Below are 139,471 nucleotides of genomic sequence, written 5' to 3'. Positions count from 1 at the left end.
TGTCAATAGTTACATTGGTTTGTTATGAGCAGTTGTTATATGAAGTCTAACGTGTTTGTTTTTGGGTTTGACCAGGCTGACCGTCGAGGAGCACATCTGGTTCTATGCTCGCCTGAAGGGTCTATCTGAGGAACAGGTGAAGTCTGAGATCGAACAGATCCTGATAGATACTGGCCTGCCGCACAAACGCACTTCCAGGACCAGCACACTGTCCGGAGGGATGCAGAGGAAGCTCTCTGTGGCTCTGGCCTTTGTCGGGGGGTCAAAGGTTGTGATTCTGGACGAGCCCACTGCCGGGGTCGACCCCTACGCCCGCAGGGGCATCTGGGACCTCTTGCTCCAATATCGTCTAGGTAACCACTAACTCCTTACCTCTTTTTAGCAGCAATGCATAACAAACTACTGGGGGGAGTCCTGTGTGATAACTCACTGTTTTCCCTTCTCCTCTCCAGGTCGTACCATCATCCTCTCCACCCACCACATGGACGAGGCGGACATCTTGGGCGACCGCATTGCCATCATCTCCCACGGCAAGCTGTGCTGCGTGGGCTCCTCCCTCTTCCTGAAGAACCAGCTGGGTACAGGCTACTACCTCACCCTGGTCAAGAAGGGCCCAGAACCTTTCCTCAGCTCCTGCCGCAACTCCTCCAGTACCGTCTCCTTAACTAAGAAGGAGGAGGATTGTCCCTCTGAGAGCAGCTCTGACGCAGGCCTTGGCAGCGAACACGAGAGCGAAGTAGCTACCATAGAAACTGCTCAGGCAGCTTCCATCTGTGAAAGTGCCTTCGTGCCCCCCGACGTCTCCCTGATCTCCAGCCTGATCTTCAAGCACGTCCCGGCCGCCCGCATGGTGGAAAACCTTGGCCACGAGCTCATCTACGTCCTACCCTACGGCGCCGCCAAGGACGGAGCCTTCGTGGAGCTCTTCAAGGACATGGACAATCACCTCCCTGACCTGGGCATATCCAGCTATGGCGTCTCCGACACCACCCTGGAAGAGGTACAACTACAATAGATTATTAAATGGATAACGGGATGGATATCTCGTTTCTAGATGCTCAAAGTGCTTTGCATTGCATTGGGGAATAGTGTTTGATATCTGTCTTTTCTATCTCCTCATAGATTTTCCTGAAAGTGGCAGAGGACAACGGAGTTGACACTGAAGTTCCCTCAGGTAAGAACCCTTTAGAAATCGCCTGTGGGTATGACTCTGATTATTAAGTCTTGAATGGTTCTCGAACATGTCAGCATCTGTTAATTGTTGTTATTTTGTATGTGTTTTTGCCTAGACGGTACACTCCCCCTGCGCAGACGTCGTAGAAATCATGCCTTTGGTGGAGGAAATGCCTTCGGTGGAGACCACCAGAGCTGCCTTAGACCCCAGATTGATGACGACAACAATGAACATAACGACTCGGACGCAGACCCAGAATCCAGAGAGACAGACTTCTTGAGCGGATCGGACGGTAAAGGCTCCTACAAGGTGACGGGATGGAGTCTGAAGAGGCAGCAGTTTGTGGCCTTGATTTGGAAGAGGTTTCTGTACGCTCAACGCTCCAGAAAAGGTTTCTTTGCTCAGATTGTACTCCCTGCTGTGTTTGTGTGCATTGCCCTGGTCTTCAGTCTCATCGTCCCACCTTTCGGAAAGTACCCCAGCCTGGAGCTGCAGCCATGGATGTACGAAGAACAGTCCCTCTTCATCAGCGATGACGCCCCTGAAGACGCTAGCACACAACGGTTATTGAGTGCCCTCACCGAAGGACCTGGGTTTGGAACGCGCTGCATGGAAGGACAGCCCATACCGTGAGTCTCAATATGCCAGGGTCTAACAAAATGGTTATTTCCATTTGTACAATTTCTCCCGTCTTTGAGGAAATAAATATGACAGATAGGTGTATGATAAGGCACATATTTTCAATGTTCTTTAGGAGATAATGACTCTCAATCTCTCTCTCTCCCTCCTCTCTCAGTGACACTCCCTGTACGATGGGTGACGAAGACTGGTCCATACCGGAGGTCCCAGAGACCCTTCTGGAACTCTTCCGCACAGGTAACTGGACCATGGAGGAGCCGTCCCCCGCATGCGCCTGCAGCTGTGACGGCCGCAAGAAAATGCTCCCTGAGTGTCCTGCTGGAGCCGGAGGACTGCCACCCCCTCAGATGAAGATCAGTGAGACAGACACCCTGCAAAATCTGACCAACAGAAACATCTCTGACTATCTGGTGAAGACCTATGCAGAGATCATTGGGAAAAGGTATCACCTTCATATATATATTGCATATCTTTTATAACAGTGGTATGATGTAGTATGTACAATGATTGAGTTATACAATTGTCTTTGTATACCTGTCTAGCCCAAATTGCCATTAAATAATTATGCTTCTTTTTTTCTTATCACAGTTTGAAGAACAAAATCTGGGTAAATGAATTTAGGTACGGTGGCTTCTCATTGGGTGCCAGGAGCACCAACGTCCTCCCCGCAGCTGACGAAATTGACGACGCCATCGCTCGAGTGAGGAAGATTTTTGAATTGGAGAAGGTGAGACTTCCATTCATTCATTTCCACATTCACTATAACTCCGTTTCTGCCACTGAACACAACATCACTTTCACCAATCTAAACCATTGTTATTATATATCTTCAGGGTGCAGCCGCAGACCGATTCCTGGAGAGCTTGTCTAGCTTCATCAATGGTCTGGACACCAAGAACAATGTCAAGATTTGGTTCAACAACAAGGGATGGCACAGCATGGGAGCCTTCCTCAACGTGATGAACAACGGCATCCTGCGCTCCAACCTGCCCCCTGGCAAGGACCCCAGCAAGTTTGGCATCCGCGCCTTCAACCACCCGCTCAACCTCACCAAGGAGCAGCTGTCCCAGGTGGCACTGTAAGTACCCACGCCACAGACATCTTGGAACAATGACATCATTAAAGTAATTGACCTAGTAGAATGTAGAGTTTGTAAAGTGTACCAAGCACAGTGTACTCTCCTTAACATCCAACTACCCCCTCTCTGTAGGATGACCACCTCAGTGGACGTCCTGGTGTCCATCTGCGTGATCTTTGCCATGTCCTTCGTCCCAGCCAGCTTCGTAGTCTTCCTCATCCAGGAGAGAGTGAGCAAGGCCAAGCACATGCAGTTCATCAGCGGCGTGCAGCCCCTGCTTTACTGGACGGCCAACTTCATCTGGGATATGGTGAGAACTCCTAACCGCCATTTTGAGAATTTCTTCTGAGCATTTAGCAGCTGTTTTCTACTAGTGTAAAGCGCTACATGAACAGAATTTGTTTGATTGATTGCTAACCTTGTCATCTCGTTTGTCTTGCAGTGTAACTACATCGTCCCGGCAACGCTCGTCATCATCATCTTCGTCTGCTTCCAACAAAAGGCCTATGTGTCGTCCACCAACCTGCCAGTGCTGGCCCTGCTGCTGCTCCTCTATGGCTGGTCTATCACTCCCCTGATGTACCCGGCATCCTTCTTCTTTAAGATCCCCAGCACGGCCTACGTGGTGCTGACCTCCGTCAACATCCTCATCGGCATCAACGGCAGCATCTCCACCTTCGTCATGGAACTCTTCGGAGACAACGTAAGGGACACCACACATTGGCTGCATAATGTGGTGTGCTCATCCTTGCCTAAGGAAGCCATTTCATTTTTTTTTTAGACAACAGAGAATTAACACAATATTTTGTTAATGTTCCACTTATCTGGTGACATTAAGGGTTAAATATTCTTCCTCTTCAGGAAATTGGGGGTATTAACAACATCCTGAAGAACGTTTTGCTGATCTTCCCTCACTTCTGTCTTGGCCGAGGTCTCATCGACATGGTGAAGAACCAGGCCATGGCCGACGCTCTGGAGAGATTTGGTAAGAACTGCATTTCCCCATGAGCCATTTTTCTATGTAATTCAGCGCATAGGTGTCTCTTGAACATTTCTCTAAACCCACTCCTCCTGCTGTTCACAGGTGAGAACCGCTTCCGATCCCCTCTGGAATGGGACATGGTGGGCAAGAACCTGTTTGCCATGGCCGTGGAAGGAGTGGTCTTCTTCATCATCACCGTCCTTTTCCAGTACCGCTTCTGCATCAAGCCCATTAACCTGCACACCAAGCTCCCTCCGGTGGGCGAGGAGGACGAGGACGTGGCCAGAGAGAGGCAGAGGATCGTCAACGGACTGGGACACGGAGACATCCTGGAGCTCCGACAGCTCACCAAGGTCTACAAGAGGAAGCAAAAGCCAGTTGTAGACCGCCTGTGTGTGGGCATCCCTCCTGGAGAGGTAAGATTCGATTATTTAAAACAAGTAAATACACGATGCAATGACATGCAATCTCTTTCAATCTCCTTAGGTATATTTCCTCTGTTTCCTTTCTCTTTCTCTCAGTGCTTTGGCCTCCTGGGTGTGAACGGAGCTGGAAAGACCACCACATTCAAAATGCTGACAGGAGACTCCATGGTCACCAGTGGAGAAGCTTTCCTGGCTGGAAAAAGGTAAGTCAGCCATTTTGTACCAGAGAGCTCATACTAGGTATTACAGTGGAGAGCTTCAGTAGTCTAAATGTGAGACTTACTTTTTTTGCTTTGGTAGTATACTGCGGGAGATAGACGAAGTGCACCAGAACATGGGCTACTGTCCCCAGTTTGACGCCATCAACGAACTGCTGACAGGCAGAGAGCACCTGGAGTTCTACGCAGTCCTGCGTGGAGTGCCCGAGAAGGAAGTGTGTGAGGTTGCTGAATGGGGCATCCGTAAGCTGGGCCTAGTAAAGTATGTGGACAAGGCGGCAGGAAGCTACAGCGGAGGAAACATGAGGAAACTCTCCACGGCCATGGCCCTAATAGGAGGACCACCCGTCGTGTTCCTGGTACGTACTATGTCCCAACACACACACAGACCTACATAAACTGTAACCACCAACACAAGGGGATCAGACTGGTTGCATCAGCTTGGAGGTGACCTTGATGTGACATATCAACAAAGGAACCTCCTCTAAATCAGATAACTGGTGTTTCATTGTTCTCCCGGTGGGGATTGCAGCAGCGATGGTTGTGTAATGAGGGTTAGATTAAAACTCTCCCACTGGCACACCAGTGCTCTCAAATGGTTCCTGGAAAATCATAGGCTTATGTTTTGCTCCTATTGGGAGAGAGGGGCTGGCCACATCAGCTGTGAGTGGGATAAAGGGAGAGAGAGACAGAAACTGAGTGGTGAGACAATGCAAGAGACATGGTGAGAGTGAAAGAGAAAAGACAAACAAAGCCAGAGAGAAAGCAAGTTTCTAATAGAATAATGCAACACTAGAAGAGCCATAATGCCTTGCTCCCCCCTGCTGCTGGTCTTCTCTGTGTGTTTCCTGCTCAACCTGTGGGCCAACCTTAACCTGGCTGTGCTCTTTGTGACAGGACGAGCCCACTACTGGGATGGACCCCAAAGCGCGCAGGGCCTTATGGAACTGCATCCACAGCGTCATCAAGGAGGGACGCTCCGTGGTGCTCACCTCGCACAGGTAACCAGAAACACCATAACACCTCAGCCATGCTAGGCTAAGAGCTAACTGCTATACATTGAAATGCATGGTCTTGTTGTTGATTGGTTGGCAGCATAGCTTATGTACGGTATAGGCTGCGGTTAGGCAATCCTCATTAGCACAAATGTAGCCTATTGGCTTGTACTACGTAGTTTACATGATTCAAAGTATTGCTTACCCACTTACTGTGCAGGATGACAATAATAGCTTTTGGAGTGTTAACTTTACTTTGACATGGTATTCGCTTATTTGACATAGACTAACCTTTGCAGGGATGTGATTTCTAGTTCATCAATTCCTTTACACTGTACCTAATGTCTGTGTCTACCATTTTGTGTCTTCAGTATGGAGGAATGTGAGGCCTTGTGCACCAGAATGGCCATCATGGTCAACGGCAGATTCCGTTGCTTGGGGAGCGTTCAGCACCTAAAGAATAGGTAAAATGACAAGTCCTTTCACTGATGCATATGAAACAAGCCAATACCTACAAAGTGTGCTCTGTGGCTTTAAATACAGTAAATTGCTCAAATGGTGTATTGATATATTTTTTATTTTACTATTTTTAACACCCCTAATTCATAATGTTGTAATCTTAACAATACTTTTTTGTATGGTTTTGTAATCATTTGAAAGGGGAGGTGCCTTACAAGCCTCTGTTTTTTTTTTTTACCTCTCCTGAAATCTCTTTGTTTGCCTTTTAAACACTCATCTTATTTTCTTGTGAGCCAAAAGAATGATAAAATAATTGTTTCACCTTGTCGTCGATCCCCACCCCCCTTATTTTCTCCTTCCCTCTGTCTCTCCAGGTTCGGAGACGGGTACACCATCATCCTGCGTGTGGCGGGGGCGGACCCTGACCTGCCGCCGGTGATGAAGTTCATTGAGAGCGAGCTGCCGGGCAGCACCCTGAAGGAGAAGCACAGGAACATGCTGCAGTACCAGCTGCCCTCCTCTCTCACCTCCCTGGCACACATCTTCAGCATCCTGGCCAAGAACAAGGACCTGCTTCGGATAGAAGACTACTCTGTGTCGCAGACCACACTGGACCAGGTAAGATGCCATCCGTCACTGATTTAAGGCTTTGTGGTCAAGAGTTGTTTTCGTTGAGGTGTGATTGTGGATTACAGCACTATGCATGTTTGTCTTTCTGCATGTTCTTTTATTAGTAGACTGGACATAGCATCATGTACGCTATTGAGGATTGGGATGTACTGTGATAATAGCTTACACGCTCTCTTCTCTACCAGGTGTTTGTGAACTTTGCCAAGGACCAGAGTGACGATTACCACTCAAAAGACAATTCAGTTAAGCGCAAAGAGGCGGTGATGGACACTACCCCGCTCAGCTCGCGGCAGGCTGAAGAGAAGATAGCCGAGGAGAGGCTAAAGGAGAGCTTGGTGTGAGCAAACAGACACCATCTTCCACCCAAAACTGGAACCCGCAAACAGTGTTGGACTGAGTTTATGTCCTTGTATTATTACAGTAGTATTTTAACGTTTTAATTCTTCAGCCAGGTGTTGCCCTCGGAAGGGCCCGGCTGGAAAGCTCAATGCAAAGTTTCCCAATCGTGCTGAAGTGAGTTGAGGCCCAGAGAGCCCTTCACAATAGTCATTAAGGAGAAAGAGTATTAAACTTGGAATAACTGCCATAATTCTATCCTGTGCTTCAGCAGACGTTATGCAGTGTATATTTTTAAGGAAACTGTGTTCATTTGTGTAATTCCAATTAACTGGTTTCTACCAATGATAGGAAAATAATTCATGGTCTGTTTCTTTTGGTTTTGTTCTCCAAGACCAGAATTACATGATGAAGAATCCCAATCATTTCTGTGGCCAAGGGCTGTACTGTAGAATCTGAATTGGTTTGATTTTGTTTTGAAAGATGTACCTTTTGTTTATCAAGGAATAGTTTAATTTTGTTTGGCTAAGTACATTGTGGCATTACTGTAATTATGAATGTTCTTCCTTGTAGTTCAGTACCTTACTATGTAGTGGACTCAGCCATTTTGAAACACTCCAATTGCAGAGACTAAGTACACTTTTCAATGTACACTATGCAAATAACTACAAGTTAAAAAATATGAAAAAAACATTTTATAGCTTTTACAGAAAACTAAAAGATTTGTTTGTGGGTTAAGACACATGATCAACATTTGCAATGAATACCTCAACACAACATACCACAGTGCCCTGCCAGACAAACTGTTAAGGATACTTCAGTATTTTCACCACCTAACCACTAGGTGAAAACAGAAACATTCCCTCCATGGGATGATAATAGTAAATCGAGTAACATCATCATGGATACTGGAAGGGATCAACCGTGCCGTGTCAGTTTTGAACTCCTGTCATAACGTGTGACCTGGAAGCTTGTCATGTATCGTTGCAGAGACCGGTGCAGTCAAGTGCCATTTTATTGTGAAATTCATTTTGTGGTCATTCGGGTGAAATGACTCAGTATTTTGAAACAAAGCTTGCCTGAAATGAGGGCAGTTCAACATTCCAAGCACTTTATTTGTGGTGTTATTTGGAATATTGTTTTTGCACTGGAATTTCCACAGACTGTATACAATTGTTTGTTTTGTTTTTGATCAAAAAGAAAGAATCCTACCAAGAAAATGATTTATTTAATAGCTGTTTGTTTTTAATGTATTGAGAAAAAGGCTGTGGGAATGTCTGTTACTCGCCCTGTACAATACTTATTTACACAATAAAACCCAGCAAATCCTCAGTCCTGGCAAGTGTTTTCCATTCTCTTAATCTTGTGTCAACATGGTCCAGACAAGTATTCATGTGGTATGTACACGATGAATAAGGCACAATTATCTATACCTATAATATAAATCTAATCCATGACTAACAACTGTTTGATTCAGGACAGAGGCATTTCATAACAAGCAGTTCTTTCCAACATAAATGCATTTCACAAGAGCCATCTATTGTTAAGACTGAACAGTCCTCAGTAGAATGAAATACACATTGTTATAGCCAAGGTCCTAATTATACTTGGTTCTGAGTGACTTATATATTGATATCAGTATAACATTCATAATTACAATTAATTCATTGTTTGAGTGCAACTGTCATCACATTTAGATGACATGATCACCATTGGTTGATGGATTTAAGAAATCTCAGTAGCATTTTATAACCTCTACTTAGGTCTATAAACAGTGTAAGACGCATATTAGATCCAGTTGAGGTTTAGTCCCTTTAATCCTGGGTTTCAGTGTGAGATCACTTGAGGGGAGAGTAGGGGCAGGGGAACATGAGTTTGCTCGTCTGCGACTCCAGATAGCTCACACTCTCCCTCACTTTGGGGAGAGAGATCATGAGAGAGATTTGAAAGAGTGCAGATAGAAACTAAAATGTGAATAGAGCTGTCAAAATTCCCTTTTCTTCTTGGATTAAAAGGGGAATAAATTGAAGTGCTTACCGGCTGCCACCACCCTGGCATCACCATGGGCTTTGTGGCGTACTGCTGCCCGTTGGTCCGGACTCTCATACCACCACAGGGCATTCACTGGCAAACAAGGAGAAATCCCATTCTGCCTCACACTCTTGCATTCATATTATAATATCAGTGTTGTTACACGTGTTAGATCATTCCATCCTGATAATCATTGACCCGATTGTTACTGTACCTTTGTTGAGCCGTCCAAACTCACTGTGAAAGACCCCTACCAGGTGGGCATGCCCCCCGGCAGCGTGGGTACTGACTGCAGCCTGGAAGGCCTCCCCCCACACTGCTGGGCCTCCTGGCCTCATCTGGAACGATGCCAACTCATATACCCCTGAAACACAGACAACGCCCTTAATAATATGCAACATATCCAACTATCATCATTTCTTAAACCAACCCCTAACCTCTGCAAATGCTTTAAATTGAGCTCAGTGGTTTGGCAGAACACTAATTCTAGAGCAGTTAACTGAGTGCATTCAACTGTTGAGGGTGATGCAACATAGCACTACAGATATGTGTTGAAAGGAACTTTTTCTTCATTGGAACACAGTGGTTTTGTTTACCAAATCAATATGAATGTCATGTGCTGTACGTTTCAAAAACTCCTTTTAAATTAGGCTAAACTCCTCCCTGTGGGGAAATCACTCATTTACATTTCAATCAGTAAGCAGACGCTCTTATCCAGAGCGACTTACAGGTTTAGGTTTAAGTGCCTTGATCAATGGCACATTGACAGATTAGTCACCTAGTCAGCTCGGGGAATTCAAACCAGCAACCTTTCCATTACTTGCCCAACATGCTAAGAAGCGAGGCTACCTGCCACCACCTCTTTTGGGTAAACATGTCTGATTTCATTTCCTGCTAAAAACACAAGGTGCTGTCCTGTACTTACAAGAAATATAACTACTCTAAAAGGATTAGTGTTGTCCAAGGAAATAAACACAAAAGGTCAATACACATGCACAAATACACACAAACAAAGGAGGGAGAAGTTCTGTTTTTTTGTCTTGGGACAACTAAACTCAAACAGTGTCAGACAAGAGGGTAATTATTTAACTCAGCTACTCACCACCTTCCTTGGGTGGCCTGTCCACCTTGCTCCAGGGTACCAAATACGTGACCTCGTTGTCCTGAGACATGAGCATGGGCATGGCCTTGGAGATGTACTCCTCAATCCATTTGGGGTCCTGAGCCAAGGATGCGCGCACACCTGCCCGCTGAGCATAGCTGTCTAGATAGCAACACAACAGGAGAGACAGTGAGATATACTGACGATACAATGGCTTATTTTACATTGTTCTCTGGGCTTGAGTTCATGCAGGTTCCCTTACAGTCAATTTAGGATTCTGAAATGCAAACATGAGTGCTTGCTTATTGTAGGTGAATATCCATTCCTTTATACAATTTCAATGTACAGTATTTCCTGAGTTGACTGAATTACACATGGACTGGTCCTCAAAGCCCTAGCTTGTTCTCAGCCTCCTCCTCACCATACTTCCAGATGTGGAAGACCTGGTTCAAGCCTCCGTACTCTACACTCCAGTAGCCCAGGAGCTCGGAGTGAGCAGTACGCAGGTGGATCTTCTCATTGGTCAGCTTGAGGAAGGCAGCGTTCTTCTCTGGAAGGATTCTATAGGTACGGAATTCATAGAAGGTCCCTTGTTGCTGCTGGGGGCCAGTGGAAATACAGTCTAGAGCCTGACATGAGAGAAGTACAGTCACTGCTGACACCCTGTGGTCAATGTGGGTTTTACATTAATTCTATGGTAAGCGAATTTTGCTGAGACAGATTAAAGTACACGAACAAAAACGATTGATTTCAAAGTTTAATAAACAATAGAATTGTTTGCACAGGAACTACTTTTAATAATTTCCACTCAACATTTTACAAAAACACATTTACAGGAAGAAATGTGCATATCCAACGTTTGGCAACAGAATAAAACTGAAAGAGATTTTACAGAAATTCTGTTAACAAACTATGAATCTGCAGTTTTTTTTTATGTACTCTGTAAACTGTTCAAAGTAGTCGTTGTGCATAGTATGGCTTGTTAAACCTTGAAATGAATGTTTGTTTATTTAATTGTTTTAAAGAAATTGGGAGTCTCAGCATAATTCCGTTACCATGGAATTAATTGTCCATTACTGACAGCATGAAATTCTAATAAGATACTATATGTATTCTAATTTCCCTCTTAATTTCATGTTTTTTTTGCTTGGGGGACCCAGCTGGATACTTTATTCAGTGTCATGACTTAAATGTGAGTTTTAGTCAAACCTTTGGTGTCGTCTTTCCGCTATTTATCACGTTAAATTAATCTTAAACTAATTGCCTACTCCTATGAGCAAAACTATTCTGGTCCTGTTTCCCGAAAGCGATGGAATTTAGGCTAACCGATGTTTTATTGATGCATCGTTCCTTCAACCGCCGGAGATACACGTTTCCCAAAACACCACGCAAATACATCGTTGGAACATGTGTCGATACTGGTATGATCGAAAGAAAGGGAGTGCTGTTCACGGGTCAGCTTTCTGAATGCAAATATAACTTTTACATTTGAATTATTTCACAATACTGACGACGGATCAGCTTCTAGAAAAATATGACCATTTACGGCTACAAATATTGATGAGTCTTATTGCTTACCCAATAAAAATGCCCTAAATCACGGATTTGACACGTCATTGCGCACAGTTAGGCTACACATCATAAAATATAGAGACAAATTACAGACATTAGCCTGTAGCAAAATATAACTAAATTGATTGAACATGGAATGTATTTCAATATGATTTAAATAGGCCTACTGTTTATATTTTAATGCAGTCATCCCAGTTTTAATTTGAAGCATATTTTTATACTTCGCTTGTTTGTATCAATTGTAAAGACATTGGTAACTTTGTATTTGTAGTGAACTTTGTTCTGAAGTTATCTGCGGTCACAGACTGATAAACCCAATATTTAGCGGAGATATTCTGTGTAGCCTATAGGCCTAAAGTGACGCGGTAGGACAAAAAAAAAAAAGCATATACGAAGCACTTGGCTTTTCTACGAGTGGTCGGAGGCAAAAATTAGACTACGAGCGTTTTCAAGGGCAACGTTAACGATGGTTTTGGGAAACAGCCCGGAGATTGAACATAGCTTTGAGATGCTTTTGGAAACCCGGGCCATGGCGTTTTGGAATCAGCTTGCTAACCCAACCTTTCATTCAGTTTGGTCCAAAGGTCTGTCGTACATTGGAGTTTGACTTCTTTCAGTCTAAAAATGTCTGCAGTGTGCATGAATTATATTGCATAACGTTACTCGTACTCTTGCTTCGAAAATCTAAGACAATGTTACATTATTATGCAAAGTTAGATATGGTCAATTATAAAAGTCACACACTGTATCCTATAGGTCCATTGTAAATAAAACATGTATGACATTTTCTCATAGAATGACAATCATTTGTCAAACGACGTGAAATTAATAATAGTGCCATCTGCCGACCGGTTGGGCTACATACACCGAGGGAAAATCTCTCCTAGTTTACAAGATTTCGCAATACCACGCGGATATTGCAACAAAAAAAAAAGCGTTTGCATAGATAAACTGAAACTCACATTGACTTTTGTCAAACCTGGTGACCGTTAAGCTACAAACCTGAACTTTTAAAATAATGTTAACAATCGATTTGCATTGGAATTTGCCCTCATCCCACTGTCAAAATAGACCAAATTATAATAGTCCAAACTTACCACGTCACCATTTTTCAAACAAATATTTTCTATAAGCCTTGACGATCTGCGAAATGAATTTCTTACTGTAAACATTTCGCTTGAAAGTTTTTATAATAACACTAGTGTCGCAAAAAGTAACCAAGAGCACTTTGCGAGTTCAGTCAGAGAGGATGGCAGAGCGAGACGTTTCACTCTCGTCCAAATCTGTACAAAATAATGAATTTATATGGGTTTCTTTTGGACCTAAACTCCATCGCCTGTCTTTGTTGGGCGGAGACATTAGCATACCGTCATTATTTACAAATCTCTGGTTCAGTAAACTGTTTTTGAGTTGTCCGAAGAGGCGAAGCGAGAGGATTTACTCCGCCCCAAAATGATTTACTCTGTCCTTTTTTGTATGGAAGTCTATGAGAGAGTGTCGAATATAAGTTAGGCTAATTTGATCGAATATAAGTTTAGTCTGTTACACATATGTTAATGTGTAAGTGGATGCACGTGGCCTTCCGGCGACTTTGAGAAAAACAACTCAGTTATTGAAAAGTGAAAGATTTAAAGTTACATACATGGGATGCTTTAGTGAATTTCAGATGTCTGGAATAGAAAAGGCAGAAATAAAACAATTCAATAAACATCCGCAGCCAGTCATCCAAAACATAGCCCTATGCAGTCGTTAAATTCTTATAGAAGAATTTAACATAAGCCTGTTGTTCACACGCGTATTTGTCCTCTCATTGGCTAGAATGGTCCCACCTGATCTCACTTGCCTACGCTCAATTGTGGACATGTATTTCCATTGTTAGAGCGGTCACTCGGCTATCTTGTCAATATAATAGATACTCTTTGGCGTTGTGCAGTTGTAGACTACGGAAACCGAGAGAAGCTCAAATTTAGAGATCCATGAAAAAAATACTCATTTGAGCTACCTTTCAGATCTCAATGATGGTCCAAGGGAGAAGATAAAATTTAATTTGGTAACGCATAGGAATAATAAAATATGACATGTAATATCCACACTTGGGTGAGTTAAAATATTATGAATAACAATAAATAAAGTAAAATTTGAAAAGAAAAGTATAATTTACTCTTCCGAATATTTCATCCAACCAGAATAATTACCACCCCCTCTAGAGTCTGATTCATCTCAAACTTTCGCCCTCCCTGTCACTAATTTTAGGGAAAGAGAAATACCTAGTCAATTGTACAACTGAAATGTGTCTTCCGCATTTAACCCAACCCAAGCCCTAATCGAAATCCACGTCTTCTGCGTCCGGGGAACAGTGGGTTAACTGCCGTGCTCAGTGGCAGAACGATAGATTTTTACCTCGTCAGCTCGGGGATTCGATCCCGCAACCTTTCGGTTACTGGCCCAACGCTACCTGACCGTATTGTATTGAGCCTTCTGTGGCAAAATTATTATATAAATCATATTTGATTGTACATATTAGAAGTCATGTGAATGAGAGCCTCGTTGGCATTAGCACAAAGACAATGGGTTTTGTCGACGTTGCAGCCGACAGTGCAGGCGACTCCCGACTGACTGAGCTACAAATCACCATGCATCTTTAATAACTACTCATTGTTATTTGTAGATCAGTCAGGCAGTCACCATTTACTCATAATGCATAATGGATTTGATGCTCTCGAACACGGCCAATATAAGTATACATATAGGTGAAAACAAGACCAGGTTATGTTGTTGTGGGGACCAAAATATTACAAAATTGGTACAAATTCAGTGAACATAATGTACGGTCTTTAATTCAGTGCTTTAAAAAAACGTATTACATAGTAAGGTTTGATAGTTTCTCTTGGTCAACATGTATGCATTTCATCATCAACAACACCAGTGTCACACCCCCGTTTTTATTGGGCGCTCAGCAATATTTAGGCAGTAGGAATGTTCATCCCTTAATAAAGGCTTGGACAATAGGGGGGCTCTGCCGTAACTGCTGCTGGCGGGCTGGTCAGGTGCAATGCCGTCAAAACATCAGCTTTACCCAACACAGGGTCACATTATTTCACAGACAAACAGACACGACCTCCACTATATGACAACGCCACTCCATCCACAGGGACTAAACCAACAGCAGACCTTGAGCAAGGCACATCGCAGATAATACAGTAGCAAAGAAGACATCATAGAGATTATAGTGTACTTTTGGAGCTGCATTCAGTAATTGGACCTATACCAACTATTGTTATCAGTTGAATTGGATCTCTTTTGGTCAGACCACATGAACATGATTGGGAAAACTCTTTTGCTAGTCTGCCTGGCTGTCTTCTTTTCTGCAGGTAAATACATTAATCATTTATATGAACAAAATGCCTGCCTATTCTGTACATAATTCATGTTTCATTTCCATTTAGGAACAGTAGTTTGTCAAAACATGACAAAGATTGTACTGTCGATTGTACTGTTCATTAGCAGTTATGATAATAAATGATAGGTAGTAAAGAATAAAGGTTCAATTCTACTTGTGGTTATATGTCGCATTAGTAGACGCAGCAGACCAGTCCAGACTCTACAGGAGGGTGAGGCTTCCATTACAATATTATCATTACAGTTCCCTTTACTAATGTGGCAACTACAAATGAATTCATGAGAATGTCCATGCATGACTATAGACAACCAGGATTGGTTTAGTCTTCCAGGTGGCAAGATGATATCATCTTGAAATGTTATTTTATTCTTTTACTAGCCATCTTGTGGGGATATGAGCCAATCCCAGGCATGCCCGCTCAACTACTCCCCAGTGTGCGGTAATGATGGAAACACTTACCCCAACGAGTGTTCTCTGTGTGTTCACCGGCTGTGAGTCTACCATATATCAGTTTAATTATCCTGAAATGTTTCCTCTCTAATTGTTTGGGTGTGCTGCTCATCTCTGTAGCACCCCCAGCGTCATCCACGCACAGTTGTACATTTTGTTATAGCCAGTAAGCACAGGGTGGTGCTACATTTGCCTGGTTGCAGGATCTGAACAAAGAGATCTGATGACTAGGCAAGTGATTTTCTACTCCACCTATGAAAAAAGATCTATAGAAAACACAGAATTAGTCCACTGGAAAGCTTTATAAGAGACGTTTTGCTTGCTTTAAAAAATCTTACTGGCTGTTTCTTTCTGTGTCTCTCTTAAGGGAAACCAATGCAGACATCTTGATAGTGAAAGACGGAAGTTGCTGAAGAGTAGCCTACTCAAGTACAGATGATTCCGCTGTGAATGTGATATTATCATCACATTTATCTTTGATTCTTTCTGTGATTGTAGAAGTAGTTTTTTATGGAACACTCATGCACAGTACACACACAATCATTTATAATCATATTGATTTGTATTCAATCTTAACACTATCTTTGTAAAGAATAAATCGATTTTTCAGTCCCAGCTCCTGTGGAATCTTTTATCATTAAAGGTCCAGATGCTCATTATTGTGTCCACATGGTTTGTTTATTTGTTTGTGTTATATTGTCCTATTTTTATGTCATTATTCACGTAGTATGTTGATTGGAATACAATACACAAGATATTACACCTACAATACATTAAAGTCACATTCTTAGTAGTAGTAACTTGTAGTAACCACATGGGTGAGCTACAACAAATATACTTCCGTTTTTGCTTTTTCTTCCTAGATTTCCTGTGTCACATTTATTGTTTCCCCTATCAGAAGTGCACATTTGCAGACATGCTGAGTTGTTTCAAAGATAAAGTTGGTGATGTTTTATTACCAGGAGATGTATTTTATTTTCAAATGCCTGAAAGTATCACCGACAGCAAACCCGAGAAAGTTGTTTGTGGACCAGGGCTTCGGCGAAACGGAGATGAAGTTCTCGTTTGCAAAAGCGGAATCCTACGACATAAACAACCGAATCTGTACTGGATAGACTCTCAGCAACGGAGGGTATGTATCTGGAATAACTGATAAATAGCTACCTATCTAGATACCTAGCGATATCATTCAGGGTCAGATTCATTATATGCGTTTGAAGAAGAAACGCACGATGCGTTGGTAACCACGTGTTTTACAAAGAAAGGCGCGTGCCTATGGTATCTGCAGAGTTTGGCTACTATATTTAGTTAGCTAACGTTACCATCTTTGTCACAGTAAACAGACAATTCACAACCCCAATACAAATATGGTCTTGGCAGGAATGAGGTAAAAAGGTTGGTGAAATTGATGGCATGCATGAACATTTTGCACTCTAGTACCAGACTTGGACTTCCCAAGGGAGATGAGTGATTGTTACCGGTTTTGTGACAAATTTTCCACCTGACAGAATCCCCCTCCCTTCGCGTGAAAGCGCTCACACTCAATTCTTCATTGCTGCTAGTTGAGATTTATGCTCTTCACTCCGTCGTCAGTTTAGCCTACATTTCACGGATTTTAGTTGCAGAAAGTATTTTTTATTTGTGTCCTTCAAGGCAGCTGTCAATGATCAGTTAGGCTGCGTTTAATTTTATGGTGTTTTGATCGCGGGGGAGGCACTAGTAATGCCTGCAGTTCAGTTTTCAGTGAAATGTAGCCTAAACCGACAACGGAGTGAAGAGCAGAAATCCAAACTAGCAGCAATGAAGAATTGTTTGTGCGCGTTCACGCGAGGGTGGGGGGCAGAATTCTGTCAGGGGGGAGATTTTCGGCACAACACAGGCAGTGTCCTTTTCAAGTAAGTTATGGACTCGCTGTTTATTTCCTTTCGCCCAGTATGTTCCAGGAAAGGGGGAGAGTGTGATTGGCATCATAACTGCCAAGTCAGGTGACATCTTCAAGGTGGATGTAGGGGGAGTGAGCAGGCATCACTCTCCTACCTCGCCTTCGAGGGGGCTACCAAGAGGAATAGACCTAATGTGCAGGTCAGTATTGTCACAAACACTTCTTTATTCTTCCAGGAGGAAGGCTCACTATTTTACAACTCGACGTTAGATGGTTCTTCACCCTAAAAAGTAGCCTATGGGCCAAGAGAAAAGATCATCCAGGGCTGTTCTTTAAACAGCCACTACAAACGTCAGCTAACAATCAATTGCAGGCATGTGAGCACGTAAAGAAAGTCAAATTCACCTGAAATCAATTGAATTTAAAGTTTGATGGCACTAGTCTTTCTCAATTTTGTTTCTGTGGTGCCGTTGCAGGTGGGGGACCTGGTGTACTCTCAGTTCATCATTGCCAACAAAGACATGGAGCCGGAGCTGGTGTGTATAGACAGCTGTGGACGAGCCAACGGGATGGGGGTGTTTGGAGCAGGCGGGCTTCTCTTCAAGGTGTCCCTAGGACTTGTACGCAGGTATGTCACAATAATAAAACCAGTCTATGGTCATTTAGCAAGTGTTATTCAAAACAGCCTCACAGTTAACATTCAGCATATGATTTACATTTTACAAATCTATCTAAACATTCTGTTATGTTGCACCACTCAACACGACCCTGGTTCTGAAAAGTAAATGTCCTCTCTTTATCCAGGCTGCTGGCACCCCAGAGTGAGATAGCCAAGGACCTGGAGAAGATGTTCCCCTTTGAGATTGTGGTGGGGATGAACGGGCGGGTGTGGGTCAAGTCCAAGACCATCCAGCAGACCCTCATCGTGGCCAACCTGCTGGAGAGCTGTGAGAACATGACAGCCCAGCAGCGACAGACGCTCTTCAGAAGGGTGGCCGACGGATCCATCTAGGCTAGGGGACCACTCTGCTCCGGAGAAGGATGTTCGAGAACTGTCTGATTTAATGGGGTTTGGCTCAATCATTTGAAGGCAAGGAGGAATTGGTGTGGTCGTCTCCTTTCCTTGTCTCCTCTCCTGACTACTGAGCTAAAAGTGATGAATGAATCACAACTGAGTGATGAATGCAGTGTAGTTGAAACTTATCAAGTCAAAGGGGATTTTGACCCCAGTGTGTTTGCGCTGTGTGAATAATCCTATTTTTTTTTACGTATTTTGTTCGTCAACTACATTTGAGAAATAAATAATGAATCTCGGTTGATTAAAAATAAATAAGTGCTCCTGTTCAAACCAGTCCACAAGGGGTCACCACTTTCAGTTACCTTTGCTAGCATGATAACTGGAACCACTGATATAGTAGCCCATATTGGTCATGCCAACTGTAGAGGCATAAACAATTATTACTACACATAACTTTGTCCACATGGTTTGTTTCATGCATTGATTCAATTCTCAGATTTTTTTTTTTTAAGTGCCTATGCATAGATAACAGTAGTGGGGGGGGAAATGCAAACAGTCTGGGTAGCCATTTGATTAGCTGTTCAGGAGTCTTATGGCTTGGGGGTAGAAGCAGAAGCTTCTTGGACTTGGCGTTCCAGTACCGCTTGCCGTGCGGTAGCAGAAAAAACAGTCTGACACCGCCTGGTATAGAGGTCTAGATATAGATATATGGGCAACTTGGTGTGAGGTGATACTAAGAACTGACTGGACTGCCTACCATTGGATCGTGCTGCCATGAATTCCAGCGATTGACAAATACCAGCCCCTTCTCTCTGTCCTGAGATGAGACACAGATGAGGAAGGAAGGTATAAAGTTAAGCTTCATGACAAATACTGGTCCCAAGGGCACCAAGTCTGCCATCTGTGGCTACACTTAGGAAGAAAAAAAAAAATTGTTCCAAAAGTGTTCTTCGGCTGTCCCCATAGGGGAAGCCTTTTGGGTTCCATGTAGAACCGTCTGGCAAGGGTTCTACGTGGAACTCAAAAGGGTTCTTCAAAGGGGTCTCCTATGGGGATATCCAAAGAACCCTTTTAGGTTTAGATAGCATCTTTTTATCTAAGAATGTGCCTCACCGCCAGGACTTTCTCTGCCTGCGAAACCAAAGTACATCATTATGTAGTAGATGGAATGGAACGCATGGAAGACATTTTATGTGAAACAGGGAGGTGTAACTATTCAATCTCCACATGACTATTTGTTTTCATTCTTACCTGCTGGTGTAACTCCTGGGTTTTCAAAAGGAGGATTTGCGCTAGGGTTCCTGCAGGTTCTGTACATGGAATGATAGGGTTGCATTAACATTGTATGAATAGTAGTTATTTTGGATTACAGTCAACATCTGGTAAATGCAACTTTATTGCACTAAAACAGATTAAGTACACTTCAGATACTGTGTAATCAGGAGTCGATTGTGGAGCAATGTTAACATGAAACATACCTAGTTTGACGTTTGTATCGCCGTTGAAATTAGCAGACATGGGGCTGTTAAAAAGCAACAGGGACAAGCATACACTGAGAACACATGGAAATCTTGGACTGTAATGACGTCAATGGAAAATCTCATGACAGGGTCATCATCCCATTTCCTCATAATGAGAGAGAGCGAGAGAATAACAGAGAAAAAGATGGAAGAATAAAGTGAGAGTGTTAGTAAGTGAGTAGGGAGTTTCCAGCTTCCTCAATCAAGAAGGACTGTCTGTGCGGTCTGTGCCAGTGTGGAGTCATGCAACGTTGCATCAGCCAGACAGCCATAAGTACATGGTTTTGGGCACATACCTCTCAGTTGCAACAAATAAAATTAGTGCAAGATCAGCTAAACTGTGGGGGGAAATTAGTCCAGTATGCTCCAAGAATAAAGTGCCAGGATTGGTCAGTATGAATGTAATAACATTATGTAACACCTATTCCTGAGTAAGCAGTGTACTTGGAAGTGAAAAGAACAGAGGAAAATATGAAGTAGCTCAGTTGGTAGAGCATGGTGCATGCAACATCAGGATAGTGGGTTTGATTCCCAGGACCACCCAGACTTAAAATGTATGCACGCATGACTAAGTCATTTTGGATAAAAGCAACTGCTAAATGGCATATATTATGATAATAATATAAATACAAAATAATCGTCTTTACATATTTTTCAAAGAAAAATACTGCTATCTAGGAGTGCTTTCTTTACATCCTAAAACGTAGTTCTGTCTTAACCCTTCATAATGACATCATTATCACCCAGCTCTGATTGGTCCTTTCATAATGACAGTGTCATATCGGTGAGAGAAAGTGTCTAGCCCTGCGGTATTCCAACCATGTCTTCCCAGTCTGCATATCCCACGAATCCATGTTTATGTGTTCTCGGGGACCAGGGCAGTAAAAGGCAGTGCACCGTGGACCACAAGCTCAGGGCCAAAGAAAATAGTCTCAGAGAGGGATTAGTATTAGCTTAAGCCAGAAATCAAAACTCACCAGCCTCAATAATAAACAGGAATATGTCAGAGTCCTCAGACTAAGACAATGGCACTCTGTGTCAACCAGTGTAATAGGGTGTTACATGAAGAAATGGACATTGGCCATGGGCTTTGTGGCTGTAACAAGCTTGCTGTTACATAAGGTTGTTATAATGTATACATAGCCAGATTTGAGCACAGCTGTTAGAGAATGGGCTCTCCAGATTCCCCTCTTTCCCCTCAGAGACTATCTAGAATTATCTTTGATCAGCAGTATTCTAAGCCAGTGAATCCTCAGAAATCCACAATACACATAACTCATAGGTATGTCTATAGCTTGTCTATTCAGCATGTGTTGGCATGATACTGGATGGTGAAGCATGTAGCACAGTAAACTGCAAAAAGTAGCATCTTGGCGTAAAAATGGTTCTCAGGTTGCATGAACTTTACTAAAGTTATATTTTAACATAAAGTACTGGAAGTATAATAAATACCATGGCTTAATAATATCCCAGGTTTAAAAAAATATATGCTTGTTATATTATATAACATTTTTATATGTTAAATGAAAGTTTGGGAACTGCTGAAGTGGAGTTTGGAGGAGAGGTATGTTTGAAAGGAAACATCAGTCTGCCACATGTTAGACTGCTTCAACGTGACATGGTGCTGTAGGAAAGGACTCCCAAAGAGGCAGTTACCAGGTTCTCTTCCTTTATTTCTTTCTGTGGGCCAGGCCTAGAGTGGGTCACCTCATGGATCTTAAGTCCTCACTGAATTTTGACTGCAGATGAATAACACACATTATTCCCTTCCGCTCTCTCCTCCTCATCTTGTTCCTCCATTTCATACACGGCACTCTCCTCCCTCACCCTCTCCTCCTTTCCAGAGATTTCCACTTTCGTTTCCCAAGTGCTCCTAAGAGACAAAAAGATGTGGACTGACAAACCCATGCTTCTGGCTCGTCCTTTATAAGTCTGACCATTTCCAATTGGACTGACAAACCACTGGTTTTTGTTCCTCCGTTAGAAGTCTGACTGTTTCTCCGTGTTCTGGAGCTATCAGCACTCTGATGATGTAAAGAGTGAAAACAATGAGAAAAGAAAATTCTCCATTACCTCAAGATAAAGGTAGAGATACTGATTCCATCCCAAATCCACCCATACTCTCTTTGCACGTATGACGACCATAAGGTTTGGATAGGTGTAAGGCAGTAATACGGAGGACATTCTACCCCAGCCTATAAAAGAGCTAAGTAGAACCATATTGATTTTATCCATCTGATTCTTTCAGCCCTCGAAGTGCACCAATATTAGAGGCTGGGGGTTCCTTACCCAAGGGCTGAGGGGTGTCCTTGTTGAAGCAGCTCCTCCCGCTCAGTCTCCGGTGCCGCTAGGAGAACCCTGAGTAGGCGCCTGTCACTCTCCATCAGGTTGGTCACTCCTCTGCAGACCCCGGCCTCTGTCTGAGAGACACCACCTCCATTTACAGGGACTTATTCATCTGCAGATCATCAGCCAACAAAGTGGTGTTACACAAAATAGTATATGTCTTTACTGTGGCATTATTATAGAGACAACTGTTGTGTGGCTACTCACAACTGGTGTGATGATTGGTAAAACCTGACTTCTACTGGTTCACAACCCCTTTCAGTTTTCTGTTAGCCTTATCAGGTGAGGCCTGGGTTAGATACTACCGAGACGTCTGGCAAGATTACATGCTTCTGTACAAATACGAAGTGTAGAAGGAACCACCTGAATCAATTTTGGGTGTGAATCCCTGTACCAGTTTAGTTGGTCTGGTCTTCCAATGCTCCACCTGCTTGCTGCCATGTTGCTCTGCCTGTGTGGCCAGTCTCTCTCTGTGTGTCTCCTGGAGGATGAAGCGTTCCTAATACAGCTGGGAGTGGAGGGCTTCCATACGGGCTTCTGAGGCATCCCTTACCTGCCCCACCAGGCCCTGCTAGGCCCTAGACTCCTCCAGCAGATGCTCAAGGTTGTCTCGCTCCTGAAAACACCAACAGTTTCTTGGGTTAGGGCCCAAACACATCAGTCAGCCACCCAGGATTATTTTCTCATGGTGTTTACATGATCGGTGTCAGTTTTGTCATGTTATTAGTGAACAAAAGGATGAGAGAGTGATTTACTTTCAAATGTTGACCTTTGTCCACTGCTTGAGAAATAAGCTAGGTCATTGATATTATGGTCCTCTCTCTGACACTAGAGGAAAGGTACCGAGTCAATTCTCCTGATTGACAGACCGAGGTCAAAATGAAATATATAATTTCAGTGGACATATAGTGGGCAGCTTTCATTCTGCCAATGGGAGGATAGTTTCCTATGCTTATGAAGGGTTTACAGGAGTCAAGCTGTCCTTATGGGCCGTTGGTCCATTCCTGGGGAGACACTTTCCCCCAGAACAGAAAACCTGGTCCAGTTGGGCGCTAATGATCTCCAAGTCCAACTTTAACCTGCCCACTCTGAGGACATGAGACAGAAAAGTCCTGGGCAACATACAAAAAGAGAAAGCCCCCCCCAAAATGTTTTTATTATTATTTAACTAGACAAGTCAGTTAAGAAGAAATGTCTTATTTACAATGACGGCCTACCCCGGCCAAACCCTAACCCGGATGACGCTGGGCCAATCGTGCGCCGTCCTATGTGACTCCCAACCACGGCCGGTTGTGATACAGCCTGGAGTCAAACCAGGGTCTGTAATGACGCCTCTAGCACAGAGGCAGTGCCTTAGCCGTCTGAGCCACTCAGGAGCCCAATGATCCACTGCACTGATCAAGAAGCACCATAGTTATTCATTACCTTCTGTAAAGGTCACCACATGGTGGGATGTAGACATTCCCTGATAACAGTCTGGGATGGAGTTTTACTGGTCGTTTGATCTGCCGAAGATTCAAAACAAGTATCTGTGGGGGAGGCAATTAACAAATATGGGTCAAACTATGGCAAAGTTAGCAGTTACCCTATGAGAAAGGAAATCCACTCAGCTAGGTATTTATTTAGATGTCATTAGCCTAAATTCCCTTCCTTTAGAATCCGATACAAAATGGAACACAAACCTAATGGAATGCGGCAAGTGTCATAGGGAGCTGGAAACCTACCCAGTCCATTCATAGATCAGTGGTCATGAAGGACACAGCCTATACTACAGAACAGGTGGCAGCAGCAGCTGTCTATTACCTGGGGTTGTGCATGCCGGCTCCCTCGGCCCATTCTCTGGAGCAGTCAGAGCCTCTGTTTCTGCAGAGCACTTTCGACCCGAGCCAGACTGACTTCCAGATCTCTCCTACGCTGCTCCGAGTCCAGGAGGCCCTGAAGGTCAACCGTCCCAGGTTGGGTGAGTCGAAGTCAGCCAGGTGGCATATCGTCCACGGGGTTGGAAAGTGGAAAATACTTCGGCCTCTGCTGCCAACCTGTGTCAAAACCCCTGCCCTCCATAACACTGCAGTGTTCACGACACCACCTACAGGTAACAGCTTCAAGCTGGTTGTCTCAACTCAAAACTGCATGAGTGAGACTGATGCAACGATGAAGTAGTAGTTACCTCTCACCTGGACGTTTTTTTCCTTCACTAAATAAAATGTAGAAAGCAGTTGGCTTTAGTTTACAAAGGTACAGAGGGCTACTCTGCCCACCCCTACACCTTTGTCCCGTCAAATCTCCCATTGCTCTGTGCATAGGACACTACTGGCCAATTCCAACACTGAACATTAACCAAGAGGGCGCTTAACAGAGTTTAGCTGGCTGACCCAATGCTTGGACAAAAATAATGGTGTGAGGGGACTTTCAGGGACAGTTTCCCAGGCACAGATTAATGTTCTCAATTGAAACTTCATTCCAGGGCTTGATCTGTGTCATGGAAACCACCCCAAGTCTTCGACCCATGTTAATGAATGAGAAGACGTTTACTTAAATATTTAATTACCTAGACAGATTTTTTTTTTTCATCGACACCAAAACATTGCTAAAAGTCAGTATACATTTTTGAATGAAAATGTGAAGAGCCAGCAAAAGATTTACAAAGACATGCATTTGTAGAAATCACAAGCATACACATACATGCACACATTGAATCATAATGGAAACCATGAAGAGAAAAAGGAACAGAGTAATGAAGCCTTGCAGATTAGCCAGCTAACTTTTGCAAAACAAACTGAATTCACACTTGACATACAAAATGCTGGCTCTCAATAAAGGCCATTGTCTATGGGAGGTACACAACCTGGCTTTAGCCAACCTATAAAGACCTTAGTTCAACTCTGAAAGAGCCTTTGGGTGGATTGAGAACATGAGATAAAAAATGGTATGCATCGCACATAATGCATCCCTGCATGCAAGGCATCTCCCATGTCTTTAGAGTGTTTGTGTGTGGCTACCAGACAGAGTGAGGAGGTATGTGGTGATGAGGCCTTTAAGATGTACTCAAGTTGGCAACCACTCCAAATTTAAAGTATAGAAATGTGTTGCGTAGAGCTGACACAATCCTGTAGTCACCATGATTGTACATTGTGCTCATTCTATATAAAGGATTTCTATACGCAACGTTCCACCATAGTTGAATAAGCCCACGATATTGGGTTTCCTGGCCGAGCCCATAAAGGCTTACAGCTTGAAGAGCAACCCAGTGACATCAAAATGTTGACCAATTAATTTATATTTTCAAGTTTATTTAGGTAAGGCAGAAATGGCAGTCATTTTATAGATTCTCCAGACACCAGCACTGATATAATTAAGAAGCAGTCAGGAGAGGAATGGCAAACATTTAAGCCTAAGTATGGACAGCACAATTATTCTGTTCCATCCAGTCAGAAATCTCAATGGCTTTTTCTCAAGATTGAGTTACTAACTTTACTTGTGCAACATCATGCCCCATGGCTCACAAGCTTGAGCCATTTTTACTGTATATGATGATCTATAAAGTACCTGTGAGGAAGACATGGTGACCGTCCAGTTTAAAAACATGCGGATGTCTTTAAGGGTATTGATTACTAGGTATTGAGGATACAAAATGCTTGTTTTTCTAACCCTCACACTTCCTTAGACATACACGGACTACAAGAGGATCCTTTTCAGCATAGAACCCACTCTCGTAGACACAAAAAAAGTAGAACGCCAGACACTCATGACAGACAACAGCATGGTAGCATTTTACCTCAGGGCACACACACACACACACAACACCACCAGGCAAATACATTCAGGTACCTATTTTCCACCAGGGAGAGGCCTCCTTAGAGGCTACCTGGAATGGTGCTCTTCACAGGGAAGGGAGCTTCAACGGAGACACTTTCAAGATAGTTCAAATACCCTTAAGGACCCCTTCTCTAATATAACTATCATGGGATTTGGACTTAAAAAAAAAAAAGTATTTTTGGAGTTCTAGGCCCTTTGATGCTTGGAAATTGTTTGGTTGCCTTTGAAAAAAAAAAAGTGACTTGGTTTGTTATGGAACTCTACAATTTCAAGTTCAATCTTTGGCCTGAGCACTTGGCATTGAATGGGTTGAAACCTTGCTCGATCAGCAAAGGAATCAAAAGGAATAGCAAATATCTCACAAAAGTGACAGAAAACTACAATGATGCCAAAACAACATCAACAGTACTAGAAAGAAATAGACATTCAATTAATTTTGTGAGTCCCCGATGCATAGGACAATAAATGAATAATTTTACAACCACCCGTCAAGACAAAATGGCTCACAAAGGACTTCGCAGCAGCAATCTTCAAAAAGAGTGTGGAGTACATACAAGCCCAATAGGAAACCAACAGTGTGTCAATGTACTGAATGTCAACGGTCATTCCTGGTGTCAATGATTTATGGATCCTATAAAGAAAAAGCTGGAATCCCAGTTCAATTCACCATCGGATGTGCAAAGGCCGAAAATAAAGGGAACGTTTGTTTGCTGATCAGATCAGTCATTCTCTGTAGTCCAAAGAGTCCAAGGCATATCATTATTTGCAATGTCAAGGCACATTTGGTTACTGCATCCACCACAGGTTGTCAAGGCTGTTCATGTTTTATTGGTTCTCTCAGTCTTTCTTTCCCACGTCCACAGTAATTTTGGTGTATAATTGATCCTTCTCCACTTTGACCACTTTGTACGACAGGGTTTTGATGCCGTCTTTGTTCATTGTCTCCCTGGTGTGGGCGATGCGGTCGAACCTGGAACGAAAAACCACAGTTCAACCACAATTCAATATCGTGGTTTAGGAACCATGTCTTTTGTTTAAGGTGTAGCCTATGGCAAACATCTCTTTTGGATTTCACAACAAACGTCACTAGATTAAACATAAAAACTACACGACATCAAACAAATCAAAGTGCTATAGGAAAAAGTCATTATTATAAATATCTACATAGTGATTTCAATAGAGATGAAGGATTAAGTGGCTTTGCGTGATAATAAACACATTGCACGCCAATGTTTTCCCAGACTTTAATATTCTATTAAGGTTGCATCGGTACGGAGAAGAATGTCCAAGTTCAGAAAGTCAGCCAGCGTTAGTGAGAAATGACGTCAAGGGGAACAGTAGCGAGAGAACGGATCTTTGTGTGGAGAAGGAAAGGGGAGCCTGGGGAGGGTTCACCTATTGTTCCATCCCTTCTGCTCTCCTTTACAGATCTGACAGAGCTGGATAGGTGAAAGATCTATAGCTGAAACTAGGTGGACCAAAACACTTACTCCTATCAAATCCAGTTTGGCTATATTCCTGTGAAAGGAAGTGAATGAAGACACAGGCGGTACCATTATAGATTGAAATACCGCCCCTGAGCATTGTGTAGGAGTCCTGTTCACAAGGGGGAACCTCACCTCTGAGGGTTGTCTTCATTCCCACCGTCCCGGTTGTGGCGGATCATCCTGCATTTCCCCACGGCTCCGCTGGGCCGTGAGATGGTCATACCCTTGGAGCTCAGCCTGTTAAAAGACAGCAGCAACACGCGTCAGAACCCCAGTCTAACTAAAACACTGGACCGCAGTTGCAAAAAAGTTTAACTCAGGAGAAAATCTGCACTTTTTTTTACACTAGTGAAAAACATTTTTTTTATAAGTCAAATAAAAATTGATAGATGTGAAAGGGAGTAAAACAAGTTCTTTGATTATAATTCAGTTGCCTCTGGAAGAGATGCAAATTGGCCTTGCTTATTACATAACAGGTCACATTTGTGTAGCTGGGTTCAGTGACACAGCTACAAAAGCTTCCCGAACACAGTGAATAACATTGATCGTCTCTGGAAACATCCAGTCTGCCAGTTTACAGTTTCACAATCAAAATGGATGAAGTGAATTATAAACCAACCCCTACGAAGACCTACGTAAAGCAGAAGAGACAAAAACACATCTTAACACCTTGTGCTGTTGGGCATTCCGCACCAAGGGTGGAGTTGCTCTATAGACCAGCCAAACTGAATTAAATAACAACTATAGGGTTACACATGCCTCAAAGACACAGGTTAACAAGGCACAGTATATGTTTTGTAGAGCTAATTTAATGCCAAATCCAGCAAAGCTTGGATCATACTACTGAACAAAACTGGCTCTGGAACAGGAGATACTGTAAATAAAGTTATGCATGGTTCTCTTTGTTTCTCTTTTCACAAAGTACCAGGAGTTGGAACTGGCTCAGGGAACAAAACCGGAAAACAGAATTTTTCAAGGAACAGAAACGGGAAGAAAGTGATGCATACTGTTATTTTAAAAGCATGTTAACCAGTTAACGTTATTTTACGTTCCAGAAAAAAAAACTAAGCGCAAAATCTTTGCCAGTGTTGAGGTTACCTGCGATGCCTAGGCTAATGTACTGACGTTACAAGTGTGATTCAGAAGATAGAGATTTTTTAATTCGCTAGAGAAAAATGGGGCGGCAGGGTAGCCTAGTGGTTAGAGCGTTGGACTAGTTCAAACCCCCGAGCTGACAAGGTACATCTGTCGTTCTGCCCATGAACAGGCAGTTAACCCACTGTTCCTAGGCAGTCATTGAAAATAAGAATTTGTTCTTAACTGACTTGCCTGGTTAAATAAAGGTAAAAAAAATAAAAAATGCTAGTTAAGGATACTATAGGCAGTTATCACATTGGATTTAACTACAAAAAGGTAGTGGTGCTGCTCTGCTCAAGCTTGTGAGCTAGCTAGGTAAAAGGACATTCAAAGTTCCTCCATAGAAGCCGCTCCTCCTAGGTATAATTCTGTGGACCCAATTCAGATAATGCCTGTCATAAGATGCCCAGCGCTTCATGCCTCCTCCTCAACCCTCTCTCCCCACATGTGTCCTGAACCATAGGCTACACTTGTCTGTCAATCACATGTAAACAACTAGCTTGACTGCTCTAGCCACACTGATTGGTGAACTAATTTAATAAGATGAATGTTTAAAAAAAGTTGTTTTCACAGGTTAAGGGAACGATATAAACCGGTAATCATTTTTGGTTTGAATCGGTTCAGAACTGTATTTTTGTTTGTTGGAACAGAACAAACATATTTATGGTTCCAATCCCTATAAAATACCCTATTAGTCTTATTTCAGGAAAGGTCAGACTGGGTCTGAAGGAGCCATAACGCTTTCAAAAGCAAACATTTCTCTTTTAACTCATTAACATTTGCTTCAAGAGCAAAATGTGGTAGTGGCATACAAAGGCACCCTCGGGGACAAGTTGGAACAATGCTGACGAGTATCACTGACGAGTGACAAGAACTAGGGCTATGTTACTATGTGATGGGGCTTCGACACTGAACAAGAAAACCGTTTCATGTGAAACCTTGGCTAACACTTTACCCAATAAATATGAATTACTTGGGAGTCGTATTTCTCGCTGTCCTGCGGCTGACTTTTACATGGAGTCCTGATACACCACAGACGTTAGTCAGAGTGGGTGTGTGGACTCTGACCTGTTGAAAATGTCATCGTCCTCCCCTCCCCAGCCCCAGTAGTTGTTGGGGAAGCCGTTGATCTTGAGGAACTGCTCCTTGCTCATTGACGACACGCCCCCAAAATACTGGTTGTACGGCAACCTGAGAGAAAGCGAGAGCGAGAGAGAGCGGGAGAGAGAAAGATAAATAAATACATAGTGATACTTGGAGTTTAAACAGCTCTCAAATGAAGGGGGTCAAGGACTTGGGGCCCGGCAGAAATTGCAGTCAGCGGTTATGTTCCAGGAAAGAAGTATATGCCTAGAAGATGCGGTGCTACAGAAAAACACTCTTCCTCTATGCATCACTGCCTTCTGTAAGTTACATGCTGGCTTTCTGTACACTGTAGGGCAACATGTAGCTGAGAGACTGAGGCTCCCTGGTTTAGCCTTGCCTCATTTTGGACACTCTACAAGTTATCCTTGGCTATAATGCGATTCTTTAAATCCCATGGCTAACATTGGAAAGGTGGCCACAATTAAGAAAATCTAATGAAAAGAAAAAAAACATTCATCCATTGTGGGATTTAGTCACCGAACAAGGGGAGCTTGGCATCTCTCCTTGAGCTGGACTTTCCTGCCCAAATCCTGCTGGATATTGCATCCGGATGCTCTGTGAGCTGCATGCCCCTGGAGGAACATGACACAGTGACAGGACACAAGCTGTTGTGTGTGCAACACAGGGAGGAATTTGGTGACAGGACGCCCATAAAAGCTGAGAGACCTGTTCTATGACCTGTACACAGGGGGCACACTGCACTATGACGTCACATCTGGGAGCAGCTTACTTTACTAATCTAAATCTTAAAATCAGAAGCAGACAACGGAGGCAAACTGACTGTAGATCAGCGCCTAGCCAAGCATAAGCCCTACAGCTGTGTAGGCCCAGAGGTGTAGATCAGAAGAGAAGCTCCCAAATCACTTTATCAAACACAAAGACAGCCTGTAGCCTCACAAGAGCCCTTCCCTGTCTGACGTGTTACACGTGTAGAGCAACAGCTAAACCAACTGGAGTTTGCGCTACAGGTCACTGGACTCCACAAAGCAGAAAACAGTTCAAAACCCGTGAGACACTCACAGCATTGCCACCTAAGGCTAAAATGATTTGCATTTAAGCCATTCTGACAGCTGACCTTTGAAGCCAGTACTGCTCATGTGAGTGTTGCACAGTTTTGTAAGTCTATAGGCAGGCTATTCAACACACAACTCGAGGCAAATAAAGTCCCAGCAGCTAATGGGGATCCATAACAAATACAAATGAGCAACAGTTTCAAATGACATGTTTCCAACACCGCCTATTGCATTAGCGATCTAAATGCTTGCTTGCCTTACCGACAGAGGTAAGGAGAAACAAGCCTTTGTGCATTTAATAGGGAGAAACTAAATAATGTTATTCCTTTGGCATGTGATACTTTACACATAGTCTAATCTTTCTAGCCTAATTATTGGCTAATCTTTTACAGAACCTGGTTAGAATCAGTCACGTGATCAATAAGGAAGAAGGCAATCATTACCAACCATAAAATATCCTTCATAATTACATCCCCACCCCATGGGGAATGTGGTAGTCAATCACTAAAACCCAGTGAAGGGCTTGATTTGAAATGTCCACAGCAAACACCTATAGACAGCTATTGAGATAAAGACAGGCAGAACCAGAAACTCAACAACAAAACAAAAGACAAAAGTCAATTTTCAAAAGGCAGCATCAAGCAAAGTCTACCGTTAGCCGCCTGTAACCGTAGTGGTAATTCAGCAGTAAATTGGTTGAAGTGAGTGACAGGGATAGAACATCATGGAATCCACAGGTGCTCTTTAAGCTTTTATGTGGCCACTCCTACTAAATGAGCCTTTGACAATGTGAATGCACATGTGCGTCTGTCCTATGTCTGCGCCGTGGACTGGGGAGAGGCTGAGGCCGCCGTGGACTGGGGAGAATGCCTGGTCATCTGTGGGAGGGGTTGACTTACTTGAAGCCAAACTTGTCCATGGAGACAGACAGGTGCCTGGGCTGGCTGAAGCACTTGTAGGTGTTGCGGTCATCCATAGGGATTAGGTCCACATCGCTGAAAACAAAGCAGCCGTAGTCGTACTCCTTCAGGGCCTCTGTGTAGCCAACGTTGAGGAGCTTGGCGCGGTTAAAGATCTCATCACCGTCCTAGAGAGTGAATGGAGAGAATATGGGTTTGGAATTGGAAGGTGAATCGTGGTAAACTAAATAGTTATTTTTGAGGGTCTAGACAGGAGTAAGCAACTCTGGTCCTCATTGTTCAGCAAACCATGTCTAATTGGACTAAAGTGTACACCAGAACCAAGGCTAAACTAAAACATCCAGGTGGCTATCTATTATAATGTGATTGGGAATACAAAACGTGTCAGAGACTGTGCACTAGACGCTACAAACATCCTACACTGAAGTTTGGAAAGAAAAGGTACCAGACTTGTGTAGCTAGTTGGACTGGACAACTGAAAAACATTGGTGTATACAGTACAGGACTTTGAGTCGTTGGTCTTTGATGACGTTATGTAGTCATCTTCTTGTTTGCTGGAAAACATGTGTTTACCCTTAATATCAAGAGTGCGTGCACATACAAACTTGAAATTAATTATGTTGCTGATGCAGGGTCATCAAAGCTTTGCAGGCCCAGCTCTTTGTGGCTTCATGTAGCTGTTACGCTAGGTCTTTTCAAGGGTGTATAAATCAACCGATTCAAATACAATTTAATAGTGCTAAAAACGTGTCAGTGGCATTTTAGGAGCTTATGGATCGTGAACGCTTTATGTAGAGTGAATGTAACTAGAGACAGAATTCTAATGGGAAGGAGAGATTTTTCTCCAAGGTGTAGGATAATTATTATGTCTCAAAAACAAAGGAATGCTGATGGACATGGATAGAAAAATCTAGGAGACAACCATTTCCCATTTTGAAACTTAAAGCAGTAATCGAGTTTCAGCAGTTCTTGTCTTATAACCATTGGCCTAGCTTAATGAAAGGGGACAAAATATCCTTAAATTGGGGGATTGAATGACAGAATATCATATTGCAGTCTGTACAGGCTTTACACTTAATCCTCTGTTAAACCAACATATTCTGGGCTCTTTTCAGGGCTGGCATGTCATCCACTACTTGTTGGGTGGGTATTTTTAATGATCTTTTTGTGTTCTTGGGCTGCATACAAAAAAAAAAATGTGAGCATCGTGTTCTGTGTCAATGTGCCTTCAAATGACTTTCAAATGGTCACGTCTCATGGATCACTGGCTTAAAGTTCAGCTTGAATACCCACAGAACCAAAATACTCAAATGGAGGCAGATGAAACCTAACAACATGCAGTCGAAACAAGGACCGAGGTTCTCAAATTAAAGAATAGCGTGGCTAGTGTTTTAATAAAAACATGTATTTCTATTTTTAAAATGACAACATTCTAAAAAGAAATGGAAAATGAGGAAGAGGGTCTGGATGCCACAAAGCAGCGAAGTTCAAGTCATCTGAAGAGGCGTTCCAACCCTTGGACAATTGATTCAATGTTCAGTAGTGTTCTCTGTTGATGCACTTCCCCATCAGTCACATGTCACACATTGTGGTGATATGAAACAGACATGTACACTGATTGAAATAAACGTATTGACATCTGCTACGGTCTGAAATAAATATCCGCTAAGGAGGTCTGTGAGTGTGTTTATGGGAGTGAGTTTGTGTGTGTGTGTGTTTGCGTTTTTCTTCCACCAAGTGATGCATCCCGCTCTCCTCCAGTGCATGACAGCTTCACCTGTATACAGGATGTGGATAATTTGCAAAGACGGAAACAAGCAAGTGAAGAAGACAGCATGAGACTAAAATAGATCTCTAATTCAATGAGACAGAGAGAAAATAATCCCATATTACCAGTAGAACCCCTCAGCCCATGGGATCACGCAATTGGCCAGAGCAAGCAGGGGGCCGGTCTCACCTCTTCCAGCGACCACAGCCATTGGCCAGATACGCCTGACATGCAAAAGGACGGCGGTAGAGCAAGGGGCCAGGGAAAGGAGGAAATAAAACAAAAACAAGGGAGGAAAAGATAGGAAAGGCTAGGAGAAATAGGAGAGAAGAGAGAAACAGAAAGACTGAGTATAATTTCAACAAAGACCCCATAATTGTGTTTAACAGCATTGAGCGGCCCTTTAGCAATAGCTAGGCCTGTCATGACTATGGAAAAAGTCAGATTGGCCCATTAGTATAAAAGCAGCCATTAAAGCTTATTTTCTTTGCAGTGGACACCAATTTGCTACCTGTGCAGGAGACTGGAATGGAGCGTAGTCAAAAAAACAAAAAGAAGCTCAAATAGACCCATGTATTTACTGCGTAAAGCCTAGGTGTGGCGTTTGCCCTACAACATGCTGGTTTCCCACACTTTACCTGTTAGTGGGTGGGAGGCAACAGACTCATGTCCTGGCATGAGACCTGAAAGAGAAGTTAGTTATGCCTTCAAGCTGAAACCCAGTACTGGCCTCGCAAGTGCCAATAGAGCCTACATCTGCAAAGAATCATGTCCTTAAATAGACCATTGAACTACACCAAACTGATACGCATTGTTTATCAAATAGGAATAGATTTAATCTACAACATGGCCCTGTACGCTAGTATTAACTTTGGTTGTCAATAAATGTTCAAAAGTTACTTTGCTTTAACCCAGACAGTGTTGATGACTAGAAGGATATTGAGAAGAATGGATATCGTTATCCTATGTTAAGGTCTGCCTTTGCGTGAAATGGGATTAGGTGACCCAATAACTACTACATTTTCACCTTGTCAACTCTGGGCTCTGCAGTGGCATTCATACTAGTTTGTCCTTTTGCCAAATTAATTTCCAAATATACTTGAGGCCAACTTTAGTATTCCCATAAGTCAGTAAATCCCCACACCTGTGAGAATTCAGTCTAACTACTTACAGCATCACCGCACACAGACACACACACGCACAAAATACGTTTCTGCCCATGTCTGTGGCCTCATGTTTAGAGACTTCTACAAATGGGGAGATAGTCAGTGAGAGATGGGGGAGACAGAACCTGATTTTAGGCAGGAAAGCCCTCAATTCATGAAACCAAAGTGTTTTAGGTGGCACCACTCCGGCTAATGATAGCCATTGATAATGACCAACACTGGGCAGTTTGTAGCTAGGCTATTTGTCAAAACAGAGTAGCCAACATGTTGTGGCACTAAGTGCTTATGATCACTAGTCATCGGCAGGCATACAAATGATGTGATGTCTATGGTCAACTTGTCCGTTTTCATTCAAAGGTTTAGATACACCAAAAGTATGTGGACACCCATTCAAATGAGTGGATTTGGCCATTTTAGCCACACCCGTTGCTGACAGGTGTATAAAATGGAGTACACAACCATACAATCTCCATAGACAAACATTGGCAGTAGAATGGCCTTACTGAAGTTCAGTGACTTTCAAAGTGGCATCGTCATAGGATGCCACTTTTCCAACAAGTCAGTTTGTAAAATGTCTGCCCAGCTAGAGTTTCCCCGGTCAACTGTAAGTGCTATTATTGTGAAGTGGAAACATCCATGCGCAACAATGGCTCAGCCGTGAAGTGGTAGGCCACACAAGCTCATCGAACAGGACCGCTGAGTGCTGATGCGCGTAAAAATAGTCTTGTTGCAACACCCACTACCAAGTTCCAAACTGCCTGGAAGCAGCATCAGCACAAGAACTGTTTGTCAGGAGCTTCTTGAAATGGGTTTCCATGGCTGAGCAGCCACACTCATGCATAAGATCACCATGCGCAATGCTAAGCGTCAGCTTGAGTGGTGTAAAGCTCAATGCCATTGGACTCTGGAGCAGTGGAAATGTGTTTTATGGAGTGATGAATCACACGTTACCATCTGGCAGCCCGGCAGACAAATCTGGATTTGGCGGATGCCAGGAGAACGTTACCTGCCCCAATGCCAACTGTAAAGTTTGGTGGAGGAGGAATAATAGTATGGTGCTGTTTTTCATGGTTCGGGCTAGGCCCCTTACTTCCAGTGAAGGGAAATCTTAATGCTACAGCATACAATACCATTCTGTGCCTGTAACTTAGAGTCAATAGTTTGGGAAAGGCCCTTTCTTGTTTCATCATGACAATGCCGCCGTGCACAAAGTGAGGTCCATACAAAAGTGGTTTGTTGAGATCGGTGTGGAAGAACTTGACTGGCCTGCACAGAGCCCTGACCTCAACCCCATTGAACACCTTTGGGATGAATTGGAACACCGACTGCGAGTCAGGCTTAATCGCCCAACATCAGTGCTCGACCTCACTAATGTTATTGTGGAAGCAAGTCCCCGCAGCACTGTGCCAACATCCAGTGGAAAGCCTTCCCAGAAGTGTGGAGGCTGTTATAGCAGCAAAGGAGGAGGGGGGAACCAATGCCCATGATTTTGGAATTAGATGTTCGACAAGCAGGTTTCCACATACTTTTGGTCAAGTAGCGTAAGAACATGCACCGCTAAACAATAAAATGGGCCTACTTGATTGCAATAAAAAGCCCAAATTACACCTACTAATCATTTTTACATCTGGAAAAGACAGGACATTTTGTACCCAGGCAAGGTTGCCCAAATGTTGTGCATTCACATTTAAGTACAACCCTTGTTTAATTCTTCCATTAGTTATCTGTAACCAACTCTATACACTTTTAGTACATAAGAGCTTTCCTTTAATAAAGGATCTTGATGAAAAGAAACAGGAATGTGTGAGGATAAAAAGAGCATTCCAAACAGGATTGTTCTCTCAGGTCTTTAAAGTGACAGAGATAGCCCCGTCTGAAAGCCACTCTCTATTTTGTGCCACGTCCATTGGTGTTCAGTGCTAGTTTGACGATAGAGAGCATGAGTCTCTTGGTTGTGCAAACACCATGAATAAATAAAGGAAATTGCTGATGGACAAAGAACAGACGCAGAGACAAATGCTGGCACTATGTTGCCAGATCTGATTTCTTCCCCATAGATGGGAACACAAAGGATTAGGTCTACTGCAAATTGTAGGAGTTCTTTAAAGAAGCGAGGCAAGAGTTATTTGGACGCTGGCCTACTTTTTCCTCTTGACTAAAGCAAGAAATTCCTTTATGGGAAACAGATATTTGGGCAATTCCACAGTAACGGAATTACACCAAGACTCCGATTTTTCCACATTCAAATGCATGCCAAACAAAAACCATTCATTTCAAAGTTCAAATCATACAACTATTGAACAATTTAAACAGGAAAAAAATACACAAACAACCGGTCAAAAGTTTTAGAACTACTCATTCAAGGGATTCATTATTTTTTTTTACTGTTGTCAACATTCTTGAACAATAGTGACGACATCAAAACTATGAAATAACATCTGGAAGGAATCATGTAATAATCCATTTTTTTGTTTAAAACAAATCTAAATATATTTTAGATTGTTCCAATTGCCACCCTTTGCCTTGATGACAGCTTTTTACACCCTTGGCATTCTCTCAACCAGCTTCATGAGGTAGTCACCTGAAATGCATTTAAATTAACAGGTGGGCCTTTTAAAAAAAATTTAACTAGGCAAGTCAGTTAAGAACAAATTCTTATTTACAATGATGGCCTACACCAGCCAAACCCGGAGAGTTGCAAAGAAAAAGCCATATCTCAGACTGGCCAATAAAAAGAAAAGGTTAAGATGGGCAAAAGAACAGACACCGGACAGAGGAACTCTGCCTAGAAGTCCTCTTCACTGTTGACGTTGAGAGTGATGTTCTGCGGGTACTATTTAATGAAGCTGCCAGTTGAGGACTTGTGAGGCATTCATTTCTCAAACTAGACACGAATGTACTTGTCTTCTTGCTCAGATGTGCAACGGGACCTCCTGCTCCTCCTCCTATTCTGGTTAGAGACCGTTTGCACTGTTCTGTGAAGGGAGTAGTACGAGATCTTCAGTTTCTTGGCAATTTCTCGCATGGAATAGCCTTCAGAATAGACTGACGAGTTTTGGAAGAAAGTATTGTTTCTGGCCATTGAGCCTGTAATCAAACCCACAAATGCTGATGCTCCAGATACTCAACTAGCCTAAAGGCCAGTTGTATTGCTTCTTTAATCAGCATGACAGTTTTCAGCTGTGCTAACATAATTGGAAAAGTGTTTTCTAATGAACAATTAGCCTTTTAAAATGATAACCTTGGATTAGCTAACACAACGTGCAATTGGAACACAGGAGTGATGGTTGCTGATAATGGGCCTCTGTACGCCTATGTAGATATTCCATAAAAAAATAAGACGTTTCCAGCTACAATAGTAATTTACAACATTAACAATGTCTACACTGTATTGATCAATTTGATGTTATTTTAAATGGACGAAAAAAGTGCCTTTCTTTCAAAATCAAGGACATTTCTAAGTGATGCCATCTTTTTAACAGTATTGTATATTTACTGGAAAAAAAGTTTGGCAACAGAATACGGATAAAATCTCCTTCAGTTTTATTGTTACCAAACTTTGTATCTGCACAGTTTTTCCTATCAATGTGTTTCTGTAAAATTTTCAGTGGAAAGTATTGAAAGTGTAGTAGTCCTAGTGCATAAAGTTGTATTTCTTGTTAAACCTTCAAATCAATGTTTTTTCTTTGGTATACATTTTAAAGTGAAAAACCTGAGTCTCAGCGTACACCGTTACCATGGAATTGCCCATATGTCTCTGTCCCAGAAGAGTTACTCAACAAGAAAACAAATCTACCAGTACATCTCTCAACTAGTCACTTGGCAACTGCCATTACAGCCTGTCATTTGGGAGCTTGATGTCCCTTTTCCTTTTACATAGCTTAAGTCTAACACGTAAAAAACAAGCTGGTTTGATTATTTAAAAAATAATTGTATTTTTTATGTTACATTGAAAGCACGTGGGCTGAATGCTGTAACACAAAACAGTGAATACCAGTCCTATGATAGTAGTGACTGCCCATTACTGTTTACTAACCATTAATTCACATTACTTTAGTAATATGTTTCAGTTGTGTATATTACATTTGTTTTATTTGATGACTTTATTATTTCATTCCAAGCCACCATCCCATCTCTATAGAGCTACTGCCTAAGCTGTCTGACAAAATCACTTTACTGTAGTTCTTCAAAGTAAAATAGGCATACCTTTAAGACTGCTGAATACCAAGTATCAATCACTTAGATCATGCATTTTAAGGCAGTGATACCTCGCAAAAAAACAACTACTCTTTATATCACCTCACAATTGTGCATTGTTCTCTCTTGCATAGCAGAAACACAGACCGGACAAGTAGATGCACAATAGATTATGGTCATTGTGGTTAATTACCATGTTTTATGCGCTAAACTTTGTAGAATATTGGCCTGTTGGAAACAACTGCCTACTACATTGCACAGTTCAGGCTCGATTTGATTCATCTCTAGAGAAACTGTGCGATGTGCGCATTGAGCTCACAGAAAGAAAAAAAAAAGGGAAAAAATGTGAATTCCAATAATCACTCAGCACTACCAACTACTCCACACAGGCAGACAGAGCAGACAGGGGCCGGGAAGGACTCACCTGGTTGATAACGTAGATGCCGTAGTCCAGCTGCTGGCGCTGAAGGATGGGATGGAGGTAGTACAGCCAAAACTTGAGGTGCTCGTCGCGGTTGCGGAAAGGGATGATGATAGCCACCTTCTGGAGGGCCACACAGTCTTTGGGCCTGAAGCGCCCCCCATTCTGAAGATTGGGGTTCTCCTTCCTTACCACATCAAGGCTGACTGGGTTAGAAAACTCAATTCGCAGTGGGCCCACTGGATGAGAACGGGAGAGAAGGGAAGTCTTATACAATTTTGTCAGGGCTCTATTTACAACAGCCCTGATAACTGATGATTTCAGTAGAGCCAATGGAAATAGCATGTAAAATCTGTTAATATTGTAGGCCTAATATACTATTGTAAGAAAATTGAGCCTAGTTCTCCACTCTCCTGCGACTGCCTTTTCTGCTGACAATAAGCTGTTTTATTATTAAACACAATAGTGTGGCTCCTATATGCCAGTGGCTTACACAGGTAGCTACAGCAGGTCAAATTACAAAAGCAATACAAAAAAATAACAGAAGGTTAAACTGCATATATGATGTAGTGAACTTATTGTATTGTTTTCTGCAATGTGACCTGGAGGTTGATGTTCCTAGACTGCATTGCTTTTCAATTCAATCTCCAAGTCAGCTGAGGGGAAAATGTGCACACCACTTTAATCCACCAATTCCCACCTGTGGAGCAGTCAGGGTTTTGTGGCAGAGGGACAGATCAGCTCGGGCCACAGCCGCATAAACCATTTTTTTTAAACTGAGCTAAGAGAGAAAGGCACTGAACAACAACAAACCTTTGTGGAAACAAGCAACGCTGCTCATTCAAGAGCACTAGCAGTAGTCCTATGCTATGCATTAATAATGCAAGTGTAACCGGTGTGAAATGGCTAGCTAGTTAGCGGGGTGCGGGCTAATAGCTTTTCAATCGGGGACGTCACTCGCTCTGAGACCTTGAAGTAGTTTTTGTGGAGCGATGGGTAACCGTGCTTCGAGGGTGACTGTTGTCGATGTGTGCAGAGGGTCCCTGGTTCGAGCCCAGGTAGGGGCGAGTAGAAGGACGGAAGCAAAACTGTTACATAAGGGTGTGGGCGTTTCGCCATAGATATATATATATTGTATGAATAAGTGAAATACCAAACCCTACAGGCTAAGGAAGGGGTCATAAAATAACTAAGACATCGACTGGTGGCTAACTGGTTATACTTGGCGCTTGTAGGTTGCATTAAGATACAGATTAAAGCAACATATGTAATGCAAGCTCTACCCATTCCTCATTAGAGCAGAAGAATGAATGACTGTGTCCGATTTACATGGCCAACAACTATTGTTTGCTGATAAAAACCACTTTTGGCAAGACTACCAACCAGGCATCATATGACTATAAAAATTCCCTTTGAGTCTACAGCATACGTCAGAAATATTGATTAAATATTAATTGCCATCGACTCGTTATTAGTTTTGGCAACACATTCATAGCTACTTACCAAGCAGTGGTGAAGTGTCAAAACATTTTACAAGTTCTTTGAATGTAGATGTCACGTTGTCTACAGAAAAGCGGTTCGTTTCAACCACGTCAGGTTTGGTGTCCTTTGATGTAGTTTGGTTATGCTTTTTCGCTGCGTGTGCTTGCTGATTTTGTGCAAACGAAAATGGAATATCTAAGGACCTCACGTAAAAAATTAAAGTGACCGAAATATGGAGAAAACAAAGAATGACGACCAATTTGCAAGTTCTATGGAGAACACTGAAATTCACAGTTGAATCCCGCATCATTAGCATGCTATGCTAAATCAGCTACTGTAGCTAGTTAAATTGATAAACAAATCTAAAGTAGGTAACGTTGACGTTACAAAGTTGCAACACCATACCCAATTTCCACTGATGTCACTGTCAACTAGCTACCGTTAGATAATTTGCTAGCTAGGTGCTAACGGTACAATTGTTCATTTTCGCTCGAGACAACTTCAATAAAAAGTTGCCCGTTTTATCCTTTACCTTGCTTGTACTTTAGTCGTATTTCGTATAAGAAATTAGTTATCTTGTTGTAAAAGCCTCCCTCAAGTTAATACCAGCCATCACTACTAACTGTCCCAAATTACTTTAAACTATTTAGCTAGCTATATCAGGTGTTATCGCTAGGTAGTAAACTAACAGCAGCAAGTCCGAGGTGAGTCCGAAAAGTTCGAAATTATTATTTTCCCGTTGTGTTGGCCAAATTGACTTCAACTAAACTCAAACACACATATCCGATGGTATAATGCTAGTGTTATTAAAATATTCGCGTCCAGGATTAAAGAGTTGTACAATTTGGAAAAAAACTACGTAATCCCTCAGCCATTTCCTTGTGGAGACCCCAACAGAAATTGGTGACTAGTTAAAGTGACATCTTCCATGTGAACTGCAGCAGGGAGGAGTCTGCCCTACGAAGAATTTCTTCTTCTTCGATGAGGTTTAACGGCGGTTGGCATCCAATATGTTGCATTACCGCCACCTACTAGATTTGTTTATTTTTATTTTTTCGGCACAAAAGCTCCACCTACTAGATAAATAAATACCATACTATAACACTACACTCACAAAAAAAGCTCAAATTAAATAAAAATAACACCACCCTACTCCACTATTTAAATCTATTTAGTCCTAACTCATGCCAACAACATGAAAGGATGGGACATCACCACTTAACAGACCCTGTAACTCTTCTGATGTCAAGTCTTGCACACCCAAATAGCTCTCTGCAGCTGTCACCACAACCTACATTTTCTGTGACTTATGTTCCATCCCTGTAGTACAGTTGATAATCATTGCTATAAATGCTAAAGATCCAACCTTACTAAAACATATATCACATGTTGGCCTATCCCTCTGTACTGGTACAGATCTACTACTCACACCACTCCTCTTAGGCTCCCTCCCCTTGACCCATCTTCCTCTACTTTCTTCACTGCCTCAGCATATGACAACTTCTGCACTACTCTCACCCTGGAAGCCTCAACCTGCCTCTCTCACACGGGACATTTCTGATCCCCAGCACCATGGGCACCCGACAACTAACACATACCACTACTTTCCCTAATGCTATACATTCCTTTGTCTCATGCCCTTCTGCACACCTAGGAACCTCCCTTTTACACACTGCTGCCACATGCCCATAAGCTTGACACCTGTAACAACGTATTCGGCACAAAAGCTCATACAGTATAACTTATATAGCCTAACATCACTTTGTCGGGCAAAGACTCAACATCAAAACTCAAAAGAACAGACAATGACTTCTGCTTCACCACTCTCGCCACCCTGTCTGCGTCGCACCTGCGTCGCACCAAACGACAAGCATCACAAACACCGGAAATCTTCCTCTTCAGTTGGTCAACTTTTACATTTACTACTACCCCAGTAGTAGTACTACCCCCGACTCCTTTCAATTGCGCCCTTTTCTTGAGAGGGAAACAATTCACATTTCTTGCCCCATTCGTTTAACACAGAGCTCCTTCTCCCTCTGACCAGCAGAAACACAACCAATTATCACAAGACCACTTCTGGTTTCCCTCACCGATTCCACAGTACCCAACTCTGTTTTCACCCACCCCGAAACCACAAATGGATCAGCCAAAAACTTCACTCCTACTGTCAGACTCATCTTTATCCTGACCCTCTGTACAAGCCTCGGGCTCCGAGAACTTCACCACACCTACCACCTCCGATATTTTGCCCTCATTCCATTTCTCCTCTTGTCTTCAGCACACTCCACTTACACTTTCTACCATTCTTCTTTAACAAACCATCTCCCTTTTTCTGCTATTTTTAACCGACTCAAGCTCACCATCTTCCTCCCGCTCTCTCTTAAACCTCCCCTGCCTATTCCAAGTATGCATCTCCTTATGATAATACTGAACTTCTCCTGACATACATACATATTGTTCTTGCTTTCTCAAGGGATGTCATATAACCAGCTATCACAATATCCGTACAATCAGCGCAAACCCCTAGGTATGTAGCGCTCAACAGTGCATCCAACTTATAATGCAGCTGCTTCGTCTTGATGATATTCTTTATCAAAAGCTCCCGCGACACTTTTCAATTCCAAACTAGCGCGCTCTCAGGGTCCATTCACTGCCTGCAACTCTGCTCAAGGTCCCTCACGACGGACCCATATGAAGGACCGAGTGTGGGTACAGTTACATGACATTACGCCTATTCTGTTGCAAAATGTTTTTCACCAGAAAATGTTTACTCCAAAAAGAAAACGTTTTGTAACGAAAACGAGTTGAACAAATTGAACAAATAATTTAGGTCCCTCCCCATTTCGTTACGTTTGCTTTGTTTGCTTCCGTTCGGTTATTACACGCTAAACGGTTTCAGTTGCAAGACGTAATGAATACATCCCAAGCCAAAAAGTGCCTGTAGTAGTTATATCTTATATGATATGCTTGTAAATGTTACTGGTTGGATTTCCTTTATATATGCACGGACTAACTGAAGTTGGTCTTTCTAAACTTTTTTCTTTGTTTGACAGATGGAAATAAAATAAAACTATGAAATTCAATTGTCAGTGTAAATAAATAACATGTGGTAGAAAGTTATTAAACTGTTTATTTAGTGTAACTTTGGTTTTATGTTATTGTCCCTTTTAATATGAAACATTTAGTCTGTTAGTAACAACGATTTCAAATGGAGCACTAAATTAAGAGCACGCTTTATTTCGTTGGACAATGAGATCAAGGCATATGTGACCTCCATTGATAGAATTAATCAACCGCAAAAAATGTTTTGATCAAATCTGCATAAAAATCCTATTGTGTGAGACAGATATTTCACCGTATGTATAAATGTGAAGCATCCTCTTGGCGTTTCGACTCCCTAACGTTACCAAATGTGATAGTGAGAGGAAGCCCAGTGGCCGGCCGTGGGAGAAGATGGAACAAGATGGATTTTGTTCGACATTCTGCTAATTTTCTCATCGATAAAACATTTGATCTCAATACAGTTTTCTATTCCCAAAACTATAACCTGTTACGAACAGAGTGCACTAAGTTTTGTAGACTTAATATATGCTAGAACGCACCAATATGATCTCTCTAGCTCGAGCTTGGCTCTGCCCACCTCTTGTTTGTTCTGCCCACTGACTCATTTGTTTCGAGTTGAAACGACAGTCTGTGGTTCATCTTGGTTTAATTATAACAATCTTTGTTAAAATGTTGATTGAGGCAGTGTACCCATGTCAAATATAACATACAAGCGCCACCCCGTGGTGGACGAAGATTCGTTGTGATACATTGTGTCCATGATAATTCTGTTTCTCTTGAATATTGTGTTAGCAAAAATGTTTGTTTTTTTAATGTTTTTTTATTTGATCATGACCAGCTGGTGTGTGTCAATTACATTTTTACAGGCAAACTCCCCCAAGGTAAGTAACTACCTATGCTTCTGGTGTAATTCATGACCTGGAAGCTTTGAGTTGTTTATAACACTTTCATCAAGCTGAAAATCTGTCTCTATTTGCAACAGACCCACGACTATACAGTTGCAAAGACCAAATTTCACAAGTGAGGGCACGTGTCTGCCCAGACTAGAGCCTGCTTCCTGGCATGCTCCAAAAGACTTTGGACCCAACCATGGACCCAACAGACCAAAGTTAGTTTTTGTGCAGCAGTACACTGTGGACTGGAGAATGCAGTCTGTGTGGGTTGCTCTCATGTTATATTTTTTATTTTACATTTAGGCCTGGTAGATCCTCTCCTGAAACATTCCCCACATACAGAGGTCACACAGAAGGATGGGCATCACTTGAACCATCCCTTCCAGGTATTATATTATATTGGTGTGGACAGAATTCAATCAAACCTGCATTGTGGAATTTATGCAATAGCTCTTTCCCCATGGTCAGTGTGGGTTTTCCCCAGTATACCTAGTAATAAAACACAGAAACAGGAAGATTAAGCTATTTTCTCCCCTTATACTGATCTAAAAACTACACATTCTGTATGTATATATTACACATCATGTAAACAATGTTTAAGGACTGTTTTGGGGAGATAACCAGACCAGCCAACCCAGGTATGGTGAATTAAATCATGAGACCATCTGATAATGTGGCATTATCAGGGTGCTGGAGCTGTCAACTGTTTGTTGTGAAGCCGACAATGTGAAGATTTAAAACACATCATGAATTATGCAAAAATCGTTGTACTTTGACTTGTGAAATTTCTTTATATGTCATTATAATGTTACATTCGTGATTGTATTATTGGGAATGATGTGAATAGCAGTAGACATTGTATGTAACCCAATATGTACTCTTAAGGAGCCTACCGTTACTCCTTAAGGTCCAAGGATTTAACATATTATTTTCAGAGGTAGACTGGCTCTGGCAGCCAAAACAGCCAAATACTCCATCTAAACGTGAATTGATTCTCAGTACAGCCCTTTACTTTCATATCACATCAAAATAATTTCAGAAATGCAAAATATACACTTACTGTACACTGTTTAAACTGGCTTTATCACAGTTGCAGCTTAGACATTTCTGGCGGCCTTCTTCCATTACACGCAAGTGTTCCGAGCATTCTAGATAGCTAATTAGCCCCCCAGTGTAATATATATATATATATATATATATATATATATATACAGTGGGGCAAAAAAGTATTTAGTCAGCCACCAATTGTGCAAGTTCTCCCACTTAAAAAGATGAGAGAGGCCTGTAATTTTCATCATAGGTACACTTCAACTAAGACAGACGAATGAGAAAAGAAATCCAGAAAATCACATTGTTGGATTTTTAATGAATTTATTTGCAAATTATGGTGGAAAATAAGTATTTGGTCAATAACAAACGTTTATCTCAATACTTTGTTTTATACCCTTTGTTGGCAATGACAGAGGTCAAACGTTTTCTGTAAGTCTTCACAAGGTTTTCACACACTGTTGCTGGTCTTTTGGCCCATTCCTCCATGCAGATGTCCTCTAGAGCAGTGATGTTTTGGGGCTGTTGCTGGGCAACACTTTCAACTCCCTCAAAAAAGTTTTCTAAGGGGTTGAGATCTGGAGACTGGCTAGGCCACTCCAGGACCTTGAAATGCTTCTTACGAAGCCACTCCTTCGTTGCCCGGGCGGTGTGTTTGGGATCATTGTCATGCTGAAAGACCCAGCCACGTTTCATCTTCAATGCCCTTGCTGATGGAAGGAGGTTTTCACTCAAAATCTCACGATACATGACCCCATTCATTCTTTCCTTTACACGGATCAGTCGTCCTGGTCCCTTTGCAGATAAACAGCCCCAAAGCATGATGTTTCCACCCCCATGCTTCACAGTAGGTATGGTGTTCTTTGGATGTAACTCAGCATTCTTTGTCCTCCAAACACGACGAGTTGAGTTTTTACCCAAAAATTATATTTTGGTTTCATCTGACCATATGACATTCTCCCAATCTTCTTCTGGATCATCCAAATGCTCTCTAGCAAACTTCAGACGGGCCTGGACATGTACTGGCTTAAGCAGGGGGACACGTCTGGCACTGCAGGATTTGAGTCCCTGGCGGCGTAGTGTGTTACTGATGGTAGGCTTTGTTACTTTGGTCCCAGCTCTCTGCAGGTGATTTTCTAGGTCCCCCCGTGTGGTTCTGGGATTTTTTTGTGATCATTTTGACCCCACGGGGTGAGATCTTGCGTGGAGCCCCAGATCGAGGGAGATTATCAGTGGTCTTGTATGTCTTCCATTTCCTAATAATTGCTCCCACAGTTGATTTCTTCAAACCAAGCTGCTTACCTATTGCAGATTCAGTCTTCCCAGCCTGGTGCAGGTCTACAATTTTGTTTCTGGTGTCCTTTGACAGCTCTTTGGTCTTGGCCATAGTGGAGTTTGGAGTGTGACTGTTTGAGTTTGTGGACAGGTGTCTTTTATACTGATAACAAGTTCAAACAGGTGCCATTAATACAGGTAATGAGTGGAGGAAGGAGCCTCTTAAAGAAGAAGTTACAGGTCTGTGAGAGCCAGAAATCTTGCTTGTTTGTAGGTGACCAAATACTTATTTTCCACCATAATTTGCAAATAAAATCATAAAAAATCCTACAATGTGATTTTCTGGATTTTTTTCCCTTCTAATTTTGTCTGTCATAGTTGAAGTGTACCTATGATGAAAATTACAGGCCTCTCATCTTTTTAAGTGGGAGAACTTGCACAATTGGTGGCTGACTAAATACTTTTTTGCCCCAGTCTATATTAGTTTAATATTAGTTTAATTTATATATAAGAGGAATACATTTTTGCCAAAAACGTTTCTAAATGAAAAAAATCAACTCATAATGATTAATATTAGCCGGATTGCTAGATTGTATGGCCATTTGGAACATTGGGATTTGGAAAGAAGAAGCCCCCGGAAGAAACACTAGCTGGCGCTGACGTCAGCCATCCATGCAAACAGACGGAGCCAGGCCGATGTGTAGGAATGTGTGGAAACTTCTTCCGTGAATAGTTTGTGTACTATTACATCGATAATATAGACCGAATACCGACAAGGAGTGGATACATATATACGGTGAGTTGTTTAATTTAGGAATTAACAGATTTGTTGTCTATTGTTTTAATTTGTGAAACAAACTAACTTTGACGAACAGTTTTGAAAATGGAGGCAGTGTGGGGGTTGTTGAAAGGGAGAGGCGCTGTCCAGGGCTGATTTCAGCACGAATATCAGGACCATGGCTAACATAACGCTGTTCTTAACTTTCTAAGTGTTTACACGCCAAACTTTATTTGTGATATATATATATATATATATACATTTTTTAAGTAAAACGAACAACACTCATTATCGCTACATTTTTCAAGAGTTTACAAGTTAACAACCTCGTTTTGTTCGGAGTTTGCTCTTCCGCAAAACTAGTTTTCCGAGTGAAGTTTTGAGGGCCTTGCTGGACAGCGACATTCTCTGCCTGTCGTGGCAAGTTTGCATGGCGATTTGTGGAATACTATTGTTGGTAAAAGTACGTTTTAACTACAATCGATCCATTTGTTAAATAAATAATTGTCTTCTCCACGCCCAAACCTTTACTGTAGCTTTTTTTGTTGCAACTTTCTGCTTTGTATTGCTGAGGTCAAGTCCTTGTTTACAACTATACATAGACTATAACGCAGTCAATTACATGTTATTTTGCAAGTCATATTGTATTCAGTTTGATTATTGTAATACCAGCACGGTGACAAAGTATGTCTATACACTTTGTCTCATAGTTAGAAAGTAAAGACATGTAAAACGTTTATTTTTGATTTGTTTTACGTATTTGGTCATCATTACCATTTATGTCAATTATAACTATATATTTTGTTTCGCATTGAGATCATACAACCCATTTCTTATTTTCTCTGCGTACTAGTTAGAATGTAGGGCAGGCTACTGTAGTTTTTGGGCGCTGTCGACCAAGTTGGTGGTGCTGTTTCAAAATGGCCGAACACACATTTCTGTGCATGCAAACACAGGACTAGGACACTATGGGGTTTCCCAAGGCACTGTGTTAAAGTAAAATACATGACGTAGGTCCACAATGAAGTTATGAAACATACATTTTGAAGTGGTGGGATATTCTTGGTAGTTTTGTGCTAAACATTTAAATATATTTATGGGGGGGAAAACTATTTTATTTTTTATTTAATTGGTTACATTTTAAGTATGAAATAGTCTGGATAAATATTATTTTTTTACAAATTAAGAATAGATACAACATTGTCATCTGTTATATACTGGTTCATCACATTGATATGTACAGCAGACTGCATGAAGACATTAATAAATCTAGATAAGGAATCAATTACATGATGAAAGTGTTCTGAAATTGTATAGGTTTAGCATACTTCCCTTTTATTTATTTTGACACTTGGATTGATGACATTTGTTTTTTCTTTATTGTGTCCACCATTCCTGGATTATTATAAAAACATCCTGCACTTTCCAACTATGATATGAATTCCAAATTACTAATTCAGAGAAGGAACAGTGACATTACCTTACATGGTATGTCCCTGGTTGGTAGTTGCTTGGAAAACTTGCAGGCCATATAATTTTGATGACTTGGGACTGATGTGTGACTGTGGCCTATGTGATAAACGTTCAAAAGATTGATGAAGTCCTGAATTAAAGGCCTGTTAAAACTCATACTCTCTGTGACTACTACTACAAAAATGTTAGTTCTGTAATGAAAACAAATGTAATTTAACATATCTTATTTGAAGTTGTTTGATCAATGACCATGACCTCTGGTTCTGCTCTCCTCCCCCACAACCACAGCCCTCCCAGCATGGCTTCTCAGACGGTATATCCAATGGGGTTGGTCATGTATGCCACCTCAGCTGGCATGCCCATGGTGGAGGATGCCCAGGGGTTGGCTGAGCTTCCACAGAATGAGCTGCCGGCCCCACAGCTGGTCATGCTCGCCAACGTAGCCTGTGAAAATCCAACAGAAGGGAAGGAGATGATGGAGCTTCAAACCGTCGGCAGCAGCAGCTACTCCGATAGTGAAGACGAGAACATCATCAGATACAGTTACGATAGCCATGAGAGAGAGATGTGTATTGTAGACTACCCAGAGTCTCCACGGGTGGCCCTTTCCCATGTTGAGGAGATTGACAATGAAGTAGAAGAGGAAGAAGGGCTGGACCTGTCCAAACCCTCTGAACAGCGCCCTTCTAGCCCTCCCACCCCTTTTACCCCTTCTACCCCTCTGGGCATGATCATGGAGTCAGCTAAGAAGAAGAAACCCTTCTTCTGTAAACCCTGCAACTACCAGGCCCAGCGAGAGGAGGAGTTTGTAACCCACATCCAAATCCACAGCGCCAATAGGATGATCGTGGTGAAACGCGTGGAGGGGGACAAGGCACGGGCAAAAGAGACTTTAGCGGGACCAGATCAAGAGGCGGAGAGCGGTGATGGTGGGGCCAACAACAAAGGGGTGATCCGCTGTGAGCGCTGCGGCTACAACACCAACCGCTACGACCATTACATGGCTCACCTCAAGCACCACGAAAAGGAGGGCGACGACCAGAGGGTCTACAAATGCACCATCTGCACTTATACCACCGTCAGCCAGTACCACTGGAGGAAGCACCTCAGGAACCATTTCCCCAGTAAGCTCTTCACCTGCAACCAGTGCTGCTATTTCTCGGACCGTAAGAACAACTACGTGCAGCATATCCGCACCCACACAGGTATGTCAAACAGAACCTTTTCACTCCAAGAATGCACTTAATGGTCAACATATGAGTGTTTTTAACAGTATAGCTAACTCTGTTTTTGCTGCTGTAGGGGAGCGTCCTTTTCGATGTCCGTACTGTGAGTACTCAAGCTCCCAGAAGACCCATCTTACCAGGCATATGAGAACCCACTCGGGTGAGTGTCTAACACAGGCTAGATGACAAAAAAGCCTGATGGTACATATTTCTAGCATGTAGCAGAAATTACACACATAATTGATTGTGCATAGATATAGGTCTCTGTTTTGCTTTCCTCTCATAGTCAACTTTTTCTCCTTTGTTGCATTCGCTGGAGCAGATGGTTTTGGATAAGAACGGTAAAGTGGTTTGCGATACGTGCTGTGAGATGCTTAGTGTTCGACCTGTAATTGTTGCTTGTCTCTCCTTACTCTGGTCCATCTTCCCTGCATGAAATGTGAGCCAGTGTTCCCATTGAAGTTTAATATCAGTTAAAATGTCTGTAACCTGAGCATTTTCCACATTGCTTTTCTTGACAGGTGAAAGGCCTTTCAAATGTGACCGCTGCAACTACCTGGCTGCCAATCAGCATGAGGTGACACGCCATTCCAGACAGGTTCACAATGGGCCCAAGCCCCTGTGCTGCCCCCACTGTCCATACAAGACGGCTGATCGCAGCAACTACAAGAAGCATGTGGAGCTCCACCTCAACCCGCGTCAGTTCCTTTGTCCTGTCTGCAAGTACGCCGCTTCCAAGAAGTGTAACCTGCAGTATCACATCAAATCCAGACATCCCGGCTGCCCACAGATTGCAATGGATGTGTCAAAGGTCAAGCTGCGTGTCAAGAAACCTGATTCTGATGAATTCGCTGATGAGTACACCATCGTGAATGGAATTGCAAAGTTTGAGCTGTCTGCAATTGATGATGAGGAGGAGGACATGGAGGAGAGACCAGAGATCTCTGGAGCTGATAAACAATCAAGCCATATCAATCTCTCAACCAAGAAGAGCAGCAATCCCGGCCCTCTTCAAGCTGCAGAAAGTGTAGCAACAGACAAGACCCACAAGAAATGTTGTGTCTCCCCTGTCAAAGAGACACCTAAAAAGGCAAAGGACAAGGCAGAGAAAAAGGTAACACTGAAACGCAAGAGTACAGAGATGAGCAGTGAGAAAACAAAGCAGCATGTTACCCTGAAGGAGACAGCAGCTGCAGTTCAAACCACAGGTTATAAAGTTAAGAGACGTCCCAAAAAACAGATGAAGGGGAAAACGAGTGTTCAGGATAAGAGTGAAATAAAGGAAACTGTGGAAAAAGTTCAAAAGGCGAGATTGGAAGAGGACGATGTTGAGAAGGAGAAATCGGTCAAGGAGACGTTAGAGAAAGACATGCTGGAGAGGGAGAATATGGAGAAAGTGAAGGAGGAAAACAAGAAGCTGGAGAAGGAGAAAAAAGAGCAGCTGGGAACACTGAAGAATGAGAGTGAAGGAAAAGAGAACAAAAACACAACTAAATCTAAGAAGAGTCCTTCTAAAAAAATTAAGAAAGTGGTTGATAAGACTGTTGCAAAAGCACCTCAAAGTCTGGACGCACCAGTGGAAAAACAGGGAGAGAAGAGCAGGACGAAGCCGCTAAAGAGAAAGGCTGCAGAGGCCTTGGACTTATCAATGAAGGAATCTCCTGAAGAGCCCCGCACCAACATAAAGGCCAAACGGTTAAAAATCAAGGCTGGTCACAAGTCACAATCAAAAGCCAGTATCCGCCAAAGCATGACGACTGAGCCTTGCCCAGTGTCAGAACAGGAGAACCCAGCAAACCAGATTATAAACTCGACTGTGAAAAAGAGCAACAAGACAGAAGCAAGCTATGAAGAGACCGAGGCTTCCAGTGAGAACAAGGGTTGTTCCATCATTGAGAACCCTATTAGCCTCCCTGAAAACAAAAAGGGTCCAGCTACAAAGCTTCAGCCAACGGTTTTACAGGGAGAGCAGAAGGCGTCTGATCAGGAGACTGTCCCCGCAATGCATACCTCTACATCTCAGGACACAACTCCACAGACTGAGCAGGCTAAGGTCGCCGACCATTCAGAGGAAACTCCTACTCCTGAAGACGAGTCCCCATCTCCCACAGAAATTGACGGCTCTCCCGATTTCAGACGGCCACAGGGAGAACCATCAACACCAACAACACCCTCCCTGGAGCTCCCTAGGCCAAGAGGAAAGCCTACCGAAACTGAAGAGGACGAGGGCATCCACAGCCATGACGGAGGAAGTGAGATCAGTGATAGCGCCTCGGAGGGCAGCGACGACTCGGGGCTCAACGGACTGGCCGCTGCCGCCGGCAAACTGGCCAATGACCCTGAAACTCCCACAGAAGAGATTCCGACTCCAACTGAACTCAAGAGTCACATGTGTATTTTCTGCGACCGTACCTTCCCCTTGGAGGTGGAGTACCGTCGGCACCTGAATCGCCACCTGGTGAATGTGTACTATCTTGACAATGCATCCAAGCTGGACCAGTGAGTGACTGCAGAGCAGGGGGCTTTGATTTATCCCATTTTAATCAGTTTCAGCAGTGTATTTTTGTTTGACCCTTTCTACCTGTTATAAAACATAATTGTCTGTGTAAACATGTTGACACTACATATTCAGTTACCTTGCATTAGTGCTCACTAGTAAGTACTGTATAAAATATTATATGGTATGCCTAAAACTCTGTGACAGCCATTGTAATACAGTTTTAGGCCGACTAGTTAATTTGATTATTGGTGTCTGGGCTTTCACGGATTGGTTCCCAGACATTTTGACTATTAATTCTACAGTTCTTGTTTTCAAACATGATGGGATGCCTTTAATTTAAATCATAAAGGATATGTGAGTTAATACGTGAAGTGCCCCCCCCCAAAAATGTCATTGTTTGGCATTTGGCTGAAACACCCATCAAAGAAAATATGGGATATTAATTTTGTTGCTTGTAAATCTCAGAATACTTGTAAATCTCATATGGTTATTCAACTACTGGTATCTAAAATCAAATAGCATTGTATATATCTTACATATATAGTGGTTGATAGTCAAGAAATCGCTACACCTTGCCGGTTGAGTTTCTATATTAGAAGAAGCCACCAAGAGACGAGTTGCACCAGTTTTTTGTATTTTTATCCATCAGCCCTGTTGAACAACAATAGTACATCTATTATGAAAGGAAGTGGTACACTTTTTCAATGAAGTACCAAAGAAACCCCTTCATTCACACGGGGATTATATTAGAAGGACCCAGGTGGTCCTGTTGTGTGAGTCCACTCCAGTGAAGTGGTCTGTGCCCTAAATGGGGAAGAGGGCTGCATGTTCAAAGTCGGCACACGTGTAAGTTGTCTACTCCACCATTTAGGGAGCACTTGACAACTACTTTAATTTGTCTTTTTTATTGACAACATCAATAGAGATTTTTTTTTTAAACATTGTATAAATCAATGACCAATCTTCACAATGGACTAATTATAAAACTCTTAATTACAAAAAAACTTGACTTACACTCAAATTGATGAACTATGAAATTGAGTTTTTTTTTGGTTCATCCGGTACAATGGTGGCGAGATGTGTATAGAATTGTTTCTTGAGTTAATGTTTGAAATATGTTGTCACTTTTTGAATATCCAAGTAAATGTAGTCATACAAAAAAACTCATACTACTCATTAATAAATGCACAACTCTGTGGAAGGTAGGGTGTTCCTAGTGTCAGCCTACTGGACCTTGACATTTGTATCCCTCTAGAACTTTAGATATGGATAGAGTTTTTCTGGGTGGTATAAAACAGATACTATGTTGCTATCACTGACAGAATAGACAGCTAACATTGAAAACAAGTTGTGAAATGGAAGTTTGTGAACACACCATTATCAGTTTTGTATCTGATTTCAGAAAAAGTCCAAAGATATTTTAATTTTTTTTACAGTTGAGCCTGCGAAGATGCCCGTAGTTCTACATTTTTTTTTACTCTTCAGTGCCTTCGACAATCAGTATTTTATGTTTTTGCATATTAACAGTGTAGGTTTCTGTTAATTGAGTCACATTCTTTGTACACTGTAAGAGCTCTGATTTCAAGTATATTGTTGTTACATCATGTCTATCTTTATAACCATTCCTTGAGGTTTAGTTGTAATTGTTTGATTTCTCTGACTGTTGCTGTTTTTATTACCCCACTCATCTGTTTTTACAGAATTGTACTTCCAAAGCGTAGCCTGTGAAATACTTCATTCATATGCATTTAGTTTTCTGTACTATGAGGTGATTGTTAGACTGAGCTAATAAAAAAAATATGCCATGTGTACTCTTAGTAAATTCAGTGCAATATATTTTGGGTGTGATGCCAAAGTGAGAAGATATAGAATTATAAAGATGTATGTCTTGAGTATCCTGACTATTGGAAGGAACAGACTATACCAGGGTTCCCTGGGAAACTGGTCCAATTTAGTGCTCTTGAACCGGTCTATAAATGCAGTTTCCCAGGGAACCCTATCTAGACAGTTAGATTCCGTAGCACTGTAAATGTACACCTTTTATCTCTTTGTTCACTTACTGTATTGTGCTTGTTAGTGGATAAGAACTGTATTTCAGTCATTGTAACCATGTTGCATTCACATATTGTAATCCTATGTACCGTAAAACTTCAATTAAATGCTGAGTCTCAAATTGCCAGCCGCCTGTTCATTTTAATAGCTGGGAATCGGCACACATTTCAGCAAATAAACGCATGTTTCAAATGAATTCCCGGGTCTAATGAATTGCTTACGATATTCCCATGTGCATTAATTATTTATTTTTATTCTGTCATTGTTGCTAGCCATGTCGCCACCAAAAAGAAAAAACTACATTAAATTCATGTTGCTGAAGGGTGAATTTGGGGTGTTTGATATGCAGCCTTTGCTAGTCTGATCTGCGATGGATTTGTTATGTTTATACTGGTCACAAACAGTGTGGTAGTCTTTACAACATTTTATTGAGGAAAAGCTGTGTGCATTAGGAAATAGAAGCCTGGCTCAAATAAGCGCCGGTTGTGTTCAGCGATTAAAGCAAATACATGCCCAGGCTATTTTTTTTACTGTTAGCTTATACCTGTCATTTGCAGTTAGTGAAGAAATGTACTCTTTCAATATAATAATTGACAACTAACTTCTATTAATACCTTCACCAAAGTGGGGAGTTATTGGCCATTGTCCCTAAGACTTTTTGAAAACAATTGGCTGTTTTAAAAACCATTTTGTGCAGTTTAAAACAAAGCATCCTGTACCATTTTCTGCTCTACACTTTTTAATAAAAGTTGGCCTACTATCCAGAGGTATTGTTGGTGTGTGATTCCTTCCCATTTCTTACCTTTTCAGCAGTTACTGATATGTTTAATAATATATTACACTAAAGGTGCCTGCTGTCTAAATGTAATGAAAGCAATGTAAATTTAAGCAGCCTACACATCGATAAATAACGACAGCTGTTTATATGTAGGGTATTTACAATCATTACATTTACAATGTTGCAAAAACCCAGAGCTGAAAACCATCCACAAGCTTAAAGTACGGTATCAACATTAGACATTGAGTACAAAAAGCCGTTTGAAAATGCATGTTGTTCCATTTAGATTTTACGCACATAATTTTTTCTTCAAATTGAGCCTCTGCACCTATATAGGACAGGCTGGTGTCCACCAGGCCCTGGGGTTTCCTGGTCTTATAAGCAACAGACTGATGTGTTGATGTGCTCTCCCTTCAGGATTAACGATGTTGGGGAGTAGAGGTGGACTACTCAAGGAGAGCCCTGTACCCTCTGGAGCATGGGCACGCAGCAGGAAACGGTTCCCCTCCACTCCTGTCACTGCCACCCAACCTAAGAACAGAATAAATGTATCAGTAGCACCTGCCTCTTTTGAAAAAAGGACAATCTTGGGCCATCTGGTTGATCAATTTGTAATTATGTGTGTATTACCCACAGAGGACATCTTAATATCAGGGCTGGCTTTCTGAAAGCCCTGCCCCTTCAGCTCAAACTCTTTGGAGACTAGAGGGGGGAATTCCTTCATGGGTTCTTCTCAACCCATTGGTACCTATTCACACAGTTCTTCATGTTGATTACATTATTTGTAAATGTGTTTGTAGTAGCACTTGAGAAAGAGATTTTAATTTATTAACTGAGTAGAGTAGAGCAAGCAGCATCAACTTAACCCCAGCAGGATTTGACCAGCATGCTTCTGATAGATGCGGTCAGCCTTGTCCACACTGGTGATGTGAATTGAGACTCGGTTAGAAGCAATGACTAAGAACCAGCAGTTAATAATATGTCTGTCATAAAGACAAAAGTGTGCACCATTGTTTTGATGTCAAAGTTTAATAATGAAAGAAGGCATTCACCTGAAGGTAATCAATTCGTCCTAGAGCTCCCAGGAACAGCAACATTACAGTTTTCAACACAAACGTCCTGCGTACGATGGCTTGTGTGGGCACGAACAGAGCGGTACAATGCAATAATAAACCAATCATAAATCTACTGCAGTGACCACTTTATAGATAATTCTGTTCTATTGCAGTGTGCATAAATGTATCATGGCATCCTGCTTGTGCAAATTATACTTTGTGGTATAGCCTAGTAATAGGATAAATAGAAAAGACACACCTTGTTCCCCCAGAGGACATGGAAAGGTACTTTTTGTATCTACCAACCATCTTGCATCAGAAGGGAAACTAAGTGGAGTGGTATTAATTAGTCCGCAGTGTTCTCTCCTAGTGCTAGTGAACAGCTACAACATGTATACACGCCATTTTCAATTAGGAAGGTACAGGGTTCCATTATGAGCTGCACTGTAATCTATGAGACAACAATTATACTGGCCACATTGAAGTCGTTTTAGCCCGGCGTAACAGCCAGCAGTGGCGCCAAGCAGAATGTAGCTCACGTCATGCTCCTTCATGATGCCAGGGGTGTCATAGAGCCAGTGGGCATCTTTCAGTTCGTTGAGCGTCAAGCCCACATCTGGAGAAGGGTTGAAAAGAGTACGGTCTTTCTCCTCCTTGTCAATCCTTGTCAGACTGTATCAGGCCTCTTTTGGATTCTACGACGGTCCGGAACGTCCTCCCAATACTACCTAAATCAACATAGGATTTTTTTAAATAATTAGCTTACATTACAATGAGTAACCATGCAAACCATTAACAACAAGGGTTGAGCTGCATGGGATGTCCATTTCGAACCCCTGGTATTTAGGTTGCCCTGTGGGGTTACCACCAGTTCTGTCACCAACAGCCAACACCAATCTCTTACCGACTCGGTAGCCCTGCTTGCTGAACTGTTCCAGTCGCTTGAGCTCCTGTGGAGATATCACTCTCCGTCTGCTTGGAGGCACTCTAGGACCTCCTGAACATGCAGTACCGAATGGGGTTAATGATGGGGAACTTCAGAAGGTTCGGCATTATATCTTTGGATAATATTACATTTGAAAGTAAAATGAAGAAAATCTACATTTTAGAGACTTTTAAATCAACAAATGTAAGTCTGATTCAAACCCTCCATCAATGTGACTGTAAAAGTGGTTGGAATGTGAAGCTCATTCAAGACTAATGATTGCAGCAACAATAGACAAAGAAGAGTGTTCCATGAATCATAATGTATCTTATAGTAACTGTGGATAACATGCAGGCTGGGCAGAGCTCCATCTTACCAGGCCATGGAGATATGGTGGCTTTGTGGATCACATCCGAGGCTCTGGATTTGCAGTAGTCTGACTCCAGTAGAGTGTTAAACATTGTGAATTTCCCCGTGTTGGCCATTCCCGCTAGATACACGTCTCCATTGTACTTCCACAATCTCTGGAGATTTGATTTTCTATGCCATATTCTGTTTTGGTTCTAATGAAGGGGGTATCTTTGATATTATCACTGGAAATGCCTACACCAGCACAGTACTGGGAAAGCTGACATTTCATATTTTGCAAGTAGTTTTCAGTCTCCAGGGAGCAAGTCCACTTTATTACCCAGAACCACTATGTGTTTGTTTTCCTTAACAAGCTATAGCAAGTCTGGTACTATGGAGTACGGGATGTCCAGGAGATCCACGATGAACAGTACCAAGGCTTTCTCTGATTTTACCCTGCAGACTATATCCAGATATTCCTCCTTGGACATCTTGACAGTCAATGCCTTTTGGTGGTGTGTGAGCAAGTAACAACGATGACAAATGCCTTTTTTCAATTCCTTTTCCTCTAGCAAAAGTTTATACTTCTCACTTGGTAGATAGCCTGCCACATCAGGTGCAGTGCATGACTGCGCCACATCCGTTGCAACAGGTGTCAATCCTCCATATCTAGCGTACCATAGATTTTATTTTCCGTCCTTTTGCTTGTTTCCTCGAGAAGAAAGTCTATATCACGAAACTCCATGAGAGAATCGGGGCTAGCTGTCGCCACTTTGGTCCCATCTTTCAATGACCACAGCTGTTGCTCCAGAGTTCTCTGCTGCTTCTCAGAGCCTGACCTCTGAAAGTACAACTTAAGGAGTTTTTTGGGTATCTGTACTTCACTACATACCTAAAGAAAATGATGTACTTTTTACTCCATACATTTCCCCTGACACCCAAAAGTACTCGTTGCATTTTGAATGGTTAGCAGGACAGGAAAATTGTCTAATTCACACACTTATTAAGAGAACATCACTACTGCCTCAGATCGGGCAGACTCACTAAACACATGCTTAGTTTGTATAAAATACTGAATGTTGGAGCATGCCCCTGGCTATACGTAAATTTAAAAAACAAGAAAATGGTTACACCTGGTTTGCTTTATATAAGGAATTTGAAAAGATGTATACTTTTACTTTTGATACTTAGGTATATTTCAAACCAAATTCTTTCAGACTTTTACTCAAGTATTATTTTACTGTTTGACTTTCACTTGAGTAATTTTCTATTAAGGTATCTTTACTCAACTATGACAATTGGGTACTTTTTCCACCACTGGTCATCCAATACAAAAGGGAGTTTATGATGGAACATGTTTCCTTCAAACACAGACATATAGTGCCTTGGTAGAGGTGATGAGATCGATTTGGTACTTTGGTTTACAGATAGACATGGAATTGATAGATGTCGAAAACATGTACATGTAACTATTTCCCGTAATGGGGGTGGCAACAATTTATACATCTTTACAAAGTAACACAATTGAACCATACATTAAACAATGATAACATCACCTTGAATAACAACATGAGCTGTTGCTTCTTCCTCTTTGGTGGAGTTTAACGGCGGTTGTCAGTCATTACCGCCCCTAACTGAACTATCAAAAATGTGTATAACTAAACCAAGATGTACCACAGCACGTCTTTTCTACAGCCTGTCTTTTCCAACGGGAACAAATTAGTTATTGTGCGCAGAGCAAGCAGGAGGTGGGTATAGCCAAGCACGAGCTAGCGAGATTCTATTGGCGCGTTCTAGTATCATCTGCATATTTTCGTTAGGGAACGCATACTCTGTGAAGTGCACGTGCGCAATAATTCAATTCGTCTTTGCACTCCTTCTAAACGCGATTTTTAAAAACTTTTGCAAAGGGTAAAGTCCACAAAACGAAGTCCACTCTGTTCAAAACAGATTATAGTTTTGGGAACAGAAAACGGTATTGAGATCAAATGTTTGATCGATGAAAACATTTGCAGAGTGTCGGCGAAATCCAGCTCGTTTCATCTTCCCCCACTGCCGGGGGCTTCCTATCACGACCATATTTGGTCATGAGTGGAAACGCCAAGCGGACGCTTCATTTTTATACATCCAGCGAAATATCTAGTCTGTGAAGCTGTAGTTTAAATCCATTACACATGTGAGTTGCTGCAACCAAAACTCCATGTATATCCTGACGGAACTGACGTTGGTGGAAATGTTGTTTATTTACGTTTACAACTATTATGATTCGGCATCTGATAATAATAATAACATATTATTTATTAGATAAAATAATATGATTATCATAGTTAATATTAGAGCAGAATAGTATAAATATTTAGTTAAGACTAATTTCTAGCACGGCAAAATAACAGTTTTGGCAGGAAATGACGTTTTACGATAGACCGTCAATATTTCTTTTTGTATTCATTTAGATAGCAAAGTGTGCAACGTTAGACAACGTTGAATCCGACACTGTTGATGATTTAAACGTCGGATTCTGCTTATTTAGGCAAACACGAGTGGGAATAAGCAGTAATCATGTATGACCAAGATGAAGGTATTTGAGCTATTTTACATAATGTAGCCAGCTAGCTAAGTTAGCATATAGGCTAATATATGGCGCCAGGAGCATCAACAAGAAGAGATAGCAAGCAAGCTTGCTAGCGCTATGTAGGTTGACTCGTTTGTTACATACCAAATATGGTTTCACCAAATTAAACACCTAACGTTAGCTAGCTATAGCACACTTTCAACTAGGCCTATCTATATGAGCATCACATAATGACATTATGTGCAAAAAAAAGCTGTCTTTGATATCTGCAGAGCTGAAATACCTTTCTTTGTGTCTATCAGTTGTTCTTCTGTAGAAAACTCCATGAACTAGATCCAGGGCCTAGGCTAACATTAAATCACTGTGTCTGCATTCACTTTGTTGATGTATTTTCCGTGATCTCTTGCAGATATCCAATACGATGAGGATGAGGATGAAATCACCCCCGATTTATGGCAGGAAGCTTGCTGGATTGTTATCAGGTAAAATTATGCTCTCCCTACCTATCTCTCTTTTGATCATCATGGAGCATACACTATGCAGCTTGCTTATGTTCAAATAACACTATCTTCTCTGATGCACCCTACAGTTCCTACTTTGATGAGAAGGGTCTGGTGCGACAGCAGCTGGACTCCTTTGACGAGTTCATCCAGATGTCTGTACAGAGGATTGTGGAGGACGCCCCGCCCATTGACCTGCAGGCTGAGGCCCAGCACACCTCTGGGGAGGTGGAGGACCCGGTGAGTGACAGACAGGAACTTTCTGATACGCTGCTCTATGTAGGGCCTCTCTCTGAGGGCACTCATTCATGGCCTGTTACTAATGAGCCTATTGCTTTGTTCTACAGCCACGCTACCTGCTGAAGTTTGAACAGATCTACCTTTCCAAACCCACTCACTGGGAAAGAGATGGAGCACCTTCACCTATGATGCCCAACGAAGCCAGACTCCGGAACCTCACGTAAGTTGGCCCATTTGGAGCCAACATTTTATCACAATATATTTCCTGTGCATGTCATAGGCAATCTTTATTCCTGCCAGTGCCAACCAGGCTCACATATGTATTATACAGGTACTCTGCTCCCCTGTACGTGGACATCACCAAGACCATCATCAAGGAGGGAGAGGACCAGCTGCAGACCCAGCACCAAAAGACCTTCATCGGCAAGATCCCGATCATGCTGCGCTCCACCTACTGCCTTCTCAGCGGCCTGACGGACCGTGATCTCTGTGAGCTCAACGAGTGCCCGCTAGATCCCGGGGGCTACTTCATCATCAACGGCTCTGAGAAGGTAGAAGAAGAAAGAGCGAACAGGGGTGGAGGGTGGGATGTTCAGTTCCAGTCAAAATTTTGGACACACCTACTAATTCAAGGGTTTTTCTTTATCTTTACTATTTTATACATTGTATAATAATAGTGAAGACATCAAAACTATGAAATATGGAGTAACCAAAAAAGTGTTTAAACAAATCCAAATATATTTGAGATTCTTCAAAGTAGCTACCCTTTGCCTTGATGACACCTTTGCACACTCTTGGCATTCTCTCAACCAGCTTCACCTGGAATGCTTTTCCAACTGTCTTGAAGGTGTTCCCAGATATGGTGGGCACTTGTAGGCTGCTTTTCCTTCACAATGTGGTCCAACTCATCTCAAACCATCTCAACTTGGTTGAGGTCAGGCAATCATCCCTTCACCTGCCCTGCGTCTCACAAAGACAAGGGGGTTGGAACCAAAAATCTCAAATTTGGACTCATCAGACCAAAGTACAGATTTCCACCGGTCTAGTGTCCATGGCTTGTGTTTCTTGGCTCAAGCAAGTCTCTTCTTCTTATTGGTGTCCTTTAGTAGTGGTTTCTTTGTAGAAATTTGACTATGAAGGCCTGATTCACGCAGTCTGAACAGTTTATGTTGAGATGTGTCTGTTACTTGAACTCAGTGAGCATTTATTTTGCCTGCAATTTCTGAGGCTGGTAACTCTAACTTATCCTCTGCAGGAGAGGTAACTCTGGATCTTCCTTTCCTGTGGCGGTCCTCATGAGAGCCAATTTCATCATAGCGCTTGATGGTTTTTGCAACTGCACTTGAAGAACCTTTAAAAGTTCTTCAGATTTTTCATATTGACTGACCTTCATGTCTTAAACTTATGATGTACTGTCGTTTCTCTTTGCTTATTTGAGCTGTTCTTGCCATAATGTGGACTTGGTTAAATAGGGCTGTCTTCTGTATACCACCCCTACCTTGTCACAACACAACTGAATGTCTCAAATGCATTAAGAAGGAAAGAAATTCCACAAATGAACTTATAACAAGGCACACCTGTTCATTAAAATGCATTCCAGGTGACTACCTCATGAAGCTGGTTGAGAAAATGCCAAGAGTGTGCAAAGCTGTCATCCAGGCAAAGGGTGGCTATTTGAAGAATCTCAAATATAAAACATATTTTGATTTGATTAACACTTTTTTTTGGTTACTACGTGATTCCATATGTGTTATTTCATAGTTTTGATGTCTAAAGAAAAACCCTTGAATGGGTAGGTGTGTCCCAACTTTTGATTGATTGGTACTGTATGTCTGGCCTTGTTTGTTTGGGTACCAATGTTTCTTCAATACTTTTCACGAAGCACCTGAGAAACACACGCTTTTGCTTGAAGAGGAAGTTTTATTGATAACAATTGTTGTATTTGGTGTGAAGGTCCTGATTGCCCAAGAAAAGATGGCCACGAACACAGTGTACGTCTTTGCCAAGAAGGACTCAAAGTACGCATACACAGGGGAGTGCCGCTCCTGCCTGGAGAACTCCTCGCGGCCCACCAGCTCCATCTGGGTCAGCATGATGGCCAGGGGAGGACAGGTGAGAAACAAACAACCTTGAACACCAAAATATACCCTGTCTGAATTTGCTGGCAAAGTTGTATTTAGGTTTTCTTTCCTCTGCTACTGCACCCAAATGTTGACTCTCCTTGTTTCTTTTCCCCCAGGGGGTGAAGAAAAGTGCCATTGGTCAGAGGATCGTGTCCACTCTGCCCTACATCAGACAGGAGGTGCCCATCATCATAGTGTTCCGAGCCCTGGGCTTTGTTTCCGACAGAGACATCCTGGAGCACATCATCTACGACTTTGACGACCCTGAGATGATGGAGATGGTAAAAGTTCTACATTTTAACTGACAAATGAAACATACTCCTGCCCCCCCTCTTTCTCATCGCCCACCCACACCTCTAATCTGATGTGCTGTGCTCCACCAGGTCAAGCCCTCCCTGGATGAGGCCTTTGTGATCCAGGAGCAGAACGTGGCCCTGAACTTCATCGGTTCTCGTGGTGCCAAGCCCGGTGTCACCAAAGAAAGGAGGATCAAATACGCCAAGGAGGTGCTGCAGAAGGAGGTGCTCCCCCATGTCGGAGTCAGTGACTTCTGTGAGACCAAAAAGGCCTATTTCTTAGGGTGTGTTTTATTATTATGTTATATTAATGTAATAATCATAGAGATCATATTATTCACCAGGTTTCTGTTGGAGATTCTATATGTAATTTTATGGTTATCACAGTATTATGTTACTGATTGCATAAAGACCAATATGTTGTTGTTGTGCTTGATGTATTAGCCTATCACAGTGTTGTATATTTGGGTCTGTTTGTAGGTACATGGTCCACAGACTGCTATTGGCTGCTCTGGGCAGAAGAGAGCTGGATGACAGGGATCACTACGGCAACAAAAGATTGGACCTGGCTGGGCCTCTGTTGGCTTTCCTGTTCCGAGGGTAAGGCCTGAAGGAACACCTCTACAAAGCTATGATTCACAGATGCAGGACTACTTTGTGCAAACCGCACTCCTATCCAGACTGAGCATTTGGTGAATATTTATGAAGTCAATGGGATACTAAGCCTGTAACTTGAATCAAGCTCTTTTTCATTTCTTTGGACGCTTTTAGAATGTTCAAGAACCTGCTGAAAGAGATCCGCATCTACGCCCAGAAGTTCATTGACAGAGGGAAAGACTTCAACCTGGAGTTGGCCATCAAGACGCGCATCATCTCCGATGGCCTGAAGTACTCTCTTGCCACGGGGAACTGGGGTGACGTCAAGAAGGCCCATCAGGCCAGAGCTGGAGTGTCCCAGGTAACACAGTGCAGAAGTCATCTGGTACACATTCCTATAGAGTTTAGGCTCAGTTTGCCATTATGCTGCGACAAGAGGATTGTTGTCATTCCGAACCAGAACTTTTTGTGTTCTTTATCATTAGGTGTTGAACCGCTTGACCTTTGCCTCAACCCTCTCCCATCTTCGACGGGTGAACTCCCCCATCGGTCGAGACGGCAAGCTAGCCAAGCCCAGGCAGCTTCACAACACGCTGTGGGGCATGGTGTGCCCTGCCGAGACCCCCGAGGTACGTTCAAAACCAACCCAAATGACATCTGTGTTCATATCAAGGGCTATTGTTGCATCATACCATATTTTAAGGTTGAGGTTACCCTCAAAGAATTAAGTTCTCTGTCAATTAAGGCGTGTCATTGATATGCTATTGTCCCTTCTTACTTTGTTCCTGTCTTTGTGCCTCCCTCTGTTTATCTGGTCTCTCCAGGGTCATGCTGTAGGCCTGGTGAAGAACCTGGCCCTCATGGCTTACATCTCTGTGGGCTCCCAGCCCTCTCCCATCCTGGAGTTCTTGGAGGAGTGGAGCATGGAGAACCTGGAGGAGATCTCACCTGCAGCCATCGCAGAGTTAGTCCAGCAGATGGCAGCACACTGCTCTTTATCAGTACAGAAGATATCTAAGCGTTCTCAGTCTTTTATGCTGAGTGACTTGTATAGTTTGTCAACCTCTCTTATTTGCATTTTAACTGCATTTTTTTCTTCATTAATTCAACACTAACAGTGCCACAAAGATCTTTGTGAATGGCTGCTGGGTGGGAATACACAAGGACCCAGAGCAGCTGATGAACACACTGAGGAAACTGAGGAGGCAGATGGACATCATTGTGTCTGAGGTGATTTTTTTTCCCAGAATTTCAGCTTTTCTAACATTTTCATTATTTATTATATTATTATTCATTTGAATTAACCTACAAACACAATATTCCTTATCCTGATATGCTACGTTGTTCTGAGCCGTGTTTACGCCTGTTTCTAGGTGTCCATGATCAGAGACATCCGAGAGAGGGAGATCCGCATCTACACAGATGCCGGGAGGATCTGTCGTCCTCTGCTGATCGTAGAGAAACAGAAGCTGCTGCTGAAGAGGAGACACATCGACCAGCTGAAGGAGAGGGAGTACAACAACTACAGTTGGCAGGACCTGGTGGCCAGCGGCGTGGTGGAGTACATCGACACCCTGGAGGAAGAGACAGTGATGCTGGCCATGACCCCTGACGACCTCCAGGAGAAAGGCGTGGCCTACTGTTCTACATACAGCCACTGTGAGATCCACCCCTCCATGATCCTGGGAGTCTGTGCTTCCATCATCCCCTTCCCCGATCACAACCAGGTACGGCTAAAAATATTACGCTCCTAAAATATATTTTTAAGTTGGCATGGTTGATTAGATGCGGTGGCAATGGTATTGTCTATGACAAGACAAGGATATAAAACATACGTTTTTTTTTTCAGTCTTGGTATACAGTATCACACGATTTGTAATTTATATGCCTCTGTTTTAAGTGTAATCTTATTAATACCATTCCCCCCCATCTTTTCCCCTGTGTAGTCTCCCAGAAACACGTACCAGTCTGCTATGGGTAAACAAGCCATGGGTGTGTACATCACCAACTTCCACGTGCGGATGGACACCCTGGCCCATGTGCTCTACTACCCCCAGAAACCCTTAGTCACCACTCGCTCTATGGAGTACCTGCGTTTCAGAGAGCTCCCAGCAGGTGAGAACTGGAGCGCTGCAGAAGTAGCAGCCAAAAACACTCCTTAACTCTGACCTAAAGATTTATGCCTTTAAAAAAAAAATATTAAAGTTCTGGCTCGTTGAAATCCTCTCATTTGTGCCTGGTTTAGGTATCAATTCTATTGTGGCTATTGCGGCGTACACTGGCTACAACCAGGAGGACTCTGTCATCATGAACCGCTCTGCGGTGGACCGTGGATTCTTCAGGTTTGCCCTGTGATTTGAAGATAGAAATTTGCTGTGATAATGACTTTTAAGGCGGTGGTGTAATTAACGGTGTTTATTTCAGGTCTGTGTTCTACCGCTCCTATAAAGAACAAGAGTCGAAGAAAGGTTTTGATCAGGAGGAAGTCTTTGAAAAACCCACACGCGAAACATGTTCGGGTACGTCCTAGGCATCTTGGCATCTAAAAGTATAGAGGAGTCGGCCAGAAAATCAGAGCCTACTATTTCCATCATCTCATAAAATGTTCCATCGGCAGCTTCCATTTAAATTGGCAGTCATACAAACAGAACTGCTCAATGAACAATCCAATGCCCCTGCCTTCCCCCAGGTATGAGGCACGCCATTTACGACAAGCTGGACGACGACGGCCTGATAGCTCCCGGCGTGCGCGTCTCCGGCGAGGACGTGATCATCGGCAAGACGGTGACCCTACCGGAGAACGACGACGAGCTGGACAGCACCAACCGGCGCTACACCAAGAGGGACTGCAGCACCTTCCTCCGCACCAGCGAAACGGGCATCGTGGACCAAGTCATGGTCACACTCAACCAGGAGGGCTACAAGTTCTGCAAGATCAGGGTGTGTCCTGAGTCCTCTAGCTTCCCACAATAGGCATATTTTGTCAAGTTGACAATGCATTAGTAGGCTGTAAAAATGACAAACAAACCGTAATAAATTATCCCTGTTGGCAGCTCTACCTATTTGTCAAGTTTAGAGTAGGCAGGAAGGTCATCCGTAGAATGGGCAGGTTTGAGTTGAGTTTTACGAGCATGATTGCTTCCATAGAAGCAACAAGCCCGAGATACCAAATCTGAGTTGTTGACAGATGGACTAAATTAAATATGAGCTCCACTGGTTGAATAATGCACCCTCTAACCTTGGGCCATAAGGTTATGGAGCCTTATGGCCCAAATTGTGGCATGATTTAACTCAAACTCCATTTGTTTCTTCTTGCAGGTTCGCTCTGTTCGTATCCCCCAGATTGGTGACAAGTTTGCCAGTCGACACGGGCAGAAGGGTACTTGTGGTATTCAGTACAGACAGGAGGTAGCGTATTAAACACATGTTCCTCATGCATAGTCTACAGGACTGCTCACTCTTAAGTAGATTACACAGTATGACATTGAGCCAGGAAATATTTATCATGATGTTTAGTCAATGGCCTAGAGACATTGTGTTTAGACTGAGCCTAAATAAACATAAATAAAGCCAAAGGCCTCTTCAGAGGAAATGCTAAGTCAACCACGTCCCAGTAAATACTATAAAACTTATTTAGAGAGAACATGGAAGTCTCTGTAGAACGTGCAACATTCCTACAAGGGGTTATGCCTTAGAAAGACTGGCTTAGAAAACTGGAACCCTCACACAAGTTTTTGTAAGGGAACTATGTCCTTTGTTCCGTTTCTTTCCACAGGACATGCCCTTCACTTGCGAGGGAATTACCCCAGACATCATCATCAACCCCCATGCCATCCCCTCTCGTATGACAGTCGGCCATTTGATCGAGTGCCTGCAGGGCAAGGTACCTGTCTAATAACTCCTCCCCCTACTTAATTTTAACTTGTGTTACTCCTATGTTGAGACCTCTGAAGAATGTGACTGTAAACAAATAAGGTACCTAGATTAAATATTTTAGAAATTACAAAGGTCAGTGTGAATTTGTTTGTTAAAGGTCAGACTTTTTGTCATGGAAATAAAGTATAGTGTATGGATGGGAGTTTTCTTGTTTTCACCCTCTTTCACCGTGTAGGTTTCAGCCAACAAAGGGGAGATTGGTGACGCCACACCTTTCAACGATGCGGTCAACGTGCAGAAGGTCTCCAACCTGCTGTCTGAATACGGATATCACCTGAGGGGCAACGAGGTCAGGACATCACCCTCCTTTACCATTCACATCTAACTTCCTTAGTAGCTATTTCACACGGAGCTATTTCACACTAGTCTGTCTATAGAGTACAATTAACGGGCCTCGTCTTTCCCTTCTAGGTGTTGTACAACGGTTTTACCGGCCGTAAGATTACCTCTCAGATCTTCCTCGGTCCCACATACTACCAACGCCTAAAGCACATGGTGGACGACAAGATCCACTCCCGGGCCCGAGGCCCTGTCCAGATCCTCAACAGACAGCCCATGGAGGGCAGATCACGGTAAGAATACTAAGAATGATTTAACGTAGGACTTTTTCCCTTTTATGGCACTATTTGAGTGCACTGGGCATGCATTCCTGGGCTTGTATTCGTTAAGCAACTTTAAGTAGGAGCTGATCTAGGATCAGTTCTGTCTTTTTAGATGATGATAAATGCACAGTGGGAGAGGGACCTGATCCTAGATCTGCACTTCTAGATCAGATGCTTTATGAATACAGGCCCTGATCTCGCCCAGTTAAATCTAGAGTTCTTAATTGAAACAATAACAAAGCAAGCACCCCACCTTTGTTTTGGTAAAAAGATGAGGGATGGGCCTGGAGAAATGTAACCACTGAAATTCATAGACAGAGCAATGGATGCAAGGACTGACCATCCATGATATCAACATTATAGTTTTAACCATATTTTGAGGCAACAATAATGCAGTAAAACAAGGTTATATTTTTGGTTCTGATGGCGTACGACAGTTGAACTAAGCTCATGAGGCATTTCTAAGTTATATTCTTCAAGAAACAATGGCTATAAGTCATTACTTTATAAGTCCAAAACTTTATTTAGTAACTGCAGATTGCCACTTTAACTAACCATGCTCTCATTTTGCACCCAGTGATGGAGGTCTTCGTTTTGGGGAGATGGAGCGTGATTGTCAGATAGCCCACGGCGCGGCTCAGTTCCTGCGTGAGAGGCTGTTCGAGGCGTCTGACCCCTACCAGGTCCACGTCTGCAACCTCTGTGGCCTCATGGCCATCGCCAACACCCGTACACACACCTACGAGTGCAGGGGCTGTCGCAACAAAACACAGGTATGGAACAACACCACCACCAGTCTCCCAGTTATTCCTGTTTATTACTTAGGCCGGCCTATTCACATGTTGTTAATGTCCATTATATCTTTATTACTGTAACCAGAATGTCAGTTCCAAATTCTAACTACAATACAGTATAGTGAAATAGATTTTAAAGTGTTCCAACAGGACTATAAAAAAGTATTGCCTCTATAGCCTTAGTTTTGTTGAAGATTTATCGAATAAGATGTTTGTACAATGTAACCGTTTCCACCCTTTCTTGTCAGATCTCACTGGTCAGAATGCCATACGCCTGCAAGCTGCTCTTCCAGGAACTCATGTCCATGAGTATCGCCCCTCGCATGATGACCAGTTAGGAGCACTACTAAACCCCTGTCCAGTCAACAGGAATTGAATTGTGTTGTAGGAATGTCGAGGACATCGCTTATCTCTTCAGTGGGAGAGATGGAGCCTCAGGAGACAAAAACTAAACGCAACAGTCAACTTGTTTTTACGCTAATGGTCAGGTCCCCACGATTTGTCTCGCAAAATTATTTTTGGCGTGATATCACTGTTTTATAACGGAAGGAACAATGTCTCGGTTGTTTTTGTCAAACTAGAATAAATAAAGGTTGGTTTTTAATTTATTGTCACACTTTCTTCATTCAGTGTTTGTATTGAGCTAGCTAGCTTTATGTGGATTTGAAAAACGGAGGTATATACTGTGTGTGTGTGTATATATATATATATATATATATATATATATTTCATAGTGTTACACTTCTGTGCAGACGTCTTGATCATATAATATCGAAATAGCCACAACTTGTAGTCCATTTTGTATTTATTAGTAATGTACAGCAAGTGTCCCATGGTAGTAACATCAGTGTTAGTAAACCATACACCAAAGTGAATACATCAAATACATCCTTAAGCTGAAAACCTAGCAACATTTTGGTAAAAGCAATGTCCACTGGCCCCTTCATTGGAGTCGCAGACTATTAGCAATAGCACCGAACGTGGATCTCTGCATTCCAACATAAATCCTCCTCTTTTTCTACACCATTTCAAACTTGTCGTTTCCTCAATATACCCTACAGTACATCCCCAGACATCCGCCGCTGTGTGGTTTGTTAGCTAAACCCGTGGTATATGAGCCCTGGGGTTATATGAATGCTAGAGAAAGCCTTGTGTCTGGTTAAGCCTGCCTGTCATTCCAGATCGCTCACTCCACACAATGGCTTTTGCAAAGGCATGGCTTTATGGCTTATCAAGTACCATGTGTCAAGGGAAAGAATGATTTGTGTACTTTTCAGGAGGTCAAAGACAAATAGTGTACGTTATAAATAAAAAGTGGAATCTCGAATGTAATGATTTATTCATATTCATTCGTTTTTCAAGTTGTGATTTTAGTTATTTTTTAGCCTGCATGTCAGTATGTTTCTGCCTTGGCCAACCATGATTGCCTTGAAATGTAATATTTTTGAGGTACCCAGGGTAAAATTCTTTAGAGTAAATAAATTCACAAAAACATAGAAAACTACATCAAAGTAAGAGATGGTGGAAGAGTAAGGCAGATGTGAAATACTGCTGAGTTTGGTTGAGCATGCATGTGTGTGCGCACATACAGGAAACTGCCAAAATAAAGAAAACACCAACATAAAGTGTTTTAGTAGTGTAGGGCCAGAACAGCTTCAATGCACCTTGGCATCGATTATACAAGTGTCTGGAACTCTTTTGGAGTGATGCGACACCATTCTTCCATGAGAAATTCCATCATTTGGTGTTTTGCTGATGGTGGTGGAAAATGCTGTCTCAGGCGCCACTGCAGAATCAATTCAATTGGGTTGAGATCTGGTGACTGAGAAAGCCATGCAGGCTCATCAAACCATTGTGACCACTCTTGCCCTGTGGAATGCCCAGCATTTTTTATACATGACCCTAAGCATGATGGGATGTTATAATTGCTTAATTAAGCCAGGAATAATACCTGCTTTCAATATACTTTGTATTCCTCATTTACTCAAGTGTTTAAATTATTTTGGCAGTAACTTGTACATTTTTAAGATTGACTTGTGTGTGATGCCACTGACAAGAAAAATGTGTGTGAGGCCTCGATGTGTCTTGTGGATGTCCATGATGGTAACTTTCAATGTTGTGAGATGCAAGGTTGATGCTTGTGCATAAACAGTATACTGATTATCACTATGAAAACTATGACTTGTTACCAAATAACAAATCAAGTATAAATATGATTGATGCTAATAGTGAGTGTTGGTCCTCTTTCTCAGTCAGTGTACAGGTCTACTTGTGTCAGCGGTGGGATAGTTGGGGATGGGGGGGGGGGGGGGGGGCTTGGGGCTGCTCCCTCCTCTCGTGATCCTGCAGGAGCCGCCACTGAGTCCCTACTGTGCTGAGATGCCTTACAGCTCATCATCCTTGGTCACTGGAAGAGACACAGACAAGAACACGATGACCGATAAGTTAATTTATTAAAGAGGTAAGTGAATGTCTAGGGTATGGGTCCTTAACTGGTCCTGTTTATAATAAATAATAATACTTCATTTAATTGTTAAAAGCGCTTTCTCAGACCCAAGGTGCAAAAAAACAAACATACAAATTATGACTAAAGTTGGGGAAGACCTGAATACTTGGAATGGTTTTCATCAGATTGTGTCACCTATCTAGCCCTGCTTCCTTTTTAGATCACTGGAAATGAAGGAGAAGTGCTTAGATAGGATCTTGCACGATGGAGAGTGTGCCTTGGAAAAGGTTTGTTGTTTTTAATAGTATCCATCATCACAGACCACCAGGGATGGGAGATCACCTAAAGGTAGAGCTAACCTTGTTATTGTGATGGGGTTTTCACTCAAACAGCCAGGTTCTTTCCCATGGAGCAAAGCTTTAAAGGCAGGTCAATAAATTGCATGTGTCAACCCCAGTGACACGTGCTGCCTTGTCGAGGCAACCGCCTAGCCCTGTCGAGAGCCAAGTGACGTGGGCCGAGCCAAAAGCAAAGCAGGCACTCCTAAACATGTCAGGACGGGATGGTCACCACGGGCTAGAAGTCACACACACATTGAATGTACGCATACATGCACAGACACACACACACAAAATGTACGCATACAAGGACGCACATGTACAGACACAGCATCATGCAAACCTGAAGAGACAAAATCAATGTATAAAGGGTAGACATGCCCTTTGGTGCCATGTTGTGTGGGTCTAGATTTAACATGAAACAAAGTAGAAATGCGTGTGCAATAGGAGTGCAATAGAACGGGGGTGCTTCAGTACCCTTCTTGACAGGGATGTCATCGATGGACTCCACCACGTGAATGGTGCCCACCGCTGAGGCCTCTCCCTTGGCGTTGACAGCGTGACACTCATACGAACCCGCCTCTTCCTTGGTGAGCGGCGAGATCTGAAAAGCATGGCGACGGTGGTTATTAAACCTCAGTGTGATTTTTAGCAGAACACATGATGTGGTCTGCAGTAAACCATCAGCTGCAAGGGGACACAAACACAGCCTCAAACTCTCCCTCCCAGTCAAACTCGGCTCCTTTCGACAGAGCACGGGCGCCATTTCAAGTGTTCAGGATTGTTTGCAGTTGTATAACTGCTGTCCAGTGCCGGCTTGCACCTGTGTAGATGTTTAGACGTTTACTTCTCACAACTACAAACATCTACAGTGGAAGATGGCAAATTAAGAAAACATGGCAACGAATCATTGTGGAAGATAAATACTCTGAAATGAGATCAAGAAATTGAGAGAATTTGATGTTTGACAGCAGGGGAGCAGAATAGCGAGAGTGAAAAGAGACGGAAGAAGAGATAGATATAGATCTAACCACTGAACAGGGCTCACCAATGTTTTCTGTTCCTTTACTGAGACATTGAAGAAGGAGTTTAATTTCTATTCAACTCTCTGTTATGTAGAGGCTCTGAACAGAACAAGTCAATGAGGAGCGTTGATGGACAACTTTGGAATATGCCTCAGGTAATATTTAAGCAATATGACATGAGGGGGTGTGGTATATGGCAAATATACTACGGTTAAGGGCTGTTCTTAAGCATGATGCAACGCGGAGTGCCTGGATACACCCCTTAGCCGTGGTATATCAGCCATATACCACAAACCCCCGAGGTGCCTTATTGATATTATAAACTGATTAGCAACGTAATTTGAACAGTAAAAAAAAATGTTTCTCATACCCGTGGTATACCACTGCTGTAAGCCAATCAACATTCAGGGCTCGAAATACCTGGTTTATAATTATAAATAAATTGCATAAATAATGGAATGTCAGCTATCTAATACATAGTAACTCTTCCACCCTATGCTTTAATTTTCCCTTTATTAACTCTGTGTGTGGTCTTTGAGGTATTTGACTGATTTGTGTCTGTGGGGGAAGATCCACAAGTCAGTATGACAGCAAAAATATTTCAAGTAGTGTGCATATCTGTATGTTTATGTGTGTGGGGGCTGGTTGGACTCACCAGGACCCAGCCGGTGACCTCATGTTTCTCAGGTCCTCCACGGGTCTGAATGGCTAGGTTGTCTCTGTCTCCTGGAAGCAGCTCCATTCTCTGTTTTCCGCTGGTGACCTGGGAAAACAGCCGTTAACGTAATAACTTACTCATCAAATCAACTCATTAAAAGCACACAGTGTGCGTGCAGCTGTAAAGCTGAAAACTTTTGACGCTTCAGCTAATACACTTCACGAGGCAACCAACTTAATCATATTATAGTAGGTTTCGGTAAATTGCCCAATGTTATTTCAAGTCATCTAAAATCACATTCTCTTTATATGACCTAAGCTCAGACACTGACATTTACAGATATAAAAACACATGACATAAGCAAAGAAAGCAAAGGCTCATCTGGGAAATCAGTGGGCCACAAGAAAGTCTTGGTATGGAAAGATGGATGTAACTAACACATGACATGTTCTGTTGGATCCAAACCATCCATCTTCAGTTGTATTTTATCGAGCTCACTGACATGTTTTTCCTCTCTCTCCCCTCAAAGAGACGAAGTGTGAGAACCAGCTGGAGGTGAGTTTGGCCTGTTTTGGTGTGTCGAAGACGTTGAAGGTCACTTAATTCCAGAGAGAAATGCCAGGGTGGTTGTGGGTTTGATTCCCACGGGGGGGGGGGGTCAGTATGAAAAGGTATGCACTCTGGATAAGAGCGCACCTGCTAAATTAGTCAAATGTAAATGTTGTACCATATTTTGGCCTTTCTCTCTCCTTCACTCTCTCTCCCCGTCTCTCACTCATCAGTTCTGTCTCCGTCTCCTACTCTTCCCCCTCAATTTTATCTCCCTCTCTCCCCTTTCCCATTATTTTCCTCCCTCTTCCCCTCTCCCTCCCTATCTGAGGGGATTTTGAGGCAAGCTGAAAACTGTTCTTCAGGAGGCCCGGACATTACTTTCTCCAGGCTCTAGTCCTCTACAGTAGATAGGACCTAACCCGGGCATAGTCATCACCTTCACTCTAACAGCTCAGCGTTCAACACCATAGTCCCATCCAATCACTAAGCTAAATACCCTGGGATTAAACACCTCCCTCTGCAACTGGATCCTGGACTTCCTGATGGGCCAACCCCAGGTGGTGAGGGTAGACAACAACATATCTGCCATGCTGACCCTCAACATGGGGGCCCCTCTGGGGATTCTTTTTCCTTCTCACCCATCTACACAGAATGCTCCATCATGACAAAGTGAAAACAAGTTTTTTGACATTTTTGCAAATTTATTAAAAATGAAATACAGAAATATCAAATTTACACACCCCTGAGTCAAAACTTTGTAGAAGCACCTTTGGCAGCGATTACAGCTTTGAGTCTTTCTGGGTAAGTCTCTCAGAGCTTTCCACCCTTAGATTGTACAACATTTGCTCATTTTATTATTTTCTAAATTCTTCAAGCTCTGTCAAATTGGTTATTGATCATTGCTAGACAACCATTTTAAGTTCTTGCCATAGATTTTCTAGTAAATTTAAGTCAAAATTGTAATTCAGAAACATTCACTGTCTTCTTGAGAAGCAAGTATAGATTTGGCCTCTTTTAGGTAATTTCCTGCTGAAAAGTAAATTCATCTACCAGTGAACCAGGTTTTCCTCGAGGGTTTTGCCTGTGCTTAGCTCCATTCTGTTTAATTTTTATCCTTTAAAACTCCCCAGTCCATAACAATTACAAGCATACCCATAACATGATGCTGCCACGACTATGCTTGAAAATATGGAGAGCGGTACTCAGTAATGTGTTGTATTGGATATGCCCCAAACATAACACTTTGTATTCAGGACAAACATTTAATTTCTTTGCCACATTTTGCAGTATTACTTTAGTGCATTTTTGCAAACAGAATGCATGTTTTGGAGATTTGTATTCTGTACAGGCTTCCTCCTTTTCACTCTGTCAATTAGGTTAGTATTGTGGAGTAACTACAATGCTGTTGATCCATCCTGAGTTTTCTCCTATCACAGCCATTAAACTCTGTAATTGTTTTAATGTCACCATTGTCCTCATAGTGAAATCCCTGTGGTTTCCTTCCTCTCCGGCAACTGAGTTTTTTTTTCTATTTAATCCTTCTGATATAATTTTTAAATTGTTCTACTATTTCTCTTTTTTTCTCTCTCTGCATTGTTGGGAAGGGCCCGAAAGTAAGCATTTCACTGATAGTCTACACCGGTTGTTTATGAAGCATGTGACAAATAAAATGTGATTTGATTTGATTAGGACCATGACAGGCCCACTACCTACTGTAATTAAAACATAATGGGGCCCCTCCACTACAAGAGAAAGAGGAATGTGGTTGCTAAGCTCACCCTTAATTCCTCAAGTTCTGCTATTTAAGGTGTGTGACTGGCTATTTAAAGGAAAACCCCTAACACCAGTTACATAGGCATTGATTGCTAAATAGGTCAGATTTAACAGGTCAAGGCAAATCTCTAATCTATGGGCTCCATTCGAACAAAGCAACATTCTGTTGAGCTGTGAGAGTGTGGGCGTTTGTGTTAATCGAATCAATTAAACCATGCTTACAATGTTAAAATGTATCAATTCACACCCACACTCTCTCTTTCAGTGCAGGAAGACTTTTTTGTTTACCACCAAAACTTCCAGATTTCCATCATGATTATATCTGTTTTCATATTAACCCCTTATGTCCTGTGCTATTGTTTCAGTGTCAACAATCACGCGCTTCATATCCTCCGTGGTCATATCTCTTTCATCCATTGTGTCCTCAACTATAGAGCCCAAATCAACATTCAGTTGAAGGGGATGTATGAATATCTAGACATAGGAAAATACATTAACAACCTACCGTATGTACAGTTATTCGGACCGTCATACTAAGCTATACATGGGAGTGATTCTGATACCCGTGTAGAAGTGTTTTCTCAAAGCATGGGGCGATTGTCTTTTTTTTTGTACCATAACCTAGAAAAGTGTTGATTCAAATTTCAATTGAACATGTCCTATTGACCTCACCGTTGGACCTTCTGGTACCTTCTTCCAGGTGATCACAGGGGTGGGGATTCCAATGGCCTCGCAGCTCAGGTAGACCTGGGAGCCTGTGACATTGTAGACCTCACCAGGGGCTGTCACAATGACAGGTGCTATAGAGGAGGAGGAGAAGAAGAAAGGAAAAAAAGGTGAGACAATTGAGTGGATTTATTATCTCCTTCACATCAACCTGTAACATGTATTTTTACCTTGCGGCGGACTCAGAGAGAGCTCTGGTGTTATCCCCTGGGACAAGCTGGTACAGGATGGAAATGTCAGAGCAGGAATTCAATGTTCCTGTTCTGATTGATGCGTTGTATAAATGAGTGAGCGTGTTACAAATGAACCGATAGCGGCTCCAGTCCTTTTAGCCGTTCAGAAAACAATTCATGTGAATCTTACAGTAAGTGGTGAAGCTGATATAACATGGAACGCATCAAGGAGTTTGGAGTTCATTCTGTTAGTTAGGAATTTGGTGAAATATTAAGCATACTTTCTCCCTTCGATTTTCTCATGCCAGTAAGAATTAGTTGAACATGACCTCTGTTTGGTTTCTCAATGTGAACCTGGACATTACTGTAATTGCCTTTGAAACATTGGGACAGGCTTTATGCTGACTTGCACCAATTAAAACTCTGTTATTAATTCTGAAAAACAAAGCTGGTAGTCTATTTAGCTCAAACAGAATGATCTGTCATTTCTATGGGTCAAGAAAATAATTTGTGCAATTACATCACGTCACACTTCTGGCACGTAATACTTTACATGTGATCCACAAGTGTAGACAGCAATGTAGGTTTACTGGAATGTCATTTTAGTTATGATGAATAGGCTTTGAATGACAAGGGTTGCAAAGTAAGGGCCGCTTTAGAACAATGTTATGATGAAACAGCTGACCTATGGAAGATTGACTATGTTGTCTTTTCAATGCTCTATACTCCAACCCAAGGAATGGATATGATATGATAATTAGGATCATAAATAAGCGCTGACTCATATACAGTTAAAGTCAGGAGTTTACATACACCTTTACCCAATACATTTAAACTCAGTTTTTCCACAATTCCTGACATTTAATCCTCGTAAAAATTCCCTGTCCTTGGTCAGTTAGGATCACCACTTTATTTTAAGAATATGAAATATCAGAATAATAGTAGAGAGAATGATTTATTTCAGCTTTTATTCCCAGTGGGTCAGAAGTTTACATACACTCAATTAGTACTTGGTAGCATTGCCTTTAAATAGTTTAACTTGGGTCAAATGTTTCGGGTAGCCTTCCACAAGCTTCCCAAAATAAGTTGGGTGAAGTTTGACCCATTCCTCCTGACAGAGCTGGTGTAACTGAGTCAGGTTTGTAGGCCTCCTTGCTCGCACATGCTTTTTCAGTTCTGCCCACAAATGTTCTATAAGTTTGAGGTCAGGGCTTCGTGATGGCCACTCCAATACCTTGACTTTGTTGTCCTTAAGCCATTTTGCCACAACTTTGGAAGTATGCATGGGGTCATTGTCCATTTGGAAGACCCATTTGCGACCAAGCTTTAACTTCATGGCTGATGTCTTGAGATGTTGCTTCAATATATCCACATAATTTCCCGACCTCATGATGCCATCTATTTTGTGAAGTGCACCCGTCCCTCCTGCAGCAAAGCTCCCTCACAACATGATGCTGCCACCCCCGTGCTTCATGGTTGGGATGAAGTTCTTCGCCTTGCAAGCCTCCCCCATTTTCCTCCAAACATAACGATGGTCATTATGGCCAAACAGTTCTATTTTTGTTTTTAATCAGACCAGAGGACATTTCTCCAAAAAGTACAATCTTTGTCCCCATGTGCAGTTGCAAACCGTAGTCTGGCATTTTTATGGCGATTTTGGAGCAGTGGCTTTTTCCTTGCTGAGCTGCCTTTCAGGTTATGTCAATATAGGACTCATTTTACTGTGGATTTGGATACTTTTGTACCTGTTTCCTCCAGCATCTTCACATTGCTGTTGTTCTTGGATTGATTTTCACTTTTCGCACCAAAGGACGTTCCTCTCTAGGAGACAAAATGCGTCTCCTTCCTGAGTGGTATGACGGCTACGTGGTCCCATGGTGTTTATACTTGCGTACTATTGTTTGTACAGATGAACGTGGTACCTCCATGCGCTTGGAAATTGCTCCCAAGGATGAACCAGACTTGTTGATTTCTTTTGATTTTCCCATGATGTCAAGCAAAGAGGCACTGAGTTTGAAGGTAGGCCTTGAAATACATCCACAGGTACATCCCCAATTGACTCAAATTATGTCAATTATCCTACCAAAAGCTTCTAAAGCCAGGACATAATTTTCGGGAATATTCCAAGCTGTTTAAAGGCACAGTCAACTTAGTGTAAGTAAACTTCTGACCCACTGGAATTGTGATACAGTGAATTATACGTGAAATAATCTGTCTGTAAACAATTGTTGGAAAATGTACTTGTGTTATGCACAAAGTAGATGTCCTAACAGACTTGCCAAAACTATAGGTTGTTACCAAGAGATTTGTGGAGTGGTTGAAAAACAAGTTTTAATGACTCCATCCTGAGTGTATGTAAACTTTCAACTTCAACTGTAGCTAGAGGCCCCTGTTGTTTTGAGTTCCGGTGAAATTTACTGTCACCAGTTAAGTAAGGTCAACAAAATCCTCCCCTGAAACCACAGCCCTAGTCAACTAACCCACAGAAAACAATAACAACTTGGAGTGGATAGAGGAATGTTGGTCTTGAATTTTAACCTAACGTTATATTTACCTTGACCTGTCTGAGAGCCTAAAGGGTGCAGCTTAAGTGGTGGTCTGACCTCGTCCTGTTGTATATGGGCAAATTAGCAAGAGTTCGGGGCCTTTCATGTGGCACAACTTTTTCTGGCAGCTAGCCAGGTTTTTTCCATTCTTTTTCCACGTCCTGAACCCTTTCGCCTGCCTAATCCAGAGCCGGCATGCAGTTATAATGAATCATGTGAAGGTTCAGTGAACTAGACACTGCTGGCTTTGCTTTAAACCAACAGGGCCTGTCTGTGTGTTTGTAGGCGAGACGCTGCTGTTTGATCGACAGTCATCCTCCTTTATAAAATGTAAAATCTCAGACATGTCTGTTCAGGGCTATATGTTCTATAGGGAGTGCCACCCCAGAGTGGAGACAACGGCTTTCAGCTTGTTCAGTGGCTGGCATTAGATCTGGTTGTTTTGGAAGGGTTATAGAGATAGAGGATGATGTAAACCTTGTCCACACCCAGTGGACAGTGCCACAGATCTTCCATAGTTCTCAGTTCTTCTATCCAGTAACTAGACAGTAGTCTAATCAAGACCATTTAGAATCAGTTTAATATATGAATTCATCGGATTAATACATTAACATGATTTGCATTGTGTAAATGGTTATTGATTATGCCAGAAAGCGTATAGCAAGCATATCACACTTAAAAATAAACATAATACCTCTTACTGATCAAGGGGAAAGATTAGTCAAGATGAAAGTGACACCAACATGTAACACCAAAATGTCATGTCTAGGCCCCTTGGTGAACTATTGGCTATCAGGTCAGAATGTATTTGATATGGATTAGAAGTATTGTAGCGTGATACACCAAATCAAAACAGTTTTTCCAAAATATACAGAGTTCAATGTCCACTAAACTACTACTGCGCTCTATATAATAAGTGGCCCGTTATCTGCCGTTCCCCCCATTCTCACCTGTTGAGCATTTTCCTTTATTCAAGATCTTGATTTCAGGCTTCTCCTCGTTCACCGCTTTCAGGCTGGCAACTTTCAAGTCGCAACCAGTTTTATAAGTCACCCCATCGGAGCCACACACTTCGTAGTTGGTTTTGCAGGCGCAAACGCCGAGCTTTGTCTTTCTGTCCTTTTCGCTCTTTATGCACTCCAGTCCAGAGGCGCAACGCTTGGCTGTGGCTCCGCGCCCCCCACATGGTTCCCCGGCTCCGTACGCGCAAAGTGAACAACAACCGCAGGAGTCAAAAATTGTGCCAGACTTGCAGCCCTCATTTGGTAGAGGGTCGCACAGGCTGGGTTCACACGTGCCACAGGTGCGCGGCACACGGTCCGCAGATGCGGACGCAAGTGACAACGATACCGCCACGGCGAAAAGCACCAACATGTTGATGTTGAGTTTATAGTGGTGATTCTGTATTGCCATGGCTGTCTCATACAGTGTAAAGCACTGTACAGTTCTTATTAGCGATTTTGTTGAAGCTCAACCCCGCCCCCAAAATCCCCTCCTTTGACTTCCATGTCTCCATAAAAGTTTTGGTCTAAATCCCCATTTTAAATTGACTTTGCAATGAACCAAAAACACCACAGTTAATACAAAATAATGTTTTATTTTACTGAAGTAACTTCAACCCAATTACTTCAACTTTTTGAACACATCTGATATAATCAACAATTTATGGATGACATAATGAGATTCACATTCAATAAATAAACATTTTGTGCAATTTATACTGGATGTTCAAAGTACAAATCTAACATCCACTGATCATCCATGATTATGGTGGTCATCTTAAATACATGTCTTGCACATCGTTTGCCAGTTACAATGCCAGTCAAAGTTGCATTGCCAGTTACATTCCCTAATCACAACACCAAGTTATCCTGGGTAGAACAGGGAGTGGTTGCCTTTCAAAGTAAGCATGCATATACATGTTACAGTATACACCAGTCACATAGATATATTGATACTGACTTGGTTTGTTAGATATGGACGTGTTGGCTATGTCTGATTTTCTCTGATGGACCATCACCCATTGTGGTACACTCTAGATCTCAGTTCAGTGTTCACCAACCCTTGTCTTTGAGAGATACAGGGTGTACAGCGCAGGCGTTTGTGCCAACCCAGTGCTAACACGTGATTATTCAGCTGATCATTAATACCTTGACTGGCAGGAATTGGGGAAGGGGCTTTAGGGTTGATTTAGGATTGAAAGTCTTTTATCCACTATGAGATGGAAAACCGTTTTGACTTGATGTATTTGGAAACGAAGGAGGAAGCAATATCTCTGTAAGGCGTGTCTGAGTTGGAGCACGTGGAGGGGATGTGGCACCGCCTCCGGAAGCGAGGCGAGCACAGGAGCAGATTGTGACCCAGTCCCACCCAACTGGAGGTCAACCAGTACAGAGTTATGGACTAGAGAAGAATGAGAAGGCCAAAAGGATAGTGTGTCAATCTTTGGCATTCAGCATAGACAAATAAGCAGGGTTTAATTCCGTACATAAAATAAAACTCAACTGGAAGCGAGGTTCATATGGGTAGCCCCTCAGAATCATATCTGAAAAAGCATACGAAACATCACCCTACTAGAATAGATCTAACTAAACCAAAGGTCAGGAATTTTTTTCAGTTTACCTTGGAGGATTTCATGGGCCTACTCTCACGTGGACCAGCGTTTTGGGTTTCTCTTTGGCAGATCAGTTTCTTATGTAACGATCATGGTGCTCCAAAGGAAGACAACAAAATTACACTCCAGATTATCGAGACAGATTGGGGGGGTGGCTGGCTAGATTGGGAGGATGAATCAGTGTACCTGGGAAAGAGCGAGAGAGTGCTTTCAAAAACAGAGAAGGCTATTCAGGGACAAGCAGGGTTTGTCTGTCGCAACATCTGTCGAAATATTTAAAAAATGTACAGCGTGTGTGTGTGTGTGTGTGTGTGTGTGTGGGCATCTTCCATATAAGAGAGGCGTCCTGTGCATGGGCCTGTGGACTTGGTGGAATTGTCACTAAAGTCGGGGAGAAAACATCCTCAGTGTGTTTTCAGCTATTACCATTTAGGTGGGCTTCTAAATATAGTGTTCCTCTCATCCATACCTTATGTGATGGATGGATAGGCACACAGAGGCAACTGGAGTTAGGGAGACAGAGGTGTGGCTGAAGTATTTTGTTTCAGAGCTAGTGGGAGGGTGTTAACAGGGCTGGCTAGGGAAATGTGCTAGCTGTCTGTTAATCTACAGGGGAAAGTGATGTGGCATGTTTAATAGCTTTTGTGATGAAATGTTGTTGAAGGCTAAAATGTTTCTGGTTTGTGGTTGCGTGTGCAGACAAGCATGTAGACTCGCATGTGCATACATGCAGATAAATGGACACGCACGGATGGACTCACAAACAGGCACGAACACGATAACTTATACGCACGCATGCAAACACACACATAAACTTACTGAGGGCACGGTGGCAGCTATGGGCCTCATCATCAGAGAAATCCCTCTGACAAAGTTGGTTACATACTTCTGGAACCTGGATGCTTCTTTCCTCCGCAGAGAAAATACTGGACAACACAGAAACCAGACGTAATAAGGTCAATAAGGTCTCAATGTTCTCATTCCTAGTGGGAAATACATTCTGTATTTTCATGGGTCAGTGAAGGATGCAGAATTACCAAATTAAAATCCAAAACAGATGTGTCAATCACATACAGTAAATCTGAACCAGGGCGCCAGGTAGCCTAGCGGTTAAGAGCGTTGGGACAGTAACCGAATGGTCGCTGATTTGAGTCCATGAACTGACTAGTTGAAAAGTCTGTCCTTGAGCAAGGTACTGAACCCTAATTGCTCCTGTAAGTCGCTCTGGATGTGAGCATCTGCTAAAATGTAAATATAAAAATGTTTTAGCAACCCTATTCATATTTCTATCCTTTGCAACCATATCACAGTAGATCATCTTTAACAGTATGTTCTGTCCTAGCCTATGTTTTGTTACACTAAAACATGACACTCCACCCCTGAAATCCATAGTGAGTTTAACACAGCTGAAAGCACAACAGGTGAGGAGTTTCCTCTTGTAAAAAAAAGGGGGGGGGGGGTCTGAATACTGGGTGGATCAAAGCTCTCCTCTAAAATGTTTCCCTATTGTGTGTCTAATGGAGCTGCTGCTCAAGCCAGGGTGTGTTAGTTAGACCAGGGCCTCACCTCTGTGGAACAGGTTGATGACGCCCAGGGAGACAAGTGGAGTCATACAACGTCAGGTTGAAGAACCATAGAGCGCCACCTACTGTCAGCTTTGTCTGCCACACTGAAATAATGACAGTATAATCAATTAATATTTTAAATATTCCATAGTCAGAATAAAGCAGTACAAATGTGATTATGTCTCTTGTAGAAGATACAACAGCCTTGATTGTGAATTGATTGATTGATTAAGTAGGTGGGTGAGTGTGGAGGTTTACCAGTGGCGTCATCAGACACCCCCAGGCTCAGGATCTGCAGGGCCAATAAAAGGTCACTTTAAAATGTGCAGTTTTGTCACATAACACAATGCCACAGATGTCTCAAGTTTTAAGGGAGCGTGCAATTGCTGAGTGCAGGAATGTACACCAGAGCTGTTGGCAGAGAATTTAATGTTCATTTCTCTACCATAAACCACCAACATCGTCTTAGAGAATTTGTCAATACGTCCAACTGGCCTCACAACCGCAGACAACGTGTAACCCGCCAGCCCAGGACCTCCACATCCGGTTTCTTCACCTGCAGGATCATCTGAGACCAGCCACCTGGACAGCTGATGAAACTGTGGGTTTGCACAACCGAAGAATTTCTGCACAAACTGTCAGAAACCGTCTCTGAGAAGTTTGTCTGTGTGCTCATAGTCCTCACCAGGGTATTGACCTGACTGCAGTGGGAAAATTCGCACCTTCGATGGCCACTGGCATGCTGGAGAAGTGTGCTCTTCGTGGATGAATCCCGTTTTCAACTGTATCGGGCAGATAGCAGACAGCGTGTATGGCATCGTGTGGGCAAGCAGTTTGCTGATGTCAACGTTGTGAACAGAGTGCCCCATGGTGCCGGTGGCATTATGTTATGGGCAGGCATAAGCTATGGACAACGAACACAATTGCATTTTATCGATGGTAATTTGAATGCACAGAGACACCCTGATCAGATTCTGAGGCCCATTGTTGTGACATTCATCTGCCGCCATCACCCCATGTTTCAGCATGATATTGCATGGCCCCATTCCGCAAGGATCTGTACACATTTTCTGGAAGCTGAAAATGTCCACTTCTTCCATGTCCTGCATACTCACCAGACATGTCACCCATTGAGCATGTTTGGGATGTTCTGGATCGACGTGTACGACAGCGTGTTCCAGTTCACGCCAGTATCCAGCAACTTCGCACAGCCATTGAAGAGGAGTGGACAACATTCCACAGGCCACAATAAACAGCCTGATTAACTCTATGAGAAGGAGATGTGGTGGGCTGGTGGTCCCATCAGATACTGACAGGGGCATGATTCAGAAAACCAACCTTTTTTTTTAGGTATCTGTGACCAATAGATGCATATCTGTATTCCCAGCCATGTGAAATCCATAGATTACGGCCTAATGAATGTATTTCAACTGACTCATTTCCTTATATGAACTGTAACTCAATAAAATCTTAGAAAATGCATTTAGATTTTTGTTCAGTGTAAAATAGATCTAAAAAGGAAACTGTCATACACCATTTCATTGACAGTGAAGATCAAGAGAGCATTTTTCTTTTAAGAAAAACTCAAAAGGAAGGCTTATCCAATCAAATGTTGTCACATGCACTGAATACAACAGGTGTAGACTAACATGAAATGCTTACTTACAAGCCATTAACCAACAATGCAGAGTTTTTTAAAAGTAAGTAAGAAAAATAAATACTAAATTAAAGAAACTAACGTTTAAAAAAAAGTAACACAATAAAATAACCTTTATTTAACTAGGCAAGTCAGTTAAGAACAAATTCTTAATTCTTAATGAGGCTGTATACAGGCGGTACCGGTACCGGTACCGGTACCAAGTCAATGTGCGGTTGTAAAGGTTAGTCGAGGTAATTGAGGTATTATGTACATGTAGGTAGTAAATGACTATGCATAGATAATAAATGGCCAGTAGCAGCATCGTAAAAAAAGGGGGTCAATGCAAATAGTCTGGATAGCCATTTGATTCACTGTTTAGCAGTCTTATGGCTTGAGGGTTGAAGCTGTTAAGGAGCCTTTTGGACCTAGACTTAGCGCTCCACACTGCCAGATGTCTGACCTCCCTATAGGCTGTCTTATCGTTGCCGGTGATCAGGCCTACCACCGTTGTGTCGTCTGCAAACTTAATGATGGTGTTGTAGTCTTGCATGGCCATCCAGTCGTGGGAGTGCAGCAGGGGACTAAGCACTCACCCTTGAGGGGAAACCGTGTTGAGGATTGGCGTGGCAGATGTGTTGTTGCCTACCCTTACCACCTGGGGGCAGCCCATCAGAAAGTCCAATATCCAGTTGTAGATGGAGGTGTTTAGTCCCAGGGTCCTTATCTTAGTAAGGAGCTTTGAGGGCACTATGGTGTTGAATGCTGAGCTGTAGTCAGCGAACAGCATTCTCACGTAGGTGTTCCTTTTGTCCAGGTGGGAAAGGGCAGTGTGGAGAGCAATAGATATTGCATCATCTGTGGATCTGTTGGGGCGATATGTGAATTATAGTGGGTCTAGGGTTTCTGGGATATTAGTGTTGATGTAAGACATGACCAGCCTTTCAAAGCACATCATGGCTACCCTTTAGGCAAGCTACCTTGGCTTTCTTGGGCACAGGGACTACTATGTACGTATTACAGACTAAGCCAGGGAGAGGTTGAAAATATCAGTGAAGACTCTTGCCAGTAGGTCAGCACATGCTCTGAGTATGCGTCTTGGAAATCCATTTGGCCCTGCCAGATGTTTAAAGGTCTTACTCATATCGGCTACATAGAGCGTGATCACACAGTTGTCCAGAATAGCTGGTACTCTCATGCATGGTTCAGTATTGCTTGCCTCGAAGTGAGCATAGAAAGCATTTAGCTCATCTGGTAGTCAGAGCCGGTGTGGTAAGATTCAATCTTAGTCCTGTATTTACACTTTGCCTGTTTGATGGTTCATTATTTGGGCATAGTGGGATTTCTTATAAGCGTCCAGATTAGTGTCCCGCTCCTTGAAATCGGCAGCTCTAGCCGTTAGCTCAGTTCGGATGTTGCCTGTTATCCATGGCTTCTGTTTGGGATATGTACATATGGTTACTGTGGGGACGACGTTATTGATGCACTTGTTGATGAAGCCGGTGACTAATGTGGAATACTCGCCAATGCTATCGGATGAATACCGGAACATATTCCAGTCTGGGCTAGCAAAACAGTACTGGTAGCGAAGCATCTGCATCATCTGACCACTTCCGTACTGAGTGAGGCAGTGCATTCTATTTCTGTTGATATGTATAAACTAGAGTCTTGAAGTTGGCGCCAAGCTCCCAGAGGCAGCCCTCCATAAGCCTGGGTCAAAGGTCATTTCTTTACCGGCAGTGTTTTTCCATCCAGCCCTTTTCACTTGGCTCGCACTTAGATCTCGTAGCGCAACCTCTTAGCCAGCTCCGCCATCTCCACTTTCAGGTCTTCAATTTAGCTGGAGGCAAAGAGAAACACGGGGATTAGCTTTGATTCAACATAGACACCCCCTGCAGCCAAAAGTTATAAAATTACACTGCACACATTAGTAACCCAAAACTGGACATAGGTCGTAGAGTGAATCAGGGTAGCCAAGTAGCCTGGTCAGAAGGGAGCACTCTCTCTGAGTTATGACAACGAAACATTCAAACCGACTGCTCCTTTTTTAAAATCAAGTTCTCAAAGTCCTCCAAGAGTCGGGGACCTTGATGTATTACAGCCAAATATTAAAGTAAAAATGCTGTTTTCCTCATGATGACTCATGAAGGTCATTCACAGACATGAGTAGAATAGAATGCTTGTGTGTGTGTGTGTGTGTGTGTGTGTGTGTGTGTGTGTGTGTGTGTGTGTGTGTGTGTCAGGCCTGTGAGAGGGGGGAGCAATATGCTGACTCTTGTTCTCACACAGTGGGGGAGAGAGCTGCACTGGGGAGGGGAGGAAAAGGAGTAAGTGGAGGCAGGAAAAAAACAACATCCCACAGCTGAGGAAGGATGAAGGAGTGTGAAAGAATCCTTAATAAGGCCAAGCGCTCAGCAACGTTTGCACCAGTCACAGCATTGGCGGACTTTAAAATGCCTGTCATAGTTCCCCAGAATGTGTGTAAACATCTGGATCTTCCTGGGATGTTTCAATAACAGACAAAACGATGGGAGACGAGGGAGTTTCAACAAGTGTCTCATGTGTTCCCTCTGGTGGAATGGTGAGCAGCAGAGAACATCTCCCCAGTGTGATTATATCATGTTTCACTTGTTTAACATAACAATATGGATGAGCACTTCTTTCCTGATAAAATCTTTTGTGGTTGTTTGGATACTGTACAGTTACATTTTAAATTGTTTAGCAAATAATACATCATACCAGGGTTGTACCTCAATAGTCTAATGTAGCTTCCTACTCGTATCTCTTCTCCTTCAACTGCATCCATCTGTGTTCACAAAATAGGTGAAACCACTTGTCGATGCTTCCTGGATATTTGCTTTCACCTGTGCAAATTAAGGAAATAAGATGAGGAAGGATGCTACTTCACTTTAGACTATGGAGATTCACCCCAGGGCTTCTCAAGCTCAACTCTGACCCTGTTGAGACTAGTTTGTGCACCAATAAGGGCTGAAAAAACACTGTATAATAGGATGCTTGGTTCTTGATGCAACACAGGCCTTTGCGAGGATGCCCACCTTATAGGTTCCCAGTGGCAGTGTTACAACTGTCCTCAGGGCCACGGTGGTACAGACGGTACTGGCCCACCATGGTAGACCTGTGTTCTGATGAATAGATCTCAGTAGCTGCTCAGTCAGATGGACAGGAGTAGAGTCTGCTATGCTCTCATACCGGCCTCTACCGCTGGTTGTAGGAACTGGTCTACCGGGCTGAAACATGAAGTTTATTTGACAACTTTAGGATGGAGGCAGGATAATGTGGCCACCCTAAGAGGGATGTGGTTGCTGTGTGTTGTGTGGTGGTCACAGGCAAAGGGAGTGTGGGAGATGCTTCGAATGGGAGGTGGTTGATTTGATGTAATGTTTTTTATTGAACCTCTATTTAACAAGGCAAGTCAGTTAAAAACTAATTCTTATTAACAATGAAGGCCTACCCCAGCCAAACCCTAACGACGCTGGGCCAATTGTGCACTGCCATATGGGACTCCCAACCATGACCGGTTGTGATACAGCCTGGAATTTAACCTGGGTCTGTAGGACACCTCTAGCACTGAGATGCTGTGCCTTAGACCGCTACGCCACTCGAGAGCTCCAAGTGCTTGCTAATATTCTGCAGCAGTATTGTGACAAATCTTTAAGAAGAGAGGACTATTTTTATGAGAAGTAGGCTTCATTTGTGAATGGGCTAAATAAGTTGCACAGTAATATAGAAACCAACAGTTACCATTGGCACATTTGTATATAACCTGTTGCCTGTGTTGCTAGCTAGGTAGTCTGATAAATCAGACTGTGATACCAGCTTTCCAAGTTTTTGCAGTGCTTGTTTCAGGCTGTGTTACCAGAAAGCTGGTAGCTGTCTGATTGATCAGCTTACCTAGTTAGCGACACGGGCAACAAGGTCACTGGACATTGGAACTTAAAACATTTCTTTTTGCACTTTGAAGCAACTTTCCCATTACTTTAGAAGAATAGGAACCACCCAAGAAAGCTGTTGCAAACAAGCAGCAGCAAGGTTATCTTACAACTAAAACCTGTCTGTGTAGCTTAGCTTCTAGTACATCATGTATTGCACATGAGCTAGCTATCGCATCCAGTTTGGATAAAGTTACACATTCTCACCTTCATTCCAAATGCAGAAACTAATATTGAAATGAATTAAAACCCCAATCTGTACATTACAATACAGCAAGTTAAATCAACGAAGCCAATAGGATCTCACTCTGCCAACCACCTTGCTTGTTCTACTATGATTCATTTGCTGCCATTGGAAACGACAGATTCTGTCTGGTCTATCTTGGGTTAGTAATACAAATATTTGATTATAGCGTCTGCAACAACATGGCCGGCGCCATTGAGGCTATCTCAATTTAAGTCTATTTTTCTTCTTCCCCCTTCCAATCTCAGGGTGGACTCTACCACGGGGCCACTGATTTGCTGGTACTGTTAAAGTAACTGTAATTGTAGCAGTGTCACAAGTATAGAGAGGAGGAGGCAGTCACAGGTATAGAACTACTACATTTATTAAATCGCCATATATAACAGCGGGACGAAACCCAAAGTGCAAAATAATAAAGTTCTCAGGGAATAGTAGGAGAGATTCCTCTCAGGAAAACAAGCAACATTTACAATGACAGAGGGAGTATATATGCAGTGATAGAGTGGGGATTGGAACCAGGTGTGTGTGTAATGATGACGAGACATGTACGGGGTTGATGAGTGAAGGGCGTTTGTTCACAGCAGGTTTGGCAGCAGCTAGAAGGCCAGCGACGCCGAACTTCTGAGCTGGACAGGAGGGGGAGCCAGAGCGAAGGATGGTGTGACATTCAGTAGTATTAGTGTAGAGCTAGCAGTAGTAGTGGAGAGCTAGCATAGCAAAGGAGGAAAGGAAGAAAACAATCAAGGAAAGGATGCTAGGAAACGAGGAAAGGAAATTTAGCTTGGAAATTATATGAGGAAAGGGAGTCACAAATGTCATCTGTGGAGTCACAAATGTTGTCATATTTAGAAAAACATATTTGACCACTTGTGTTTGCAAAGTATAAAATATGTTTGTAAAAATGTGAATGCTTAACCAGAAAACCCCTTTTTTAATTTGCTAATCATCATTTGTTTTGAGAGTGGTGATATTTATTATTTATAAGCGTTTTGTGCATGTGGAACATTTCTGGGATCTTTTATTTCAGCTCATGAAACATAGGACCAACACTTTACATGTTGCGTTTATATTTTTGTTTACTGTACATAACAACATGATGGTAATCATTTATTTGAATGGTAAATCTCTATTGATAAACTGGGTAAATCAACCAAGATATAGCCTAGGCCTATTCATAATTCAGGTGAATGTATATTCAATAGTGTTATTGAGCATGTTTTGGCTGATATCATGAGGCTACAGATGACAAACAATCTGTTTCCCTTCCATTTGGGACTTATTTTATTATACTGATCAACGATATTTGCATAAAAAGACACAACCTCTTCTTTTATGAAAGCGCATGCTGTCTCGTTAAGAGCTAATGACGTCATTCACACACAGGATGGCGGGACAGGTTTTTTGTTTTTACTGTATTTTTTACAGTCTATGCGTGGAACATGGTGTCTGACAGTGAAAGTGATAAGAATTGTAACGGAAGTATATTTCCAGGGTTGGGGTCAATGAGGAGATGGAAGGAAGTAGGTTACAAGTTTGAATCCAATGAAGCTAGCAACAATGAGGGAGACGATGTGTCGAGGAAGATTGGTGTCGAGTTCATAAGAATGAGCAGTACTCCAGTAGCTCTGGAGATGAACTAGAAGAGAAGGAGGATGAATTACCTGAGGTGGCAGGTGTAGTGAAGGTCTCAGAGGAAATGGAATGGTATAAAAACATGGTTTTCATAATATTCCATTCAGTCCATTCCATCCATTACACTCCATTTCAACAAACGCAACCTTCATTTATGTTGTGATGCAGTATTCACGACCACAATCTCACAAACTTGGTTAAAGAATGACTTTATGAAAAATGATCCTATTTATACTTGCTAGTCGATTTTGGCAGTAAAGAATACGTTTCAGACTCATATAGATGCTACATAGGCTGTTTTCTAAATGAGAAGTTGGTTTTTAGGGGCGGTTGCTGTTTAAGGAGAAAGATGTTGCAAGATAAGATGAGCTATTCATACTTCACTGTGCTTACCATATGCGTGATGTTACCAAATCATTACTTAGAATTCAAGCCAAGCTGGCATCTGACATTAACTCATCGCTTGTCAGAGAGCATGGGAGCAATTATATTTCTCCTGATTCTGGGTCGGTAAATGTTCAGCTTTTTATTTGACCAACATATCATCACTGAGGCTGTTTAAAAGATATATATTATATGTATGTGTGCAGTTCAACCTTTCTTTTGTGTCTTCATTTAGCGCTTCTCAAGGACTATGGTCATGGAGGGCCACAGGAAGGTGGGTCTGAAGCTAAGGGGATTTTGTGTTATGCTATTTGTGATGATGATGATGAAGACTGAACGTGAAGGTTTTAGACTTAATGTTTGTAAATGATTGTATTGTTAAGTTGATCAGTAATATTCACCTATATCAGTCATTTATACTTGGCTCATTTGTTCATTCTCCAGCATTAACCAGACCTTGCTCAAGAACATTAAAACCATCCACTTTAAGGGGGTCTTTATTCAGAAAATATGTATTTATTTTGCCGTAAATATGATCTGTCAGAACTTTAAACATTATTTTCCTCTGATGTATAGAGCTTTGAATCAATACTCTTATTGAGTTTGAGAGTGAATCGTATGTAAGCAGGACTAGCCAAAACCAGCGCTTTTAAATGGCCATGTAACGACATTACGCCTGTCATAACATTATTTTGTATATGTGGTGTCATTTAGATATCGACAAGTGTAGTAAAAACTCACTCATCTGTGGGGACAATTCAGCTTGCTTCAACACTATCATGTGCTTTCACCCATGGAATTAGCTGTTAGGAGGTCAAGGGGGTGGGATGACCTGAAATATTCTGCTTTTACAAAATGTTATGCTGTTTTCAAATGAAACACAATTACCTTGCTCCTGTTACAGCTTTTAAAATTCATGTATTTTTTAGGCATTACTGTGTGTGTTTCTCTGGGTTTAATGACTACTGGTGGCACTCAACAATGCTTGGGTAAGAATTCTGTGTCTTTAGTATCATTCTTATAATCAGATACTCTCACCCTCATCTCTCCATCTCATCCTCACCACACACTTTCTCTTTCAGACATAGACGAGTGTGTTAAGATCCCAGATATTTGTGGGAAATGGGGAACCTGTCGTAATCAGGGTTGTAGCTACCTGTGCACGTGTCCCAATGGATTTAGGAACTCTGGCAACGGACAAACTCCGTGTGTAGGTGAGAGAAACACAATTCTTCTTGAGTCTTCTGACTGTCCCGTCCACTGCTGTGTTATTTTGACTGACCCATAATATTCTGTTTCAACTGGTATTTAGTCCTTGTGTAACAGGCTTCACTGTGCCTGCTTTACTGTCCCTGGCTCAAACTAATTATCCTCTGATTAACAAACACACATAACTGTCTGCTTGACAACACATTAGCCAGATGCGCCATCGAAAAGGTACCATTTTGGTGATGAAGATGGAAACATTTTAAACTCTCTTACACTTGGACTCAACATTATTTAGATATCAACGAGTGTATAGACATTCTCCCCGTCTGTGGGGACAATTGAACATGCGTCAACACCGCAGGCTGTTTAAAACGGTGTCTTCCTGGGTTTAGATTAGAGCCTGAGAATATCACTGGTAAAATGTTTGTGTGTGACGTCCTTTCTTGTCATCCCACACTTTCATCCTCTCTCCCTTAATTCCTCATCTCTTTCTTTCTCTCTTCCTCTTTCAGACATTGACGAGTGTAATACAGACGGAGTATGTGGAAATGTGAACATCTGTCAAAACCTGATTGGCAGTTACTGGTGCCAGTGTCCTGCTGGATTTACTAACCTTGGCAAAAACCAACCTAAGTGTGTAGGTGAGAGACAAGCACCATTCCACTTGTCGTCCATGATGTACTCCTTTATCATGCACAGCTATGTACATAGTGTACTGTAGAAGGGTATTGAGATAATATGTCTCCATGTTTTAACTTTAGATCTTAATTGTGACCAGTACGAAACACAGCCTGGACAGGTAAAGCTTTACTTTAGAATTATTACATTATTAATTGAGAAAAGGGTATTTTTACTTGAACTTGAAATGTGTTATGCATTTTCCCACTAATGCACATGCCTCCCTCCCTCCCTCCCTCCCTCCCTCCCTCCCTCCCTCCCTCCCTCCCTCCCTCCCTCCCAGACTCTACCAGGCTTTGATAGTTTATTGTCTCTGTTGAGAAAAAACTGTTTGGTGTTGAGCAACTCTATGTTGCCTGGACCGACAAGACTGCTGCCAACTGGAGATGTGCTTTTGACAGTAAGTCACCACACAGAAACACACATGCAAACGCACACACACACACGTACAAAACCCTCATGTGTCTCTTCTCTAGTTACTGGTTAATGCCACTGATGTTGTTCAACTGGGCCTCCAGTCCAATGGTCACCGTAGTAGCAGTGAAGTGACTAAGTTACTGAGGACGATTGAAATCTCTATCAGACTGATCGCTCCACTGCTGACAGAGAACGTGACCAGGATAGAGACCAACCACACAGGTAACACACACACACTGAGCACATAATTACAATGGGGCGGCAGGTAGCCTAACGGACATTGGAACAGTAACCGGAAGGTTGCTGAATCGAATCCCTGAGCTGACAAGATAAAAATCTGTCGTTCTGCCCCTGAGCAAGGCAGTTAACCCATTGTTCCAAAGACGTGGATGTCGATTTAAGGCAGCTGCCTGCACCTCTCTGATTCAGAGGGGTTGGGTTAAATGCGGAAGACACAATTCAGTTGAACACATTCAGTTGGACCACTGACTAGGTATCACGCTTTCCAATTTACTTACCACTTCACAGGTACTGCAATCTGAGCACCATACTGACCATAAACGGAGCACTAACGAGCACATTACATTGTGTCAACTTAAAATATAATTAATGCAATACTGTGTTCTTTCAGTAATGGTGATTTCTGCTCTGTGTTGATTTTGTCAATATGTTGAAAAACAGAGGTTGAGATTATGGTGAGAAGAGACAAGACTCCACCTGAAGGACCAGTCAGCCTGACCAATGAGAACACTCAACTTGACACCACCTGGGAGACGGTGGTTGGAGATGACCAGAATTACCCAGGTAGCCACAGTCCTACAGTACCAATCATCTGCTCCAAATATTATTAAAGGCACACATTGAGATATTGTGAGTTGTATATGTTTTTGTATCAGGCCTTATGTTTTCTTGTGTTGTTTTTTATGTGCAGGGTTTGCATTTGTTTTTCTGCTCAGCCATAAGAATCTGGATAGTCTGAAGGACAGTACTTCTCATCAGAGCCAGCAGCTCATGTCCAGTGCTGTGACAGTTTCCGTTAGCAACTCCAACACAACATACCTGCCCCAACAGGTTAATCTCACCTTCAATCACCTGCAGGTAACACTTGTCTCTACTTAATAGTTTCTGACTGTCAGTAAAACATGTTTTTCATTGGTATATTTTCCATTAAGTCACATTTTTTCCTGAATTTACTGAGTAAATGGAATTGACCCCAACCCATATACACTGTGTCCTAGTCCAGTGATGTTGACCCCACCTGTGTTTATTGGTCGGATGAGAATGGACCGGGGGTGTGGTCTGGGCGGGGTTGTACCTTAGTGACGTCAAACTCCAACCAGACTGTGTGCTCCTGCAACCATCTCAGCACATTCGCTCTGCTGAAGGGAATCCATCAGGTAAAGGTGATGAGAACACTAACCTGTTTTCCATCCAACCTTTTTATGCAAGTAAAGTACATGTCATGACAGGTCTGATGAAAACTTTCTAAATGTCAAGAAAACAAAATAATCTAGACAAGGTGGGATTGTGTCGGTAAAAATAATTATGCAAGACATGTTGGTGGAAACGCTTTTAAGGCCAAATATTGATATAATAACCATGATATGGAAGTAAACTTGGAGTCACGCCGTGTGTGGTCCTCCCACTATGACTTGTCGGGAAAGCATGCAGTTTATTAGGCAACAGACTAAGTATGTTTATGTTGAACTTCACAGGGTGGTGAATGTGCATGGTGATGAGCTTGATGCTGCTTTCAAATAGCGCTGTGGGCTTAAGGGCACGTTTCAATACCGGAGTTGGCACATTTGCTATAAAGCGCAAAAAAATAATTGTGAGAAAACCCTCAGTAGAGTCGAAAATGCCATGTAAACCCATTTAACTTGTATTTTTTATTCGGTACATGGACATTTTACCGCAAAGGGTATTTTTATCTGTACTATGTCATCAAGTACAGCCTTTTATCCGCAACAAGTCAATGTGATGGAAACACCTCTCTGGTGGGAAAATGCACATATTGTTTTAATGCTGATTTTAGAATATTCCCATGTAAATCTGTTGTCAAATGGATGGAAACTTACTGTAGCTAGTGTAGCACATCTGAAGAGGGAGAAAATATATTCCCAGATATGTGTGTCAGAGACTATCTTTGGCTCATCTGTAAATGTTCATGTTTTAAACTACTAAATGTAAGTGTTTGATTCATTTGTCACATTATTTAGGGGAGTTTGATACTTGTTGAGTGCTTAAGTGCTGATGTTCTTTTGGAGGCTTGAACGTGTGTTTGATATGTTCGTATTGTCTAGATGGTGTGTGTCTGATGCTTGTTATTCCTCTTCGGCAGGAAAGCGGGCAGCTGTCGTTGGTGATGTGGGTGGGTGTTTTTGTGGCACTGACCTGTGTGGTCCTGTCCCTGATCACCACCCTGTGGTGTCGCTTTGTCAGCCGCAAACGCCATGGAGGACGCCGGCTGCAACGGGATGTACAACTCCATAGAAAATAAGAGATGGATTTGAACTATTTGTGTTCTAAGAAAAGCTTTACTTGGAATCCATTTGAAAATATTGTCTCTTGGCTTGCAAGGACATCCAATTACCAGAATTTGTATTTATTTAAGTAGTTTAAAAATGTACCAAACAAACAAAAACAAAAACACAACTTTTTATTAATAGATATACAATATCTCATGTGTAGAACTCTTATCAGTTCTGGAGTGTAACAGATGAGCTCTCATCTCTATGGCAACATACATAAGTCAATTCAGTCTCATAAACATGGTTTGTAATTTGTAGAGATGAGAATAGTGGTATATCCACTCAATGCTGCATTAGTCCAGTATTATGCCACTTGGTTGTTGTTGTACCTGAGTAATTTTAAGTGAAAGTAGATTTTTCTTGTTTATTATACAGTACTTGAGAAGGTATTTTAATCCAAAAATCATCTCGCTATTATTTCCTCCATTCTGATATAAATATCTAAATATGAGTTGTCCGTTTCTTCAAAAATAAAGCACAACATCATACTGAAAGTACAATGAAGTTGATAATTGCTCACCCAAGACATAGTTTTTTTTCCCTCTCATTAGGTTAGGCCTATAGAACTGCCCACATGGTGTAAACACTTCCAAACACCCATATTGACTTAAAGGCCCAGTGCAGTCAAGAACATGATTTCCTGAGTTTTATGTATATTTAAACACTTTGAGGTTGGAATAAGACTGTGAAATTGTGGACATTATGATAATGCCCTTTTAGTGTAAGAGCTGTTTGAAAATGTCAGCCTGTTTAGGTAGGATGGAGTTTTGGCTTGCTGGTGACATCACCAGGCAGTAAATTAGTCAATAGACCAATAAGAAAGAGCGTTCCAAACCTGGGCTGTATCATAAAAATCCCCCATCCCCCCCCCAAAAAATAAGCTTTTTGGTCTTAATTTAAGGTTATGGTTAGGCATATGGTTAGCCGTGTGTTTAAGTTTAGGGTTTTGTTTCAAATGACATTTTAATTCAGGAGAGACATTTTAGAAATAAGCTGTGGCTGTAGTAACTAGTGACGACAAGTGCACAGAGGGGGATAGCTTTGTCAAGAAGACTTCACGTTTTGTGTCAGCCAGACTAGAGAAATGTATGTCTGCCCTAAAACTTACCGTTGATCATCATGAAGGAACATAGTGTGAGTGATATTAATATTGTAAATCCAATGTCTCCCACCATTTGATCATAGTTGCTTCTTCATTTTCCAACAGGCTGTTTATCACACAAATGCATTTGCCATCATTATCATGACTTGGATATCTCTCATTCTCAATAGGTCTTGAAACTTCTCTCTTCATTGGTTAATCGACCTACCCTTTGAGCTAACATAAATCTAGATAATGTAGCCTTTCAATATATTAGGATGCTTCGGCTATGGAAGGAGAATTCGTCAGGAAAATGATTGATTTCATGGACAAATAGTCCCACCACCACTTCAAGAAAAACCCAGAAACGCTCTTCATTTGTGTAATCACAAAGACACACTAAATGTTAAGTATTCAAACCCCTTTCCCGTCAATGCTGATAGAGCAAGTGAGAATGTAAAAGTTACGGGAAATGCTGCTGCAGTAACTTTTAAAATTTGCATAAAGGTCAGACATCTTCAAAAGAAATCAAGAGCAAGACATTTTGAAAAGAAAAGAAAAAGATAAGTATCCTTGCTTCAGAGTGAAATATGGATTCTAAGTCTGCTTTTGGTAAGGCAGCTGGTTTATGTGGCCCTGTTGATAAGAGTCTATACTGTGCATGTTGCTGTTTTAGATCAGTGTGTCCTCTTATGTCTGATCTTGGAGATAGACCCTCTACACTAGAGTCTAATTCAGGGATGGAACTCCTGGACGTGGTCTATGCAAAACTAGACAAATTAACCTGATGTGAATTGCGATGCAAATGGTCTTCTCATGCTACCCAGTCAGTTCCTCTTTGTTTTCTACTTAAAATAATACTCCGTTGCTAGTTATGGGGAAATATTTTTACTTCCCTGCGCTAACCACATGCGTGAGGTTACCAAATTATTCTTTAGAACTAAAACCAAGCTGACATGTACCATTAACTCACCAGCTGTCAGACATCATGGAAGCCATTCTATTTCTACTGATTGTGGGTCGGTCAATTTTCTGCTTTTTATTTGACCAACACATCATCATTGAAATGTCCTTGTTTTTGAAAGAAAAGCACATTTTTGGGTCATTAAAATAACCTCAAATTGATCAGTAATACATTGTAGACATTGTTCATGTTGTAAAAGACTATTGTAGCTGGAAACGGCTTATTTTTTATGGAATATCAACATAGGCGTATAGAGGCACATTATCAGCAACCACCATTCCTGTGTTGCAATGGCACGTTGTGTTAGCTAATCCAGGTTTATAATTTTAAAAGGCTAATTGTTCAATTTCTCACATGGAATAGCCTTAATTTCTCAGAACAAGAATAGACTGACAAGTTTCAGAAGAAAGTTCTTTGTTTCTGCTCATTTTCAGCCTGTAATCGAACCCACAAATGCTGACGCTCCAGAAACTCAACTAGTCTAATGGCGGCCAGTTTTATTGCTTCTTTAATCAGGACAACAGTTTTCAGCTGTGTTAACATACTTGCAAAAGAAACGACAGTACATCATTAATTTAAGACATGAAGGTCAGTCAATGTGGAACATTTCTAGAACTTTGAAAGTTTCTTCAAGTGCAGTCGCAAAAACCATCAAGCGCTATGATGAAAGTGGCTCTCATTAGGACTGCCACAGGAAAGGAAGACCCAGAGTTACCTCTGCTGCAGAGGATAAGTTCATTAGAGTTACCACCCTCAGAAATTGCAGCCCGAATAAATGCTTCAGAGGGTTCAAGTAACAGACACATCTCAACATTAACTGTTCAGAGGAGACTGCATGAATCAGGCCTTCATGGTCAAATTGCTGCAAAGAAACCACTACTAAAGGACACCAATAAGAGGAAGAGACTTGCTTGGGCTAAGAAACATGAGCAATGGTCATTAGACCGGTGAAAATCTGTCCTTTGGTCTGATGAGTCCAAATTTGAGATTTATGGTTCCAACCGCCGTGGCTTTGTGAGACGCAGAGCAGGTGAACGGATGATCTCCACATGTGTCGTTCCCACCGTGAAGCATGGAGGAGGAGATATGATGGTGTGGAGGTGCTTTGCTGGTGACACTATCAGTGATTTATGTAGAATTCAAGGCACACCTAAACAGCATGGCTACCACAGCATTCTGCAGCGATACGTCATCCCATCTGGTTTGTGCAATGACCCAAAAACAAACCTCCAGGCGGTGTAAGGGCTATTTGACCAAGAAGGAGAGTGATGGAGTGCTGCATCAGATGACCTGGCCTCTACAATCACCTGACCTCAACCCAATTGAGATGGTTTAGGATGAGTTGGACCGCAGAGTGAAGGAAAGCAGCCAACAAGTGTTCAGCATATGTGGAACTCCAAGACTGCCAGAAAAGCATTCCAGGTAAAGCTGGTTGAGAGAATGCCAAGAGTGTGCAAAGCAGTCATCAAGGCAAATGGTGGCTACTGATCATCTCCAGCATTAAACAGACCCTGTTTAGGAACGTTCAACACTATGTACTGTTTAGTAGTGGGATGTTTTTTCTGAAGATAATCTAGTCTTTCTAAATTCACCTCTCATCTCCCTCATGTAGATATAAATGAGTGCTTAAATGAGAAGAACATCTGTAGGCTATTCAACTTGTATCAACACCTTTGAAAGCTACTACTGTCAATGCTATTCTGTCTTCAGATCGCTTGGCTTTGAATCATGTGGTGGTCAATATAATCTTATTGAAAGTGTGACTGTGTTAACGTGTGAGGGATTATCACCCTCTCTTTGTAAACATACAATCTTTAATCATCTTTCCATCTCCACTACTTTTCCCTTTACCACTCACTTTCTCTATCAGACATAGATGAGTGTGTTGAGAACCAACATTTTTGTGGGGAATGGAGAATCGATCTCAATCAGCTGGGCAGCTACCTGTGCAAGTGTCACACAGGATGCAGTCGCTATGGCAACAGACAAACTCAGTGTGCAGGTGAGAGACACATTTCTTCTTGGATGCTGTTGTATTGGGTTTAGTCTAAATACTCTTAAGGTGGCTACCTTTTGTCTGTCTTCCATGTACAGGCTGACTACTGAACCACCATAACATTCCTTGTCAAGTTTTATTTACCCAGGCCAAAACCTGAATGCCAGTTACTGGTGCCAGTGTCCTGCTGGATTTACTAACTTTAGCAAAAACCAAACTAAGTGTGTAGGTGAGAGTCAAGCACCATTCCACCTGTTGTCCATGATGTACTCCTTTATCATGCACAGCTATGTACATAGTGTACTGTAGAAGGGTATTGAGATAATGTCTCCATGCTTTTACTTTAGAGCTTCTGTGACCAGCATGAAACACAGCCTGGACAGGTAAAGCTTTACTTTAGAATTATTACATTATTCATTGAGAAAATTGTATTTTTCCTTGATCTAGAATTGTTTTATGCATTTCCCCACTAATGCACATGCCCCCCCCCCCCAGACTGTACCAGGCGTTTGACAGGTTCTTGTCTCTGTTGAGAAAAACAGTTAGGTGTTGAGCAACTCTACGTTGTCTGGACCTACAAGATAGTTACTGACTGGAGATGTGCTTTTGACAGTAAGTCACCACACACAAACACACACATGCATATAACTCTTGTCTCTTTTCTGTAGTTACTGGTTAATACCACTGATGTTCTTCAATTGGGCCTCCAGTCCAATGGTCACCGTAGTAGCAGTGAAGTGACTAGGTTACTGAGGAAGATTGAAATCTCTCTGACTGAACGCTCAGCTGCTGCCAGAGACCTAACCACACAGGTAACACATGGACTCTGAGCACACGCTGACCACATATTTACCATTTACTGACCACCTCGCAGGCACCACAGGTTGACCACAATCTGAGCACCATACTGATCATAAACGGAGCACTAACAAGCACATTACATTGTGTCAACGTTAAAATATAATTAATGCAATACTGTGTTCTTTCAGTAATGGTGATTTCTGCTCTGTGTTGATTTTGTCAATGTTGAAAAACAGAGATTGAGATTATGGTGAGGAGAGACTCCACCTGAAGGACCAGTCAGCCTGACCAATGAGAACACTCAACTTGACACCAACTAATTGAGAGAAAAGAGACAACGACATATACATTTGAGTCATTTAGCAGATGCTCTTATCCAGAGCGACTTCCAGTTAGTGCATTCATCTTAAGATAGCAAGGTGGGTGAACCACATATCACAGGCATAGAAAGTAAATTTCCCTCAGTAATGTAGCTATCGGTAGATTCAGAGCTAGAAGAGGGGTGGGGGTGTCAAGTGCAAGTGCTATTTTTTAATTTAAAAAATGGCGGGTGGTCGAGGTGAGGAGGATAATTATTTAAGATACTGTTTGAAGAGGTAGTGTTTCAGATGTTTTTGGAAGATGGGCAGGGACTCTGCTGACCTAGCTTCAGGGGGAAGCTGGTTCCACCATTGGGGTAACAGGACAGAGAAGAGCTTGGATTGGGCTGAGGTGGGAGCTCCCCCCCCCCACCCGTGCCATGAGACCTGAGGTGGCAGAGCGGAGTGCTCGGTTTGGGGTGTAGGGTTTGAGCTTAGCCTAAAGGTAGGGAGGGGCAGTTCCTCTTTCTGTTCCGTAGGTAAGCACCATGGTGTTGTAGTGGATGCGAGCTTCGACTGGAAGCCAGTAGAGTGAGTGAAGGAGCAGGGTGACATGAGGGATCTTGAGAATGTTGAAAACCACGCGGGCTTCTGAGTTCTGGATAAGTTGCAGGGGGTTGATTGCACAAGTGGTGAGCGCAGCCTCCAGCGAGTTGCAGTAGTCCAGACAGGAGAGGACAAGTGCCTGGATAAGGACATGTGCAGCTGCACTCCGAACTGATGATTACTTGTGTGCTGCCATCTGTGTGCAGTATTGAACAGTTGATCAGTAATATTCACCTATATCAGTCATTTATACTTGGCTCATTTGTTCATTCTCCAGCATTAACCAGACCTTGCTCAAGAACATTAAAACCATCCACTTTAAGGGTGGTCTTTATTCAGAAAATATGTATTTATTTTGACGTAAATATGATCTGTCAGAACTTTAAACATTATTTTCCTTTGATGTATAGCGCTTTGAATCAATACTCTTACCTTGAGTTTGAGGGTGTAAACAGGACTAGCCAAAACCAGTGCTTTTAAATGGCCATGTCATGACATTACACGTGTCATAACATTCTTTTGTATATGTGGTGTCATTTAGATATCGACGAGTGCCGTAGCAACTCCCTCATCTGTGGGGACAATTCAGATTGTTTCAAAACTGAGGGTAGCTACTTCTGTTTGTGTCATCCTGGGTTTGATGACTTTACTGGTGCCGCGCGACAATGCTTGGGTAAGAATTCTGTGTCTTTAGTATCATCCTTATAATCAGAGACTCTCACCCTCATCTCTCCATCTCCACTTCATCCTCACCAAATGTTTTCTCTTTCAGACATAGAGGAGTGTAATAGAGACGGAGTATGTGGAAATGGGGGAATCTGCCAAAACCTGATTGGCAGTTACTGGTGCCAGTGTCTTGCTGGATTTACTAACTTTGGCAAAAACCAAACTAAGTGTGTAGGTGAGAGACAAGCACCATTCCACCTGTTGTCCATGATGTACTCCTTTATCATGCACAGGTCTGTACATAGTGTACTGTAGAAGGGTATTGAGATAACACTGTATGTCTCCATGTTTTAACTTTAGAGCTTATTTGTGACCAGTATGAAACACAGGCTGGACAGGTAAAGCTTTACTTTAGAATTATTACGTTATTAATTGAGAAAAGGGTATTTTTCCTTGATCTTGAATGTCTTATGCATTTTCCCACTAATGCACATTCAAGTTTTCATAACAATCGGAAATCGGTATTTTTTGGACACTGATTTTTTTACACCTTTATTTATCCGTTATTTAACTAGGCAAGTCAGTTAAGAACACATTGTTATTTTCAATGATGGTTTAGGAACGGTGGGTTAACTGCCTTGTTCAGGGGCAGAACTACAGATTTTTACCTTGTCAGCTCGGGGATTCAATCTTGCAACCTTACAGTTAACTAGTCCAACGCTCTAACCACCTGATTACATTGCACTCCACGAGGAGACTGCGTGTTACACGAATGCAGTAAGAAGCCACGGTAAGTTGCTAGCTAGCATTAAACTTATCTTATAAAAACAATCAATCAATCATAATCACTAGTTAACTACACATGGTTGATGATATTACTAGTTTATCTAGCGTGTCCTGCGTTGCATACAATCGATGCGGTGCGTATTTGCGAAAAAGGACTGTCTTGCTCCAATGTGTACCTAACCATAAACATCAATGCCTTTCTTAAAATCAATACACAAGTATATATTTTTAAACCCGCATATGTAGTTAATATTGCCTGCTAACCTGGCTCGTTGCGAACTCTGTGAAGACTATTTCTTCCTAACAAAGACAGCCAACTTCGCCAAGCGGGGGATGTTTTAACAAAAGCGCATTTGCAAAAAAGCACAATCGTTGCACAACTGCACCTAACCATAAACATCAATGCCTTTCTAAAAATCAATACACAGAAGTATACATTTTTAAACCTGCATATTTAGCTAAAAGAAATCCAGGTTAGCAGGCAATATTAACCAGGTGAAATTGTGTCACTTCTCTTGCGTTCATTACACGCAGTCAGTGTATATGCAACAGTTTGGGCCGCCTAATTTGCCAGAATTTTACGTAATTATGACCTAACATTGAAGGTTGTGCAATGTAACAGGAATATTTAGACTTATGGATGCCACGCGTTAGATAAAATACGGAACGGTTCCGTATTTCAGTGAAAGAATAAACGTCTTGTTTTCGAGATGATAGTTCCCGGATTCGACCATATTAATGACCTAAGGCTCGTATTTCTGTGTGTTATTAGGTTATAATTAAGTCTATGATTTGATAGAGCAGTCTGACTGAGCGATGGTAGGCACCAGCAGGCTCGTAAGCATTCATTCAAACAGCACTTTAGTGCGTATTGCCAGCAGCTCGTCGCTGTGCTTCAAGCATTGAGCTGTTTATGACTTCAAGCCTAACAACTCCCGAGATTAGGCTGGTGTAACCAATGTGAAATGCCTAGCTAGTTAGCAGGGTGCGCGCTAATAGCGTTTCAAACGTCACTCGCTCTGAGACTTGGAGTAGTTGTTTCCCTTTCTCTGCATGGGTAACGCTGCTTCGAGGGTGGCTGTTGTCGATGTGTTCCTAGTTCAAGCCCAGGTAGGAGCGAGGAGAGAGACAGAAGCTATACTGTTCTAAGCTCTGTTCTAGGCCCTCTCCTATTCTCGCTATACACCAAGTCACTTGGCTCTGTCATAACCTCACATGGTCTCTCCTATCATTGCTATGCAGACGACACACAATTAATCTTCTCCTTTCCCCTTCTGATGACCAGGTGGCGAATCGCATCTCTGCATGTCTGGCAGACATATCAGTGTGGATGACGGATCACCACCTCAAGCTGAACCTCGGCAAGACGGAGCTGCTCTTCCTCCCGGGAAGGACTGCCCGTTCCATGATCTCGCCATCACGGTTGACAACTCCATTGTGTCCTCCTCCCAGAGCGCTAAGAACCTTGGCGTGATCCTGGACAACACCCTGTCGTTCTCAACTAACATCAAGGCGGTGGCCCGTTCCTGTAGGTTCATGCTCTACAACATCCGCAGAGTACGACCCTGCCTCACACAGGAAGTGGCGCAGGTCCTAATCCAGGCACTTGTCATCTCCCGTCTGGATTACTGCAACTCGCTGTTGGCTGGGCTCCCTGCCTGTGCCATTAAACCCTACAACTCATCCAGAACGCCGCAGCCCGTCTGGTGTTCAACCTTCCCAAGTTCTCTCACGTCACCCCGCTCCTCCGCTCTCCACTGGCTTCCAGTTGAAGCTCGCATCCGCTACAAGACCATGGTGCTTGCCTACGGAGCTGTGAGGGGAACGGCACCTCAGTACCTCCAGGCTCTGATCAGGCCCTACACCCAAACAAGGGCACTGCGTTCATCCACCTCTGGCCTGCTCGCCTCCCTACCACTGAGAAAGTACAGTTCCCGCTCAGCCCAGTCAAAACTGTTCGCTGCTCTGGCCCCCCAATGGTGGAACAAACTCCCTCACGACGCCAGGACAGCGGAGTCAATCACCACCTTCCGGAGACACCTGAAACACCACCTCTTTAAGGAATACCTAGGATAGGATAAAGTAATCCCTCTCACCCCCCCCCTTAAAAGATTTAGATGCACTACTGTTCCACTGGATGTCATAAGGTGAATGCACCAATTTGTAAGTCGCTCTGGATAAGAGCGTCTGCTAAATGACTTAAATGTAAATGTAAATGTTACACTGGCAATACTAAAGTGCATATAAGAGCATCCAATAGTCAAAGGTATATGAAATACAAATCGTATAGAGAGAAATTTTCCTATAATTCCTATAATAACTACAACCTAAAACTTCTTACCTGGGAAAATTGAATACTCCTGTTAAAATAAACCACCAGCTTTCATATGTTCTCATGTTCTGAGCAAGGAACTTAAAAGTTACCTTTTTTACACGGCACATATTGCACTTTTATTTTCTTCTGCAACACTTTTTTTTGCATTATTTAAACCAAATTGAACATGATTCATTTTTTTTAGGCTAAATTGATTTTATTGATGTATTATATTAAGTTGAAATAAGTGTTCATTCAGTATTGTTGTAATTGTCATTATTACAAATACATGTATTTTTTTAAATCGGCCGATTAATCAGTATCGGCTTTTTTGGCCCTCCAATAATCGGTATCGGTATTGAAAATCATAATCGGTCGACCTCTAACACACACGTACAAAACCTTATGTCGCTCTTCTCTTGTTACTGGTTAATACCACTGATGTTGTTCAACTGGGCCTCCAGTCCAATGGTCACCGTAGTAGCAGTGAAGTGACTAAGTTACTGAGAACGATTGAAATCTCTATCAGACTGATCGCTCCACTGTTGACAGAGAACGTGACCAGGATAGAGACCAACCACACAGGTAATATAAACACACTGAGCACATGCTGACCACATATTTACAATGGGTCGGCAGGTAGCCTAGTGGTGAGAATGTTGAACCAGTAACCGGAAGTTTGCTGGATCCAATCCCCAGCTGACAAGGTAAAAATCTGTCATTCTGCCCCTGAGCAAGGCTGTTAACGCATTGTTCCAAAGACGTGGATGTCGATTTAAGGCAGCTGCCCACACCTCTCTGATTCAGAGGGGTTGGGTTAAATGCGGAAGACACAATTCAGTTCACAAGAGCCAGCAGCTCATGTCCAGTGCCGCGACGGTGTCCGTTAGCAACTCCAACACAACATACCTGCCACAACAGGTTCATCTCACCTTCAATCACCTGCAGGTAACACTTGTCTCTAATTAATAGTCTATGACTGTCAGTAAAATATGTTTATATGTTTTCCATTGACATGTTTTCCATTAAGTCACGTTTTTTCCTAAATTGACTGAGTGGTACTGGAATTGACCCCAACCCATATACACTGTGTCCTAGTCCAGTGATGTTGACCCCACCTGTGTTTATTGGTCGGATGAGAATGGACGTGGTCTGGGCGGGGTTGCACCTTAGTGATTTCGAACTCCACCCACACTGTGTGCTCCTGCAACCATCTCAGCACATTCGCTCTGCTGAAGGGAATCCATCAGGAACAGGTAAAGAGAACACTAACCTGTTTTCCATCTCACCTTTTATGCGAGTAAAGTACATGTCGTTTAAAAAATGTCATGACAGGCCTGATGGAAACAGAAAATGTTTCGAAAACTTTCTAATTGTCAAGAAAACAAAATACGCTAGACAAGGTGGGATCTTTTTGTGTCTGTAAAAATATGTATGCAAGAAATGTCAGTGGAAATGTTTTTAAGGCCAAATATTGATATAATAACCATGATATGGAAGTAAACTTGGAGACACGCTATGACGTGTGTGGTCCTCCCACTATGACTTCGAGAAATCTTGTAGTTTATTAGGCAACAGACTAAGTATGTTAATGTTGAACTTCACAGGGTGGTGAATGAGTGATGAGTTTGATGCTGCTTTCAAATAGCGCTGTGGGCTTAAGGGCACGTGACAAAACTGGAGTGCGCACACTTGCTATATAAAGCTTTTTTGTTTGTTGAGAAAACCATCAGTAGTATTGAAAATGCCATGTAAACCCATGTAACTTTATTTTTTATTCGGTACATGTTAATTTAACCGCAAAGGGTATTTTATGTGCACTATGTCATCACGTACAGGCTTTTATTTGTAACAAATCATTTTGATGGAAACACCTCTGGTGGGAAAATGTTGTTTTAATGCAGATTTTAGAGTATTACCATTCACATTTTTCGCAAATTGGCTGGAAACCTAGCTAGTGTAGCACATCTGATGGGGGTGAAAACATATTCCAGGATATCTGTGTCAGAGACTTCCTTTGGTTCCTCTGTAAAGGTTAATGTTTTAAACTGCTAAATGTGTTTGATGCATTTGTCACATTATTTAGGGGAGTTTGATGCTTGTTGATTGCTTGAGTGCTGCTGTTGTGTTTGATATGTTCATACTGTCTAGATGGTGTGTGTCTGATGCTTGTTATTCCTCTTCGGCAGGGAAGCGGGCAGCTGTTGTTGGTGATGTGGGTGGGTGTTTTTGTGGCACTGACCTGTGTGGTCCTGTCCCTGATCACCACCCTGTGGTGTCGCTTTGTCAGCCGCAAACGCCGTGGAGGACGCCGGCTGCAACGGGATGTACAGCTACATAGAAAATAAGAGATGGATTTGAACTATTTGTGTTCTAAGAAAAGCTTTACTTGGAATCCATTTGAAAATATTGTCTCTTGGCTTGCAAGGACATCCAATTACCAGAATTTGTATTTATTTAAGTAGTTTAAAAATGTACCAAACAAACAAAAACAAAAACACAACTTTTTATTAATAGATATACAATTTTTCATCTATAGAAATCAGTTCTGGACTGTAATAGATGAGCTCTCATCTCTATGGCAACATAAGTAATTTCAGTCTCATAAACATGGTTTGTAATTTGTAGAGATGAGAATAGTGGTAAATCCACTCAACGCTGCATTTGTCCAGTATTTTTTTTAAATGGTACCTTTATTTAACTAGGCAAGTCGGCCTAGGAACTGTGGGTAAACTGCCTGTTCAGGGGCAGAACGACAGATTTGTACCTTGTCAGCTCGGGGATTTGAACTTGCAACCTTTCGGTTACAAGTCCAACACTTTAACCACTAGGCTACTCTGCTGCCTCTTTTTTTAAATTCTTATTTTATGCCACTTGGTTGTTGTTGTAACTGACTTATTTGAAGTGAAAGTAATATTTTTCCTGTTTATTTTACAGTGCTTGAGAAGGTATTTAAATCCACAAATCATCTCACTATTATATCCTTCATTCTGAAATAAATGTCTAAATATGAGCTGTCCGTTTTGTAAAAAAAAAAAGCACAACATCATACTGAAAGTACAATGAATTTGATAATTGCTCACCCAAGACATTGTTTTTTTTGCCTCTCATTAGGCCTAGGCCTTTATAACTGCCCACATGGTGTAAACACTTCCAAACGGACTTAAAGGCCCAGTGCAGTCAAGAACATGATTTCCTGAGTTTTATGTATATTTAAACACTTTGAGGTTGGAATAAGACTGTGAAATTGTGGACATTATGATAATGCCCTTTTAGTGTAAGAGCTGTTTGAAAATGTCAGCCTGTTTAGGTAGGATGGAGTTTTGGCTTGCTGGTGACATCACCAAGCAGTAAATTAGTCAATAGACCAATAAGAAAGAGCGTTCCAAACCTGGGCTGTAATCATAAAAATCCCCCATCCCCCCCAAAATAAGCTTTTTGATTTTAGTTGAAGGTTAGGCAGGCATATGGTTAGCCGTGTGTTTAAGTTTAGGGTTAGGATTCAAATTAAATTTTAATTAAGAAGAGACATTTTAGAAATAAGCTGTGGCTGTAGTAACTAGTGACGACAAGTGCACAGAGAGAAATAGCTTTGTCAAGAAAACTTAGCGTTTTGTGTCAGCCAGACTAGAGAAATGTATGTCTGCCCTAAAACTTACCGTTGATCATCATGAAGGAACATAGTGTGCGTGATATTAATATTGTAAATCCAATGTCTCCCACCATTTGATCATAGTTGCTTCTTCATTTTCCAACAGGCTGTTTATCACACAAATGCATTTGCCATCATTATCATGACTTGGATATCTCTCATTCTCAATAGGTCTTGAAACTTCTCTCTTCATTGGTTAATCGACCTACCCTTTGAGCTAACATAAATCTAGATAATGTAGCCTTTCAATATATTAGGATGCTTCGGCTATGGAAGGAGAATTCGTCAGGAAAATTATTGATTTCATGGACAAATAGTCCCACCACCACTTCAAGAAAAACCCAGAAACGCTCTTTATTTGTGTAATCACAAAGACACACTAAATGTTAAGTATTCAAACCCCTTTCCGTCAATGCTGATAGAGCAAGTGAGAATGTAAAAGTTACGGGAAATGCTGCTGCAGTAACTTTTAAAATTTGCATAAAGGTCAGACATCTTCAAAAGAAATCAAGAGCAAGACATTTTGAAAAGAAAAGAAAAAGATAAGTAGCCTTGCTTCAGTGTGAAATATGGATTCTAAGTCTGCTTTTGGTAAGGCAGCTGGTTTATGTGGCCCTGTTGATAAGAGTCTATACTGTGCATGTTGCTGTTTTAGATCAGTGTGTCCTCTTATGTCTGATCTTGGAGATAGACCCTCTACACTAGAGTCTAATTCAGGGATGGAACTCCTGGACGTGGTCTATGCAAAACTAGACAAATTAACCTGATGTGAATTGCGATGCAAATGGTCTTCTCATGCTACCCAGTCAGTTCCTCTTTGTAGTAAAACTCACTCATCTGTGGGCACAATTCAGCTTGCTTCAACACTATCATGTGCTTTCACCCATGGAATTAGCTGTTAGGAGGTCAAAGGTCAAGGGGGTGGGATGACCTGAAATATTCTGCTTTTACAAAATGTTATGCTGTTTTCAAATGAAACACAATTACCTTGCTCCTGTTACAGCTTTTAAAATTCATGTATTTTTTAGGCATTACTGTGTGTGTTTCTCTGGGTTTAATGACTACTGGTGGCACTCAACAATGCTTGGGTAAGAATTCTGTGTCTTTAGTATCATTCTTATAATCAGATACTCTCACCCTCATCTCTCCATCTCATCCTCACCACACACTTTCTCTTTCAGACATAGACGAGTGTGTTAAGATCCCAGATATTTGTGGGAAATGGGGAACCTGTCGTAATCAGGGTTGTAGCTACCTGTGCACGTGTCCCAATGGATTTAGGAACTCTGGCAACGGACAAACTCCGTGTGTAGGTGAGAGAAACACAATTCTTCTTGAGTCTTCTGACTGTCCCGTCCACTGCTGTGTTATTTTGACTGACCCATAATATTCTGTTTCAACTGGTATTTAGTCCTTGTGTAACAGGCTTCACTGTGCCTGCTTTACTGTCCCTGGCTCAAACTAATTATCCTCTGATTAACAAACACACATAACTGTCTGCTTGACAACACATTAGCCAGATGCGCCATCGAAAAGGTACCATTTTGGTGATGAAGATGGAAACATTTTAAACTCTCTTACACTTGGACTCAACATTATTTAGATATCAACGAGTGTATAGACATTCTCCCCGTCTGTGGGGACAATTGAACATGCGTCAACACCGCAGGCTGTTTAAAACTGTGTCTTCCTGGGTTTAGATTAGAGCCTGAGAATATCACTGGTAAAATGTTTGTGTGTGACGTCCTTTCTTGTCATCCCACACTTTCAACATCTCTCCCTTAATTCCTCATCTCTTTCTTTCTCTCTTCCTCTTTCAGACATTGACGAGTGTAATACAGACGGAGTATGTGGAAATGTGGGCATCTGTCAAAACCTGATTGGCAGTTATTGGTGCCAGCGTCCTGCTGGATTTACTAACTTTGGCAAAAACCAAGCTAAGTGTGTAGGTGAGAGACAAGCACCATTCCACTTGTCGTCCATGATGTACTCCTTTATCATGCACAGCTATGTACATAGTGTACTGTAGAAGGGTATTGAGATAATATGTCTCCATGTTTTAACTTTAGATCTTAATTGTGACCAGTACGAAACACAGCCTGGACAGGTAAAGCTTTACTTTAGAATTATTACATTATTAATTGAGAAAATGGTATTTTTACTTGAACTTGAAATGTGTTATGCATTTTCCCACTAATGCACATGCCTCCCTCCCTCCCTCCCTCCCTCCCAGACTCTACCAGGCTTTGATAGTTTATTGTCTCTGTTGAGAAACAACTGTTTGGTGTTGAGCAACTCTATGTTGCCTGGACCGACAAGACTGCTGCCAACTGGAGATGTGCTTTTGACAGTAAGTCACCACACAGAAACACACATGCAAATGCACACACACACACGTACAAAACCCTCATGTGTCTCTTCTCTAGTTACTGGTTAATGCCACTGATGTTGTTCAACTGGGCCTCCAGTCCAATGGTCACCTTAGTAGCAGTGAAGTGACTAAGTTACTGAGGACGATTGAAATCTCTATCAGACTGATCGCTCCACTGCTGACAGAGAACGTGACCAGGATAGAGACCAACCACACAGGTAACATACACACACTGAGCACATAATTACAATGGGGCGGCAGGTAGCCTAACGGACGTTGGAACAGTAACCGGAAGGTTGCTGAATCGAATCCCTGAGCTGACAAGATAAAAATCTGTCGTTCTGCCCCTGAGCAAGGCAGTTAACCCATTGTTCCATGGGCGACGAAGACGTGGATGTCGATTTAAGGCAGCTGCCTGCACCTCTCTGATTCAGAGGGGTTGGGTTAAATGCAGAAGATACAATTCAGTTGAAAACATTCAGTTGGACCACTGACTAGGTATCACGCTTTCCCATTTACTTACTACTTCACAGGTACTGCAATCTGAGCACCATACTGACCATAAACGGAGCACTAACGAGCACATTACATTGTGTCAACTTAAAATATAATTAATGCAATACTGTATTCTTTCAGTAATGGTGATTTCTGCTCTGTGTTGATTTTGTCAATATGTTGAAAAACAGAGGTTGAGATTATGGTGAGAAGAGACAAGACTCCACCTGAAGGACCAGTCAGCCTGACCAATGAGAACACTCAACTTGACACCACCTGGGAGACGGTGGTTGGAGATGACCAGAATTACCCAGGTAGCCACAGTCCTACAGTACCAATCATCTGCTCCAAATATTATTAAAGGCACACATTGAGATATTGTGAGTTGTATATGTTTTTGTATCAGGCCTTATGTTTTCTTGTGTTGTTTTTTATGTGCAGGGTTTGCATTTGTTTTTCTGCTCAGCCATAAGAATCTGGATAGTCTGAAGGACAGTACTTCTCATCAGAGCCAGCAGCTCATGTCCAGTGCTGCGACAGTTTCCGTTAGCAACTCCAACACAACATACCTGCCCCAACAGGTTAATCTCACCTTCAATCACCTGCAGGTAACACTTGTCTCTACTTAATAGTTTCTGACTGTCAGTAAAACATGTTTTTCATTGGTATATTTTCCATTAAGTCACATTTTTTCCTGAATTTACTGAGTAAATGGAATTGACCCCAACCCATATACACTGTGTCCTAGTCCAGTGATGTTGACCCCACCTGTGTTTATTGGTCGGATGAGAATGGACCGGGGGTGTGGTCTGGGCGGGGTTGTACCTTAGTGACGTCAAACTCCAACCAGACTGTGTGCTCCTGCAACCATCTCAGCACATTCGCTGTGCTGAACGAAATGCAACAGGTAAAGGTGATGAGAACACTAACCTGTTTTCCATCCAACCTTTTTATGCAAGTAAAGTACATGTCATGACAGGCCTGATGAAAACTTTCTAAATGTCAAGAAAACAAAATAATCTAGACAAGGTGGGATTGTGTCGGTAAAAATAATTATGCAAGACATGTTGGTGGAAACGCTTTTAAGGCCAAATATTGATATAATAACCATGATATGGAAGTAAACTTGGAGTCACGCCGTGTGTGGTCCTCCCACTATGACTTGTCGGGAAAGCATGCAGTTTATTAGGCAACAGACTAAGTATGTTTATGTTGAACTTCACAGGGTGGTGAATGTGCATGGTGATGAGCTTGATGCTGCTTTCAAATAGCGCTGTGGGCTTAAGGGCACGTTTCAATACCGGGAGTGGGCGCATTTGCTATAAAGCGCATGAAAATAATTGTGAGAAAACCCTCAGTAGAGTCGAAAATGCCATGTAAACCCATTTATTTTTTATTCGGTACATGGACATTTTACCGCAAAGGGTATTTTTATCTGCACTATGTCATCAAGTACAGCCTTTTATCCGCAACAAGTCAATGTGATGGAAACACCTCTCTGGTGGGAAAATGCACATATTGTTTTAATGCTGATTTTAGAGTATTCCCATGTAAATCTGTTGCCAAATGGATGGAAACTTACTGTAGCTAGTGTAGCACATCTGAAGAGGGAGAAAATATATTCCCAGATATGTGTGTCAGAGACTATCTTTGGCTCATCTGTAAATGTTCATGTTTTAAACTACTAAATGTAAGTGTTTGATTCATTTGTCACATTATTTAGGGGAGTTTGATACTTGTTGAGTGCTTAAGTTAAGTGCTGTTGTTTGATATGTTCGTATTGTCTAGATGGTGTGTGTCTAATGCTTGTTATTCCTCTTCGGCAAGGAAGCGGGCAGCTGTCGTTGGTGATGTGGGTGGGTGTTTTTGTGGCACTGACCTGTGTGGTCCTGTCCCTGATCACCACCCTGTGGTGTCGCTTTGTCAGCCGCAAACGCCGTGGAGGACGCCGGCTGCAACAGGATGTACAGCTACATAGAAAATAAGACATGGATTTGAACTATTTGTGTTCTAAGAAAAGCTTTACTTGGAATCCATTTGAAAATATTGTCTCTTGGCTTGCAAGGACATCCAATTGCCAGAATTTGTATTTATTTAAGTAGTTTAAAAATGTACCAAACAAACAAAAACAAAAACACAACTTTTTATGAATATATTTTTCATCTATAGAAATCAGTTCTGAACTGTAATAGATGAGCTCTCATCTCTATGGCAACATAAGTAATTTCAGTCTCATAAACATGGTTTGTAATTTGTAGAGATGAGAATAGTGGTAAATCCACTCATCGCTGCATTTGTCCAGTATTTTTTTTAAATGGTACCTTTATTTAACTAGGCAAGTCAGCCTAGGAACTGTGGGTCAACTGCCTGTTCAGGGGCAGAACGACAGATTTGTACCTTGTCAGCTCGGGGATTTGAACTTGCAACCTTTCGGTTACAAGTCCAACACTGTAACCACTAGGCTACTCTGCTGCCTCTTTAAAAAATATATATTTTATGCCACTTGGTTGTTGTTGTAACTGACTTATTTGAAGTGAAAGTAATATTTTTCCTGTTTATTTTACAGTGCTTGAGAAGGTATTTAAATCCACAAATCATCTTGCTATTATATCCTTCATTCTGACATAAATGTCTAAATATGAGCTGTCTGTTTGTAAAAAAAATAAAGCACTACATCATACTGAAAGTACAATGAATTTGATAATTGCTCACCAAAGACATTGTTTTTTTGCCTCTCATTAAGCTAGGCCTATAGAACTGCCCACATGGTGTAAAGACTTCCAAACGGACTTAAAGGCCCAGTGCAGACACACTAAATGTTAAGCATTGAAACCCCTTTCCCGTCAATGCTGATAGAGCAAGTGAGAATGTAAAAGTTACGGGAAATGCTGATAGAGCAAGTGAGAATGTAAAAGTTACGGGAAATGCTGCTGCAGTAACTTTTAAAATTTGCATAAAGGTCAGACATCTTCAAAAGAAATCAAGAGCAAGACATTTTGAAAAGAAAAGAAAAAGATAAGTAGCCTTGCTTCAGTGTGAAATATGGATTCTACGTCTGCTTTTGGTAAGGCAGCTGGTTTATGTGGCCCTGTTGATAAGAGTCTATACTGTGCATGTTGCTGTTTTAGATCAGTGTGTCCTCTTATGTCTGATCTTGGAGATAGACCCTCTACACTAGAGTCTAATTCAGGGATGGAACTCCTGGACGTGGTCTACGCAAAACTAGACAAATTAACCTGATGTGAATTGCGATGCAAATGGTCTTCTCATGCTACCCAGTCAGTTCCTCTTTGTTCTCGACTTACAAGAAAATGCTGGTGCTAGTTATGGGGAAATATTTTTACTTCCTGCGCTAACCACATGCGTGAGGTTACCAAATTATTCTTTAGAACTAAAACCAAGCTGACATGTACCATTAACTCACCAGCTGTCAGACATCATGGAAGCCATTCTATTTCTACTGATTGTGGGTCGGTCAATTTTCTGCTTTTTATTTGACCAACACATCATCATTGAAATGTCCTTGTTTTTGAAAGAAAAGCACATTTTTGGGTCATTAAAATAACCTCAAATTGATCAGTAATACATTGTAGACATTGTTCATGTTGTAAAAGACTATTGTAGCTGGAAACGGCTTATTTTTTTATGGAATATCAACATAGGCGTATAGAGGCACATTATCAGCAACCACCATTCCTGTGTTGCAATGGCACGTTGTGTTAGCTAATCCAGGTTTATAATTTTAAAAGGCTAATTGTTCAATTTCTCACATGGAATAGCCTTAATTTCTCAGAACAAGAATAGACTGACAAGTTTCAGAAGAAAGTTCTTTGTTTCTGCTCATTTTCAGCCTGTAATCGAACCCACAAATGCTGACGCTCCAGAAACTCAACTAGTCTAATGGCGGCCAGTTTTATTGCTTCTTTAATCAGGACAACAGTTTTCAGCTGTGTTAACATACTTGCAAAAGAAACGACAGTACATCATTAATTTAAGACATGAAGGTCAGTCAATGTGGAACATTTCTAGAACTTTGAAAGTTTCTTCAAGTGCAGTCGCAAAAACCATCAAGCGCTATGATGAAAGTGGCTCTCATTAGGACTGCCACAGGAAAGGAAGACCCAGAGTTACCTCTGCTGCAGAGGATAAGTTCATTAGAGTTACCACCCTCAGAAATTGCAGCCCGAATAAATGCTTCAGAGGGTTCAAGTAACAGACACATCTCAACATTAACTGTTCAGAGGAGACTGCATGAATCAGGCCTTCATGGTCAAATTGCTGCAAAGAAACCACTACTAAAGGACACCAATAAGAGGAAGAGACTTGCTTGGGCTAAGAAACATGAGCAATGGTCATTAGACCGGTGAAAATCTGTCCTTTGGTCTGATGAGTCCAAATTTGAGATTTATGGTTCCAACCGCCGTGGCTTTGTGAGACGCAGAGCAGGTGAACGGATGATCTCCACATGTGTCGTTCCCACCGTGAAGCATGGAGGAGGAGATATGATGGTGTGGAGGTGCTTTGCTGGTGACACTATCAGTGATTTATGTAGAATTCAAGGCACACCTAAACAGCATGGCTACCACAGCATTCTGCAGCGATACGTCATCCCATCTGGTTTGTGCAATGACCCAAAAACAAACCTCCAGGCGGTGTAAGGGCTATTTGACCAAGAAGGAGAGTGATGGAGTGCTGCATCAGATGACCTGGCCTCTACAATCACCTGACCTCAACCCAATTGAGATGGTTTAGGATGAGTTGGACCGCAGAGTGAAGGAAAGCAGCCAACAAGTGTTCAGCATATGTGGAACTCCAAGACTGCCAGAAAAGCATTCCAGGTAAAGCTGGTTGAGAGAATGCCAAGAGTGTGCAAAGCAGTCATCAAGGCAAATGGTGGCTACTGATCATCTCCAGCATTAAACAGACCCTGTTTAGGAACGTTCAACACTATGTACTGTTTAGTAGTGGGATGTTTTTTCTGAAGATAATCTAGTCTTTCTAAATTCACCTCTCATCTCCCTCATGTAGATATAAATGAGTGCTTAAATGAGAAGAACATCTGTAGGCTATTCAACTTGTATCAACACCTTTGAAAGCTACTACTGTCAATGCTATTCTGTCTTCAGATCGCTTGGCTTTGAATCATGTGGTGGTCAATATAATCTTATTGAAAGTGTGACTGTGTTAACGTGTGAGGGATTATCACCCTCTCTTTGTAAACATACAATCTTTAATCATCTTTCCATCTCCACTACTTTTCCCTTTACCACTCACTTTCTCTATCAGACATAGATGAGTGTGTTGAGAACCAACATTTTTGTGGGGAATGGAGAATCGATCTCAATCAGCTGGGCAGCTACCTGTGCAAGTGTCACACAGGATGCAGTCGCTATGGCAACAGACAAACTCAGTGTGCAGGTGAGAGACACATTTCTTCTTGGATGCTGTTGTATTGGGTTTAGTCTAAATACTCTTAAGGTGGCTACCTTTGTCTGTCTTCCATGTACAGGCTGACTACTGAACCACCATAACATTCCTTGTCAAGTTTTATTTACCCAGGCCAAAACCTGAATGCCAGTTACTGGTGCCAGTGTCCTGCTGGATTTACTAACTTTAGCAAAAACCAAACTAAGTGTGTAGGTGAGAGTCAAGCACCATTCCACCTGTTGTCCATGATGTACTCCTTTATCATGCACAGCTATGTACATAGTGTACTGTAGAAGGGTATTGAGATAATGTCTCCATGCTTTTACTTTAGAGCTTCTGTGACCAGCATGAAACACAGCCTGGACAGGTAAAGCTTTACTTTAGAATTATTACATTATTCATTGAGAAAATTGTATTTTTCCTTGATCTAGAATTGTTTTATGCATTTCCCCACTAATGCACATGCCCCCCCCCCCCCCCTCCCCTCCCAGACTGTACCAGGCGTTTGACAGGTTCTTGTCTCTGTTGAGAAAAACAGTTAGGTGTTGAGCAACTCTACGTTGTCTGGACCTACAAGATAGTTACTGACTGGAGATGTGCTTTTGACAGTAAGTCACCACACACAAACACACACATGCATATAACTCTTGTCTCTTTTCTGTAGTTACTGGTTAATACCACTGATGTTCTTCAATTGGGCCTCCAGTCCAATGGTCACCGTAGTAGCAGTGAAGTGACTAGGTTACTGAGGAAGATTGAAATCTCTCTGACTGAACGCTCAGCTGCTGCCAGAGACCTAACCACACAGGTAACACATGGACTCTGAGCACACGCTGACCACATATTTACCATTTACTGACCACCTCGCAGGCACCACAGGTTGACCACAATCTGAGCACCATACTGATCATAAACGGAGCACTAACAAGCACATTACATTGTGTCAACGTTAAAATATAATTAATGCAATACTGTGTTCTTTCAGTAATGGTGATTTCTGCTCTGTGTTGATTTTGTCAATGTTGAAAAACAGAGATTGAGATTATGGTGAGGAGAGACTCCACCTGAAGGACCAGTCAGCCTGACCAATGAGAACACTCAACTTGACACCAACTAATTGAGAGAAAAGAGACAACGACATATACATTTGAGTCATTTAGCAGATGCTCTTATCCAGAGCGACTTCCAGTTAGTGCATTCATCTTAAGATAGCAAGGTGGGTGAACCACATATCACAGGCATAGAAAGTACATTTCCCTCAGTAATGTAGCTATCGGTAGATTCAGAGCTAGAAGAGGGGTGGGGGTGTCAAGTGCAAGTGCTATTTTTTAATTAAAAAAATGGCGGGTGGTCGAGGTGAGGAGGATAATTATTTAAGATACTGTTTGAAGAGGTAGTGTTTCAGATGTTTTTGGAAGATGGGCAGGGACTCTGCTGACCTATCTTCAGGGGGAAGCTGGTTCCACCATTGGGGTAACAGGACAGAGAAGAGCTTGGATTGGGCTGAGGTGGGAGCTCCCCCCACCCGTGCCATGAGACCTGAGGTGGCAGAGCGGAGTGCTCGGTTTGGGGTGTAGGGTTTGAGCTTAGCCTAAAGGTAGGGAGGGGCAGTTCCTCTTTCTGTTCCGTAGGTAAGCACCATGGTGTTGTAGTGGATGCGAGCTTCGACTGGAAGCCAGTAGAGTGAGTGAAGGAGCAGGGTGACATGAGGGATCTTGAGAATGTTGAAAACCACGCGGGCTTCTGAGTTCTGGATAAGTTGCAGGGGGTTGATTGCACAAGTGGTGAGCGCAGCCTCCAGCGAGTTGCAGTAGTCCAGACAGGAGAGGACAAGTGCCTGGATAAGGACATGTGCAGCTGCACTCCGAACTGATGATTACTTGTGTGCTGCCATCTGTGTGCAGTATTGAACAGTTGATCAGTAATATTCACCTATATCAGTCATTTATACTTGGCTCATTTGTTCATTCTCCAGCATTAACCAGACCTTGCTCAAGAACATTAAAACCATCCACTTTAAGGGGGGTCTTTATTCAGAAAATATGTATTTATTTTGACGTAAATATGATCTGTCAGAACTTTAAACATTATTTTCCTCTGATGTATAGAGCTTTGAATCAATACTCTTATTGAGTTTGAGAGTGAATCGTATGTAAGCAGGACTAGCCAAAACCAGCGCTTTTAAATGGCCATGTAACAACATTACGCCTGTCATAACATTCTTTTGTATATGTGGTGTCATTTAGATATCGACAAGTGTAGTAAAAACTCACTCATCTGTGGGCACAATTCAGCTTGCTTCAACACTATCATGTGCTTTCACCCATGGAATTAGCTGTTAGGAGGTCAAAGGTCAAGGGGGTGGGATGACCTGAAATATTCTGCTTTTACAAAATGTTATGCTGTTTTCAAATGAAACACAATTACCTTGCTCCTGTTACAGCTTTTAAAATTCATGTATTTTTTAGGCATTACTGTGTGTGTTTCTCTGGGTTTAATGACTACTGGTGGCACTCAACAATGCTTGGGTAAGAATTCTGTGTCTTTAGTATCATTCTTATAATCAGATACTCTCACCCTCATCTCTCCATCTCATCCTCACCACACACTTTCTCTTTCAGACATAGACGAGTGTGTTAAGATCCCAGATATTTGTGGGAAATGGGGAACCTGTCGTAATCAGGGTTGTAGCTACCTGTGCACGTGTCCCAATGGATTTAGGAACTCTGGCAACGGACAAACTCCGTGTGTAGGTGAGAGAAACACAATTCTTCTTGAGTCTTCTGACTGTCCCGTCCACTGCTGTGTTATTTTGACTGACCCATAATATTCTGTTTCAACTGGTATTTAGTCCTTGTGTAACAGGCTTCACTGTGCCTGCTTTACTGTCCCTGGCTCAAACTAATTATCCTCTGATTAACAAACACACATAACTGTCTGCTTGACAACACATTAGCCAGATGCGCCATCGAAAAGGTACCATTTTGGTGATGAAGATGGAAACATTTTAAACTCTCTTACACTTGGACTCAACATTATTTAGATATCAACGAGTGTATAGACATTCTCCCCGTCTGTGGGGACAATTGAACATGCGTCAACACCGCAGGCTGTTTAAAACTGTGTCTTCCTGGGTTTAGATTAGAGCCTGAGAATATCACTGGTAAAATGTTTGTGTGTGACGTCCTTTCTTGTCATCCCACACTTTCAACATCTCTCCCTTAATTCCTCATCTCTTTCTTTCTCTCTTCCTCTTTCAGACATTGACGAGTGTAATACAGACGGAGTATGTGGAAATGTGGGCATCTGTCAAAACCTGATTGGCAGTTATTGGTGCCAGCGTCCTGCTGGATTTACTAACTTTGGCAAAAACCAAGCTAAGTGTGTAGGTGAGAGACAAGCACCATTCCACTTGTCGTCCATGATGTACTCCTTTATCATGCACAGCTATGTACATAGTGTACTGTAGAAGGGTATTGAGATAATATGTCTCCATGTTTTAACTTTAGATCTTAATTGTGACCAGTACGAAACACAGCCTGGACAGGTAAAGCTTTACTTTAGAATTATTACATTATTAATTGAGAAAATGGTATTTTTACTTGAACTTGAAATGTGTTATGCATTTTCCCACTAATGCACATGCCTCCCTCCCTCCCTCCCTCCCAGACTCTACCAGGCTTTGATAGTTTATTGTCTCTGTTGAGAAACAACTGTTTGGTGTTGAGCAACTCTATGTTGCCTGGACCGACAAGACTGCTGCCAACTGGAGATGTGCTTTTGACAGTAAGTCACCACACAGAAACACACATGCAAATGCACACACACACACGTACAAAACCCTCATGTGTCTCTTCTCTAGTTACTGGTTAATGCCACTGATGTTGTTCAACTGGGCCTCCAGTCCAATGGTCACCTTAGTAGCAGTGAAGTGACTAAGTTACTGAGGACGATTGAAATCTCTATCAGACTGATCGCTCCACTGCTGACAGAGAACGTGACCAGGATAGAGACCAACCACACAGGTAACATACACACACTGAGCACATAATTACAATGGGGCGGCAGGTAGCCTAACGGACGTTGGAACAGTAACCGGAAGGTTGCTGAATCGAATCCCTGAGCTGACAAGATAAAATCTGTCGTTCTGCCCCTGAGCAAGGCAGTTAACCCATTGTTCCATGGGCGACGAAGACGTGGATGTCGATTTAAGGCAGCTGCCTGCACCTCTCTGATTCAGAGGGGTTGGGTTAAATGCAGAAGATACAATTCAGTTGAAAACATTCAGTTGGACCACTGACTAGGTATCACGCTTTCCCATTTACTTACTACTTCACAGGTACTGCAATCTGAGCACCATACTGACCATAAACGGAGCACTAACGAGCACATTACATTGTGTCAACTTAAAATATAATTAATGCAATACTGTATTCTTTCAGTAATGGTGATTTCTGCTCTGTGTTGATTTTGTCAATATGTTGAAAAACAGAGGTTGAGATTATGGTGAGAAGAGACAAGACTCCACCTGAAGGACCAGTCAGCCTGACCAATGAGAACACTCAACTTGACACCACCTGGGAGACGGTGGTTGGAGATGACCAGAATTACCCAGGTAGCCACAGTCCTACAGTACCAATCATCTGCTCCAAATATTATTAAAGGCACACATTGAGATATTGTGAGTTGTATATGTTTTTGTATCAGGCCTTATGTTTTCTTGTGTTGTTTTTATGTGCAGGGTTTGCATTTGTTTTTCTGCTCAGCCATAAGAATCTGGATAGTCTGAAGGACAGTACTTCTCATCAGAGCCAGCAGCTCATGTCCAGTGCTGCGACAGTTTCCGTTAGCAACTCCAACACAACATACCTGCCCCAACAGGTTAATCTCACCTTCAATCACCTGCAGGTAACACTTGTCTCTACTTAATAGTTTCTGACTGTCAGTAAAACATGTTTTTCATTGGTATATTTTCCATTAAGTCACATTTTTTCCTGAATTTACTGAGTAAATGGAATTGACCCCAACCCATATACACTGTGTCCTAGTCCAGTGATGTTGACCCCACCTGTGTTTATTGGTCGGATGAGAATGGACCGGGGGTGTGGTCTGGGCGGGGTTGTACCTTAGTGACGTCAAACTCCAACCAGACTGTGTGCTCCTGCAACCATCTCAGCACATTCGCTGTGCTGAACGAAATGCAACAGGTAAAGGTGATGAGAACACTAACCTGTTTTCCATCCAACCTTTTTATGCAAGTAAAGTACATGTCATGACAGGCCTGATGAAAACTTTCTAAATGTCAAGAAAACAAAATAATCTAGACAAGGTGGGATTGTGTCGGTAAAAATAATTATGCAAGACATGTTGGTGGAAACGCTTTAAGGCCAAATATTGATATAATAACCATGATATGGAAGTAAACTTGGAGTCACGCCGTGTGTGGTCCTCCCACTATGACTTGTCGGGAAAGCATGCAGTTTATTAGGCAACAGACTAAGTATGTTTATGTTGAACTTCACAGGGTGGTGAATGTGCATGGTGATGAGCTTGATGCTGCTTTCAAATAGCGCTGTGGGCTTAAGGGCACGTTTCAATACCGGAGTGGGCGCATTTGCTATAAAGCGCATGAAAATAATTGTGAGAAAACCCTCAGTAGAGTCGAAAATGCCATGTAAACCCATTTATTTTTTATTCGGTACATGGACATTTTACCGCAAAGGGTATTTTTATCTGCACTATGTCATCAAGTACAGCCTTTTATCCGCAACAAGTCAATGTGATGGAAACACCTCTCTGGTGGGAAAATGCACATATTGTTTTAATGCTGATTTTAGAGTATTCCCATGTAAATCTGTTGCCAAATGGATGGAAACTTACTGTAGCTAGTGTAGCACATCTGAAGAGGGAGAAAATATATTCCCAGATATGTGTGTCAGAGACTATCTTTGGCTCATCTGTAAATGTTCATGTTTTAAACTACTAAATGTAAGTGTTTGATTCATTTGTCACATTATTTAGGGGAGTTTGATACTTGTTGAGTGCTTAAGTTAAGTGCTGTTGTTTGATATGTTCGTATTGTCTAGATGGTGTGTGTCTAATGCTTGTTATTCCTCTTCGGCAAGGAAGCGGGCAGCTGTCGTTGGTGATGTGGGTGGGTGTTTTTGTGGCACTGACCTGTGTGGTCCTGTCCCTGATCACCACCCTGTGGTGTCGCTTTGTCAGCCGCAAACGCCGTGGAGGACGCCGGCTGCAACAGGATGTACAGCTACATAGAAAATAAGACATGGATTTGAACTATTTGTGTTCTAAGAAAAGCTTTACTTGGAATCCATTTGAAAATATTGTCTCTTGGCTTGAAAGGACATCCAATTGCCAGAATTTGTATTTATTTAAGTAGTTTAAAAATGTACCAAACAAACAAAAACAAAAACACAACTTTTTATGAATATATTTTTCATCTATAGAAATCAGTTCTGAACTGTAATAGATGAGCTCTCATCTCTATGGCAACATAAGTAATTTCAGTCTCATAAACATGGTTTGTAATTTGTAGAGATGAGAATAGTGGTAAATCCACTCATCGCTGCATTTGTCCAGTATTTTTTTTAAAATGGTACCTTTATTTAACTAGGCAAGTCAGCCTAGGAACTGTGGGTCAACTGCCTGTTCAGGGGCAGAACGACAGATTTGTACCTTGTCAGCTCGGGGATTTGAACTTGCAACCTTTCGGTTACAAGTCCAACACTGTAACCACTAGGCTACTCTGCTGCCTCTTTAAAAAATATATATTTTATGCCACTTGGTTGTTGTTGTAACTGACTTATTTGAAGTGAAAGTAATATTTTTCCTGTTTATTTTACAGTGCTTGAGAAGGTATTTAAATCCACAAATCATCTTGCTATTATATCCTTCATTCTGACATAAATGTCTAAATATGAGCTGTCTGTTTGTAAAAAAAATAAAGCACTACATCATACTGAAAGTACAATGAATTTGATAATTGCTCACCAAAGACATTGTTTTTTTTGCCTCTCATTAAGCTAGGCCTATAGAACTGCCCACATGGTGTAAAGACTTCCAAACGGACTTAAAGGCCCAGTGCAGACACACTAAATGTTAAGCATTGAAACCCCTTTCCCGTCAATGCTGATAGAGCAAGTGAGAATGTAAAAGTTACGGGAAATGCTGATAGAGCAAGTGAGAATGTAAAAGTTACGGGAAATGCTGCTGCAGTAACTTTTAAAATTTGCATAAAGGTCAGACATATTCAAAAGAAATCAAGAGCAAGACATTTTGAAAAGAAAAGAAAAAGATAAGTAGCCTTGCTTCAGTGTGAAATATGGATTCTACGTCTGCTTTTGGTAAGGCAGCTGGTTTATGTGGCCCTGTTGATAAGAGTCTATACTGTGCATGTTGCTGTTTTAGATCAGTGTGTCCTCTTATGTCTGATCTTGGAGATAGACCCTCTACACTAGAGTCTAATTCAGGGATGGAACTCCTGGACGTGGTCTATGCAAAACTAGACAAATTAACCTGATGTGAATTGCGATGCAAATGGTCTTCTCATGCTACCCAGTCAGTTCCTCTTTGTTCTCGACTTACAAGAAAATGCTGGTGCTAGTTATGGGGAAATATTTTTACTTCCCTGCGCTAACCACATGCGTGAGGTTACCAAATTATTCTTTAGAACTAAAACCAAGCTGACATGTACCATTAACTCACCAGCTGTCAGACATCATGGAAGCCATTCTATTTCTACTGATTGTGGGTCGGTCAATTTTCTGCTTTTTATTTGACCAACACATCATCATTGAAATGTCCTTGTTTTTGAAAGAAAAGCACATTTTTGGGTCATTAAAATAACCTCAAATTGATCAGTAATACATTGTAGACATTGTTCATGTTGTAAAAGACTATTGTAGCTGGAAACGGCTTATTTTTTTATGGAATATCAACATAGGCGTATAGAGGCACATTATCAGCAACCACCATTCCTGTGTTGCAATGGCACGTTGTGTTAGCTAATCCAGGTTTATAATTTTAAAAGGCTAATTGTTCAATTTCTCACATGGAATAGCCTTAATTTCTCAGAACAAGAATAGACTGACAAGTTTCAGAAGAAAGTTCTTTGTTTCTGCTCATTTTCAGCCTGTAATCGAACCCACAAATGCTGACGCTCCAGAAACTCAACTAGTCTAATGGCGGCCAGTTTTATTGCTTCTTTAATCAGGACAACAGTTTTCAGCTGTGTTAACATACTTGCAAAAGAAACGACAGTACATCATTAATTTAAGACATGAAGGTCAGTCAATGTGGAACATTTCTAGAACTTTGAAAGTTTCTTCAAGTGCAGTCGCAAAAACCATCAAGCGCTATGATGAAAGTGGCTCTCATTAGGACTGCCACAGGAAAGGAAGACCCAGAGTTACCTCTGCTGCAGAGGATAAGTTCATTAGAGTTACCACCCTCAGAAATTGCAGCCCGAATAAATGCTTCAGAGGGTTCAAGTAACAGACACATCTCAACATTAACTGTTCAGAGGAGACTGCATGAATCAGGCCTTCATGGTCAAATTGCTGCAAAGAAACCACTACTAAAGGACACCAATAAGAGGAAGAGACTTGCTTGGGCTAAGAAACATGAGCAATGGTCATTAGACCGGTGAAAATCTGTCCTTTGGTCTGATGAGTCCAAATTTGAGATTTATGGTTCCAACCGCCGTGGCTTTGTGAGACGCAGAGCAGGTGAACGGATGATCTCCACATGTGTCGTTCCCACCGTGAAGCATGGAGGAGGAGATATGATGGTGTGGAGGTGCTTTGCTGGTGACACTATCAGTGATTTATGTAGAATTCAAGGCACACCTAAACAGCATGGCTACCACAGCATTCTGCAGCGATACGTCATCCCATCTGGTTTGTGCAATGACCCAAAAACAAACCTCCAGGCGGTGTAAGGGCTATTTGACCAAGAAGGAGAGTGATGGAGTGCTGCATCAGATGACCTGGCCTCTACAATCACCTGACCTCAACCCAATTGAGATGGTTTAGGATGAGTTGGACCGCAGAGTGAAGGAAAGCAGCCAACAAGTGTTCAGCATATGTGGAACTCCAAGACTGCCAGAAAAGCATTCCAGGTAAAGCTGGTTGAGAGAATGCCAAGAGTGTGCAAAGCAGTCATCAAGGCAAATGGTGGCTACTGATCATCTCCAGCATTAAACAGACCCTGTTTAGGAACGTTCAACACTATGTACTGTTTAGTAGTGGGATGTTTTTTCTGAAGATAATCTAGTCTTTCTAAATTCACCTCTCATCTCCCTCATGTAGATATAAATGAGTGCTTAAATGAGAAGAACATCTGTAGGCTATTCAACTTGTATCAACACCTTTGAAAGCTACTACTGTCAATGCTATTCTGTCTTCAGATCGCTTGGCTTTGAATCATGTGGTGGTCAATATAATCTTATTGAAAGTGTGACTGTGTTAACGTGTGAGGGATTATCACCCTCTCTTTGTAAACATACAATCTTTAATCATCTTTCCATCTCCACTACTTTTCCCTTTACCACTCACTTTCTCTATCAGACATAGATGAGTGTGTTGAGAACCAACATTTTTGTGGGGAATGGAGAATCGATCTCAATCAGCTGGGCAGCTACCTGTGCAAGTGTCACACAGGATGCAGTCGCTATGGCAACAGACAAACTCAGTGTGCAGGTGAGAGACACATTTCTTCTTGGATGCTGTTGTATTGGGTTTAGTCTAAATACTCTTAAGGTGGCTACCTTTTGTCTGTCTTCCATGTACAGGCTGACTACTGAACCACCATAACATTCCTTGTCAAGTTTTATTTACCCAGGCCAAAACCTGAATGCCAGTTACTGGTGCCAGTGTCCTGCTGGATTTACTAACTTTAGCAAAAACCAAACTAAGTGTGTAGGTGAGAGTCAAGCACCATTCCACCTGTTGTCCATGATGTACTCCTTTATCATGCACAGCTATGTACATAGTGTACTGTAGAAGGGTATTGAGATAATGTCTCCATGCTTTTACTTTAGAGCTTCTGTGACCAGCATGAAACACAGCCTGGACAGGTAAAGCTTTACTTTAGAATTATTACATTATTCATTGAGAAAATTGTATTTTTCCTTGATCTAGAATTGTTTTATGCATTTCCCCACTAATGCACATGCCCCCCCCCCCCCCCTCCCCTCCCAGACTGTACCAGGCGTTTGACAGGTTCTTGTCTCTGTTGAGAAAAACAGTTAGGTGTTGAGCAACTCTACGTTGTCTGGACCTACAAGATAGTTACTGACTGGAGATGTGCTTTTGACAGTAAGTCACCACACACAAACACACACATGCATATAACTCTTGTCTCTTTTCTGTAGTTACTGGTTAATACCACTGATGTTCTTCAATTGGGCCTCCAGTCCAATGGTCACCGTAGTAGCAGTGAAGTGACTAGGTTACTGAGGAAGATTGAAATCTCTCTGACTGAACGCTCAGCTGCTGCCAGAGACCTAACCACACAGGTAACACATGGACTCTGAGCACACGCTGACCACATATTTACCATTTACTGACCACCTCGCAGGCACCACAGGTTGACCACAATCTGAGCACCATACTGATCATAAACGGAGCACTAACAAGCACATTACATTGTGTCAACGTTAAAATATAATTAATGCAATACTGTGTTCTTTCAGTAATGGTGATTTCTGCTCTGTGTTGATTTTGTCAATGTTGAAAAACAGAGATTGAGATTATGGTGAGGAGAGACTCCACCTGAAGGACCAGTCAGCCTGACCAATGAGAACACTCAACTTGACACCAACTAATTGAGAGAAAAGAGACAACGACATATACATTTGAGTCATTTAGCAGATGCTCTTATCCAGAGCGACTTCCAGTTAGTGCATTCATCTTAAGATAGCAAGGTGGGTGAACCACATATCACAGGCATAGAAAGTAAATTTCCCTCAGTAATGTAGCTATCGGTAGATTCAGAGCTAGAAGAGGGGTGGGGGTGTCAAGTGCAAGTGCTATTTTTTAATTAAAAAAATGGCGGGTGGTCGAGGTGAGGAGGATAATTATTTAAGATACTGTTTGAAGAGGTAGTGTTTCAGATGTTTTTGGAAGATGGGCAGGGACTCTGCTGACCTAGCTTCAGGGGGAAGCTGGTTCCACCATTGGGGTAACAGGACAGAGAAGAGCTTGGATTGGGCTGAGGTGGGAGCTCCCCCCCCACCCGTGCCATGAGACCTGAGGTGGCAGAGCGGAGTGCTCGGTTTGGGGTGTAGGGTTTGAGCTTAGCCTAAAGGTAGGGAGGGGCAGTTCCTCTTTCTGTTCCGTAGGTAAGCACCATGGTGTTGTAGTGGATGCGAGCTTCGACTGGAAGCCAGTAGAGTGAGTGAAGGAGCAGGGTGACATGAGGGATCTTGAGAATGTTGAAAACCACGCGGGCTTCTGAGTTCTGGATAAGTTGCAGGGGGTTGATTGCACAAGTGGTGAGCGCAGCCTCCAGCGAGTTGCAGTAGTCCAGACAGGAGAGGACAAGTGCCTGGATAAGGACATGTGCAGCTGCACTCCGAACTGATGATTACTTGTGTGCTGCCATCTGTGTGCAGTATTGAACAGTTGATCAGTAATATTCACCTATATCAGTCATTTATACTTGGCTCATTTGTTCATTCTCCAGCATTAACCAGACCTTGCTCAAGAACATTAAAACCATCCACTTTAAGGGGTCTTTATTCAGAAAATATGTATTTATTTTGACGTAAATATGATCTGTCAGAACTTTAAACATTATTTTCCTTTGATGTATAGCGCTTTGAATCAATACTCTTACCTTGAGTTTGAGGGTGTAAACAGGACTAGCCAAAACCAGTGCTTTTAAATGGCCATGTCATGACATTACACGTGTCATAACATTCTTTTGTATATGTGGTGTCATTTAGATATCGACGAGTGCCGTAGCAACTCCCTCATCTGTGGGGACAATTCAGATTGTTTCAAAACTGAGGGTAGCTACTTCTGTTTGTGTCATCCTGGGTTTGATGACTTTACTGGTGCCGCGCGACAATGCTTGGGTAAGAATTCTGTGTCTTTAGTATCATCCTTATAATCAGAGACTCTCACCCTCATCTCTCCATCTCCACTTCATCCTCACCAAATGTTTTCTCTTTCAGACATAGAGGAGTGTAATAGAGACGGAGTATGTGGAAATGGGGGAATCTGCCAAAACCTGATTGGCAGTTACTGGTGCCAGTGTCTTGCTGGATTTACTAACTTTGGCAAAAACCAAACTAAGTGTGTAGGTGAGAGACAAGCACCATTCCACCTGTTGTCCATGATGTACTCCTTTATCATGCACAGGTCTGTACATAGTGTACTGTAGAAGGGTATTGAGATAACACTGTATGTCTCCATGTTTTAACTTTAGAGCTTATTTGTGACCAGTATGAAACACAGGCTGGACAGGTAAAGCTTTACTTTAGAATTATTACGTTATTAATTGAGAAAAGGGTATTTTTCCTTGATCTTGAATGTCTTATGCATTTTCCCACTAATGCACATTCAAGTTTTCATAACAATCGGAAATCGGTATTTTTGGACACTGATTTTTTTACACCTTTATTTATCCGTTATTTAACTAGGCAAGTCAGTTAAGAACACATTGTTATTTTCAATGATGGTTTAGGAACGGTGGGTTAACTGCCTTGTTCAGGGGCAGAACTACAGATTTTTACCTTGTCAGCTCGGGGATTCAATCTTGCAACCTTACAGTTAACTAGTCCAACGCTCTAACCACCTGATTACATTGCACTCCACGAGGAGACTGCGTGTTACACGAATGCAGTAAGAAGCCACGGTAAGTTGCTAGCTAGCATTAAACTTATCTTATAAAAACAATCAATCAATCATAATCACTAGTTAACTACACATGGTTGATGATATTACTAGTTTATCTAGCGTGTCCTGCGTTGCATACAATCGATGCGGTGCGTATTTGCGAAAAAGGACTGTCTTGCTCCAATGTGTACCTAACCATAAACATCAATGCCTTTCTTAAAATCAATACACAAGTATATATTTTTAAACCCGCATATGTAGTTAATATTGCCTGCTAACCTGGCTCGTTGCGAACTCTGTGAAGACTATTTCTTCCTAACAAAGACAGCCAACTTCGCCAAGCGGGGGATGTTTTAACAAAAGCGCATTTGCAAAAAAAGCACAATCGTTGCACAACTGCACCTAACCATAAACATCAATGCCTTTCTAAAAATCAATACACAGAAGTATACATTTTTAAACCTGCATATTTAGCTAAAAGAAATCCAGGTTAGCAGGCAATATTAACCAGGTGAAATTGTGTCACTTCTCTTGCGTTCATTACACGCAGTCAGTGTATATGCAACAGTTTGGGCCGCCTAATTTGCCAGAATTTTACGTAATTATGACCTAACATTGAAGGTTGTGCAATGTAACAGGAATATTTAGACTTATGGATGCCACGCGTTAGATAAAATACGGAACGGTTCCGTATTTCAGTGAAAGAATAAACGTCTTGTTTTCGAGATGATAGTTCCCGGATTCGACCATATTAATGACCTAAGGCTCGTATTTCTGTGTGTTATTAGGTTATAATTAAGTCTATGATTTGATAGAGCAGTCTGACTGAGCGATGGTAGGCACCAGCAGGCTCGTAAGCATTCATTCAAACAGCACTTTAGTGCGTATTGCCAGCAGCTCGTCGCTGTGCTTCAAGCATTGAGCTGTTTATGACTTCAAGCCTAACAACTCCCGAGATTAGGCTGGTGTAACCAATGTGAAATGCCTAGCTAGTTAGCAGGGTGCGCGCTAATAGCGTTTCAAACGTCACTCGCTCTGAGACTTGGAGTAGTTGTTTCCCTTTCTCTGCATGGGTAACGCTGCTTCGAGGGTGGCTGTTGTCGATGTGTTCCTAGTTCAAGCCCAGGTAGGAGCGAGGAGAGAGACAGAAGCTATACTGTTCTAAGCTCTGTTCTAGGCCCTCTCCTATTCTCGCTATACACCAAGTCACTTGGCTCTGTCATAACCTCACATGGTCTCTCCTATCATTGCTATGCAGACGACACACAATTAATCTTCTCCTTTCCCCCTTCTGATGACCAGGTGGCGAATCGCATCTCTGCATGTCTGGCAGACATATCAGTGTGGATGACGGATCACCACCTCAAGCTGAACCTCGGCAAGACGGAGCTGCTCTTCCTCCCGGGGAAGGACTGCCCGTTCCATGATCTCGCCATCACGGTTGACAACTCCATTGTGTCCTCCTCCCAGAGCGCTAAGAACCTTGGCGTGATCCTGGACAACACCCTGTCGTTCTCAACTAACATCAAGGCGGTGGCCCGTTCCTGTAGGTTCATGCTCTACAACATCCGCAGAGTACGACCCTGCCTCACACAGGAAGTGGCGCAGGTCCTAATCCAGGCACTTGTCATCTCCCGTCTGGATTACTGCAACTCGCTGTTGGCTGGGCTCCCTGCCTGTGCCATTAAACCCCTACAACTCATCCAGAACGCCGCAGCCCGTCTGGTGTTCAACCTTCCCAAGTTCTCTCACGTCACCCCGCTCCTCCGCTCTCTCCACTGGCTTCCAGTTGAAGCTCGCATCCGCTACAAGACCATGGTGCTTGCCTACGGAGCTGTGAGGGGAACGGCACCTCAGTACCTCCAGGCTCTGATCAGGCCCTACACCCAAACAAGGGCACTGCGTTCATCCACCTCTGGCCTGCTCGCCTCCCTACCACTGAGAAAGTACAGTTCCCGCTCAGCCCAGTCAAAACTGTTCGCTGCTCTGGCCCCCCAATGGTGGAACAAACTCCCTCACGACGCCAGGACAGCGGAGTCAATCACCACCTTCCGGAGACTCCTGAAACACCACCTCTTTAAGGAATACCTAGGATAGGATAAAGTAATCCCTCTCACCCCCCTTAAAAGATTTAGATGCACTACTGTTCCACTGGATGTCATAAGGTGAATGCACCAATTTGTAAGTCGCTCTGGATAAGAGCGTCTGCTAAATGACTTAAATGTAAATGTAAATGTTACACTGGCAATACTAAAGTGCATATAAGAGCATCCAATAGTCAAAGGTATATGAAATACAAATCGTATAGAGAGAAATTTTCCTATAATTCCTATAATAACTACAACCTAAAACTTCTTACCTGGGAAAATTGAATACTCCTGTTAAAATAAACCACCAGCTTTCATATGTTCTCATGTTCTGAGCAAGGAACTTAAAAGTTACCTTTTTTACACGGCACATATTGCACTTTTATTTTCTTCTGCAACACTTTTTTTGCATTATTTAAACCAAATTGAACATGATTCATTTTTTTAGGCTAAATTGATTTTATTGATGTATTATATTAAGTTGAAATAAGTGTTCATTCAGTATTGTTGTAATTGTCATTATTACAAATACATGTATTTTTTTAAATCGGCCGATTAATCAGTATCGGCTTTTTTGGCCCTCCAATAATCGGTATCGGTATTGAAAATCATAATCGGTCGACCTCTAACACACACGTACAAAACCTTATGTCGCTCTTCTCTTGTTACTGGTTAATACCACTGATGTTGTTCAACTGGGCCTCCAGTCCAATGGTCACCGTAGTAGCAGTGAAGTGACTAAGTTACTGAGAACGATTGAAATCTCTATCAGACTGATCGCTCCACTGTTGACAGAGAACGTGACCAGGATAGAGACCAACCACACAGGTAATATAAACACACTGAGCACATGCTGACCACATATTTACAATGGGTCGGCAGGTAGCCTAGTGGTGAGAATGTTGAACCAGTAACCGGAAGTTTGCTGGATCCAATCCCCTAGCTGACAAGGTAAAAATCTGTCATTCTGCCCCTGAGCAAGGCTGTTAACGCATTGTTCCAAAGACGTGGATGTCGATTTAAGGCAGCTGCCCACACCTCTCTGATTCAGAGGGGTTGGGTTAAATGCGGAAGACACAATTCAGTTCACAAGAGCCAGCAGCTCATGTCCAGTGCCGCGACGGTGTCCGTTAGCAACTCCAACACAACATACCTGCCACAACAGGTTCATCTCACCTTCAATCACCTGCAGGTAACACTTGTCTCTAATTAATAGTCTATGACTGTCAGTAAAATATGTTTATATGTTTTCCATTGACATGTTTTCCATTAAGTCACGTTTTTTCCTAAATTGACTGAGTGGTACTGGAATTGACCCCAACCCATATACACTGTGTCCTAGTCCAGTGATGTTGACCCCACCTGTGTTTATTGGTCGGATGAGAATGGACGTGGTCTGGGCGGGGTTGCACCTTAGTGATTTCGAACTCCACCCACACTGTGTGCTCCTGCAACCATCTCAGCACATTCGCTCTGCTGAAGGGAATCCATCAGGAACAGGTAAAGAGAACACTAACCTGTTTTCCATCTCACCTTTTTATGCGAGTAAAGTACATGTCGTTTAAAAAATGTCATGACAGGCCTGATGGAAACAGAAAATGTTTCGGAAAACTTTCTAATTGTCAAGAAAACAAAATACGCTAGACAAGGTGGGATCTTTTTGTGTCTGTAAAAATATGTATGCAAGAAATGTCAGTGGAAATGTTTTTAAGGCCAAATATTGATATAATAACCATGATATGGAAGTAAACTTGGAGACACGCTATGACGTGTGTGGTCCTCCCACTATGACTTCGAGAAATCTTGTAGTTTATTAGGCAACAGACTAAGTATGTTAATGTTGAACTTCACAGGGTGGTGAATGAGTGATGAGTTTGATGCTGCTTTCAAATAGCGCTGTGGGCTTAAGGGCACGTGACAAAACTGGAGTGCGCACACTTGCTATATAAAGCTTTTTTTGTTTGTTGAGAAAACCATCAGTAGTATTGAAAATGCCATGTAAACCCATGTAACTTTATTTTTTATTCGGTACATGTTAATTTAACCGCAAAGGGTATTTTATGTGCACTATGTCATCACGTACAGGCTTTTATTTGTAACAAATCATTTTGATGGAAACACCTCTGGTGGGAAAATGTTGTTTTAATGCAGATTTTAGAGTATTACCATTCACATTTTTCGCAAATTGGCTGGAAACCTAGCTAGTGTAGCACATCTGATGGGGGTGAAAACATATTCCAGGATATCTGTGTCAGAGACTTCCTTTGGTTCCTCTGTAAAGGTTAATGTTTTAAACTGCTAAATGTGTTTGATGCATTTGTCACATTATTTAGGGGAGTTTGATGCTTGTTGATTGCTTGAGTGCTGCTGTTGTGTTTGATATGTTCATACTGTCTAGATGGTGTGTGTCTGATGCTTGTTATTCCTCTTCGGCAGGGAAGCGGGCAGCTGTTGTTGGTGATGTGGGTGGGTGTTTTTGTGGCACTGACCTGTGTGGTCCTGTCCCTGATCACCACCCTGTGGTGTCGCTTTGTCAGCCGCAAACGCCGTGGAGGACGCCGGCTGCAACGGGATGTACAGCTACATAGAAAATAAGAGATGGATTTGAACTATTTGTGTTCTAAGAAAAGCTTTACTTGGAATCCATTTGAAAATATTGTCTCTTGGCTTGCAAGGACATCCAATTACCAGAATTTGTATTTATTTAAGTAGTTTAAAAATGTACCAAACAAACAAAAACAAAAACACAACTTTTTATTAATAGATATACAATTTTTCATCTATAGAAATCAGTTCTGGACTGTAATAGATGAGCTCTCATCTCTATGGCAACATAAGTAATTTCAGTCTCATAAACATGGTTTGTAATTTGTAGAGATGAGAATAGTGGTAAATCCACTCAACGCTGCATTTGTCCAGTATTTTTTTAAATGGTACCTTTATTTAACTAGGCAAGTCGGCCTAGGAACTGTGGGTAAACTGCCTGTTCAGGGGCAGAACGACAGATTTGTACCTTGTCAGCTCGGGGATTTGAACTTGCAACCTTTCGGTTACAAGTCCAACACTTTAACCACTAGGCTACTCTGCTGCCTCTTTTTTTTAAATTCTTATTTTATGCCACTTGGTTGTTGTTGTAACTGACTTATTTGAAGTGAAAGTAATATTTTTCCTGTTTATTTTACAGTGCTTGAGAAGGTATTTAAATCCACAAATCATCTCACTATTATATCCTTCATTCTGAAATAAATGTCTAAATATGAGCTGTCCGTTTTGTAAAAAAAAAAAGCACAACATCATACTGAAAGTACAATGAATTTGATAATTGCTCACCCAAGACATTGTTTTTTTTTGCCTCTCATTAGGCCTAGGCCTTTATAACTGCCCACATGGTGTAAACACTTCCAAACGGACTTAAAGGCCCAGTGCAGTCAAGAACATGATTTCCTGAGTTTTATGTATATTTAAACACTTTGAGGTTGGAATAAGACTGTGAAATTGTGGACATTATGATAATGCCCTTTTAGTGTAAGAGCTGTTTGAAAATGTCAGCCTGTTTAGGTAGGATGGAGTTTTGGCTTGCTGGTGACATCACCAAGCAGTAAATTAGTCAATAGACCAATAAGAAAGAGCGTTCCAAACCTGGGCTGTAATCATAAAAATCCCCCATCCCCCAAAATAAGCTTTTTGATTTTAGTTGAAGGTTAGGCAGGCATATGGTTAGCCGTGTGTTTAAGTTTAGGGTTAGGATTCAAATTAAATTTTAATTAAGAAGAGACATTTTAGAAATAAGCTGTGGCTGTAGTAACTAGTGACGACAAGTGCACAGAGAGAAATAGCTTTGTCAAGAAAACTTAGCGTTTTGTGTCAGCCAGACTAGAGAAATGTATGTCTGCCCTAAAACTTACCGTTGATCATCATGAAGGAACATAGTGTGCGTGATATTAATATTGTAAATCCAATGTCTCCCACCATTTGATCATAGTTGCTTCTTCATTTTCCAACAGGCTGTTTATCACACAAATGCATTTGCCATCATTATCATGACTTGGATATCTCTCATTCTCAATAGGTCTTGAAACTTCTCTCTTCATTGGTTAATCGACCTACCCTTTGAGCTAACATAAATCTAGATAATGTAGCCTTTCAATATATTAGGATGCTTCGGCTATGGAAGGAGAATTCGTCAGGAAAATTATTGATTTCATGGACAAATAGTCCCACCACCACTTCAAGAAAAACCCAGAAACGCTCTTTATTTGTGTAATCACAAAGACACACTAAATGTTAAGTATTCAAACCCCTTTCCCGTCAATGCTGATAGAGCAAGTGAGAATGTAAAAGTTACGGGAAATGCTGCTGCAGTAACTTTTAAAATTTGCATAAAGGTCAGACATCTTCAAAAGAAATCAAGAGCAAGACATTTTGAAAAGAAAAGAAAAAGATAAGTAGCCTTGCTTCAGTGTGAAATATGGATTCTAAGTCTGCTTTTGGTAAGGCAGCTGGTTTATGTGGCCCTGTTGATAAGAGTCTATACTGTGCATGTTGCTGTTTTAGATCAGTGTGTCCTCTTATGTCTGATCTTGGAGATAGACCCTCTACACTAGAGTCTAATTCAGGGATGGAACTCCTGGACGTGGTCTATGCAAAACTAGACAAATTAACCTGATGTGAATTGCGATGCAAATGGTCTTCTCATGCTACCCAGTCAGTTCCTCTTTGTAGTAAAAACTCACTCATCTGTGGGCACAATTCAGCTTGCTTCAACACTATCATGTGCTTTCACCCATGGAATTAGCTGTTAGGAGGTCAAAGGTCAAGGGGGTGGGATGACCTGAAATATTCTGCTTTTACAAAATGTTATGCTGTTTTCAAATGAAACACAATTACCTTGCTCCTGTTACAGCTTTTAAAATTCATGTATTTTTTAGGCATTACTGTGTGTGTTTCTCTGGGTTTAATGACTACTGGTGGCACTCAACAATGCTTGGGTAAGAATTCTGTGTCTTTAGTATCATTCTTATAATCAGATACTCTCACCCTCATCTCTCCATCTCATCCTCACCACACACTTTCTCTTTCAGACATAGACGAGTGTGTTAAGATCCCAGATATTTGTGGGAAATGGGGAACCTGTCGTAATCAGGGTTGTAGCTACCTGTGCACGTGTCCCAATGGATTTAGGAACTCTGGCAACGGACAAACTCCGTGTGTAGGTGAGAGAAACACAATTCTTCTTGAGTCTTCTGACTGTCCCGTCCACTGCTGTGTTATTTTGACTGACCCATAATATTCTGTTTCAACTGGTATTTAGTCCTTGTGTAACAGGCTTCACTGTGCCTGCTTTACTGTCCCTGGCTCAAACTAATTATCCTCTGATTAACAAACACACATAACTGTCTGCTTGACAACACATTAGCCAGATGCGCCATCGAAAAGGTACCATTTTGGTGATGAAGATGGAAACATTTTAAACTCTCTTACACTTGGACTCAACATTATTTAGATATCAACGAGTGTATAGACATTCTCCCCGTCTGTGGGGACAATTGAACATGCGTCAACACCGCAGGCTGTTTAAAACTGTGTCTTCCTGGGTTTAGATTAGAGCCTGAGAATATCACTGGTAAAATGTTTGTGTGTGACGTCCTTTCTTGTCATCCCACACTTTCAACATCTCTCCCTTAATTCCTCATCTCTTTCTTTCTCTCTTCCTCTTTCAGACATTGACGAGTGTAATACAGACGGAGTATGTGGAAATGTGGGCATCTGTCAAAACCTGATTGGCAGTTATTGGTGCCAGCGTCCTGCTGGATTTACTAACTTTGGCAAAAACCAAGCTAAGTGTGTAGGTGAGAGACAAGCACCATTCCACTTGTCGTCCATGATGTACTCCTTTATCATGCACAGCTATGTACATAGTGTACTGTAGAAGGGTATTGAGATAATATGTCTCCATGTTTTAACTTTAGATCTTAATTGTGACCAGTACGAAACACAGCCTGGACAGGTAAAGCTTTACTTTAGAATTATTACATTATTAATTGAGAAAATGGTATTTTTACTTGAACTTGAAATGTGTTATG

General features: G+C 42.1%; 12 protein-coding genes, 2 long non-coding RNA genes and 1 pseudogene across 29 annotated transcripts in view; 10 read left to right on the top strand and 5 right to left on the bottom strand.

Moving 5' to 3' along the window:
• LOC115130742 (phospholipid-transporting ATPase ABCA1-like) overlaps window positions 1-8,268 on the top strand; it is a 42,460-nt gene extending 34,192 nt beyond the window's left edge. Inside the window, exons 21-37 of the mRNA XM_029662161.2 lie at window positions 76-353; window positions 453-1,000; window positions 1,123-1,174; window positions 1,290-1,803; window positions 1,971-2,255; window positions 2,402-2,540; window positions 2,647-2,891; window positions 3,024-3,201; window positions 3,334-3,594; window positions 3,753-3,876; window positions 3,976-4,289; window positions 4,395-4,501; window positions 4,599-4,875; window positions 5,414-5,517; window positions 5,883-5,975; window positions 6,345-6,588; window positions 6,786-8,268. Of these exons, the coding sequence (XP_029518021.1) occupies window positions 76-353; window positions 453-1,000; window positions 1,123-1,174; window positions 1,290-1,803; window positions 1,971-2,255; window positions 2,402-2,540; window positions 2,647-2,891; window positions 3,024-3,201; window positions 3,334-3,594; window positions 3,753-3,876; window positions 3,976-4,289; window positions 4,395-4,501; window positions 4,599-4,875; window positions 5,414-5,517; window positions 5,883-5,975; window positions 6,345-6,588; window positions 6,786-6,941 (3,919 nt within the window). The 3' untranslated portion in view covers window positions 6,942-8,268. The remainder of the gene's footprint in view (window positions 1-75; window positions 354-452; window positions 1,001-1,122; window positions 1,175-1,289; window positions 1,804-1,970; window positions 2,256-2,401; window positions 2,541-2,646; window positions 2,892-3,023; window positions 3,202-3,333; window positions 3,595-3,752; window positions 3,877-3,975; window positions 4,290-4,394; window positions 4,502-4,598; window positions 4,876-5,413; window positions 5,518-5,882; window positions 5,976-6,344; window positions 6,589-6,785) is intronic.
• Window positions 8,157-13,392, bottom strand: nipsnap3a (nipsnap homolog 3A (C. elegans)). 2 transcript variants are annotated; one of them, XM_029662164.2, is made up of 6 exons: window positions 13,284-13,392; window positions 10,491-10,698; window positions 10,070-10,231; window positions 9,182-9,331; window positions 8,974-9,060; window positions 8,157-8,851 (listed from the first exon to the last, which is right to left on the bottom strand). In XM_029662164.2, the coding sequence occupies exons 1-6, from the start codon at window positions 13,350-13,352 to the stop codon at window positions 8,775-8,777; spliced, it is 753 nt and encodes a 250-aa protein (XP_029518024.1). In that variant the 5' UTR covers window positions 13,353-13,392; the 3' UTR covers window positions 8,157-8,774. The 2 variants fall into 2 exon arrangements, with proteins under 2 accessions (XP_029518024.1, XP_029518023.1); XM_029662163.2 differs by lacking the exon at window positions 13,284-13,392 and adding an exon at window positions 12,739-12,918.
• Window positions 12,019-16,147, top strand: LOC135572205 (probable pancreatic secretory proteinase inhibitor). Of its 2 annotated transcripts, none has more exons than XM_065019736.1 (4): window positions 12,019-12,225; window positions 15,218-15,252; window positions 15,420-15,532; window positions 15,859-16,147. In XM_065019736.1, the coding sequence occupies exons 1-4, from the start codon at window positions 12,108-12,110 to the stop codon at window positions 15,902-15,904; spliced, it is 312 nt and encodes a 103-aa protein (XP_064875808.1). In that variant the 5' UTR covers window positions 12,019-12,107; the 3' UTR covers window positions 15,905-16,147. The 2 variants fall into 2 exon arrangements, with proteins under 2 accessions (XP_064875808.1, XP_064875809.1); XM_065019737.1 differs by lacking the exon at window positions 12,019-12,225 and adding an exon at window positions 13,470-15,012.
• Window positions 16,148-16,347: 200 nt separating this feature from the next.
• Window positions 16,348-18,725, top strand: LOC115130743 (exosome complex component RRP40). The gene is given in 5 exon segments (XM_029662162.2): window positions 16,348-16,623; window positions 17,425-17,503; window positions 17,506-17,573; window positions 17,850-18,001; window positions 18,178-18,725. Coding segments are annotated over 5 exon segments (723 nt in total). The 5' UTR covers window positions 16,348-16,407; the 3' UTR covers window positions 18,386-18,725.
• Window positions 18,726-21,116: 2,391 nt separating this feature from the next.
• Window positions 21,117-24,623, bottom strand: LOC115130745 (uncharacterized). Its single transcript, XR_003863832.2, has 3 exons — window positions 24,061-24,623; window positions 23,683-23,786; window positions 21,117-22,873 (listed from the first exon to the last, which is right to left on the bottom strand). It is a non-coding gene; the product is annotated as an uncharacterized LOC115130745 (long non-coding RNA).
• A 161-nt stretch (window positions 24,624-24,784) lies between these two features.
• Window positions 24,785-43,457, bottom strand: LOC115130741 (beta-1,4-galactosyltransferase 1-like). The gene is made up of 6 exons (XM_029662160.2): window positions 40,832-43,457; window positions 39,332-39,567; window positions 31,756-31,943; window positions 29,766-29,888; window positions 27,693-27,797; window positions 24,785-27,043 (listed from the first exon to the last, which is right to left on the bottom strand). The coding sequence occupies exons 1-6, from the start codon at window positions 41,124-41,126 to the stop codon at window positions 26,911-26,913; spliced, it is 1,080 nt and encodes a 359-aa protein (XP_029518020.1). The 5' UTR covers window positions 41,127-43,457; the 3' UTR covers window positions 24,785-26,910.
• Window positions 43,458-47,744: 4,287 nt separating this feature from the next.
• Window positions 47,745-55,883, top strand: LOC115130738 (RE1-silencing transcription factor B-like). 2 transcript variants are annotated; one of them, XM_029662158.2, is made up of 4 exons: window positions 47,745-47,884; window positions 49,628-50,544; window positions 50,642-50,725; window positions 51,087-55,883. In XM_029662158.2, exons 2-4 carry the CDS (start codon window positions 49,638-49,640, stop codon window positions 53,066-53,068), a joined length of 2,973 nt encoding a protein of 990 aa, XP_029518018.1. In that variant the 5' UTR covers window positions 47,745-47,884; window positions 49,628-49,637; the 3' UTR covers window positions 53,069-55,883. The 2 variants fall into 2 exon arrangements, with proteins under 2 accessions (XP_029518018.1, XP_064875806.1); XM_065019734.1 differs by lacking the exon at window positions 47,745-47,884 and having other exon boundaries at window positions 49,575-50,544.
• Window positions 53,776-60,441, bottom strand: LOC115130739 (nitric oxide-associated protein 1-like; annotated as a pseudogene).
• A 199-nt stretch (window positions 60,442-60,640) lies between these two features.
• Window positions 60,641-70,487, top strand: LOC115130736 (DNA-directed RNA polymerase II subunit RPB2). 2 transcript variants are annotated; one of them, XM_029662155.2, is made up of 24 exons: window positions 60,641-60,801; window positions 61,205-61,277; window positions 61,385-61,535; window positions 61,643-61,755; window positions 61,867-62,086; window positions 63,489-63,647; window positions 63,775-63,939; window positions 64,042-64,238; window positions 64,435-64,554; window positions 64,726-64,912; window positions 65,037-65,180; window positions 65,376-65,515; window positions 65,670-65,781; window positions 65,925-66,278; window positions 66,498-66,666; window positions 66,797-66,893; window positions 66,976-67,070; window positions 67,241-67,491; window positions 67,870-67,959; window positions 68,327-68,434; window positions 68,663-68,776; window positions 68,899-69,059; window positions 69,667-69,862; window positions 70,132-70,487. In XM_029662155.2, the coding sequence occupies exons 1-24, from the start codon at window positions 60,783-60,785 to the stop codon at window positions 70,219-70,221; spliced, it is 3,525 nt and encodes a 1,174-aa protein (XP_029518015.1). In that variant the 5' UTR covers window positions 60,641-60,782; the 3' UTR covers window positions 70,222-70,487. The 2 variants fall into 2 exon arrangements, with proteins under 2 accessions (XP_029518015.1, XP_029518016.1); XM_029662156.2 differs by lacking the exon at window positions 60,641-60,801 and adding an exon at window positions 60,844-60,914.
• Window positions 70,488-70,670: 183 nt separating this feature from the next.
• LOC115130737 (insulin-like growth factor-binding protein 7) lies at window positions 70,671-81,566 on the bottom strand. The gene is made up of 5 exons (XM_029662157.2): window positions 81,071-81,566; window positions 77,348-77,475; window positions 74,348-74,455; window positions 73,145-73,271; window positions 70,671-72,290 (listed from the first exon to the last, which is right to left on the bottom strand). The coding sequence occupies exons 1-5, from the start codon at window positions 81,531-81,533 to the stop codon at window positions 72,268-72,270; spliced, it is 849 nt and encodes a 282-aa protein (XP_029518017.1). The 5' UTR covers window positions 81,534-81,566; the 3' UTR covers window positions 70,671-72,267.
• A 10,595-nt stretch (window positions 81,567-92,161) lies between these two features.
• LOC115130734 (adhesion G protein-coupled receptor E2-like) lies at window positions 92,162-97,480 on the top strand. Of its 2 annotated transcripts, none has more exons than XM_065019733.1 (12): window positions 92,162-92,267; window positions 92,381-92,419; window positions 93,075-93,134; window positions 93,228-93,359; window positions 93,867-93,995; window positions 94,116-94,153; window positions 94,316-94,432; window positions 94,509-94,671; window positions 95,131-95,253; window positions 95,381-95,547; window positions 95,688-95,846; window positions 96,791-97,480. In XM_065019733.1, exons 1-12 carry the CDS (start codon window positions 92,165-92,167, stop codon window positions 96,947-96,949), a joined length of 1,389 nt encoding a protein of 462 aa, XP_064875805.1. In that variant the 5' UTR covers window positions 92,162-92,164; the 3' UTR covers window positions 96,950-97,480. The 2 variants fall into 2 exon arrangements, with proteins under 2 accessions (XP_064875805.1, XP_064875804.1); XM_065019732.1 differs by having other exon boundaries at window positions 95,688-95,852.
• Window positions 97,481-106,008: 8,528 nt separating this feature from the next.
• Window positions 106,009-115,697, top strand: LOC135572202 (adhesion G protein-coupled receptor E5-like). Of its 2 annotated transcripts, XM_065019731.1 has the most exons (12): window positions 106,009-107,441; window positions 107,592-107,749; window positions 108,683-111,233; window positions 111,327-111,458; window positions 111,966-112,094; window positions 112,215-112,252; window positions 112,379-112,495; window positions 112,572-112,734; window positions 113,203-113,325; window positions 113,453-113,619; window positions 113,760-113,918; window positions 114,839-115,697. In XM_065019731.1, exons 3-12 carry the CDS (start codon window positions 111,161-111,163, stop codon window positions 114,860-114,862), a joined length of 1,125 nt encoding a protein of 374 aa, XP_064875803.1. In that variant the 5' UTR covers window positions 106,009-107,441; window positions 107,592-107,749; window positions 108,683-111,160; the 3' UTR covers window positions 114,863-115,697. The 2 variants fall into 2 exon arrangements, with proteins under 2 accessions (XP_064875803.1, XP_064875802.1); XM_065019730.1 differs by having other exon boundaries at window positions 106,009-107,749.
• Window positions 115,698-115,726: 29 nt separating this feature from the next.
• On the top strand, window positions 115,727-119,924 carry LOC135572203 (uncharacterized). 7 transcript variants are annotated; one of them, XR_010464117.1, is made up of 5 exons: window positions 115,727-117,849; window positions 118,298-118,429; window positions 118,557-118,805; window positions 119,103-119,246; window positions 119,472-119,924. It is a non-coding gene; the product is annotated as an uncharacterized LOC135572203 (long non-coding RNA). The 7 variants fall into 7 exon arrangements; XR_010464119.1 differs by having other exon boundaries at window positions 115,727-118,429; window positions 118,557-118,651; window positions 118,770-118,805; window positions 118,930-119,246; XR_010464116.1 differs by having other exon boundaries at window positions 115,728-118,429; window positions 118,557-118,651; window positions 118,770-118,805.
• Window positions 119,925-120,689: 765 nt separating this feature from the next.
• On the top strand, window positions 120,690-125,423 carry LOC135572201 (adhesion G protein-coupled receptor E5-like). Of its 2 annotated transcripts, none has more exons than XM_065019727.1 (10): window positions 120,690-120,966; window positions 121,060-121,191; window positions 121,699-121,827; window positions 121,948-121,985; window positions 122,108-122,224; window positions 122,301-122,463; window positions 122,931-123,053; window positions 123,180-123,346; window positions 123,487-123,645; window positions 124,568-125,423. In XM_065019727.1, the coding sequence occupies exons 1-10, from the start codon at window positions 120,894-120,896 to the stop codon at window positions 124,712-124,714; spliced, it is 1,248 nt and encodes a 415-aa protein (XP_064875799.1). In that variant the 5' UTR covers window positions 120,690-120,893; the 3' UTR covers window positions 124,715-125,423. The 2 variants fall into 2 exon arrangements, with proteins under 2 accessions (XP_064875799.1, XP_064875800.1); XM_065019728.1 differs by having other exon boundaries at window positions 120,691-120,966; window positions 124,564-124,679.
• An 8,421-nt stretch (window positions 125,424-133,844) lies between these two features.
• Window positions 133,845-139,471, top strand: part of LOC135572199 (adhesion G protein-coupled receptor E5-like) — a 9,012-nt gene continuing 3,385 nt past the window's right edge. The window contains exons 1-6 of one of the 3 annotated variants that reach the window (XM_065019722.1): window positions 133,845-134,580; window positions 134,731-134,888; window positions 135,825-138,376; window positions 138,470-138,601; window positions 139,109-139,237; window positions 139,358-139,395. In XM_065019722.1, the coding sequence (XP_064875794.1) occupies window positions 138,304-138,376; window positions 138,470-138,601; window positions 139,109-139,237; window positions 139,358-139,395 (372 nt within the window). In that variant the 5' untranslated portion in view covers window positions 133,845-134,580; window positions 134,731-134,888; window positions 135,825-138,303. Of the gene's footprint in view, window positions 134,889-135,824; window positions 138,377-138,469; window positions 138,602-139,108; window positions 139,238-139,357; window positions 139,396-139,471 lie in introns of all 3 variants that reach the window. The other 2 variants (XM_065019721.1, XM_065019723.1) reach the window with 2 other exon arrangements.

The sequence above is a fragment of the Oncorhynchus nerka genome, linkage group LG6 (assembly GCF_034236695.1).
Source record: "Oncorhynchus nerka isolate Pitt River linkage group LG6, Oner_Uvic_2.0, whole genome shotgun sequence".
Classification (NCBI taxonomy): domain Eukaryota; kingdom Metazoa; phylum Chordata; class Actinopteri; order Salmoniformes; family Salmonidae; genus Oncorhynchus; species Oncorhynchus nerka.
Note: the sequence above shows the minus strand (reverse complement) of the source record. Positions and strands in the feature narration are given on the sequence as shown.

What these genes read in the sequence shown, in the direction of transcription:
- LOC135572201 (XM_065019727.1), top strand. Translation starts at nt 120,894, where the DNA reads ATGTATTTTTTAGGCATTACTGTGTGTGTTTCTCTGGGTTTAATGACT. An exon ending in TGGCACTCAACAATGCTTGG is followed by an intron (nt 120,967 to 121,059) that starts GTAAGAATTCTG and finishes TTTCTCTTTCAG; the next exon opens with ACATAGACGAGTGTGTTAAG. An exon ending in AAACCAAGCTAAGTGTGTAG is followed by an intron (nt 121,828 to 121,947) that starts GTGAGAGACAAG and finishes TTTTAACTTTAG; the next exon opens with ATCTTAATTGTGACCAGTAC.
- LOC115130736 (XM_029662155.2), top strand. An exon ending in GTGGACCGTGGATTCTTCAG is followed by an intron (nt 66,894 to 66,975) that starts GTTTGCCCTGTG and finishes TGTTTATTTCAG; the next exon opens with GTCTGTGTTCTACCGCTCCT. An exon ending in ATCACCTGAGGGGCAACGAG is followed by an intron (nt 68,777 to 68,898) that starts GTCAGGACATCA and finishes TTTCCCTTCTAG; the next exon opens with GTGTTGTACAACGGTTTTAC.
- LOC115130734 (XM_065019732.1), top strand. Translation starts at nt 92,165, where the DNA reads ATGTTACCAAATCATTACTTAGAATTCAAGCCAAGCTGGCATCTGACA. An exon ending in TCATGGAGGGCCACAGGAAG is followed by an intron (nt 92,420 to 93,074) that starts GTGGGTCTGAAG and finishes TGTATTTTTTAG; the next exon opens with GCATTACTGTGTGTGTTTCT. An exon ending in AGATGACCAGAATTACCCAG is followed by an intron (nt 95,254 to 95,380) that starts GTAGCCACAGTC and finishes TTTTATGTGCAG; the next exon opens with GGTTTGCATTTGTTTTTCTG.
- nipsnap3a (XM_029662163.2), bottom strand. Translation starts at nt 12,813, where the DNA reads ATGTTTACAGTAAGAAATTCATTTCGCAGATCGTCAAGGCTTATAGAA. An exon ending in CAGGCCACCCAAGGAAGGTG is followed by an intron (nt 9,332 to 10,069) that starts GTGAGTAGCTGA and finishes TCTGTGTTTCAG; the next exon opens with GGGTATATGAGTTGGCATCG. An exon ending in TGCCAGGGTGGTGGCAGCCG is followed by an intron (nt 8,852 to 8,973) that starts GTAAGCACTTCA and finishes CTCTCCCCAAAG; the next exon opens with TGAGGGAGAGTGTGAGCTAT.
- LOC135572202 (XM_065019731.1), top strand. Translation starts at nt 111,161, where the DNA reads ATGTATTTTTTAGGCATTACTGTGTGTGTTTCTCTGGGTTTAATGACT. An exon ending in CGGACAAACTCCGTGTGTAG is followed by an intron (nt 111,459 to 111,965) that starts GTGAGAGAAACA and finishes TTCCTCTTTCAG; the next exon opens with ACATTGACGAGTGTAATACA. An exon ending in TGCTGAACGAAATGCAACAG is followed by an intron (nt 113,919 to 114,838) that starts GTAAAGGTGATG and finishes CTCTTCGGCAAG; the next exon opens with GAAGCGGGCAGCTGTCGTTG.
- LOC115130738 (XM_065019734.1), top strand. Translation starts at nt 49,584, where the DNA reads ATGACCATGACCTCTGGTTCTGCTCTCCTCCCCCACAACCACAGCCCT. An exon ending in GCATATCCGCACCCACACAG is followed by an intron (nt 50,545 to 50,641) that starts GTATGTCAAACA and finishes TTGCTGCTGTAG; the next exon opens with GGGAGCGTCCTTTTCGATGT. An exon ending in GCATATGAGAACCCACTCGG is followed by an intron (nt 50,726 to 51,086) that starts GTGAGTGTCTAA and finishes TTTTCTTGACAG; the next exon opens with GTGAAAGGCCTTTCAAATGT.
- LOC115130741 (XM_029662160.2), bottom strand. Translation starts at nt 41,126, where the DNA reads ATGCTAATGATGCGGGATTCAACTGTGAATTTCAGTGTTCTCCATAGA. An exon ending in GCATCTACGTTATCAACCAG is followed by an intron (nt 31,944 to 39,331) that starts GTGAGTCCTTCC and finishes TTCACTCTCTAG; the next exon opens with GACGGTGATGAGATCTTTAA. An exon ending in GACGATGACATTTTCAACAG is followed by an intron (nt 27,798 to 29,765) that starts GTCAGAGTCCAC and finishes GTCTTTTAACAG; the next exon opens with GCTGAGCTCCAAGGGTATGA.
- LOC115130737 (XM_029662157.2), bottom strand. Translation starts at nt 81,533, where the DNA reads ATGGCAATACAGAATCACCACTATAAACTCAACATCAACATGTTGGTG. An exon ending in TAAAGGAAAATGCTCAACAG is followed by an intron (nt 77,476 to 81,070) that starts GTGAGAATGGGG and finishes CCTCCTCTATAG; the next exon opens with CACCTGTCATTGTGACAGCC. An exon ending in TGACATCCCTGTCAAGAAGG is followed by an intron (nt 72,291 to 73,144) that starts GTACTGAAGCAC and finishes TGTCTCTTCCAG; the next exon opens with TGACCAAGGATGATGAGCTG.
- LOC135572205 (XM_065019736.1), top strand. Translation starts at nt 12,108, where the DNA reads ATGGTTTTGGGAAACAGCCCGGAGATTGAACATAGCTTTGAGATGCTT. An exon ending in TCATTCAGTTTGGTCCAAAG is followed by an intron (nt 12,226 to 15,217) that starts GTCTGTCGTACA and finishes ATGTCGCATTAG; the next exon opens with TAGACGCAGCAGACCAGTCC. An exon ending in TCTCTGTGTGTTCACCGGCT is followed by an intron (nt 15,533 to 15,858) that starts GTGAGTCTACCA and finishes GTCTCTCTTAAG; the next exon opens with GGAAACCAATGCAGACATCT.